The following is a 104,936-nucleotide window of genomic DNA, read 5'->3' as shown; positions in this document are numbered from 1 at the left end:
AAAAAAGTTTCCTGAATTGCTAAAAGATGCACGAATGCAGACATTTCACTGGTGTGAAAGATATTTTTTGCTACCAGTTTAAAGAATGACTGAGCATGTTTATAAGGTGTATCGGCTTCAATTTGATCACGGCCCGTCCAGATTGACTGAACTCCCAATGGGAGCAAATAAGTCACTGGATAGCTGCAGCCTTGCGAGGCAGGAATTGCAGGCAAGAAATATGGTTGGTTCTTGCTTGCAATTATTCGCGCAGCTTTGGGCATGGTAAACCAGGAAGTTTCTAATCAAATACATTAAACCTATTTAATTTTTGTAGAAGGTTCACGACTGGCTTTAACAGGGGATATTTCCCAGCATTTCAGGAAGGTTATTTGTATCGGAAAACGTTCCTGGTTTTTGTAAGAAATGTTACTGGTTGAAATTGGGCACATCAGCTGCCTATTATTTTCCAGGAACGTTTCTGAATCGTTTTTACAGTGATCTTGGAGACAGTTGTGTGTGCTAAACCTCATAAAAATTAGGTATCCCTAAAGGAATCCTTATACAAGGGATGGTATAAAATATCAGTAAGTGAGTTGTGGCCTATAACCGAAAATTTTGTGACACGTTTAAAGCTCTGCATTAAGGCTAAAGGTAACCACTTTGAAAATTTATAAATATAATAGACAAAACAATAATGTATTCATATTTATTATGAAGTTCGGTCGTAATATTTTCCTTTGCATTAAAATTACAATGTGTAATATGTGTCCAAGTTACTTCTTGTCATCCTGTATTTACGTTTAGTGCTTCATGGGTGGGTTATGAGCTAAGTTCACAGGTTCAAGTTTAAATGTTTCTTCTTTCTGGTTATCACCCTAATTTTTAATAGCCTATTATTAAACTGTACAGAATTTTCCCACCAAAATTAAAAACCGACAAGAGTTTCGTATTCTAATATTTAACAGCTACACTAAATGATAATTAAATGAGAAATGCACCAGACGCTTGTTAGTTTTAATTATTCCGACTTGGCTTTGCTTCAGCGCGCGCTATTTCAAAGCTTTTCACAAAGCTCAAAATTACGATAGAGGGAGTTTTTTCTATCTAAGCAGTAGCTCTAATTCATTTTATATTCAACTATCTCAGAAAAGCGGAATAAATTTTCTTGAAAATAGTTAACCATTAAGCGCATAAGTATTCTTGACACTTTCAATTATCTTCTTGGATGAAAGCCCGAATACGCGGGTTATTGCAAAACTAATGCATATGTTTTCGCTGTTTACAAACATGTTTATTTGGTTGAAAACATCTCTTTACAAGACTTCAATAAAGTCTCTTACATCACAATAACGGACTCCTAACAGCTGGGAAACGTTTCTCTTCCCTCTGACAAGTCATATTTTCTCTTATGTCGAATGACTCGGGTACCAGCAGCAGAAAGCAATGGTTTCCACAACTTCGATAATAAACCGAGATTAGTTCAGCAATCAAGAAACCAATCGTTCTCACTTTTTATCGTTTAAATGGTTTATAAACGTAAATTTTCATCTGACCCACTGAAGTGTTATGACATTTCACTGACGCACCCATACACTGTAAAAACGATTCAGAAACGTTCCTGGAAAATAATGGGCAGCTGATGTGCCCAATTTCTTCCAGTAACATATCTTACAAAAACCAGGAACATTTTCCGCTAAAATTCAGTTACCTTTCTGAACTATTCAGAAAGCTTCCCGTTTACAGCCAGTCAGTCCTGTCTCTGGAATCTTAGACTAAACTTAGGTGGGCATACTAAAATAGTTCGGCACCTCACTGCGTTCCGAGGAAAGCTCTAAAAGCAGTATTGCAAACAAGGCCAAAGCTAAGAAGGAATTGCAAGTATGTACCAAGAATTTTCCCCTGCAATTCTTGCTAAACTGCGTAGTCCATAGACTGATTTGCGCCTTGGACGCTTTATCAGTCTGGACGGGCAGCATTCGAGCTATACCGGATACACTTTATAAATACGCTCAGTTAATCTTTAAACTGGGAGCTAAACATATTTTTTGCAACAGTGAAAAGTTTGATTTCGTGCGACTTGTAGCAATTCAGGAAACTTTTTGACAAGGATACTTGATTTTTCCAGAAAGTGGGTAAAAACCATTGAAATCCCGAAATGTTACACGGAAATACTCAGTAACGTTTCGGAATTTTTTTACAGTGTATGGCGTATCAGATGTAACTGAGAAGTTAAAAATCCGTCGGGGCTCTGTCCTTCGGAAGAAGGGGCACAACACAACACTGAAAGCCTGTACAGAAATATTACAGGGAGGGAGGGGGGGGGTTAAATACATAATGCTGTACGATTCAAATGAACATAGCAGGTTATAAGTTATAACCCCTTCAATGCAGACGATTTTTGTTTCGTTTACATTAAAGAGGTTTCACTTTTAAATGTGACGTTGAGTTTGCTCAGGCATGCTTGCCCTCCTGTAGCAGCACATGTGTATGATCTTAATCATTTTTTTTAATACCATAAAGGAAAGAAACTGTTTTATAAAAAACAAAAAACCACAAAAATCGCCGAGAATTTTTTTTTATACATACCGACACTTTATATACTGTGAGAAATGAATGATTTTTTTTTTTAATAAAAAAAAATGCCCACGAGTACCTCCATCTTCCATATTGCTTTTATTCTTTAGATTTCAAAAAAACGAGGAAAAGTTCTAGTCATTTCTCACTATACAAAACTTATTGCAGAAATATTTTATAAAAAACTAGCTGACCCGGCAGACCTTGTTCTGTCCCATAAATCATTTCTAGGATTCAAAAACTCTGTTGGATAATTTACAGCTTCGTCAGAATCGCAAACTGTATAGATCGATTTATATGATACCAAGTCGCTAGGTCGTATCTCCAAGTTTATAAATCGTCAACCTTCACATTTTTTGCTGCCAAATATGGCTCTTTCTGCCAACCACGCATGATGCATGTATTGTGTGCGTACATCGCGGTGAGTGAGAACATTTTCTCGAATCAACGATGGTGCTGAAATTAGTGAGCAATTTTATGCATTCAAAATTTTCATAGACAGCAAATTGTCATTCGTCGATATCTGACAATGGGTCCGAGAATTCGTCAGTAAATGGATCTTGTAGCATTTAGACGTACATGTTTTAGCTGGACCTTTTCAACATTAGGATACAGTGGCGAGGATTTCAAGTAAACTTTAATCTCATCAGGGACTTTTGAATGTAGAATGACGGAAATGTTTGTCTGAAATCACTTGAAGAGAGTAAGAGTGCCTTGTTACCTTTTGATGTGCGTCTGGGTTATTTGGAATATTCAGTGGCAGCTTAAATGCTGAATGAGCTGTTCTGCATCCATCCAGTAAAGTTACTGCAATGTCAAATGATGCAACGGATAATGCGATGTCATCATTAGATCATATTTCGGCAAGAATTGGCAAAATGCACCTTGACCCACCGAAACTGCTAGAGGTATAATCGGAATTTCACTATCCAGAATTATTTTATCCTTTCCTTTCTTTTTTTCTTTTTCTTTCGACACTTTCTTTTTTCAAAATATTAATTAAAAAATACCTAAAACCCCAAAGTTTCACCCTTCTATTCTTTAATCGCGAATTTCCCAATTTTCAAAATACCCCTGCAAAAGAATCAAAGAGCAAAATTGAAAATCATTGCAAAGATGTTGCTTAAATTATTCAAACATTTTATTTGTTAATAAAAAGCAGATGGCTACAAATAAAAATTTTAAATCTTTGAGAGTTTTTCGATGTTTTGCCAAAGCGTCGAGTCTTTCTGACACTTGGTATCCAAAAAAAAAAAAATTAGATAGAGATACACTAGTTACCTATCTGTATGATATACACATTACGACCTATTCTCATACCTGCCAAATGCACATAAAAAATTTCATAAAAAACGGTCGAGCCGTTTCGAAGGGGCTCAAACACAAACACCGTGACATGACAGTTTTATGTATTAGATTTTTGACCTTTTTTTTTTTTTTTTGTATTTCTTTTATTTGGTGTTTGAAATACCTATATTCCCAAAATTTGCCCCTCTTACCCCCTCCCCTTTCCATTTTTTAATCGAAAATCTCCCAATTATCAAAGTACTTCCGCAAAAGAATTAAAGAGCGAAACTGAAAACCATTTCAAAAGCCTTGCTTAAATTAGTTTCAAACATTTTATTTGTTATAAATAGAAAATAGCAATAAATAAAATTTTTAATCATGGAGAGTTTCCGAAGCGCCATCTAGTGGGGTCATGTTCCGATATTTTGCCGGAGCGTCGCGAAACAAATTCTTAAAAGGGACTTCCTAATTACCAGCGGTATGAAATATACTTTATGTCCTATTCTCATACCTAACAAATATACACAAAAAAATTCATGAAAATCGGCCGAGCTGTTTGGAGGAGTTCAATAACTAACACCGTGACAGGAGATTTTTATATATTAGAGATTGTAATTGAGTCTGTTGGTGTAAATGAAAGCGTGAGGTAAAGGGAAACCAACTCTAGAAACCACACTTGTGGTGATTTCTGCGACTAAACTTTTGGTAGATGAAGACTAGGCAGCATAAAGAAGACATGCTGATAGTGTTTTTTTAATGTCAGTTATCTTACATTTTCCTCTCCAGTAGGTCTACAAGTACGAAGTAAGTTATCAGTAAGTAGTGATTCTCCCTAAGCCAGGGATAAGGCAGAACTACCTGCAATATACCAGACAGCCTGGTTATCATATCCAGAGACTGCAGTTTCATGCTTATAACTCATCAGTCTGGATTAGGGATTAACCGAGCTGGAGTCTGACGTCATCTCATTGAAGCTGAGAGTGCCCATGTGGGCAATATCCAAGCTTTGCCTTCAATTCACGAGTTAAAGTGCATCATGATGAGGACACTCGCTGGTGAGTCTCTGGATGTGATGACCGGATCGGTCGGTATATTGTACGAAGTAAATTACTTCAACTAAATGTATTTGTCATACAGAAGATAACTAAAAACATTCATTTATGAACTTCCTCTCCACTGAAATGTTTTATGTGTAATTTAGGTGTTTTCTTTTACTCCATGCATGCAGAGGAGTAAAAGAGAAAAACTAAATCTGTTATTCTTCCTATTTTTTGTAAGATTAAAATATTCAAGTAAAATACATTTTTGTGTGTATTTTACTCAAACTCAGCGCAAGAGTCAATTTTTAACGATTTTACTTTTTTAAATGATTTCAGAATACATTTGGAAGAATCTACAACAACCACTTTGGGTAATAAATCTTTGTTTCCATTTAACCCCTAGAATCTGGGATAAATGGAAACACGCTGGGGTTAATGGAAACACCATGTCATTCGGTAACAAATGTTCATAAAAGTTTTTCATTCGAGATACTCTTAGGGAGTGTGTACACTTGGACACAATGCACAAAATTTTATCTCTCATTTGAATACAGTAGAATACTAAAGCTTGGCCTAAGGTGGACCAAAAAGTGACTGAGTTTGCAAAAATGCCGGGTTATTAGGAATGCGCACCTTAAATGTTTCACGTTTTTCTTCTTTTTTTTTCTTTTTTCGTTCTGTAAGAACGTCGATTCGATTTCTTTATTAGCCCGGGTAATTGAGGGCCGAATTCTCAAGACTCTACTGTACCTCAATGATATTGCACCTTTTAATAAAACTGTCGTAATTTTCTCAACGATTACTAACTTTACATTGATCTTATTCGATATTTGAAAATCAATAGTTTACAATAATTTGTTATTCACAATACAATACAATAGTGTTTACATTTTCTGACATGATTATTTTCCTTAAAGTAGCCAAAAGTAAAAATTTGGCAAAGCAATATTCAAAGAAGGGTTTTTCTTTTTAAATGAATGCAGATTAGAACAAATTGTGTTTCGATTTTGAGAAAATAACTGGACATTTATACTCAATTGACTCATTTATACTCAACTGAAATTCATTATAAAATTAAAAGTTCTTCCTTGTCGTTAAAAAGAAAAAAAACTTGGTATTATTTATTAATTTATTTACTTATTTAGTTTTTGACTGCATATGTAGTTTATGATTGATTTCACCTAGGTTTTTGAAAGTAAGTGAACAGTATTTTATTAAAACATTTATTTACATTACGTGCAGTAGCAAAACTTTCTGATTTCTGCATCGGATATGCAAATAGATTGTTTCCCATATTCATTTATCCTACTGATATCATCAATAACTGAACAAAAAGATGAACTTTCGTTACACCGAACAGTAGCTTCAAATATGGCATTACTTGGGGATGAAGACAAAACAATAAGGTAATCATTGAAAACCTTATCATTATTCAGTTTATGCATAACAGAATTATTGAGCAATAACTTCTCTTTTTCAGCAATCCTGGCATCAAGTACTTGAATCAAGGTTAGAACCGCGCAATCAGTTCTATACACATCAGTTCGATTGTTGATTGTATCTATCACAGTTTGAGCTGCTACTTGAACTATTTTATCGTCTTTAGGAACGGCTTTATGTATTTGGCACGGACACCAATGAGGCGTAATTCTTGCCTGTGAACAAGTTCTGTTGGCTGGTATTTCTCGAAAGAGGCTAATACCAGGTTTTAATTTGCTTTCAAAACCAGAATCTCCGCTTATTATGCTAGCTAAATGTAGCATAGTAGCGTGGATATCAAAAGGAGTAGACAATCGTTCGCTATTGATGATTAAGTTTTTTCGAAGCTCTTTATTCTTCTCGAGGAACCATTTTGGCAAGCAAATGTGCATGAAAGGCATACGTTCCTCGAATTGGCCTATATATGTTTTTCGTATAGGTCCATATCGAATGCCGTGATCACTAAAAAATACAAGCATTGTATTTTCTAAAACACCTGTTTCGTGTAAATTCTTAATGAGTTGATAGGTTGGCTCATCAGCATAGCCAGCAAAATTAAAAACATCATGAGTAAGTCTAGCTAAAAATACATAAGCAAAAAACGGACGATATTTTCCCATTGTATCCACAAAGCTTTTGAGGTAATCATAAATAACTTCCATTTCCATTTTACTACCAAAACACTGCCCTTTGCTCTTTGCTTTCAATTCTGATTGCTCCACAGCTAGAGCAAACGGCCTGTAATAATAATCCGCAGGAGAATTTTTGAACCCATTTCTGTAGTAGTTAAAGGTAGCAATTTCGGGAGCATCTTCAGCAAACAAAGTTCTGTAGCCCAATTTTGCGAAATATTTCCAAAAAAAGTCAACATCATCAAAGAACATAGTTTTATTATGCACTTCATCATAGTAATGCTGATAAAAATGACCTGTTAAAAGAGGCATAATATTAGGAAATGTATTGTCACCCACTTTAGTATACCCTTTCATACTGATTGGGGATAGGAAGTCAGACAAATATTTTTTAGTTTTAGGAAAATGTCGCAAAAAGTTCAAACTAGATATTGAATCCAACCCTAAAAATATCACATTTAATGGTTTCGCTTTATGAGTATCAGCATGTTGAACACATCGCTTTTCCACATCAGTTTTAAGCGGAGTCAAAGGTAAAAACTCTTCAAATGTTTTCTGTTCCTTTTCTGAATCGGAAAAAAATTTACACGTAGTCTTAATAAAATCAACACTTAATGGCTGATTAAAAATCAGTTTTTTGGATTTTCCTAGAATGACTAAATTGTCAATTTTTTCTGAACCTGATATATTTCTAGTTATTTCTTGAAACACACACGAAATATTCTCAGACGATGCTTCGTAATAATATTGTAGCACAGCATCTTCCAGTCTAACTTCAGCATTAGATATAATTCTCAGGACTGAAGGCTGACCCGAACATTTGTAAGAGCCTACTTGTTTGAAAAGATCTTTAACGGATGCATCCCAAGGACTCCAAGCTGGTATTTGGCATCCAGGTGTATTTATCAAGAAATCTCTTATTGTATCATCGGCAAGCACTCGAAACGGTATTTCTTCGGTAACCCAGAAGTAACGAGAATAGAAGACTACCGATATAAAGCAGAAGATGAGAACAAAAAATAAAAACTTTGGTCTTTGAAAAAGTCGACGTTTCTTGGATCTCATTCTGCAGCCTGAAAAATAAAAACAATATTTTAAGAAAGCGCTCGAGCATTCTGAAAAGACAAGAAAGACAGAAATTTAATTTTACTTCTAAAGGTCAGTTCACACACGATATAGTGCGTGAGGGGGATCAGTACGAAGAAAATTATGGGTATGTTTCCGTGACTGAGCAAACGGAACGTGACAAGACTCAAAAGACACTAAAATAAATTGCTAGAGATATTAACTGAGTACCAACTTCTATTATAGCCGTTTCCTTTCTTAGAATAGTTAAAACGCTTTTTCAAGTCTGCGAGTACCGACAATTGTGATGCAGATAACTTTTCAGTAAACACTAAAGTTATGTTTTCTTACTTAAAACATTGAACCAAACAGTGACATCTAGAATCATTATATCTCATTATGATCACATATTTGTTGTAACAATTTTTCAACTGCTTATATTTGAAATCAAGATTTACCGTTATAAGCCCGGCATATTAGCCTCCCGTACTTGGAGAAGGTATTGTGTGGGATGTGGTGGGGATACGACGGTGGAAGTGGAATCGGCATGTAGAAGTATATGTGCCAATTGCAGTAGTTGTAATGGAATGGCACGGTCATGTGTTGCGATGGATCATATTCGAAATGGTGGATTTTTTTATTAGTACTTATCAAGATTTTCGCATTTGGTTCCAACTTGGCCAAAATGATCCTATTCGGGTAGAAAAGCTGTTCACGTAGCGAAAATAAGTGTCCAGGATTTTTCTTACATTCCTATCAGAACATTGTTGGACAGCTGCATGTTTTAGTGCTAAACACTTCGGAGATTTTTTGCTCGCTCTCACTATTGCCACATTTTTCAGTGTTGTAACGATCTGATGTCTGCTAGGTGGAGGGTTTTTTTTTTTTTTTTTTTTTTTTCAGTGCAGTACCTATAGCTCTAAAGTTTGATACCCAAAAATCATTTTTTTCTATCTGGATCAGGATCATGTCGACCAGATTGAAACCGAAAACAATACTCTTGCGGAGTAGTAGCTAAAAAAATACCATATTGAATATGTTCCTCCACAACACATGACAATGCTTACCGCGATATGCCATTGCTACTACTGCAAATGACACATGTACTGTTTGTTATCTGTCGATACCACTTCTACTACCATATCCCGACCACAATTGACACAGCGCCCACTCCAAACACGGGAGGTAAATATACCGGTGTCTGTATATGTAGTAGTGGCTAAAACTGAACTTTTGGACATTGTTGTTTTTCTAACTTTCAATGATTAAGAAAATGTTACGTTTCTCAATAGTCAAGCTAGTATTTTTCATTTCTAATGGGAATTAATACTGAGCTCAATGCATAAAATAAAATAAAGTTTAAATACTTACAATACGACTAAAGTTATACTTACTTTAATCCAAAAAACAAACACGGTCGTGAAGTGATTTGTGATGTCAAACTTTTCTGGCCAGCTAATGTTCTTGTTCTGGGAAGATTAATTGCTGCCAGCTGACATCACGTTTACAGTTAAAACAATTCATAATTGTGAATTGTTTTCAGGGTCCGACTAAGACTTTATAAGGATACCGGGCACGAATATTTTGTGCCCCCTCCCATAATTTATATAGTGAAGCTCCGATAAGTTGAGCTATGACCTTGACAATGTTTACCTCTTTTTGCAGAGCTCAATGTAAAGAGAATATGGCGCGAATTTCAGTTGGAATACTTTTGCAAAACTACTATGAAAGTAACTTAACTCAACTCGACACTAATTAATCTTCCCTATACCTCGAAAGATTTGAGGTCACAGCTTTTCCATTTTCAAGGTCACAGTTCAACTATACCATACATTAATAAAATATCCTGATACTTAAGTATTTAATGCAACCATAATAATATGAGATGTTGCCAAACTTTTTCTTGTTAGATATAGGACATAAATATTAAAGTTATCTATTATATAGCATATAAAATACAGTAAAATATAATATTAAGCATGGAGTGACTTTGGGATTTGGGGAAAAAGTTATAATTATAAGTCGAAATTGTATTCCTAGACTAAAAAATTGCTTTTTCTATGGTGCGATTAGAAGTTGCTCCAATAAAAAATATATATCTACAAATGTTGGTGCCCTGGACCTGTGCCCCATGTGCCCATGCCTTAATCTGGCCCTGTTCGTTTTGTAGAAAGAAGACAATCTTATACTATGAAATCACAATTGTTGCTGTTTTTTTTCCCTCCAATGTAAATATTTAAATTTTGGGTTTTGTACTGAATTCAATGTTCAATTCTATTTGAAATGATGGACGGGCAATTCCAGGGGTAACTAACTGATATTCACAGAGTATAACAATAAGTATTTTCAAACATAGAACAGAAAATATATTTTTTTAAAAATATTTTTTCTCATGGCTTACTGTACTTTTTAAACTGAACTTTATGGTCAAATTGAATTTCCAAACTACATTTTGGGTCATTTTAGAAAAATTGTTAAAAGCATGGTAACTAACTGACGTGAATGCAACCTGTGTGAAAAGTAACACTGATTCAATATGAGATTTTTCTTAAAGTACAAGGAATTTTCATTAAACTTAAATCAGGATCAGATAACAATGAATAACCTTTCGACCTATGGCATTTGAGTTCGAAAGTACTGCTACAACGAAGAATTACAGTAATTGGAACAGCTTGGTAACTGACTGACACTTCTGTAACTTTCTAAATATACTAATGCGAATGTTCAAAATTAAGGAGCAACCCTTGGAATAATTTTACACAAAAGATAAGCATTGAAAATACAATTGTTAAATTTGATATTATTAATATGAAAATTTGCAATATTTACAACATTTGGTAACTGATTGAGATGTCGGCAATTGATTGACTTTGCAAACATATAACACAAAATATCCATTAAAAAAGATTCTCCTATTTTATTGATTTTTTCAATCTGAATTTTTAATGGTATGATAAATTGAATTTCTAAAATGAAGTTTAGATTATTTTCTAAAAAATGTTAAAACATGAGAACTGACTGACATGAGCGCAACTTGAGGGAAAAGTTACAGATTGAATGAGAGATTCTTCCGAAAGTAAAAAGAATGTTTGATTATTTTAAATTGGGATCAAGGAACAGTGAATTATGTTTCAGTATATGGCATTTGATTTCAAAAATATTACTACAATAAAAAAAATTACAGTTAGAATAGCTTGGTAATTGACTGACAGTCCAGTAACGAACTGAAATTTCCAAATTCTCTATATACAGGGTGCGATTGAAAAGTAACCGAACTTTCGCTGGAACAACAATTTTATTGAACTTTTTGACAAATGCACTTCCTATTCTTCGAAACACATCCCTTGGGCTTCGATACACGCATTGTAAAAATGGATAAAATCATGGATTCCAAACGATATCACACGATCCTAGGGCGACATTCTATTCCCTCTGGCATTTGCCTTATTGGTCGTGGATCCTTTACAGAATATGATGAAAAATTAAAAAAATATTTTACACTTCAATTTTTGATTAAAGGAAAATATTTTGTCCATCTTTTTTCTTGTGAAGACTATATAACACTAAATTTTGCCCAACTAATTAGTAACAAAAGAATTAAAAATTAAAAAATAATAAAATTGATGAATAAACAAATTAATAATAATGTATAACAATAATTAGCAATGAATTTACCAACTGATTGTAGCAAAATAATAAGTATAAATCGTCGCACCATTTTTAAGACTTATAATAACCGTACACTATTATTAATATTACGGAGGTAATATGGAAACTGTTCACAAGTGCTCTTACATGTTGTATTCACAAGTGCCCCGTCATCTACCTTAGAATTAACTGTCAAAAATAAATAATTCTTAACTTAGTTAAAAAACTTAAAACATCATACATTTACTTGAATGTTCATATAATAGATCTCAATAATTAAGTTAAGCTTATCAATTAGTTTAAAATATATTTTCAAGTGAAGAAGACAGCGATAAAACTACATACAACATCTTCTAAAACAAAGAAGTTGTCACCACAGAAACATAAACTGACTCATTGCTCTAAAAGTTTGGCCACGAAGTAGGATTGGTATTGCCATTACGTGAGAATTTTTCAACATTTTTTTCATGAAGTTATCCTAGTAAAACAACCCATGTTCAGATGTGCCCCATGGTCACAAGTGCTCCCTTTCCCCTATATACAAGAGCAAAAACAAAAACAAAACAAAAAAAAAATCAAAGACAGTGACATACATTTAAACTCTCGAATGACGACGCTAGAGACTAACGATTAAACTAGTAAGACAAAAAACGAGAACTGTATACTATGTAGAAAATGTACATCAATGCAAAAAAAAAAAAAAAAAAGAATTTCTCATTACTGCAAACGGACATAGCGATTCATGCAAACAGATCAAATAAGTCAAATCATGTTATGTTAAACTACAAACGTCTAAAAAAGGGGCCATTTTTTCGAAAAAAAAACTGGTCCATTCACTCGTTTACAGGCGTAAGGAGTGTAGATGTAAATATCGGGTTTCAACGTGACCTAGAAAAATTTGATGTCATTGGGAAGGAGAGGGAAGAAAAAAATAGATTTTGCACTTGTTAAGTTAAAATGAGTATTTACTACATTTAGTTTATCTTCAACACACACAAAAAAAATAAATAAATAAATAATAATTAATAAATAGTAAGCAACTCCGCAATAACAATATCCACCCGTGGATAATCGAGAGTTTATTGTAACCATTTACACTTACTTCTCTTATGGATCGTCTGAGAAGTATTGAGTCATTTACAGTCAAAGATGGTTTTTTCTTATGATTGAAGATTGAACAAGTTATCATAGCTTATTAGCTATACTACACTGTAAAAAAATTCCGAAACGTTACTGGTTATTTCAGTGGAACGTCTCGGGATTTCACACGTTTTCAACTATTTCCCCGTAAAAACAAGTATCTTCACAAAAAACTTTCCTGAATCGCTACAAGTTGCACGCGAGCAGACTTTTCACTTTTGTAGAAAATATTTTTAACAACCAGTTTAAAGATTGAATGAGCGTGTTTATTAAGTGTATCGGCTTATGGTTGCTTAAGGCTTGTCCAGGTTGACTTAGCTCTTGATGATGAGCGAAAAAGTCAATTGATGGCTACAGTTTTGCGAGATAGGAACTGCAGGCAAGAGATATGGCTGGTTCCTTCTTGCATAGCTTTGGCCGCGGTCGCTCTGATTTTTATGGAGCCTTCTTGGTAAATGTGGAAGGTTCTAATCACTTACACTAAACCTACTTAATTTTACGAGAAGGTTCAAGAGATATGACTGGCTTTAACAGGGGAGATTTCGCATTTATTCAGAAAGTTTCAAGGTTAATTTCAGAAAGGTTACTGACTTTTAGCGGAAAACGATCCTGATTTTTCCAAGATATGTTACTGGAAGAATTTGGGCACATCAGCTGCCTATTATTTTCCAGGAACGTTTCTGAATCGTTTTCACAGTGTAAAGCTGTTACTATATTTTTCATGTATTTCATATGTTACAATACTTATTAAACGTGCCTTATTATAGGTATTTGTACTCAAACGGTAATATTTGTATCTTTAAACACAACTTATCAATGTTAAAAAGTAAAATAAGCTCAGTTTGTTGTAAGTTTAAGAACAACAATTGATTATTTAACGATATTGTTTATTATTCTTTAAATAAACACTTCCTTATATCAATTACTGCTTTTTTTTAAATCACAAATTATAGGGGAAGGTTGTCGTCAATGAACCGGTTCCATGACTAGACCGCGAAGATACTTCCCGTACCACAGTTTGTGCAGACGCGTAATCAGTTTTAGTACATTCCTTTGTCTGAAAACAGTCTACTGCAGAGTCGTTAAGTAGCTAAAATTATTTAATCATATTGTTAATCGGTCAGAAAGGATTTCTACCATTATCTTACTAATTAGTAAGATTTTCATTTAGTTATAACATGCTTTGAATATCACTGATCATCTAAACGTGAATATTGACTTAAAAGGGTGCTTTTCAAGTACAATTCCCCATACTTCATGTTTCATCATGATTCGTCTCAGAAGTAACATCTATAAGAATATTCAAAATGACGCAGTTGCTATCATTGGACCACTAGGTGTTTCCAGGAATGGACCACCTGACAAAGTGTTTCATTCATGGAAAATCTCAAATATTGCTGTAACTACTTAACTTACTCTTCTACTTAATTACCTTTGAAAGTTGCTCCATTGTTTTGAAATAAATAAGACAATGAAAAAACTTATCTCAGTAATTCATGAAAACTCTTTATATAATTTCAAGAATATAATTTCATATTTTGAAACTAGAGAAGAAGTTTTTGGAATTACAACCAAAAAAATTGGGGGAATTGGCCTTTCAAGAGGCTGAGAAAAATAACATGTCCCACTGATTTAATTAAGACAAAAAGTCTCTTAGTACTATAATCTCTGGTAGTTTGAGACTTAAGCTTCTGGTTTCAGTAATAAAATGGTCAAAAATGTTCTCTGACATTTTAGAGAGCAAGTATAATCTTGCGTTAAACGAAAATTTTCAAAATTGATTTAACAAAGTACTCAACAGTTCAAAAGGGGTTGAAAGATATTAGCTAAAAACAGTGTTGCACAGGCTGGGAATATATCAAGTGGTGAATGAGGTGTAATGATAACAGCTGTGTGTTGTGTGAGTGCTGGTTTTTTTATTTATTTATTTTTTTTTTATTTTTTTTATGTTCCTCTTATCCGAAAATTAAATTTTAGAAAATAAATCTATTTTTCCGCAACTTATTTTTATTTAAAGTGTTTATTGATCACCTATTACAAATATCTGTAAGTTACGCATTGATTTTTTTAATTTGAGAATGTGGTCCATCGATGGAAACTCAATGGTCTATCCATAGCAATCGGTAGCCATGAATGGACCACATGCTAAAATATTTATTTTTAATTTTCATTCTTTATTGTGTATATTTATCATGAAAGTGAATATTATTATTAAAAGAGAAATACACTGAGAAATTGTTTCTATAATTAACGTGAAACTTGAGTTGGATTTCCTTTCTAAAAAATCGAAAACTGTTATGTGGTTCATTGATTGCAACTCGAAATTATCATCGTAAGTTATCGTCGTGTTAATATCGGAGCAACTTGCTGCATCCGCGGAATAACTTTCCCTAAGGTGGGGCAAGTTGTTCCTTTCTGTCTTTAGGTTCTTTAAGTTAATTATAAAAAAAAAATTACGAAATACAACTCAAAAAGCAGTTTCAACATCAAAGGAGCATATCATTACTCGGTATTAATCTCAAAATAATAATTCTAGAACTAAGTATTAGCCCCGATCTCCCTTTATTCTACGTTATGAAAGTTTATTTTGCCAAAAAATAACTTTATTATTGTTGCTTTTGCATATTTCTTTATTTATTTACTTTAATACATAGCAGAGATTTATACCATTAAAATTAGGAAAAATACACTGAATAGAGATATTTCTTGAGAATACAATCAAAAACTTGTAAATAAATTTCAAAAAACGAAAATAATTATGAAAATCATATATCTAATGATGTGACTTCATTTTTCGAATTTCATGTATAAGGCAAACAACTCAAAAACTTTCTTTACTCATAGTGCATGAAACTAACCCGTGGTTTTCAAGCTAAAGAGTGGGAACAAACCACAGAAGCAGATCATTTTCTCAAATGAAACGATTTGAAAAAATTGTTTAGGAAAAGATCAATAAACAGCATTTACAAGAATATTAATTGTCAGTACTGCCATTAACTTCGTCTTTGAGAGCACTTAGTTGCGGAAGAGCATTAAAAATTCACGCAAACATGTAAATACGTGTTTATATTTATTCATTTATTTGTTTTTGATTTTATTACTATACTAATAAAATCATAATAAGGTACATTATAGGAAAAAAAAAACATTGCTTAACTAACAAATAGAAACTATGTTTTCTGATCGACGAAGATCGGTTCCATGGTTACGGTAATAGCATAAGCAATAATATACTAAGGGCCTCTCTAGAAGCAGTCTAGAAATTGGTTTTAGATTTTGCATTGACAGCTTTTTTCAATATTTTAGAAATTAGGAATCATTTAACTCTTCAATATTCACACGCAACGTTTCAGACATCTCAAATACATTGTACTCTGCAAACAATTTGTGTTTATTGTAGCCATTGTTAAATCCAACGTTGTGATGGGGTGCAAATTTAGAACGAAAATTTATGCATGAGCAATCAATAAATTGGATCAAGATAACTTGCAGATTTAAGGGGGGGGGGGACAGTAGTTGAAGAAATCAATTATTGCTGGAGTTTAAACCATTTTTAGTTTTAATGCAGGTAAAATTATTTAGTACAGCTCACCTCTTCTGAAGCTTGATCTTTGAAAAGTTGTTCACATTTTAATAGATTTGTCCAACTTCCTTGAATCAGCTTCAATAATTTTTTTCTCCAATGTTTGAAATTCGTTTTAAAGGATGTACCTATTGTATATTATTATCCTTATATATTATTTCTGTAGCCTGTTTTTGGTTTCTACGCGAGGTTTTCCTCAATTCTTGATCGATTTCTTTGATTTACACCTTATTTTAAAGCTTATAGTGCAGGCTACTGACGAAAAATAGACCCACGGTCTAAAAATTGTTTTTTCGGGCAAAAAAACGTGTTTTAAAGAACCAGAATGAGGTTTTCGGTTAAATTTATAACTTTAACTTGCACTGTTACCGACAGAGCTGGATAGCTTGATCGGCAGAGCGTTCGACTGGTAACCAGGAGAATGCGCGTTCGGGCCCACGCCCGGACAATCTGCATCAAAAAATTAGAAAAATATCGCGCATTGCATGAGCAATGAATAACAAATATGAGGGAATACATGAGATAGAAACGCTCCAAGTTGGTATGAAAACTTGATGCAACACGGAGCTAAATTGATACTCAATTGTAAGGTTTCTTTTTTTTTAAGCTTTGGCTCCGGGAAGAAAATTAAAGCATAATGTAAGCGAAAATATAAGTATCAGGTTTAAGATTTCAGACTACATTGGAATTGTTTTTTGTTCAGTAAAATATAATAAATCGTATGTTGAAATATAGATTCTTCTAATGAGTTTTTGACTCTTTGTACAAATAAAAAAATACTACCTCAATTTAAAGGGTAATATATATATTTTTCTTCTTTTTGCAAAAAAACAAATAGCGTATCACATTTTTACTACATTTGAAAAGCTACGCTTAAAAAAGAACTTAGTTCAAATTATTTTGTATTTTAACCGTGCTGTTAAATGATGAACACGTGCTGCCATCTAAGCCATAACAGTTCAAACAGCCTGCGATAACAAATTGTAAAAAAAATTTAGAAATAAAAACACTTCTCGGCAAGAAAAAAAAATTTAAAATTACCTGTGGGGTTTTTTTTTTTTTTTTTTCGGTAGAGCGTTCGGCTATAAACTGTCTGAACTTCGGGCCAGTTCGGGCTGTCCGACATAATGGCAAATTTACAGTAATATTAAGCATTACATGTACTCATAACATACAACAGATAACACACGTAATAAAATAAATGCAGTTTGAATGCTATTTGGTGTTTCGACTCCTTTATGCAGGCTGCAGTTATTATTCAGATAAGTTGACTGCTAATCGAAGGGTGTTCTTCGCTTTTTTTTTAAACTTTGACTCCGTCCAGACCACTGAGCATAATGTAAGCATTAAAAAATGTATTAGATGTACCTCAAGGGAATCCTTTTTGTGCAGAAAAACATTTTCATTGTATGCTGAAATGTAGATTTTTCTAATAGCAGTGTTAGAACTTTTATACAAATGAAAAAATACTACGCCAAATTAAAACTACGAGTTTCAACCAGTAAATATTTAATTATTTATTCGAATACGATATAAAACATTAAAATTATTATCAACTTCATTAGTAAGAAATCATTTTCTGCTCCTCTGCTTTCGGCTGCAAAAAAAAAAAAAAAAAAAAAAACATTTTGTCTACGTTCGAAAAATTACACTTAAAAAACGGACTCAGTTCAACTGGTTTTGGTTTTGAATCTTAAGTGTTTGATTAAAAGAAAAACAAGTGCGGGCTTTTAAGCCGTACAGGTTAAAGAAGCCTGCTATGGGAAATTGTTGAATATTCAAAAATAAAAACACTTACTTTTTCAACCGAATTTATTACTTCTCTAGAATGTTTGTTTCAATCGCTACGTGAGACGCTACTACTCGCTCTTCCTCATTCTTTAATCAAATTCCATGTTTTACGAATAATTTTAAATCGTATCATGCCGGCTAATGACAAAACTTAGACGCATGATCTTATTATATTTTTTTGGAGAAAAACTTTTTTTACTGTGAGGGAAGGCACAGTTGCTAGGTTTGTTGGAGTACTGTTAATCAGAATGGCGCCAGTTCGAATCCGTGCCACTAAATATCTCTTTAATGTTTCTTTTTTTTTCCGTCAGATGCTCACATGGGCAGGACTGTATTTGCCACAACCTGTTTTTTCACATGCAAAATTACTGATTTTTCACGTGTCACTCAGCCACATTTTTAATGATATTTATATTTGCATTGAAAATACGTACAACCAAAAGGGGAGCGATGATCAAATTATCACAACGTTGTATTTAACGAGGTTTTGTTACTAATGTCTTCAAATTACATGCCTTCTCTTGTGCGCTTACTTTTTTCGGTTTTTCTTCATAGTATTCTTTCTTTGAAATTTTTAAAGAGCGAAATGCCTTATGAAACGATTCGAAGTACAGTGCGGAGTTCCGCACGGGTCGACTAGTTATTATTATTATTAATTTGGATTCCGTATGGTTTTTTAAAAGTCTGTTTCAAAGAGGTTTTTTTTTTTTTTTCAATTATAATCCTACATTTGAAGGGCTTTGATTTTCAACGGTATCCACATATTTTGTAATGCCTGATATCTAAATCTTGTGGTGCGTGACTTTGGAAATGACACAGTTCATGAATTGGTGAAAACTCCAGTGTGAAATTTTCTGGAAATTCCAGTGTGTTGTTTAAAACAACAATTCATGTTCCCAAAAAACTAATATCTATCTCTCTCCCAATCAAATTTTACAGATAATTTGTATGTATCTGAAAAAATTTCTGATTCTCCTTTACATAGCTATATTTCATTGAAATGGCGAAAGTAGCAGTGCAACCGAAATTTTCTAATTGTGAGCGGGCAGGAGTAGTTGGTTCATATTAAATTTATCAAACATACTTTTTTCTGAAAACTTTTAACTTGAAACCGTGGGATTATCAAAGAGCGCGGGAGAGTTCTGGAGAGAGAGAGCGGGGAGAGAGGCGGGAGTGTTTAGGTTCTTCCTATGCTGTGACGGGACATGGACGGTCACTGGAACAAGGTTCTTCGCTGGGTTGATCCGAAATCCCCTTAGCATACTTTCGTAATAGGATTTCAGCATTTTTATCTGTCTTTAGGAATCGGCACAGAACATTTTTAAATGTCATGTGAAAGTCAAATTTTTCAATATAATGGTTGCAAAGATATCTTTTTCTTTTCTGTTAGACAAATAAATTGAAATTCTGTAAATTATAAGAAGTGACTTTCTTAACTTTTAACTGAAAAAACAAACAAACAAAGAAACAAAATTTCGATCCTCTTATTAATAAATAAGTTGACTCCGATATCAGGATGCCCCCCCCCCCCCTTTCCCGTAAAGTTATGGTGCACTCCCTCAATTTCTACGCAGCACTCTCAAGAATAATAGCCCCTAAAATGACATCAAAAACCCACTCACTCCCCCCCCCCCCCCCCTCCTCTAAAAATTTAAATGGCGCAGTCTCCGACATGGTCACCCCTGCCGGTATCAATAGGGATCATTACTTGCTTTCTGTATTTTTAATTCATTATACTAGCATTTACTATTATTTTTTTCAAGATAATGGGATAAAATTTGAAATGCATCAAAAATTGAAAACACAAGTGTCAGATTTTTTTTTTTTTTTTTTTTTAAATCCTCACACAACATTTAACGTTCATGATGCTCGATACGAAACTGACTTCGCTTTAATGTATCGTTTAAGACTACAATCACTCTCATCATTATGAAGTTCTCGAATAAGGAAAGTAATAAGAATACGTTTTTGGCTCTGAGAATGAAAACTTTTTACTACGACTACATTTATGGTACCTAGTAAGTCGTTTCTCCCCTTTATAGTTTGCGTGTTTGAACCTTGTTTTATCGACGATTTACGAGCATTTTACCAGATGATTGCCATCTAGTCTGTATATTGCACTTTTGCCTTTATGACAAATCATAAAAAATGACAACAAGGATAAAAATATTTAGATGTCGTGCCTAAGATCACGTTTTATCTCATAGTTCATTTACTTTATGAAACAAAATATGAAAAAAGGGCAATGACACTATCTTTAGTATAACATTCCCATTAATAATGTCATGAAAAATTTTATGTGTGTGAGATAAGAATCCATCTCATCAAAAACAACCCTGTTGTAAAAATTTCCCCGCCAAGAAAACCTTTAACTTTTCCGCACAAAAAAGAAAACCTGCATCCTAAACCCAAAAACCCTCAGCCATAAAAAGTTATGATATCTAGTTTGCCCGCCAAGTATCTGCCAAACTATCATCCTCCCTCTTCTCCTCTTTCATCACAGCTTCTTCCATTAGAACCTCCTCCCACCTTCAACTCCTCAGAAATATGGATAGATCTTTTAAATTGTTTATATTGTTTGGCGGAAAGCTTTTTGCTCACCAAGCAACCACTTCACTTTGAAAAGCTTCCCGCCAAATAAGATAAACAATTTAAAAGATCGATCCATATTTCTGAGGAGTTGAAGGTGGGAGGAGGTTCTAATGGAAGAAACTGCGATGAAAGAGGAGAAGAGGGAGGATGATAGTTTGGCAGATACTTGGCGGGCAAACTAGATATCATAACTTTTTATGGCTGAGGGTTTTTGGGTTTAGGATGCAGGTTTTCTTTTTTGTGCGGAAAAGTTAAAGGTTTTCTTGGCGGGGAAATTTTTACAACAGGGTTGTTTTTGATGAGATATCACATCTTTTTGCATTGATATTATTACTTTGTCTGTATTTTTAGAATTGAGAACTTCAAGTCAGAAAATTTTCAGTTGAAACAACGCTGTTTTGAGTTTTTAAGGAACAATAATGGCTAGCCTAATTTTACGTCAAGTTATTTTCTGACTATTAGTATTCTATGTTCATTTTGCGAGAATTGGACGGTTTAAATTTTATTGCAATCCTTGTATCCTCTCTGTTGCAAAGAAAACTTCTTGGATAATAAAATACTATATTTTAAATTATATTGTTTTCAAGTATTTTACAACTTCGCAATAAATTCTACTGCAGTTTCTTAATTTGACAGATTATTCAACAATTTCATGAAGGTTTCTTTAAATGTGTTAGAGCTTGAGGGTTATTTTAATCTAGCTTTTCACTTTCTTGTTTAATTACATTTTTTCTTAAATCGTGGATTATTTTACGTTTTATGGGATAATTTTAATTGTTTGGCGATTTATCTTTTTCTTGATAGAAATCTTTGCCTTGTTTAATACCTAGTTTTGTTTAAAAGTTCATTTAAAAAACGAAATAACGCATGTTATCACCAAGCAAAAAAAAAAAAAAAAACTAAACCATTAAATATTTTAAATTTGAATTTGTCAGAAGATCTATACAACTTTACTCGATGTCAAATGGCGGATATCCCAAATTTGCCATAGCGAAAGCGCATGTTGCGCGCGGACTAAGCTCATTGAAAGTCTTACTTAAATTAATTGCAAAAATTTTTTCAGCTAACAAATTACTGCAAAGCACGGATATCCACACACGTATTTCATATATTTTCAATTCATTATGTGTTGTTTGTGAAAAATCCATTAATTTAGAAAATAAGCAAACCAATAAAAAAGTGCTATTTTTCGCTTTCAATTAAAAAGTTATATGTGCCGTATTCATATGCGTACAGTTTCATATAATTTGTCACGTAAAATATTGTAATGGTTTAACCCCAGTTTCGCGCCGACATTTAAAATTTCTTCCCTCCATAAATATATAAAAACTGAAAAACAGGGGGAAGGAAATTTCGCATCGGCAAAACTTTGGGGGAGGGGGACAGCATTCTAATCTCATTCATTAATTTGTTTCTCTGCTTAAGTATAAACAAACAACATAGAATCTGAAAACAGAAAGCTCATTGAGCTAAGTCTGCGCGCATGCGCAGTCGCTGTGGCAAATTTGTGATATCCGCGATTTAACGTCTAGTTGCAACTGTTGGATATGTTTTAGTCTTGATTGAATTTCATTTCCTAAGACAACTTTGGAATAACTGTTAGATCTGTTCTAACCTTGCAATTGCAGTCCGAGATAAACAAACCATATGAGCTGAGAGTACATGATAATTTAGGGAAAATTAGTGATTTTCAAACTTCAGTTACTTCGGCCCATGATGACCCTGGGGGTTGAATTTTTGTATATGTACTCAATGGCCCCCCAAGAATATGTATACAAAAAATCATTACCGTAGCCCCCCGGGGGGCTGTGATAGAACCCCGGGAAGGTACAATTTGGGGGGTAAAAACGAGGGGGAAGGGGAGGGGGGTCAAATGGCAAAAAAGGCACATCAGTAGGGCACAAGGAATGTGTGTGCGAAATTTCAGCTTGATTCCTTTTTTCGTCTGGGCTGTAGCCCTGTCAAAGAAAGCGAAAACTTTTTTGAACAGCGATTTTATAACTTTAATACCTCCTCCTCCTGATGGTCCAGGGGATTGTATTTTGGTTTACGGCGTCAGGGGCCACTAGAGATTGAGTGTACCAAAAATAAACTTCGGGGGTCTTCATGGGGCTGAGATACAGAGGGCTGAAAAACCCAAAAAACCCGAACTTGTTCTGTCGTGTAATCTTGGTCTTGGTCGCTTTTATTTCCTTTCGTCTTTGGCGGTGGATTTGCTTCTGTTGGCTGCTGACGTTTGATTTCCTTGGCGGGGCGGGGCGCTCCCGCGCCCCGTAATATTACAGAATTGATATGTTAAACAGAAAAAATATAATTCATTCATGTAATTTCATCATAACATGTAGATTTTTGTTTGTATCTTATTTGATTGAAGTTAATAAATAAATATTATTTATGAAGAAATGAATTATTACTAATTAGTTATATCTCTTTTTTATTTCAAAACTATGCATTGTAAGACAAAAAATTAAAAATACTCATAACTTTCTCATCAAGTGCTATGCAATCACTTAATGATGACACAATACAGATAAATGCAGAGTTGAATTTCTTCATTGGTTTTAGATATTGAATTTTTAGAAATCCAATTAGTAAATACAAGCGGACCTTCCCCACTTCGATTTCCTCATTCAATTTTTAAAAATAACAACTGATGTCCAAAAATGACAGAGATATGACAGAGATTAATAAAGACGTTATTAATAATATATCTAGTTATGTATGAATAAATATCGGTTTTTAATTTCTCCCAGTTGTGCAAAGTGTTCTGAATGAGTTGAATTAAAATTAGTCGAAATCTGAGCAATTTTAACAGACTGAAATACTTCCTGCATGAAATTGTTTTGCATTTTATTACTGTGAAAGAAAAAAAAATTAACAACCAAGTATTGGATTGTGAAATGTTTGGTCTATTGAAAAGAATTTATTGACTGATTTGTTCACTTTTCTTTTATTTTATGCAATTCTCCTACTTATCTGAGAGTGTAAAAGTATCTGTAAAACAGCTCAACTTGTCAAGCATCCTTTCTTTACCTGAGTTATGCTCGGTATTATGCATGTCTCCAAAGCTTGCACTCTCAAAACTCGGAGGTTCAAAAAAAAAAAAAAAAAGACTTTGTTAGTAGTTTCCCCGTATTTAGTTTGTCCTACCTTCAACGACTTTTCGTAAAATTATGATCATCTCTTCCGTCTTCCGAGTAAAATAAAATTACCCCTAAGAAATATGATGATGAAAGAATGGGGCAATTGTTAAGTCTGGTATTGCTAAGTATCCAGGGTAAAGTAATATTTCTTGTGAGGAGGAGGTTTTTTAGATGCTTTTCTCACTGCATACAGAACAAATTCCCATATTGAGGCAGTAAAAAAGTACATCGAGTAATTTTCACTTTCAATGCATTACTTTTATATTTTTTCAGTTGTATTGCATTTTAATATCAAATGTCACAAACAGAATATTTTCTGCAAATTTTTTTCCATTTTTTACAAATTGTTGAATCATTCATGTATTAAAAGGTTTTATTCAGGGAAAAAAATCGATAAAATAAATCAACATTTCATCACCAAACCGAAATAAATCATTTTTCACGCTCATTCACAAGTTTTTCATAACTATGTGACCAAGAATTTTTTTCCCTCCCTTTTTAACAACTACGGAAATGATCTGTGAATAATTGCTAATTATTTATTAGTCTCAATGCATTCTTTGTTTAATATTTACCATTGACATTAAACATACTTTACTCTTTACAAGAGCCTATATAGCCTATATACAAGAGCCTATATACAAGAGCCTATTACAAGAGCTTATCTATGAATTTTTTTGAAGTCAAAGAACAAGGATTACTTCATTTCACGTGTCTTGCTTATCCCAAAGCCCTAAACCGTAGTAAGTAGCGACACGTCCGCCATCTTGGAGCTAAATGCCACTTTCTTCCTATGTCTACCATAATGAAGTAGCGTGTTTTGCTTCTTGATTGTGGTGTTTTTTGATTGTGGATTAACATGGTGTTAATAAGAAACCACAATCTAGAAGCAAAACACGCTACTTCATCATAGTAGACACAGGAAGAAAGCATCACTCAGTCCCAAGATAGCGGACGCGTCGCTACTTATTCTACAATTCAGGACTTTAACTCTAACCGGATCTTCGTTGAAAACTCACCGCTCCCTTCATCCACAATAATAGTGGCTTACGCCTTGGCGCTCGTACGGAATGGTTCTTTTTTGTGAAGTAACACTGAGGTTTGATGCTTTGAAAGGATAAAAGATCGTCCCCTCAGTTCAACTCTCAGTTCAAATGTATATACAAAGTAACCTGCAAAGTCGCATAGTATCCCTTTTTTTTTCGTTGGGGTTAACCGAAGAATGGATAGCATCTGTTCGTTACTACAATGAAAGAGGCTAAAAAAATTAGCCAGTGGTTCAGAAGATGAAATCTGGAACTCTGAATTATGCTGATAAAATTATTTATATTGCAGTGAAACATAGTTATTAGATCTTTCTCATAGGGTAAACCAGATATCCGCAGTACTGCTCTTTTTACAAATTGCATAAAATTGAATTTTAAAATAATGAGAAAAAATTGTATAAACCATCTTATTTTATTTTTAAAACCCGTAATGTGTAACAGGTATATATATATATATATATATATATATATAGGGTGGTCCAAAAACAAAAAAATAGAACATTGAATTAATTCTCCCCAAGTCTGCCCTTGTTTCATATGGCATGATAGAATTAAGGGGGAAAAACAGGTGAATTGGTCAATATTTAGAAGTCGCGATATACCACATAAAGATGCTAATTTATCAGGGAGAAAGTGAATGTTTTCTAAAACACCGATATTTGGTGAACTATGGAGAAGGTATTTTTGTATTTACAATACTCATAATATAAGTTTTTGAGATACTATTGTTACATACATTTTCTTCTCGCATACTAAGATTAATATCATTGGTCATCAACATGAGATGGTGCTCAACGAATCTCTGAATAATTTTCGTAAACTGTAATAGTCAATTTTGTTTGTTTCAAAGTGGCGTGTAAAATATAAACATTTACAAAGGAGCAAGCAAAGTTTGAAACTTTCAATTTGTAGTGACCCCAAAATATACTCCAAGTGATCCAAGCTGTGACATATGTAATTTACTTTTAATGGTGGAACAGTGGCAACATTAGGATTAATATTTTTAATTTGTATTTTTTTTAACATTTCATGATATTTCTTATCTTACATTCATTTCAGATTGTAAAACATGATAATATTTGCTTTTTTTTTCTCTCCCTAAGTCTATACTCCGCTTATGGCATGATTCCGCTCACATCGCTTTTTTCGTCAGCTCTGGAGGAGTAACGTTATATAGGGTGTTCCGTTTAAACCTGCAAGACCATTATTTTCGCAACCGTTAGTCCTGGATGTATACTTCCAATTGCAAAAATGTTCAAAATCAGATGCAGGGTTAAGATATTGAAAGTTTGAAGCAAAAATAAAAATGAGTCAGAAAATACAAAATTTAACTTTTTATACGGGTCCCAGGTACAAAAACTTATATTCAGGGAAATAATCTCGATTGAAAAAGAATTCCAACACAAAAAGTTTGAAATTAGTACGACCAATATTCACCAAGATATAAAACGCAGCGTTTTGTGACTTCTATCACTTTTCTTTCGTCGTCAATAACACCTTTTGGGGGGAAATATTGTGGTTAACAAGGGTTTGAAATTATATGTGTGCATAGAGTGAATTTTCAAATTATTCGAGGCTTTGTAGTGTGTTTTTGAGTATCACGGCATAAGATTTGCACTCATTTTTGAATTGCAATGAAAAAAAATATAAATACCTTGCTTTTCTTACTTTGACGACCTGTCATTATTCTGAAAGAGCGATAAGATCCAATCTCATCTTCTGTATGGTCCCTTAAAATTTTAAACTGGAATATCTCTTTGAGTTTTGGGGTCGCACAAATGTCAAGTTTTTCGTGTTTGTAATAGTTTTCAATACGGATTATTTCTCTAAATATTACTTAGGAAACCTGGGACCCGTATAAAAAGTTAGATTTTGTATATTTTGACTCATTTTTATTTTTGCTTGAAACTTTCAATACCTTAACTCTGCATCTGATTTTGAACATTTTTGCAATTGGAAGTATACATCCAGGACTAACGGTTGCGAAAATAAAGGTCTTGCAGGTTTAAACGGAACACCCTGTATAACGAACATGTATAAGATATAACATACACAAATATAACGTAATTTCAGTAAATTTTTATGGAAGCACATGGCTTAGATAAACATGAAAAATGGAAATAAGATTAGAGAGTGACGCCTTAATTTTCTCAGTCATAGTGTCACTAGTCACTATTAAGTAACCTTACCTAAGTGTCACTCACCGATTGGCTTAAACTTTCGCATATTGATTGAAAACTAAAAAATGCTGTTATTATTATTATTATTATTATTATTATTATTATTATCTGAACTATACGCTTAGTGGAGTGAAATTCACTCCTAAATATTGGATTAGTGGGGTAATAGAAGGTGCAATATATTCTTTCATTTTAAATTTTAATATCGAAAATTCAAGGAATGATTGAAAATTTGAAAATGTTTTATCTTACAATGAAAAGCAAACTGAAGTTGACGCCAGGATTGTTCGGAAAATACTACTTATATTTGTAGACCAGTACTGGCAATAAACCACTTCGGGTGAATGGAAAGAATTTGTCAGAAAAATTCCAAAACACGTCAACTTTTGTTTGATTTCTTATTCTAAATATTTTCCCGCATTTTTACTCATTACTTTAATTTTTGTAATTAAAATTTGCAAAATAAGAATATATTGCACCCTCTTATGTCCCAATAACCCAATATTTAGGGATAAATTTCACCCTATTAAAAGTATTATTGCCGATAAAAAAAAATAAAAAAAACATGGGTTAATATTTGTAAGTGCTCTATCAATGTGCTAAGTGTTATTGAAATCAGTGAGTGACATTTCGATAGAGTCACTCGCGAATTGTAACAATAACTGAAATGGCTTTAATGAACTCAGCTTAACGAATACACAGCTTAATCTAATCGTCAAAGCGACACAAAACATTGCAAAATGTCCTTAAGTGAACTTTTCAAAGTTTTTAAGATGACGTTTCTCAACATTGTCTATATCTATCAAACTTTTGTATAGAATGATAACTTCTTTAATTAATTCTTTTGATTTCTCAGAAAAATAATTTCCTTTAGCAGCACCAATTATGAGTCTAGAGTAGGCAACAGCAACAAATTTCGCTGAGATTTCAATACTGTTCCACTAGAATTTCTTCAGAAATATAAATAAAATCATAAATATTTTTTTGGTAACAATACGGGAACATTCTAAGCCAATTACATCAGCAAGTTGTTAAACGAAAAAAAATTGATAATTTACAGTACAGTATCATTGTTCTTGGGGAACTCTACGATCAAATATCCTAATGTTTTTTATAATAAGAAAACGATCGAAAATGAGAAATTTATGTAAAACCCAACGGATTTTTAGAAGTAGCATTGGAAACCCATTATATTGCATTATGCCACAGATAGTGTCCAAAACAAACAATAATAAACTAAAACTGATGAACAGCTTATCGGAAAATCATTTGCCGACTTAAATTTACGTCTCATATTAACACTTCATGTTTTTACCTTAGTTTGAGTCTCAGTAGCTTAGGAGATGTAGATAACAATTAATAGTTATACACTACCATGATTCATTTGCTTTCGTTTTCACTGTCGTATTATTTGCTTTTGAAACGAATGAACCCTTCATCTTGGCAGTTATTTTTTTCCCCCTTTAGTTCTTCCTTTTAGTGCAACTTTTGAAAAACATTCCCTCGTGTTATATGAACAGCTTTAAGAAACATATTTTAATCATCTCAAAATTGACGAATCTATATATTGCATTCGTCACAGATAATGCTCAAAATCCTCTTATACACCGAATATATTTATTTAATATGCAATGTAACTGCATCTTTCACCAATTAAACTTGTATGCACTGAAATGAGCTGTTTTTATCAGGTATTCAATTTTACAGAAAGAAATACTTGCAAGTTTTCTGAAAACTTTATTTTTTTAATTCTCTGCTTTGCAAATAGAAAGGTGTAACTCAATGCTTTGATACATATATACTCATACACTTACAAGGCTGATAATTTATAAAATATATTATTTTTTTGATATGCTTATTAAGTTACTATTTTATTTCTAGTTACGTGCTAGTTAAGTTAAACTTTTATTTCTTGTATATTAATATATATGGTAATTGGCACAGGAGTTAAGCTCATTCATTATTGTTAAATCACAACAGTTAAATAAAAGCAAACCGGTACTGAAAAAATTCAGGACGTTTGGTTTGATTTGAATAGAAGCGCAAGTGTGTCCAAGCTTTGCTCAACTCATAAATAGAGATTTAAAAAAAAAATTGGAAATGCTCAGAATTTTCAATTATATTTGTTATTTTGACTACTTACAATATATAGATTTTAGAAGTAAATATTGGAGGATAAATAGTTTCACCTGAATTTATACGTAGATTTTTTTTTTCCAAACTGAGAAACATTCCTCTAAATGAGTGTATAGGCATTTACTGGTCATTGAAATTGTATTTAAAATGTAACATTAAAATGATTGCGAATAACAAAAATAAAACAGAGGGTCTGAAGAAATGCCTATTTTTGTTGTTGTTGTTGTTGTTAGTGACTGATATACTAATTTGGCTGGCATTACTTATTTACAAGCCTTCAGTCAACAATGACGTTTGAAAGGCTAGGATGCTTTTCTACTCAATTATGTCATCGTTGTTCAGCCGCAGAATGAATTGGGACCCGGTGGTCAGAAAGGAAACTCGATGTCCTTTCATAGGTTCTTTCGACTTTTGTAGTAAAAGGTCAACACACCAGTAGTGGCCAGTGCTTCAATTTGCTTCAGTAATGGCCACTTCAAGGTTTATATTTGAAAAAAAATATATTCCAGTCTTCCCAATAGGTTCGCATGGTAGATGCACTTTTGAATCCATTGGGAAACCTGGAATCCTATTTTTTCAAATATAAACTTTGAAGTGGCTACTACTGAATCAATGGTCACTACTGGTGTGTTTACCTTAAGTCTGTTCAGCAGTCAAGCATTTAGGGACTCTATATATGTCTTAAACTTGCACGTATATATTTCTTTAAATAATTTATCAAAGCTGAACTGCAACAGCTCTAGATTACGAAGAGTCATAAAGAAAGTTTCTTTCTTTCAAAGAGGTGATGTTTATCGCCAAAAGATCGCAGAACGTTCAAAATGCAACTAAAGCTCGGAAAATCATCTGTTTAGCTTATTTCAAGATAGAAACAAGGAGACCTATGTATACAAGTCGGGATAATTAAAATTTATATCTACGTTAAACAGACAAATACCGATTTGAGCACATTTTAAGCTTTATTTAACCCACAAAATTATGTTTACTGCGAAAAAAAAAGAAAAAACATGACAAAACCTAGAATTTTTGCATTTTAAGAAAATAATTAATTAATGCCGAAAATACACAAACAAAGTAGTAATGACTGCAGTGACAAGATAAAAATATGAGCTTTGTTTGCTAATTTAAACTTATAACAATGATAACGCATAGCATGCTCTCTGCCCTTCCTTTATTCTCTTCCTTCCTGTTTGATGACTTCCTGAAAGGAATTTTGCTTTTGAAACTCAAAACGTGTTATTTTGCGAAATTAACCATCTAAAGATATTAATAGATATTACTACTAATGCAGAAACTTCCTCATAAAACATAAATGTACCATCGTATTATTTTAACCAAAAAAAATCCCTCTTTAATCGTCTTTCTAATATGAAAAATATATCTTTCTAAAACAGCGTCATTCCATATAAAACCCCCAACTTTTCAGAACTGTTCACGTCGTAAGGTTCTTGATTTTTATGAAACTTGGTAAATAATATATACCAATACTCTACTCTTAAAGTGTTTTATTTTTTATTGAAAACATTTTATTCCTGAGATACAGATGTTTTTGGTATGCAGATGAGTAAAATTTGTCATATTTTATATTTCCTCTAACAGCTCTAGTAAATTTGTTTAAATTAGTATTTATATTAAGGATGGCTTTTTGTAAAGCTGACAAAATGAATTTTTATTTGTGCATAAAAAGAAACGATTTAAGTTTAGCCTAAGTGACAGCTTTCCAGGATCAAATAGTGGCTCAAAAAATACCGTTTTCGTCAATTTGGACAAAAAGAAAAAAAAAAAAAGAAAAAAAAACCTGTAACTTTGGTTTCAGGGCAGTAACGTACTGCTTAATGCCTAAGCTCTGTCTTCAATTGACAAGTTCACACCCCCCCCCCCTCCTCCCTCCGCCACTATTGCTGCGAGCTCTCGCTAGTGTGCTTACAAAATTACTAAGAATTGCTTTCTTTAAACATAATCAAAATAAACCAAGTGATAATCATTTTGCCAAATCGTCAGGCAAAATTTCCGGCTTAAGGAAATTTTTGGGGTTTTACAGAGATCTCCTATTGGGGTGTCCTTGTCGTCACTTATAGATACTACCTCGCACTCGTTTCACAAATAATTTTGTCAACTGAGTCCCAATCTGATTGAAATTTTCATGCCACAAAGAAAAAAAAAATGACAAAAAAAGAAAAAAAAAATCGACAAAAAAAAGAAAAAAAAATCGCACAAAAAAAAAAAAAAAAAAAAGGACCGCACAAACAAAGGTTTGAGTGAATATTAAATGCGGAGTCCAAAAAAGAAAGTTGAAAATTTGTGCACGTTTCTTCTTACTCTTGTACACCACACTTCTTAAACTTAAGAAAACATTCATCATCAAAGCGGAAATCATTTGATTGAATCGGCGAAAAGAATTGAACAATAGATATCAGTAGTAGGAGAAGCTCTGCGAAGTACACTCTCTGCTTCTAGATTAAAGTCTAAATTGATGTTTCTTTAAATTGCACGTTGTGAGAGCTAAACTATTGAAAATGAAGTACAAATCATACTACAGTAAGTTCCAAAAATTTCATTTTTGATTAACCTCAGTTTAAAAATTGAGTACAACATTTTTGCAAAAAGCAAAGGAGTGATCAGGCCTTTTTTTCCCACGAAATATTTGTTTTCCAGAAACATTGAAGAACTTCAAATGTTATTCGATTTTTTTTTTCTGATTGAACTCAAAATAAAAAATTTCAAAATTTTAAGACTTAACAAAACAACGCGGCAAATAATACCTTTTCCCCTCCTTTATTCAAAAGTGAAAAATAACTTATTCGCCGTAAATTGCAGTAGAAAGTGGAGAATAACAGCACAAATTCACGAAAACATTTATACATGTAGGGGACAGGAGGGTACATCTGAACAATTTTTCACATTTCTTAATTTTTTAAAAAGTACTATTAAATTCTTATAGCAAAAATGTCCCAATGATTGAACAGTGTTTTCTTTGTATCATGGAACATTTTGAGATTTTCAAAAAATCATTTCTTTACTTTATGATATTCTTAGAAAATGTCTTCAATTCACATGTGCTCCTATGGGGGGGGGGGGCAGCAAAAGGCCGAAACTCGAAACGTATGCCTCCCCCTACCGGTCGTATAAATACAAAATCACCTGAAACATATATATATATGTATATGTATATATATATATATATATATATATATATATATATATATATATATATATATTGAAGTCATTTAAATTCCCTCAACCATTTCTAGTTTATTTTTCCGCAAAAGTACAAAATAAAAACAAGAAATACACAAAAGAAAGCTTAATTTATTGTATAAATATTGCTGCAAAACTCAAAAATAAATCAAAAATTTAAATAAATATCGAAAAATATTTAAAATATTGAAAGTAAGTTAATGAGATGAGGAAATACGCGTCTGTCAACCCCCTCCTCCCATTCTTTAAATTTCTGAGGGAAAAGTAGGATTTGGACTTTTTTTTCCAGAAATGGAAAAAAATATGAATAAAACCGAAAAATGGTTTCTTGTACACTTTACGTTGAAGAAAGTTGGCGATTGATGAACTAAATCAAAATTAAATGAATTACCACAGTGAGAACGTTTTCATTTTGGATACAAATGATTATATATTCGTGTCTTTATTTCTATAATATAAGCTGCAACTCAGTTTTGTTTTTTCGGTGCTTGAAAAGTATGAGCGAAAATTAATTTTGTATGAAATTTAAAGTTGTAATGTGTTTTTCTTTTTCAATCAACGATGGTTAAATATGTCTTCTGAAAAGAAAATTTCTTAGTATTATCTTTATACAGCATAGGGATCAAGGCTCTTACATTATATTTTTTATTTTATTTTACTTATTTATTTATTTATTTTTATTATTTATTTATATATTTTAATAGGACATTTTATTTTGGAGGGATTTTTTTTGTTGTAACTGATTATTATAGTTTGTATTTTCGTCCACTTACGGAATGAAAAAAAATTGCTTGAATTCAAACTATATTCTTGTTTAAAACATAATAATAATATTGGAATCTACTGATGACCTATTACATGGTGACCAACAGCTTGAAAAAATGAGTTTGGGGATCGTTTTTATACCAACTTATTTTTTTTCTTTTTATTTTCTTTTAAGCCATGTTTTTTTTTTTTTAATTAACTCTCTTAAAACGGTACATGTGAATTAATTTGGCAATCGAGAGAGAGACAGAAAGGTGCGTGTGGCGTGTGTGGCTACTCTTGATGCTGACGTCAGAGAATATAAGCTTATTTAGTTCTGAACGAACGACTTGTTTACTGAAAGATAGGTTTTTCAAGATCGTGAAAATATCTACATTGTTTTAGGAATTCACTATTTCACGTTTGACATTCAATAAATAAACATTAATTTTCGATAAATAAAATGATATTAATTTTTTCTCATATGTTGCATACTCATAAAATTTTAAAAGACATTAAAATCTCATTTAGTTGACTTTAGCTCTCATTCATAAAAACCTAAGCATATGAAAAAAGGCATTCACTTATAAATTATGTTTTTAAAAAATTCGTGGACAAAAATTAATGTTTATAAAAATGTGATTATTATCCATGCAATCTAAACTTATTACTTTTACAGCTTACGGAAGATATTTAAGTTTATTTTACTTAGGGATTGTTATATTCATTTCGCGGCAATTACTATCAGAATTTTTAGTTCATGATATAAAAAGTTTGGAAAAGATCTTTTAAATGAGAAAGAATCAGGAAAAGATGAAAGCGAAAAGCTATTACATTAAATTATTTCCTTTTTTAACGTGAAACAACTCTTAAATGTTGCTAGATTTCGTGTTTACGAATAAGCATAAGAAATTAAAACTAGAACGAAATTTTCTACTTAATGCATAATGACTGATTTTAGGTTATAAAATAATTCAAATTACCTCATAAGGTATACAAGATGCTCAATTGAAATACCCTCACTAAAACTAAAACAAAAAGTAAATATTTTCTTAACGCGATTTGAAATTGCTCCTTTGCATTTTTTGGCAAGCAAATCTGTGAGTAACTGTTTCGTCGTTATTTTTAAGTAACAATAATCGGATATTTTTATTAAGTAACAGTAATCGGATATTTTTAAACTGTTAATCCCCGATTTTAATACTAATTTTAAATATTTAATAATACTAGCTACGTTCAAAACCAGAATAAACATTTTAGTTTAAGTTTGCTCAGAATCATCGAAAAGTTTTCAAAATATTTTTTACCCATAAAGTTAGACCTACTTTTTAAAATATAATTTTTTATATCGTCTTAAATATCACGTATCTGACAACTTTCAAGAAATGTCTGCAAATTATTTAATAACACAGGCACAAATTTTATGCAATTTATAAAAATTTTTGTCTTTACAATAACGAATAGCAATAACAATTATTATTATTATTGTTATTATAACAATAATTTTAATAGAGAAAAAAAGAGATAGACATCGCAAATAACAACGCATTTAGAACATAAAATTAAAAATAAATTTTACTATTTCATATTTATAACATTCACACCAATGCTTTCTTCTTTGGAACTGACAAAATATTGCGACTAAAATATTTTCAACTTCAACAAAAAATATAATGTTAGGATACACGAATCTTTAAACGGAAACTAAATAGAAAATAAACTAAATATATAACATTCATACCAATGATTTTTTCTTTGGGACTGAAAAAATATATCTGCTAAAATATTTTCAACTGCAACAAAAATATAATATTAAGATACAGGAATCTTTAAACGAAGACTAAATAGAAAATAAACTAATTATATAACATTCATACCAATACTTTTTTCTTTGGGACTGACAAAATATTGCTGCAAAAATATTTTCAACTTCAACAAAAATATAATACATATTAGGGTACACGAACCTTTAAACGGAGACTAAATAGAAAATAAACTAATTATGTAACACTCATACCAATGCTTTTTTCTTTGGGACTGACAAAATATTGCTGCTAAAATATTTTCAACTTCAACAAAAATATAATATTAGGGTATACGAATCTTTAAACGAAGACTAAATAGAAAATAAACTAATTATATAACATTCATACCAATGATTTTTTCTTTGGGACTGACAAAATATTTCTGCTAAAATATTTTCAACTTCAACAAAAATATAATATTAAGATACACGAATCTTTAAACGGAGACTAAATAGAAATTAAACTAATTATGTAACACTCATACCAATGCTTTTTTCTTTGGGACTGACAAAATATTGCTGCTAAAATATTTTCAACTTCAACAAAAATATAATATTAGGGTATACGAATCTTTAAACGGAGACTAAATAGAAAATAAACTAATTATATAACATTCATACCAATGATTTTTTCTTTGGGACTGACAAAATATTTCTGCTAAAATATTTTCAACTTCAACAAAAATATAATATTAAGATACACGAATCTTTAAACGGAGACTAAATAGAAAATAAACTAATTATGTAACACTCATACCAATGCTTTTTTCTTTGGGACTGACAAAATATTGCTGCTAAAATATTTTCAACTTTAACAAAAATATAATATTAAGATACACGAATCTTTAAACAGAGACTAAATAGAAACTAAACTAATTATATAACATTCATACCAATGCTTTTTTCTTTGGGACTGACAAAATATTGCTGCTAAAATATTTTCAACTTCAACAAGAATATAATATTAGGATACACGTATCATTAAACGGAGACTAAATAGAAAATTAACTTACGAGTGAAAATAAGAGAAATCCTCAACGAAGAACTCTACATTTGAAATGAAAATCAAAAACTTCCTAGCTCACGTTACCTCAATACTTCTCAGTCATTGTTTTGATATTTACCACTTTAACCGCATGCTCGATTTGTGACTTAGGATAGGTAATCAATCTTCCGGTTGAGATCCTACACATTCCATCTGCTACTGTCGAGTCGAAAACCCTTGCACCCGTTTTTACTACACTCCTCTTTCTGTCGCTTCCCGTGGTTGCTGGAAAGTAGTGAGAGCTATGATTGGGCCAGACATTTGAAAGATCGCCAGATGTCGCCAAACATTTTTGCTTGGGCTTGGGAAGCATAATGGAGGGTAGAGTACCAGTTAAAATGAGCGAGCTTTGACCTTTCAATTACAGTCGAACTCACTTATAACGAGCGCAAAGGGACCGCGATATTTGTTCGTTATAAGCGAGTGCTCGTATAAAACGAGTTCGTGAAAACAATTATAAAAATTCATCATAAGGTGCTTTTTTTCTTCTTTTTAATCACTGTACAGCACCAAAGAAGTTGGATACTTTGCTTTGAACTGTCTGAATGTCTGTAGGAGGAGTACACACATACACACTTTAATAATCTTTAAAAGTTTCTTTATTCCACAAATTAAAAAAGTGCCGTCATCTCTTGTTCTCGAAATTTATGATTTGTCATTAACTTGGCTTGACTTTGGAATGCTCAAGAAAATTACCAAAAAAGGGTAAGCTGAGCTGGAAGTCAATAGAAATTTCATAAATCACAAAAATATTGCTCGCTTTAAACGGGGGTTGCTCGTTCAAAGCGAGTTATGCTCCCATGGACTTAACATTGTACCAACCAAGTATTTCTGACTTTCTCGCTAAATCCGGGTTCTCGTTAAATCGGAGCTCGTTATAAGAGAGTTCGACTGTACTTCATTTTAAACAAAAAATACAATTGAATACTCAATACTGTGAAGAATAAATATTGTGAAGTAAAATAATTTAGACACAGATAATCTATTTAATCTATTTTACACTTATTATTATTGTTATTTAATGCTATTTTTCTTCTTTTTTTTCTGGCCATTTTTATAATCTGGAATACTAAAACGAGGAATTTAAAGACGTTTTGGCAATTGGTGTACAGCTTTTTTTTTTTTTTTTTTTTTGAATTCCACAGTATCGTAAAATTCAAATACGACGTAGTAAAACTTTGTCAATTGTACAAAAGGTTAAATAAGTGATGCATATCTCCAGAGCCGTCAAAGTTTTCCCGTCGGATAGGTATGTAATCAATGCATATTATTCAAAACGAAAAAAACAGAAAAAATAAATAAAAATAATTTGAATTTTGACATCTGGAATTCAAATCATGTTTTCGCAATCACGAGTGTGTGTGTGTGTGTATGTAGATGTGTGTGTTTGTGTATGTGTGCAGACATGAGTGTGTGGGTAAGTGTGTATGTGTGATGTGTGTATATGTGTGCATGTGTGTGTATGTAGGCATGCGTGTGCGTATGTATGCGCGTGTGTGTAGGATATGGACGCAACCTGACGACGGTTTTCGGTAGAGGAGCAGCATCGGGAGGAGCCGGTCGACGCTGGTGCTGCAGAGGGAGGCGGCGGGAAAATAAATCATAGGAATTCAAAACAGTCAAATGAGAACAATAAGCAATGTGATTGCTCAACAAAAAAAATACAGACACACGTGTATACGAACAGTGTGTTTCTAAAAGTAATCAGGAAAAAACCCTCCCCTGTGAATGAACCGAATTGTACAAAACTTAAAATATCTAGTATACGTAATTTTAATACTAAAGGGTCTAGTAATTAGCACAGTATACTTTACAGGACTTAATGGGAAACAAGTGAGGACTTGGTCCTGGTACATTTTTGCATTTTTTGAACTTTTGTTTCAGATCTTTCGTCCAGGAGCCCTACGCATGATAATAGCACAAAATTACATGCAAGAGTTTTATAATAAATGGGGGAGGGGCAAACGAAAAAAACATACATAAAAACTTGCTGAGTTGACCCTTTATGTTGTAAGTACAGAATTAGTTTTAGAATTGTATAATGGAAATCGTTTTAACCTTGTCACTAATATTTTCCAGCTTCGGCGGGGAATATTGTAAAAAAACAGTGCAAGTAGACCACATAATTTCATTAATTTGTATTGGTTTATTTAGTATTTGCTTATTTTAGAAAATGGCATGTATAAGGAAAAAAACGATACGGTTGTTTTTTATGCTATGATGTTAGACCAATATCCCACTGAATGGATGAAACAGCAATATAAAGCTGACCTGAAACTCTATGGGAGTTAACCATATACGGGAAAACTACAAAAGACTATTTCTGCTCTAAAATTTGTTTCTTCTTCTGTTGATGTAAGATACGTAGTTCAATGACTAAAGAATAAATATAATACATTTTTCTTAACTGTTTCTAAATTTGATTGAGTATGAGAAATATGAATAGAACAGTTGAATTTGATATTTGAGGGATGATATCCTGATTTTGCCAATAAAGAGCTGGTTGAGGAACGAGGAAGTCGATTGACAATGACATAATTGTGCAGGAAGATGAAGAAAGTAGTGAAGATGTACCTACAGATGTCATCAAGAAGCTGAAACAAACACAAAGCAGGAAAGATCAAAAGGATAGTGAAGCGGAATCAAATGAAAAAAAATTTAAAGTACTGTTTTAACATTTGCTGAAGTTTTAGATTGTGCTAAAACTTTAACTAGCTATTCATGTAGTAAGCAGTCAGATATTTTCGCAACAGAAAGCAACATATACGTATCTATATTTCAATTGGAAAACGTGGATCTGTTGATAAGTTGTAGAAAAGATACCAATCGACAAGAAGAAACTATTTTGTTGATAGATAGGATTTCAGGGTAACTAATTATGTATGACAAAAATAACACAAACACTTAAATTATTTTTGAATTTTTTTACACTTGTAAGAAATATTTAAAGCAATTAATTTCTTATAACTAGTCAGACATGCATATTAACTGTGGCTTATTTACCTTGATTTTAAATCTGTATGATACTTAATATATATCTCTCATTAATAACCTCCTGAGATCTTTTAGATAAATGTTGAACAAACTACTTTAATTTGTTCTATTTTAAAGCAATGTTTAAACATAAAGATAGTTATAAAAGTGTTTTATCGAGTTAAAAGTCAGAAAATAAATGTATGGTGCGAGAAATGACTCATAATCACCCTATAAGTTGACCACTAAAGAACTGAGCCGCAAGTGGTCAACTTGCGAAACAGGTAAGAGGAGATAAAGAAAGATGTTTTTTTTCCTCTTTTTTTTTCTTTTGCAAATGAACTCTATTCTTCAGTAGCAAAAATCTTCCACACTGAGATGCTTTCATAAATTATGTACGATTGTACGTGACAAACATTGCAGCGTCAATGACGAATCAGGATTCGTGAAACGCTTTTCCACAAGAGCAAGAACTGAATTTCAGGGTTTTAAAAACGGAGAGAAGATTCAATATGCATGCGATTTTAAACAAAGATGATTTTACCACGTAATCAACAGCATTGCGATGTGTTTTCCGGAAAATTTCGTCTCGAAGTTAAAAAAGTAAAAGTTCATTAAAATTAATTTCTTGAGTAAGAGAGTTGTAGATGCAACATTTTATTCAGCTATTTATGAACTGTTTTCGTGAGTTTTATCCTTTTTACGAAATATGTGCGAAAAAGTAATTGAATAATGAAAAAAACATAGAAATTATTGCTTGTAAATTTGCATCAAACAAAAATTAGAATGTATTTGTGAGTAAATATTATGCCTTTATAACTTTGCATATATATATTTTTTAAAAAACCATATTGGATCCAATATGATTGAAAATAATTGCATTTTTCAATGCTAAAAAAAAGAAAGGGGCTAAAATATGCTGCTACACTTCATAGGTGGCTCGTAGGGGAGGCAAGGGAGCCAACTTCCTGACTGCGGAAGTAAAGGGGTCTTGTCCCCTAAAAAGAGTTAAAAAATAATGAACGATTGAAAAGTGATTTTTGACCAGGTGAATTGATGAAGAACCCGAAAATTTTCTATAATAAATTTAATTAGACCTACAAAATTGTATATAGATTAATTTTCACTAGCTGTTCGCGAATCACTAGTGGTCCGCGGCAAAGAGGTTGAGCATGACTACACTAGAGGATCAAGCAATAGGGAGAGAGCTCAGCGCCCAGTATACACTTCTCTTCCAACGCTTGATTATACACTAAAGCTCCTTATCCTGCGGTTGATCAATGAACTGCAGTCCACAGCAAACAACGTCTTCTTATCATATATCAATTCGACATCATTTGCCCCTTTCTCCTGATCGATTAGTATCAACGCATGCCAGATGACTTTTGCCCTCTCTGGCTCAGGTCTTCACCAATTCATACGCATCACCTTAACCTAAACATAGTATTGTCTGAATAAGTGCAGATCTTCAAAAAGAGTGACAGTTCCCAATTTTCGAAAAATTGGGTCTTGAACCACGAATCCCGTTTTTTCTCTAAGTTTTGATGATTATAACTGGTATTTGTGGAGGCAGAAGGATTAACATCTGCTGGAGCGTACAGCATTTGCTAATGAACTACTTCAACACTATAGTGTGACACTCCAGAGAGAGCGATCTGCTGAGGCAGCCGATAACTCTTAGGCCCGGATAACTTTTATTTGTCTTGCAAGATATTATCAATGAAACGACTCGCAGGTACATTACTAATGTTTCGCAGTTGAAAGTACTGCCCATGCTACAGAGTCATTAAACAGTGGAGTGGTGTACTTAGGATGTCTGGTACCCCTTGTTAACTTAAGAGATTGCCCTTATCACCACTATTCTACATAACATAAATAAAACCATTAGCATTAGCAATATTCTTCGAAACTAAGCAATGTACGCTCTTAAACAAAAGATAGAAAGCATTTTCCAGTAAAAAACATTGAAACAAAATGTAAAATAAAAATATATTAAAATATTACAAAAGATAACTTAATAATGGGAAAAGCAGAAGATGTAGAATATTTATTCAACAGATATTTAAAAAAATTAAGTTTTATTTAATCATCAATAAACCATTTAGATATGGATAAGAAATTAGTTTGTATTCGCTCTTTAAGCTCTTTAAACTAAAACTGATGTCGAATCATTTGATTGAATCTGAAATAAATTTTCTAAGTATGACGTAAAGAAAAATTTGCTTTTGTTTACATTTTAAAAAAGCCCAATAGCATTTTCATTGAAAGCTCGCATCAGCAACTGTTGAGAATCCTAAACTGATTTGTGTCGATGCTATATAGCAGTCTCATGAGAGAACATATTATATTTCAAGAGAAAAGAGAGTATACTCTAACCACCAAGAAGGTAGTGCAATTCAATTACCAATAGATGATCACGCTAATAACTAAAGCACGCAACTCAAATGAGTTCGTCCTCTTGCCTTCCTGACATAAAATCGAACAAATTGATGTATCTTAGAAAACATAATTCGGTTTATTTTTTTTTTTTTTTCACTAAATAGTTTAGTTAAGAAAGCAAGAACATTACTCGGAGGAAAACCGCAGCAAGTTGCGGTTTTCTCACACCAATAGACAATTCTTCGGCGAGTTATAGTCAGATACCAAAAACAAAAAATAGATTTATTTCGAACAGTATTCATTCTTTATACCACGCGATTTTCTCATTTTCTATTTTACTAAATGATTTATAGCGAAAATAACTCCTTAGTTCTTGTCGCTATATAGGAAAAAAGAGTGTGCAGGGGTGCACTGGTGTTGGAATCGTCGAAACGAACCAGTCTAGTACCGCGGTGTAGGTTTCCTTTCTCATATATATATATATATATATATATATATATATATATATATATATATATATATATATATATATATATATATTAGGGTGGTCCTTATTTATATGGGAAAAAAAATTTCGGAATTCAATAAGTGACGCCCCCTAGTTTTGTGCAAAATTTGAACTCGATCGGTCAATAATAACACGTGCCCCTACGACGTTGAATTTTAACACTTTTGATAATTTTCCCACAAATCTTCGAGTTTTTACTTCAGATCCCATACATCGTTTCTCCTATGTTTGCAAAATGATTTTACAGCGATTACTAAAATTAATCTTTTTAATTACTTTATATCGTTTAAAGATTTTTACATTGAATAAGAATGAAATATTTGCTTTAGAAACTTTACCTTAATCGTACGCTTTTCTCAATGTATCTCAATCGTGTGCATTTTTTTTCTGATAGTCTTGGAGTGTTTGTAAAATACTAAATTGCTTTTGTGACTCATATTTGGTAAATTGATTGTGAAATTCTTCGATTAATTGTGCTCCTCTTTCAGTTGTATCATTCACAACCTTCAGCATTTTAAAGATATCTCTTCCCTTTAAATAGCTTCCTTCATTTTGCCATGAATCAGGATCAAATAGGAAACATCTTTTGGTGTTTGTAACTTATCAAAGTTTTATTGACTTGTAATTGATTCTATAAAGAAGAAGATCTTTACTAAGAAAGTATTCCAAATCATCTACTGTTATTTGAAATTTTTTATACAGTCATCAGACGCGTCTTCCTATTCAGCAAGCATTTTTTTGAAGTAGTCTTTTCCTATCTTCAAAGTTAATTCCTTCATTCAATACGGACAAAGCTACTAGTTCATCAACTAAGTACCATAAGTAATTTACGAATTTTTCAATCACTGCTTCTGCTGCACGTTTGTCATCATTTTGTACGCTGCAGGTTTTTTAGACACTAGACTTTATATTAATTTAAAAGGCCTAGAAAGGGTTGCTGCGAAAAACTATATCTTCATACAACATTTAACTGTAAAACAGCATTTACGGGCAATCTCTTCATGTAAGGTCAATTTAAACTGTTTCCTAAATATATAAATATTCAAACAATAAAATTTTTTTGCCACCCATCTGGCTCACAGATAAGCTCCAGGTTGCCGAACACATATCCTTGTAGGAGAGAGGATTTCACCAAGAAATATTATTACACGTTATGAGAATTCTCTGTAATATTTCTTAATTCCGCTTTCTCTGAACAATAATATGTCATCAAATTCTTCTTTTAGAATTTAAGTGGTATGTGTAATTTTTGAATTTTGAAGCGCTTAAATAATGGAATATCGAGTCTAGAACTAAGAAAGGCAAGAACTTCATTAACTCTGCAGTACGATTTCAAGTGCATGATGATAGCAATACAAATGCGATATATCACCGTTCAGCTTTTGCTCTAAAAAATTACATGTACAATTTATACGGCCGGTATTGTAAGCCGCTGTATAAAACACTACAGCTTGAACAGTTAGCAATAAAGAGCAATCATCTAAGATATCACACATATACAACTGAAGAAATATCTCAGAAATTCTGAGTAGCTGTTCAACATTGGAACCTGAAGCTATCATGGTAAGCCTATCGGGCGTTTTTTTTCCAGTTACATCTGGATGTAGCTTTGTAACCCAGGGAATAAATAAAAAAACCTAAATTTAAATTAATGAAATCTGATTTTACCTCTCGAAGATTTTCTCTTGCTCTCATAAGGATGTACGATTGATCATAAGGTTATTTGGATTTAAATTTACTGCATCTACATAGGCTGTTAATAAATGAGCAGCATCTTTGTCCCTAATATGGCGTTTGTCTAACATTGATGAAATGCGAGCAGATCTCAATAGTTGTCAAGCTTTTTTGCGTTGTGGTAGACCAGATATAGAAAAAATGGTTCAACATGTTAGGATAGATACCCATTTCGGTTTCTAGATCTTGTGAAATGCAAGAGGAATTTGATGATAATAAAGGATTGTGTACTGAAATAGAAGACAGTTTAAAGTATAGATTTTTACATTATTCCGATCTGGAATGTTTTTAAATTTATATTTTAGATATGGAAAATAGAGTTTATTTTTATGGTAGGGTAATCGAGGATTTTTCAAAGTTTAAATTATAAGAATGTATAAACATTTAAGTATATAACTAAAAAACAGCGAATTAAAATATAATTGTCATTACTTATATTTATAGCATGGAAACCTACTGACCCTATTTGCCACACCTATTACATACACAGAAAACTTTCTAAATCAACACACCCAAAGCCTGGAGGAGGCAATTTGTGGTTGTTAAAAATCATTCATAAATGGCCTAGGCCATTCATTAATGGCCTTTAGAATCCCTTGTGTCCATCTTGGTGGAAAGAAATGTTCCCCTGCCTCTTGGTTTGAAACGAGCGCGAATAGCGGTATGCCTGTCCCAAGGCCATTGGTGTACTTGTACCCTATGTAATATGTAAAATTTTACAGAATGAAAGTGAGAGAATGGTTGGTCTGGAAGTAGCAACATCTATTGATGTTCAAAATTACTTTAAATATGAAACCTAGGAATATTTTTACATAAAAATGAGAAAATCCGCAATTTTTTCTTCAAAACTCAAAAAAGGGGGCCCTAGGGGCACGTGTTAATATTCATGGATTGACTTAAAACTTTGCATGAATCATTTATTTGTATAATGGAACAAATTGAGGGGGCGTCGTACAAAATATCTACAACTTCAAAAATAAGGACCACCCTAATATATATATATATATATGTATGTATAGGGTCATTCCACGAAAATGTCAACTTGCAGGCCAAAATTTCAAACTCAATCAATATTAATGTGTTATACATAATTTTAGAGATAACATTCTTAATTTTCGAATCTCGTAAAAGGTTTTTCAAGATGGATGCCATGCGTAGAATAATTACTGCTTGAATATCTTCAACAACAGCATGCAAATTTTAACTATAAAGCATTCAAGAAACGCAACCTGTAATTTTTTATGCATACATTCGATGTAAATATTTTTTTAGTTATTGCTTACATTTTGAGATTTCAGTTACTTTAATTTTTTTAATTTCTTTTTCGTTGAGCCGAATTTGAATTCTGTGTTAAACGGCCTGTTACGTTCGTCACAAAACGTCGTATTTTCCCTTCCACACTTTTTATAGGACTATAAAAAGAAAAATTTTGCTTTATTCTCTTCCCAAGAGCTTCCTAGAATGCATTTAAAATGTTGAATTTTTATTAAATTATTTACACAATTAGCTATCAGCGTGACGAACGTAACACATTGATTGTGACAAACACTGCATCTTTTGAACTTTTAGTTAAATAAAAAATGAATGAAATGTATATTTTGAAATAGTTGTTTTTTCAATGTTACCGTATAATATTTTGTAACTTTTGCAAAAATTAACTTGATTTTCAACACATATTTGGAATTTTCTTGGGTTGCATTTTATGGAAAAATCGGCAGCTCAAAAAAAAAAAAAAAAAAGAAAGAAAGGAAAAGAAAAGAAAAGAAAAGAGAGAGAGAGTTAAAGTAGAGCACAAGAATGTCAGGTAAACAAAAAGAAAATGAAAATGACAAGAAAAAAAAGCAGCAAAACGTATGCGAATATTACGGCAAAACACACACACACACACAACGATTTTTAAAAAAGTCAAGAAGACTGAGGAATCAAAAATGAGAAGTCAGGAGATGAGAATCAATTGCAGAGAAGCTAGTAAGCTTACTTTGTATAGAGTTGTAAACCAATGCAACTTCGCCTTTCTCAACATGCTAATTTACGGAAAGATTCAAAAATCACGCTCTTCCCTGTAGTGTAGTCCCAGGAAAAAAGGCTTTTATATGTTATCTAGCTAAATAATTACAATAACATTGCAATTACTGTGGCAGAAATGAAAGTCAAAAAGTTCCTGGAAGAAGCTTTCTTGAAAAAACAATCTTTACAATGGATAGTGTTTTCGTAAAAAAGATTACATTTCTTGATAGCTTTCTGGAAAAAAAAAGTTCCGCTTGTGTGTGATAAAAACAAAAGTGTGTTGTAAAGACCCAAGACAGAAGAAAAAATTTTATATTTTCTTCTTTATTACATTCTAAACTGCCCTTTCATCCGTACGTTTTCTCTCACGCCAAACTCTTCTTCTTCCCGCGTCTGACTTAGGCATATTCACAACATGATTGTATATTTTAATGAAGAAAATACATTATTAACAACTCAAAATTACTCGAAATCCGTCTTTTAACTGTTGCCAAAAACAATAAAAAATAACAGTAATAATATAGTTAATTTTGATAATAAAAGTTAACAAACTAAATTCAAGGCTAAAACTTAGCAATGTGGATTACTCTCTTGAGCCTGAATCAAAGAATATCCTCGAAAGCCTGCATTATATTTGAAACGTTTAAAGTGACTAAAATCCACAAATATATGCTTACTTAAGCCTTGAACTTAAATTGTTTATTTTACTAGCAAAATTAAAGTTAAACGCTATCATTTTTCATTTTTTCTGGAAACAATTAAAAAACAACTACGTCACTTCCGTCATATAAAAATGTTGGGGATCAGAAAAGCAAAACTTTCGCATAAAAAGTTTCACTTCAAAACAGAGGAGAAAAAATAAATTTTGCACAAAGCAAATAAAAAAGGATTTATTTAATCTATGGTGAAAATTTGTTGATAGAAGTGTTACTTTTAAGACAAAGTATCAGTACTTACTTATTAATTAATATTTAGGAACGTAACGGTTTAAAAATCTACGAGTCATCACTGTAACGAACGTAACTTCAGAATTATACTCTTCAATGTTCCGTTCGTAACACGTCTTATTTTGAAGAAATATTCATTTCTGCTACATTATAAGAAAAATGATTATTATTCCGCATGAAAATTAAAGTTAAGGAATAAAAATAACGCATTGCACTGTTTTTACAATGATATCCACCCAAACTTTAGAGAAATTGAGTGCTGAATTTCATGTTGCAAATTCAAGGTTGCAAACGTCACACTACAGTAATTTAGTTTCAAAAACCAATTTATATGATTTATACTGTGTTTTCTTGCATGAATACTACACATAAGTTTTATTCTTTCACAAAATTCCACAAAACCGCAAGTAAATGATTATTAGACGTTTTAATGCAACTCATGAAATGAAACAAAACGGAGTCTCTGAATGTTACGTTCGTCACTATGGTTGGTTGGTTGGTTTGATTTTTATGGCGCAAGAGCCCTTGAGGATTATACTGCGCCAAAAAATTGCGTCACTATCACACATATATATGATCACTCCATATATATATAATATATATTAGAATTCAATTTTACTAAGCATTCACTGTGATTCATTTCTTTATGTACTCTTGTCGGTAAACACTAAGTAAGCGCTGAGCGAGATAAACACATTTGTTTATACATCAAAGTAAATGTGAATTATTCATATCATACTCTCATTTTGTCGTCCTGAAACTATCCTTTCAGTTTGCTATGATTCAAAGCCAAACGTTCAGCTGCTAAAACATTTGTTAATGCTTCCCTAAGTCTTTTCTATCATGTAAGATTTTATAAATTTTCTATTACTTTAAGATTTATTATTTTTATTTTTCCTTATGTGTTTATTTGTGTTACATATGATTTAAAAACATTTTGTCTTCGAGCGAGACGGCGAATTAAGCATCAAAACACTACTGGAGTTGGTGTCCCTAATTAAACAATAGACCTGTTTCCCCTTAAGTGTAGTACATAGTTCCAGATTTTTTTTCCTTTTATAAATTTTACCTGCAGAAATACAGGAACGACATTTTATAACTAATTTAATTTACTGCATTTTTTCTCTTGTGAATAACACTTTAAGAAAATTATCTTTTTTTAAATTTGATATTTTGTAATTCTTATACTAGTAATACACGAGCGTAAATCCTCGTCGCTTTCTTTTTCTTTTTTTTTAGTGTGTAATTTTAAAAGCGTTCAAGGTATCATACCTTAATACTAAGTCAAGTGCAAAAAAATAAATAAATAAATATCTTGCTATCATGTTCTGAATATTTTAAGAGCCTCCACGATTTGCAAATCATTAACGATTCTGCCAAATATACAATGGATATATACAAATATACAAAACTGCCAACAAATACTGCCAAATATACAAAAATATACAAGGAAATGAAATGCCGCTTAAAACACTAAATGAGAAAAACGATTTTATACCCAATGCATTTGTTTGTTTTGCTATGCTTGCTTTGTTTTAGCGCAAATCAATTTATTCGGTCGTAAAAGCAATAACTTTAAAATTCAGTAAAATAAACAGGCAGAAAGGAATAGAATAAATACTGCAACACGCATCCTACTAGAAAAAGTTATTGGGTCATTTCACAAAAGTGTCAACCTATAGGCAAAAATTTCAAACTGAATCAATATTAAAGTGTTATACATCATTTTGAAGATAACATTTGGAATTTTTGAATCCGGTAACTTTCTTTTCAAAATGGATGATTTGCGTAGAATAGTTACTGCTTAAAGATCTTCAAAAACAAATGAGGCAGTAAGAAGCAAAGGGATGTAAGTGGCAAAATTAAAAATTTGGAGATAACCAGTACAAACGATAGGTGAACCTCTCCTCTGTTTTGGGGTAGGAGATGGTACTAGTAGCCCTGGCAGTTGCTGCTATGTAGCAGTTTTAGAAAAAAATTTCAATGAAAGCCTACCTTTAAACGCGTTTAACTCAAAACTTGAAAATGTCCACTTAATCCCTTTGCTTCTCACTGCCTCAACTTGTAAATTTTGCTTATACATCATTCAAGAAACGCGTCCAGCATTTTTTCAAGCATACATTTAAAGTATTTTTTCTTCAAATACTGCTTACATTTTGAACTTTCAGTTTCTTTAATTTGTTTCATTGAATTTTTAATTTTTCTCTTTGAGTCTAGTTTAAATTATGTGTTAAACGGCATGTTACGTTCGTCACAAAACGTTATAGTTTCTCTTCCACACATTTTATAGCACTATAAAAAAAAATGCTTTATTCTCTTCCCAAGAGCTACCTAGAATGTATTCAAAATGTTGAATTTTTGATAAATTATTTAAATAGTTAGTTATCAGCGTGACGAACGTAACAAATTGTTTGTGACGAACGTAATCGTTTGAAACAAACACTGCTTCTTTCGAACGTTAAGCTCAATAAGAAATACATAAAATGTATATTTTGAAATAATATAAATTTTTTATACACCGGTTTTTTTAATGTCACCGGTAAATATTTTGTAATTTTTACGAGAATTTCCTCAATTTTCGACACTTATTTGTGGAATTTTCTTCTCATGTATGTTATGGAAAAAGCAGCACTTTAAAATAAGAGTTAAAGCAGAGCAAGAGTGACAGGTAAACAGAGAAAATGACAGGAAAAAAGCAGCAGAACGTACATTGTAAAAAAATTCCGAAACGTTATTGAGTATTTCCATGTAACGTTTCGGGATTTCAAAGGTTTTTATCCACATCCTGAAACAATTAAGTATCATTGTCAAAAAGTTTCCTGAATTGCTACAAGTTATACGAATGCAGACTTTTCACTACTGTGAAGAATATTTTTAGCTCCCAGTTTAAAGATTGGCTGAGCGTTATTTATAAAGTCTATCGACTTCAGTTCGGTTGCGGTCCGTCCTGACTGATTAAGCTACCAAAGGGAGCGAATAAGTCCTTGGGCTACGTAGGCTTGCAAGAATTGCAGGAGATCAAAAGCTCTTGATACTTGCTAGCAATTCTGGATAGAGCTTTGGAACTTCCGTGATAAATCAGGAAGATGGCAAGCGATTATATTATAACTACAAAAGTTTGATCTACAGTTCCAGGAACACGACTGACTTTAAACGGTAAGATTTCTGAATTTTTCGGGAGGCTTCCATCAGGATCACATTTCAGAAAGTTTACTGAATTTTAACGGAAAACGATCCTGGCTTTTTCATGATATGTTACAGGCAGAAATTGGACACATCAGCTGCCCATTATTTTCCAGGAACATTTCTGAACCTTTTTACAGTGTATGCGAATATTACGGCAAAGTAAAAACAACGGTAAGAAAATCAAGAATAAAGAGACTGAGGGACCAAAAATGAGAATGCAGGAGATGAGAATCAATCTCATTAAAGCCAGTAAGTTAACTTTGCGTAGAGTCGTAAACGTAGTCGAAGGAAAAATAGGCCCTTATATTTTGTCTTGCTAAATAATAATAATAATAATAATAATAATAATAATAATAATAATAATAATAATAATAATAATAATAATAATAATAATAATAATAATAATAATAATAATAATAATAATAATAATGACATAACTGTGGCAGAAATGAAAGAGACAAAAGTTTCTGGAAGAATCCTTCTTGTTGAAAAAATCCTTAGAACTGAATTTTTTGTAAAGAAGATTTACATTTCTTGGTAGTTATCTGGAAAAAGATGTTCTGCTTATGCGTCATGCAAAAATGTATGAGGTGAAGATCCACGATAGAAGTGAAATCCTTTTCTTTTCCTTTTGTTTTACATTCTGAACTGTACCTCACTCCCACGTTTCCTATCACACCAAGCTCTTGTTCTTTCTGCACCTGACTTAGGCATATTCAGAACAGAATTGTATATTTCAATGAAGAAAATAGATTGTAAACAACGAGAAAAAGTAAACATTAATCTAAATAGACTTTTTAATTGTTGCCAAAAGCAATGACAAATAATAGTAATCATAAGTCAGTTTTGGTAATAAAAATTAACTTACTAAATTCAAGGCTAAACCTTAGCAATGGATTACGCATTTAAACTGATGACTTGACTGTATTAAAAAAATTTTTTAAAACCTCTTTATTTGTAACGTTTAAAATTAGAAATTTTCATAGAAATTTTATTATAATTAATGAAATAATTCTTCAATAGTAAACGTAGAATTCCCACTTTATATCACTCAAGACTGGCATTCCTTTTATCTTCCTCTTTTGTTATATTTTATAAGCTTATTTATTTATTTATTTATTTATTTTCATTTGTACTTAGTTTCATAAACCTGAATGTGTTAAACTCTCGTTTCATGCTTTTCTTTCATCTTTTGCGTTCTCTTTTAATCCACCTTTTTTTTTAAACGATAAATGTAAGTGTTCTGAGAATATAGCTTTCGTACATGTTTTCCCTATTTTTGTCATAAAGCTCTACTTTCAACTGCAGTAGAAAAAGTTCTTTGTAAAACTGAAACACGTGTAGGAAGTTTTTATTACAAATTCTAACCATATTATGTCAGTTTTTACCAACCTATACTCAGGCCATAATGAAGCATGTGCTATTCATGAGTTCGCAGTCGAAATGGAGGAAATGAGGGTGAATAGTTTTTGCTTTTTACTTTACAAGTTTACAGTGAAAAGTTTTAACACACAATAAAATAATTTGTGACCGAGTCCTTGTTAATGCTTCCCATTTTGATATTAAAAGACTTTCTCCGACAAAATGCACCCGAAATTACTCATAATTATTTACTCCAAACCCACTTTGCCCACACTCCCTAATAACTGTTACGTGAAATACATAGACGCAACTTAATCAGCAACTGGTGCACCTTACGCAGGCTCAAAAAGATGCCACTTCCAAATTGCTTTCTAGTGTGCCTTTAATAATATAGACTGATTTGATACTCTGAACATGAGCTTTAAGCTAAAAAATGACTGACGATAGAGACATTATCGTTAACTATGCGAAACTAGCTTTGAAAACAGATTTAAAATAAAGATTGAATCTAGATTGATATATTTAACGTTTCGCGGTTCAGAAAAGCAAGTTAAGAAGAAAGTTCAATGAAAATCGTATCAGAGAATATCTGTGATATGTTCGATTAAAAAATCTGCCAGTCAAAAAATTTTGCGTTATGTTCTCTGAAACGAAGTTTATCGTAATCGCATAGATGATTAAAAATTCTCGTTGAAAAATCAAAAAAAAAAAAAAAAAAGAAAGAAAGAAAGAAAGAAAGAAAAAAAAAAGAAAAATCTCCGAGAATAATATGAAATATAACCAAGTTAAATTCTATCCGAATTGGATAGATGCTATAAGCGTTATTAAGGGAACAGACAGATCAAGAACTGATCTATGCATATTTTCTCCATATCAAATAGTCTACTTGAACTTTCTTTCTTTAAATAACAACAAATAATTTATTTTGTATTTTTTTTTTGAGATATTTTTACAGAAAATGGAGTTTCATATTTTATAGGGTAAATGACTAGCTATGGGCAGCCAATCAGGGGGGGGGGGGTGCAGGTTAATCGTGTAATATTAATATCAAGATCGCAATCAATATTCTAGGAACAAAATCAATGAATTCTAAAAATAAATTATTTTATGAATCTTTCAAGAATAGCATCCACCACATTTTTTCAAGTATAAGTTTCTATTTACAGTGCGATTTATGATGTTAACGCTTCTCAGTCACCACAAAGAAATTTTCTTTGCATTTCAGTTTTTGAAGTAAAAAAATGACATAGCTGTTTTTTTTTTAAATCAAATTACAGTTTTTTTTTATACATACCTGCCGTGTGCAGGTAAAATGCAGTAACTGCAAATTTTTCTTTTTCTTTTTCTTTTTTCTTTTTTGCATTTTTATCATCGATTGTACGTTATCTTTATTGTAGAAACTCGCTTTTCGGTTTCCGCTGAAAAAAAGGCGCGAAAAAACGTCTAATTCCAACATTCTCCTATATATTGTAAGTATTGAATCCTCCAAACATTTCTTCAAATGTCTCGAAAACTCATATCTGCAGATACTGCCGTTTACCTGCAACGGCAGATACGTATTCCTTAGCTTCATTTCTATCATACAGGTATATTTTTGCCATTAGTTAAATTATTTACGATCCATTTAAGCTAATGCGCCTATCTAGTCAGATAAAAGTAAGTACTATTTTAGGTGTGGGTACAGATGACCATATTTTTCCCCCTCCAAGATGTCTACCTAAAAAGTTCGAAAAGCATCTGTCAGACACTGATGATGGAAAACAGTGGTCACCAACCTACGGCCCATGCGCCACATCTGGCTCAAGGAATCTGATCCATGTGGCCAGTTGAATTGTTCCATGTTACAAATTAAAAAGCACGATTAGTGACAATGACACAAATTTGGATCCAAATACTCATAAATTGGTTTCTGAAAAACATGCACTTAATAAAATAAAGTAATTGATAACAACAATTATTGGTTTGTAGTTTTCTTTCTATTTCCGTATTTTCTAATGTTATTTAGAGAAATTTTGAATATTTTAAAATTTTATGTGTGTTCTGACCCGCGAGAATGATTTTAATATTTGGCGCGACCCACGGAAAGGAAAAGGTTGGGCACCACTGATGTAAAAGGTTCCTTTCTATTTTTATGTCCCTCATGTTCTCAGTATGCTCAGCTCATACTGATGATGGTGAAGACGGTAATGATTACGACAGTAAGTTTAATTAACTATACCCATTAATAATGAAAATGTATACTTAAAGGGTTACTTTGAAAGAAAAAATAATATTTTTATTGTTCTGGTGTTTTTTGTTTTTTTCTTTTAATGAATTCCCTGAAAATAATTGAACTCATTTAGCATGACTGTTCCTAGTTTCTACTACGACCAAAACTTAAAACTACTGCATCTCAATTTATTAAAATATGTATACATTTTACATCAATCATATTTGAAAATTAATGAATATCACATCTATAAAAGAGCAATTTTTAAGTTCAAAAATGTTCAGAATTTGTTTTTTTCATGAACTATAGCTGTAAAATTTGTGCGCAATTAAAAAAAAAAAACTTAATGATGCCCATAGCTAGTCATTTAACCTGTATTTTAACTTTTAAAGAATATTTTGCCTCTTGTTTCTACGTTATTAATTTCTGTTTTGGGAACGAGTGAGAGAGTCTAAAAGAGCTTTGCTTAAGGTATGGGTTTTCCAGCAATAAAGATCATGTGCATAGAAAATTCAATATTTACTCAGGTGGTTAACGAGAAAGTGATTGACTATGTTCAGACATGTCATTGCTAGTCGCAAGTAGAAAAAAAATATTGATTTACGCTTCATGACATGTCAGTGGAATCAATCCATCATTCTATGCCATCCCGTGCGAAGCATTTAAAATAAAATGTGCACAAATAGTTTTATCTCTGAAATAAAACAAACAAAAAATACAAGTCTAACTTTACCATTTTAGGACATGTAAAACAAACATGTAAACATCTGAGTAAAAATATAACAACGTGCATCAATCTACAAATAAAAGCAATTAAAGAAAGAGTTTAATTTATTTTTCAATTGCTTTTATTTTTTATATGTATACACGTTGTCATATTTTTACTCATTTCAGTGTACAAAGTTTTCGACTGCTTCTTTTACATGTGTACACATCTATCGTTTTAATAGGTTTATTATTAAATACTTTTCATTCGCATATATATTATATAAAAATTTAAAAACTACATTTAGGGATCTTTCTGTTTGACCCAAGGTGTACTAACTGGTGGAGCACCTTGGTACAGTTAGTAGAAGACAGATGTTAAAAATTCGATGATTAAATTGCAATATACAGAGAGCTGTTTGTTCAGGAAAAGGTGTATGTTTTGAAATGATTCACAAAGTAAAAATTAAGTATAAATATTTACTGTAGAAGTAACCAACCACTTGAATTTTCAACAAAAATAAAGTATTTATAAACACAAGTTAAGTAGATGAAATTAAAAAAAAACTTTAAACCCAGTATAATTCTGTTAAAATATTGTAAGTAAAAGTTTTCTCTCCCCCCCCCCCCACCCCCCCAGCCTATTCCAAGTTGCACCTAAGGTCTATCAGACGGAATGTCATATAGTTAGATTTAGCGCTAAAAATGCTATTGTACACCAGTTTTATACAAAAAGATTTAAATTTCACTACAATTCTTCTTATTTGAAACTATTTTCATTAAAATTTCTCAAGACAAACTTAAAAAATTCTATAGGAAAGTTGCTAGACATGCTTACAAAATCAAGGTCATAATAAGTTCGTATCTGGTTCATCAATGGAATCAAAACATATCTGTAAGTTAGATCGTGCTTCTTTTATGTCTGCAAGAGCTAAGAGTTAATTTAAAATCTAGGGTCAAAATAAAGCTGTACGATGAGTACCGTGGCACAAGATAAGAAACTTTCTTCAACTAATGTAATGTGCGAGAGTACGAGCATATGCGTACAGAAATGATGCATTTCATTTGAATCAAGTTCAAATTTTGAACGCTGATAGTAGTTTGTATCACATTGTGACACATTCAGGGCCTGATCAAGTCATTGCAGGACCCTGTGCCTTCTCTCTCATGCTGACACTTCTCTCCATTCTCTTCTTATGAAACTATCATTCCTATGAGTATTATACATCATCATAATATTTTAAGTCGTTCTTCTGTTTTATTATACATTATATAAACCTATAAATACACATTTACATATATACTCATCTGTGTTTCTTCAATACGTACTTTATCTGCATTCTTAAATCTAACTTCAAACGAAAATCGTTACTGTTGATGTCTCTTCAAATGTTAAATTAGAAAGCTGTAGTATTAGTGGTATAAATAGAACTTAAAGTGCCTCAAACAGATTTTTTTCATTTTTAGTTGTATTATTCACTTTATTTTTACAAGCTGCAATATAATTTTAGTGTAATACATAAGATAATTTGTTATAAAAATAAACTGAATGTTTAATTAAACTACAAATATTGAAGGAATTTAAAAAAAGGGAACTTAAAACATTTCAGCAACTATTTTGTTTTTAGTAATTTTATAGTTAAAGCTTAATAAATACAAATTCTATTACATAAATTTGAAAAGAACAGTTGGCCCATGCGTTAATCACGATCTGAACAAATTGCCAAGTAAGTGTGGCTTTATTTATTTATTGATTTTTTGTTTAATAAAGTGGGCACAAAACTAAACATAAAGTATAGAGCGCATTTAAAGTAGTTGCTCCTTCTGTTTTACAAAATTTCTACACTGTAAAAAAAAATCCATAAAATTTACGGTTTTTTACCGGCAGCTGGGTTGGTTGTGCAAAACCGTAAAAGTTGCGGAGAATACCCGTCAACATAACGGTCTTTTACCATACAAGGACAAATTTACGGTTTTGAACCGTTCATAACTGAAGCGTAGAACAGGAAAAAACCGTTTTTCAACGAAACGGGTTTAAACCGTCAAATCTACGGGAAAAATCAGTTGAAATTACGGGTATTTTTTACAGTGTAATAATAATTGAAATGAATAATACTATTAGGCTGTCCTTAGTAAAAAGTTAAGAGAATGAAACATTTTTAAAAGAGTAGCGAAGAGGGGGGGGGGGGGCTAGAAGTTCCGTTTTTCAAACAAGCTGAAAAATTTTTTGCGGAAACTTAGTTCTAGAATTATTATTCTGAGATTAAAATAGAGTAATATATACCCCTATGATGTAACGACTGTTTTTTGAGTAGTTCTTAAGATTCTTTTACAATTAATTTTTTAGTACCGAAATTCCAAAAGGAACAACTTGCCTCTTCTTGGGGCTAGTTGTTCCGCGGGTGGGGCAAGTTGTTCCGATATTCCCCCGACGATGTTTAACGATGATGATTTCGAGATGAACATTGTTTCGAGACGAGTGATTTGTTGAAGGTATAATTTGTAATATAAAATAATTGTTGATTAAAAACAAGTGTTTACTTAAAGACTAATAAGCAATTTCGTCCGAATAATCATATATTTTTTTAAAAACAAACTTAACTTATTTTACACTTTAGCATTGATAATTTGTATTTAAAGGTTCAATTATTAGCCTGTGGATTCGTTACTTAAAAGTTTGAATATACGTATGTCAGTTTGTCAGTGTTCTTGATTTTCTTTTGCTCTTCTATATACTAGTATTGTTTTTTTACTTATTGTGCAACATCAACAAATATCCACGAAATTCGCTCACCCACGGTTACCGTGGCACACCCTGTTCCGCGGGTAACCACATGCATGATATTCTAATTACCATTTTCAGCGACTGTTGCAACTACCTTTCTCTGAATTACGAAAAGGAAGGTAACTTGAGTTTTAAATTTATACCTTCGATAATGAAAGTCCTACACAGCTTTGACCAGGATAAACTCACAAAGAAGAAGCTGCAGACTCTGGTTAATGACGGATTAAACAGATAATGCCTAGACAGATCCACTTGCGTAGGATATGATCTGTCCAATGAGAGATCTGCCATGTCTAAGCAAAATTGAACTGTTTAAACTCTTTGGCTACTTTCTCAAATCACCGCAAGGTGGCGTAATCCAGCTCTAGAACAACAAATTTCACTAATTTCATATTTTAAAATCAAAGTATGAAAGATATTTTGATTCTTATACTGATCTTCAAAAATTTTATATTTTTATATCTGTCTACAGGAAAATGACCAAATATTTTCGGTGAATCATCGGTGACGTCGCGTCAGTGAGAATCGACATTTTCCAATTTCGGTATTTCACGGTAACGAATATATACATATAATATTAATTTATATGCGTTTTTTTTTTTTTTTACTGCATTGCTGATATAGGTAAATAGGGGCAAGAAGTTTCTTGTGGCTTAGTTGTTCTGAGGAACAACTTGCCCCACAACGAAGGAACAACTAGCCTCACTAGCACATGTCCTTGAAAAATTAAATTATAGGTAAGATAACGAAACGTAAATCGTTTCGGCGTAGTATTTCAGGATTCACAATATATATTCACATAAAAATACCAAAGAACTAAACGCTATCATTTACAGTTTGTGAAAACGACAAAATGTTCAAAAACGAAAATATTTACAAAAAGTTCAGTGATACACATGCTCAGTTTTTAATATACCGGACGCCATTGGCTAGGCTTTTTGGCCGCCATCGGTGCGCTGCAATATTCCATTTTACCAAGTATTTACAATATACATTTATCTTTTTTCTTCATTGAGTGATTTCAAATTGAACAACTTACCCGCGGAATTTTTAGCCCCGCTATCCCCTACACCTCTCTAAAAGTGTTGGTACATATAGCCAATCACTTTTTAAAACTTTTTTTTTTTTTGCTTGACTTGATTTTAGTATTGTATTAGTAAAAAGCATAACGGGCATCCAGTTTCTTTTAGGGATAAACACTTTAAATTTATAAATTTGAATAAAAATTTTGGTGTTTTTTGTTTTTTGAAACTCGATGCATTAAGCAGATTTTCAGGAAAATCTCATCATTTACAGACAGATAGTTTGCTAGCGGGGTAGTAATGAGACAAGCGGCAAAAGAAAGGTATAACGCTATGTTGTGACTTTCAGCGGCTGGATTGATGACGTCAAAAACTAATTTTACGCCTCTACAAGTTTTTATTGATAGAAAAACTGTTGAAAATAGTTTTATATATATATATATATATATATATATATATATAAATGCAACGATGAAGTAATTAATAGAAGGGGTGAAAACACTACTTGAAAAAATAAATTGCAAAACTATTGGCGTGGGGATTATTCAATAAAAAGTGCAGGGAGCACCGAAAGGAAAACAGGATGCATCGAAAGGGTAACAAGCTGCAACAAATGTGCAACAACTGGGGAGAACTGTATCCTGCCAAAGAACCCTTGACTCAGCTCGATTAATACTCACTCTTTTGACTCTTTTTGCTGAATTCAAGTTTCACTTGCATAACAAGTATGAAACGATGTGTCAAAACAAAAAGCTAGTCTGCAAAAACGTTTCCAAGTAAAGATAAAACTGGGAACATCCTTTTTTTACGACAATAGTGTTTTAAACTTCAGAATAAAAAGGACGTTGACGAAAAATGTAATGATAATCCTCAATAATGAATTCTAAAGGAAATTTGAGTTCATTTTTTCTTTAAAAAAAAAAACTAAGATTAAAATTAACATGAAACATAAAAAATAGAGACAAAACAAAAAGGAAACAAGTTGAAAGAACAGTACAAACCTTTTCAAACCTATTAAAAAAGAAAAAAAGAATATCGAGGTGAGATAAAGGGTTTTACATGATTAGGTGACAGCATATGTAAGTGCTTTCTTTTTTTTCTACCTCACTTAACATAAATAGGTGGGTTAACGTAACTTAACATTAATCCACTAATTATAACATAGAAAAGCGAGAAAAGCAAATGGCAATAGCCAAAAGAAACCCAAATAAAAATGCAACCGTAAGAATTCTAGAAGTGTTCGAGGCTGCATTTTCTTTTCTTTTCTTTTTTTTTTTTCAATTTTACGTGAACCATAGGTATTTTTTAACATACATTTCAGTCTTATTATTTTGAACATATTTCATGATTTTTAAATTAAATTTATTTGTTTATCCATTTTAAAAGAGAAAGATACAAGTCGAGTTGTATGCCTGATCGACACTTCTGTGGATGATAACATTTTTGTCATTAAAAGCGATAATTCAAAAAAAGAGGGGGAGAAAAATACACTAGATCTTTTTGCACGAACTTTCTGCTGATGCTTAGGGCATAGCTATTTTTATTGTATTTTATTTTGCGTTTTGTTGTTGTTTCTATTTGTTATAAAAATAAATTGTATCATTTTTGATATTGTTATTTTACTCAATTTGAATTCATTCTTTTTCATTGTTCTTCTTCAAAAATGATTGTTTAACTGAGTGTTAGAAATGTGGTTAGACGGGGGGGGGGGGAGGGGGGGAGTGGGTCCTCCCCTCCACTTCTATTGCCATTAATCCCCCCCCTTTTTTTTTAACATTGACGTTCGTCCCACCGTTTTTACTGAGCACCATAATACGCATGACTAGTAGCAATGGAATCAAAACGTATTAATTATATACTATTGTCAAGCAGTAGGGGAATGTGGGCCAATAGAAATGGCGAAATATTTGCTCTGTATTTTGCGCCACCTATCTGGTAATATTTTAACTATGTAGTAACACATGTAGCCTATTGCAGTCAGGACAAAATTGCCTCTGAAAATCAAAGAATATGATAATACAAGTAATTTTCAAAAATTTATAGGTATACTGTAATATTTTGTTGTAAACTAAAAATTATTTTTCTTATTATTAAATGATAAAGTTCTTGTTGTCAAAATTTTAATTATTAATTCAGGTCTACTAATATTCGGTGCAGTATTTATTTTTTTACTATTAAACCTGTTTGTATTTTAAATATTTTTTGTAATTTGTCAAGTGCATGCGGGGTAAAGTAGATGGGGCAAAGTGAAGTAATTCATTTCGTTTACTCATTCAACCAGTTACTACATTACTTACGTTCCTTCATTTAATAATTCACTTATTTATTCAGTCATTCACTTACTTTCTTATTCATTCCCTATTTTAATCACTCGTTTATTTTTCCTCACATATTTATAAATTTATTTATTTATTGCTTAGTTTATTGTTTCATTATCTCTTTTCATTTATTCATTCATTCCTCCATATGCTCATTTATTTGGTCAAAAATATTTTTCGGAATCGAATAGAAAAGATTTCATAAGAAAAATTTCATTTTTCACTTTAACCCATTAAGAAAGAGTGCAATGTTTCCTTTTTTTTTTTTTTTTTTTTTTGAAAGCACAAATTTACTGTCAAAAATTAAAAATAATGTTCAATGCAAAATTTATTATAAAATAGATTGTTCATTCTTTATGTACTGTAATTTTCAAAACAAAATTCCAGTTTGTTCATTTTGAAAAAGTTAAGCCGTCTTAACTATTTCACTTTGCCCTATATTTCTCTACTATACAAATCTAATGTTTGCAATGTTTTTTTATTTTTTTTCACAGCTACTTTTGCATTTAGAGCACTTTAATCTTTGAAGGTACTTTAAATATAAATTACAATTATTGCTTTATATTGATACATACTTCAATATATACTTTTTAAAAATATTTTATTTTTCTTTATTTTTTAAAAATCAAAATATGCAACTATGAAGGTACCTTTTATCTATCGATTTATTTTATTTTATTTATTTATGGAGGGTTAGAATTTTCTTAAAATTACTTGTCAAAATTTAACTAACAAGCACGATGTAATGTTAACAACACTTTATTTCATCTATTGTTTCCTTGCTTCCAAATGAAAAACAGATGTATATTATTCACTGAAACAATAACAAATGCATGACATTTGTGCAATATTTAGCATTAAGAAATAAGAACAATAAATTACCTTTGTGTTGTCAAATAATTATTTTTTTATTTTTTATTTTGAGGGAGGGGGGGGCGCTCAACCGACTTCAAGGGCTTGTAAATCACCCTGAAAATAAACCAACTTAATAACTCTTCATTTTATTTAACTTAGTGCAATGCCAAACTTTTGCTGTAACGCCAAATATAGCACTTCGGGACCCCCTTTTTTTTTTCAAGGCCGCGTCTTCTGACAGAATGGGTGAGGAACGACGAATTCCATTCATTGCCTCGCTTTCAACAATACTTCCCCCTCCGATCATATATTATACGTCACACATGAATCCCCCAAGGGTCATTATTTTTTGTATCGAGGTTCCTTATTCCTTGTGAATTTTACAAAAAATGTTCCTCAACCCTTCTTCCAATTTGTGATATTTTGATACAAACGATACGTTTAGCCATAACTAATAAATCTGGTTAAATCTAAAAGTACTTTTAAACAGCATGAATTAAATTTAAAACAAATTTTGTCAAAATAATTTCCGCATAGCAAAACAATGCGACACACACCGCGGCGTATCATTTCTGCTGTGATTGGTGAAAGTAGGCGTGTGAGTGTGTGAAATCAGATCAGTGTTTAATATTTGATAAAAGCATCAGTACTCTGGATCCCTACTACCCTACTATTTTATTCAAAGTAAGGGTAAATCTGGGAGTTCGGCTGCACTTTTTTTGCAGATGTGAAAAAAATTCCGTGGCTCATATAAAACAAAATAAGTCGTGATATGCTATTTAATGATAAATATAAAACACGTATACTATGCGGCAAAAATATAAAAAGTATTTAATTGTTTTTAAAATAAATCTAAAAACTTACATTAGGGTAAGAGGCCGGACGTGTGTGAGAGCTATGGCATAACAGCAGAGTGAAACAAAAAATGCTTTTGTTTTCACTAAGTTAAATTATTTACTAAGTAAAAACAAAAATAGTATACTCAATGATTTTACTGTTGTGAACATCATACAGTTTGAGAAATAAATACCTTTGTGCGGAGAAGTGAATGGTACTCAACAACGTCAACGTTTTGAAGCAGCACAAAATTAGCAGATTATTGCATGCACGTGTTTCGAGGCGTCAGGGAACCTCTTTTTCAATGCAAAATAGCGAGCTTTTGGATGAAAAGACAAAGACATCCAGTAAAAGCAACGAGAATGAACAGTAGACTGTTTAAATAGCAAAATAACAATACAAAGAACACAAAATGGAACTCAGAGCGAAATTTATTACGCGATTCTCTTCGAGAAGAAACCGTTGAGCAATAAATTTATCCCAAATCCTATAATAATAAGTTTTGCTAACAAAATGAAACCACGGATGAACAAATTAGCAATAGATTGTCAAAAAAAATTAATTATAACATTTAGCGAAAGGCAGAACAAACATAATGCAGGAAAAACCTGAAAAATGCAGGGCTGTGGAGTCGGAGTCGAACTGATTTTGTGGTAAAGGAGTCGGAGTCGTTCGAAAACATACCAACTCCGGACTTCTTTTTTGTCTTTAATTTTGCTGACTCTCCTTGCATTTTTTAAAAAAAACTGACTACCAATTAAGTTGATTACATGTATAAAGGCCTACTAACAAGAAAATAACTCATTGTGGCAATTAGCTGGCTTGATTGTTTATCGAACTTTCTGTAACAGCTACCTAAGCCGTCCCCTAGTTTGCTTGTTTTTTAACTTTATTCAACTCATAGCAAATATCAGCAAGCAGTTTATTTGCCTAACATTTTCTAAGTAATCACTTTCAAATAAAAATAATATATTTTTTACCTCGGTCTCAGTTATGAAATAGTAAAAGGAATGTATGTGTTAAGTTTGATAGATTAACAGTGGTTGTAAAACCTTTTAAAATATAATTTCATTTAAAGATAAAAATATTGCAATGTAACTAGAGAACGCGCAGTTGATAAAAATGCGGATGAAAAACTTAACATTTGGCATTTTAAGAATTGTTCGAAGAAAAATAAAAGTGAAGAGTTTTTTTTGATTTTGTAGGTAAGCGTCATGGATTTTATTTAAACATCTTTTCTGTTGAACCTGGGGCTCAGAATTGTATATGTACGCTTAAAAAAGCTCTTTAATTCTCACAACGTTCGACGAAAATTATATTTTAAAACTAGCAGAGATTTCGGTGAAATTTTCGGTTGCTCTAACAGTATGTATCGCTTGAGAAAGTCTGGAAAATTTTGAGGGTGATTGATAACTTCAAATAAGTGTTGGCACGAAAGTGCGAATACAAAAGATTCAATAAAATAGGAGAAGGTTGCCGTCAATGAACCGGTTCATATGATTGGACTTATATTTTCCCCAATCAGAGTTTTCTCAAGCACGAAATCAGTTTTACTGTCTTCTTTTGTTTCAAAACTGTTCAATGCAGAATCTTCAAAGGAGCTTGAATCAATACATCATATTGTTACACGTCCAAATAAGATTTCTACTTTTCACTTACTAATGATTGACATTTACATTTTGTTTTTACATGCTTTGAATATTACTGAACAACTAAATGGAAACATCAACTTGAAAGAGTGCATTTTCAAGTATAATTGCCCATATTTAAAGTTTCATTATGAATCGTCACAGCAGTGACAACTATGAAAACATTCAAAATGACGCGGTTGCTATCATTGAATTGCTAGGTGTTTCTATGAATGAACCAGCTAACAAAGGGGAATTCAAAGAATCTTACAAGTATTTTTAAAGTTCAGCTTAATTATGTTTAATTATTGATCAATCTCTCTTTTTAAATAAGTGTGATAATGATGAAAAAATATTTTAAAATAAGTTTTGGAAACTTCCTCAATTACTATATTTTCAACTTAAAAACTTGTGTAGTCGATTCAGTATTTGTTAAAGTAAATTTTAATACAGTTTTAAGTACGTTTGTTGTTCGAGAAAAATGCCAAAATAAGTAAGATAAAGCCAGTGGATAACTGAGGGCATGCAACGTACTATAGCGTAATCCTTGTCGTCAAGTAAAATTTGTGTGGATCAAAATTTTTGAGTTTGGATGAAACAGGACTCCCATTTGATCAAAAGAGGGCCCTTGAAATTTTTGCTAAGAAGAGTAAGTCACGTGTTAGAAAATATCAAGTTGTGAGCGAGGTGTTGTGAAAACAGCTGTGTTGTGTGAGTCCTGAGGGGATTTTATGTTTTTCCTGGGACAAAAAATAATTTTAAAAACCAATTTTCCCTTTTTGAATAACTTACTATTATTTGTGTTTGTTTATCTCCTGTAATAACTAGGGGAGACTGGGGACACTTGATCCCCACTTTAGTTTTCTTTTTTTTTTCTCTCTGCTGCTAACTATCAGTTTAAAAAAAAAAAAACAAATACGTGAACAAAGGTAATTTTTTCCTTTATCTGACAGTATTTTTTTTAGTTGAAATTAAACAGATAGTTTTGGTAAAATAATTTTTTTCAATAATTTCATAGAGGGATCATGTATCTTCATATCAAGGGATACATGATCCCTTCATGGGTGGTACTTGATCCCACTGAGAAAATACATAAACTTTTCACTAGATCAAGAATTTAGTTACGGATTTTCGTTTTCAACATAATGTTTGTAAAAAAATATTATTTATAATTTTCTTTATTAAATTATAATAATGTGAACACAAAATATCATTGTTTTAAATTCCATTAGAATATTTAAAAAATGTACACAACTTTAATAAACTTATGATGCTTTTGATCATTTACTAACTCTCCAATACAGTTATGAACAATATATTTTGTAAATAAAACTAACATTTTTTTAAGTAGCGCAATGAAGCTAAAATTACAAGAAATTTAAAAAAAATGGATGACAAGCACAAAAATCAACTTATTTGCTTCTTGTCTTACAATAATAAAAAAACAAAGAGTTTTATCAATTGAATTATTTTTTAAAAAGAGGGGGGGAAATGTAAGTATCAGTGTACTTATAAAAAAGAAAAGAAAGCCTAGCATATGTTTTCAAAACCTGATAAGTCAAATGCAAACAGTTCGTTTGTTGTAGTTCTGCTCAACCCAACTGGATGCGCGCAGCTGAACACATTTAGTCAATTTTTCAGGAAAAATAGATTGATTAAGCATATTGCCTTTTCATTTTAGAAAACTTATTTCAAACTCTAGAAATCCAACTTTGCATTCTATCCGCTACTGGGTCTGCATAATGGGCAACTCACTGTTTTGTTGTAAATCTAACTATAGCAAAATCATTTTTTTCCCCTTCAAACAAAGATTGAACATCTATTTCAATTTGTTCCACTTCATTTAGCTGATCAGAACATAATTCACCAGTAGAATTAATGTTTAGATATTTGAATTGTTATGTGGGTTACAATTGCGAACCTATTTTATTTGTTTAGCATATTTACTGCAGTGATTGTTTAAATCTATCACTCACACTATGATAAATGTTATTATGTTAGCATGGTTTTGAATGTTTAAAGTTAATGTCAACTAAGTAAACAACAGTTATATTGTTTTCATTGTGTTTATATTGTCATATGGATACTTGATCCCTGGGATCATATATCCCTCTAAACGAAGGGATCAAGTATCCCTAACATGCGATTTTTACAAACATACTTGTTCTATTATTATCAATCAGTGGCAATTTACTAAAAATATGTCTCAATTATTAAAGACTGTCTATACTTTAACATTACACTTCGGTATTTTTTAAAAGTTGTATATAACAGATAATGTAAACTTCAGGATGCTTTTCTAAAAAAAAGTTGACCTTGACACATTCAGACAATCATTTCTTGAGCTAATACAAATTGGCTGAAACAAAAAAAAAAATTTTTGAATTTGGACATCTTGAATTCAAATTATGTTTTTCGCAATCAATCACGAGTGTGTGTATGTAGGCGTGTGTATTTGTGTGGGGGTATGTGTTTGTGTGTAGGTGTTATGTGTATGTATGTGTAGGCATATGTGTTTGTGTCTGTGTGCTGGCATGAATGTGTGGGTAGTTGTGTGTATGAATGCGTGTGTGTATGTGTGAGTGTCTATATGTATGCGTATGTGTGTAGGTGTATGTGTGTGTAGGTGTATGTTAGGGTGTCCCAAGATATAATGGCGAAAAAAAAATTTGTGAAATCGAATACGCATACCCTCCAAATTTTTTCCATTTCACCTCAGAAACGTGAGAAAAAAGTTTTATTGCGATAAAGTAACGGGAACCCGTGCCGACTTGAGGTCAAAGTTGGACCTGAAATCCTGTACAGCGACTACAGTGGAAAGATTGCTAACTGTATATTTCCTTACTACACGCGACATCGATTTATTTAATGCAGATATTTGCAACAATATTAGACTACAAGAAACATTACTGTACATATTTTTATTTCAATGTTTGCTTTTTGCAGTCAGGATAGAACTTCTGGTGCTCTTGAACGCAAGGTAACACAATTAGTTTTTGTTCCTCATCAGCTGTTAGCAAACCATGAAAGTCCTGCATCATTTTTACCGCTCTTTCAGCTACATCGTTTACTGCTCTAAGCATTGAGACCGTCTTTGTCCCCATCAAGGAATGAAATATTATTGACCATACCGTAAAAGCTGGATCAAGTTTTATAGAGCAGCTTTTGAGATAATTGGGTCCACATTATCTTACACTTTTTTCAAGAAGCACAAATCTTTGTTGGGTGCTTTGACTGCCAAAATGCATTGAAGCCATGTTTTCACGTATATTGTCACTACAAACAAGCAAACATCAAACAATGCTTCAATTTCCTTCGTATCTAATTTTAGTTGTGAACTAAATAGTAATAGTTTTAGGGAGTAAATCGCTCGAGCCATCCCTCGAGCTTGGTGCATGGCTCCCGGTGATCTTATTTTAAATTCATTTCCTGTATCTCCACCTAAAAATATGATAGGCAGTTCTATCAACTCTCGATAGTCATCCCTGACCGTAATATTAGTTAGTTCAGCACAGTAAAAGTCAAGCAAATTTTCCAAGTTAGGGTACAAGTTCGGAACAACTCCGCAGCTCCTCCATAGCAGTGTATTTTAGTGGAATAGATCAGTTCATATGTTTGACGGCGGCAAGCAAAGAAAAGCATTTCTCTATCAAATTTTTACTCAAGAATAGCGCAATAACCACTTAAAGGATCTGTTTTGGAAGCTGTGGTATCACAACAGAGAGTTTTGAACTTTGTCTTAGAGATTCCAATCTAAAACTCCCTTTCGAACAGCCTATGTTTGTTCTTTTCCTGTAGAGTTATCCAGTTTAGACTTAGCAATGAGTTGTTCGTCACATCCATATGAAATAACTATAGATAAGCGATCTTCTTTTGATTTTTGAGCACTCAAAGCAGACAACAGTTTCATATCCCGAGGTAAATTCACTACATACGGTATACCGTGTACTGAAAACCAATTTTTATTCTTTCCTCGTACTCCTTCCACTTTTCGGTTCGAATTCTTTGAATTGAAGATTTACCTATGGGAAATTCATCAATGTTACACCCAAGTGCATCAATAGTAGCTTCAAGAATAAACACATAATCTCGTATACTTGGACACCTGTCCAATGCAGCAACTGACTTTGAAGTAATAAAATCGCTCCTCATTACATATCTACTTGTTCCATAGGTTCTGGAATACTTGTTCCAGGTTCTGATATACTTGTTCTAGGTTCTAATAAACTTGTTCCAGGTTCTGATGAACTTGTTCCAGGTACTGATGTTTCAGGGAAATCTTCTGAATTAATATTTTCACTAGAGCTCGAAGAGGAATCTTCTTGTACAGGTTCATACAATTCCGAGGATGTTGAAGCGTAATCGTATTTCATGCGCCTGTTTTCTTCTTTGACAGCTCAAAGTCGAGCCCTTTCCTCTTTGACGGCCAGTTTTTTAAATAGAAGAAGCATGTGCAATATTGAATAAATTGTTTAAATTATTCTCAAATTCTTGTTGACTCTGCCTGAATACTCTTGCAGTTTCTTTGCATTTTTTTAAAAGTCTCTACAACTTTGATACAGGTTTTTAAGTATATTCACACAATTTAACAACGATTTGGGGGAAATGCGTGCCTTTTCCCAAAAGATGATGCATTCCCGAATAGCGAGATTTGCACTTTCACTGATAGTTAAATTTACTTCTCGAATGTTATAAAACAAAACAGACAGAATTTGTCCGTTAGAGGAAAGTTTCAAGTCCGTAATTTGGTGTTTTACGACTTCTATTAAAAATATCTCTTTTTTCGAACTAACACTTCGAACTAACATAACTTTGAAATTCCACTGCCATGTTTCGTTCTCTATGGAAGGACTAGACTGCGCTCGCTGACAGTAATGTATTCGTATCGACACGTTTGACGGTTTGCAAATTGCCACGGATAAGCCCCCCCCCCCCCCCTCCTCTCAACATATGTTTTTCTGTTTTCATTTGTTTTCTGTGCACTATTTACAGCTGTTTTGAGCTTCACAAAGTATCGCTTCGCCAGCGTTCGCTTGCTTATGAATACACGTGCTATATGCACGTTTAGGCCTTTAGGCGCAAGTCGGCACGGGTTACTTTGCTTCAAATTGCATGAAACTTTTTTTACAATGGTTGTGTTATAAACGGAAAAAAATAAGAGGGTATGCGTTTTAAAAAAAAGACTTTCATTTTTTTGGGACACCCTAGTGTATGTGTTTGTGTGTGTGTATGTATGCGCGCGTGTGTAGGACATGGATGCAACCTGGAGACGGCTTTCGCTATAGGAGCAGCATCGTGAGGAGCCCGTCGACGGTTATGGTGCGGAGGGTGGCGGTGGGAAAAATCAAAGGAACGTCAAAAACAGTCAAGTGAGAACAATAAGCAATCGTGATTGCTCAAAAAAAAAAATGTTGCCAGTTTTTATGTACAAGTATAACTTTAATATAATTATCTGGTTTCAAATCTCTAATGATTTTGGTACATTTTTGGCTGTGGGATCATGTATCCCTAGGGACAAAGTATCCCCAGCCTCACCTATTTATATTTTAAGGTTTGATTTTCTGATTTAGAATGTGGTCCATTGATGGAAACTCAATGGTCCATCCATAGCAACTGGCTCCCATGAATGGACCACATGCTAAAATATTTCTTTTTAATTTTTATTTTTTACTGAATACATTTAACATAAAAGCGAATATTTTTATTAAAGGAAAAATATACTGAGTAATTATTCATACAGTCAATATAAAGTTTGAGTCTGAACTACTTCCTAAAAAAGGTCAAAAGTGTTATGTGGTTCATTGACGGCAACCTTCCCCTATATATGTTTTTGTTTTTGAATAATAGCAATACTTAACAAATAAATACCTTTGTGCTGAAAATTAAAATAATCAATTAACCAACGTTTTGAAGCACAAAAAATGTGTCTGCAGTAATTTGCAATTTTTGCGCTTCAAAACGTTGGTTACTTGATTATTTTAATATCAATACTTGTTTATTTTTCGCTGAGGGAGGAGATAAAAAATATTTATAATAGTACTTTACTTTAGAAGTTTTTGATGAAGTATGGAAAAAATTATAGTGTCGCTCCCCCCCCCCCCCCCGCAGCCGAAAAAGCACCTTTAAGAAATAACAAATATAATTCTGTGATTTACCATGTTACAACAAACGACCCCCCCCTCCCCCCGATTTCAATTAAATACAACTTAGGTTAAGATTCCTGCCGAAAATGAGTTAAGATAATGCATTCACAGAAATTAAAATCATTTGTCAGCTGAATAGTCCAGTCATATGAGTCAAAAAAAAGGGGGGGAGTCAACCTCGGAATGCGATATAGGAAGCTGTTAACTCCCCCCCCCCCTCCGTATAGAACTTTATTTTGCCAATTTAAAAGTTGTCTAATAAAATCTCGTTTCCTCGTCTTACGATATTCAAGGTCAAAAGTCACAAAAATCTTTTTTTTTTTTTTGCAAATATGTATCTCGGTTCCTGTCAGTGGCGGATCCAGACATCCTGTTGGGAGGGGCGAATGAGTACTACAGTATGGGGGGGGGAGGGTTCGAGTACCAAGAATAAAAAATTTAAATAAAGGGAAGAATTTCTACTAATATTTCGGATTCATTATCCAAATTAAACTCTTCAACTTTTGATTCGTTTGAGGGCTCGTGCGAAGTATTAGTAGTCATTTAGGTTCTCAATTGTACTTTTTGCATTAGAAAAGAAAGGTTGCAGCATCAGGATGGCATCTCTTTTACCAGTTTTCGTACCGAACATAATGAAATACAAAAATTGTATTGTTAAATCAAATTTGAAGATACATGGATTTGTTTGTTGATTGAAGTGTTTAAAATTCACGCATAAGTAACAGGGTTTGCGAGTTCTCCCCTGAACATTTTTGTTCGGAACGCATTTTTAGACTCTTTAAGGGTAAAGTTTAGAAATTTAAGGGTATATTTTCGAAAACACAGTTGTTTGCTATCTTTGGTGGCTTGAACGGAGAGGATAAGATTTAGGAATTCTCCCCAGGTCGTTTTTTTTCTTATATTAGATCTTCAAAATCGCAATTCGAGATATCGTTAGTAATTTTAAAAACCAGGGGGGTCGGGGGTTTTCCCTCCGAAAAAAAATTTCGAACTGAAGTCCTAAAAACGCCACCATGATAACGTAGCAAAAGACATGGGGTACAGGATTTTTTCCCCGGAAATATTTCAATGTTAGAAGTTTCAAAAACGCAGTTTTAGATTATCTTTGAATGGTGTTGAAAGATGAGAAAAAAAGGGACATGGGGGGGCTGAAATTTTTCGAAATTGGAGTCCTGAAAACGCAGTTAAAAGATCTTTTATGACGTAGGGGGAAGGAACAGAGATCAGAACTTTCTATATCGGAAATTGTTCGAAATTGGAGATTTGAAAAGCGATGCTTGGCCATGTTTTAGCTGGTCCCTTGGGACTTCGAATTAACGAGAGTCGACAGTATTAAAATTTTGTGTTTAACACTTAGTTGCTGATTGTCAAAATCTAAAATCAAAGTTTTGCACCCATTTCTTTCTTCAAATATACATCATTTTATTTGATATATGATCAATTTACCCCACCTGACCCAAATTATTATTTAAGTTATTTTTAAAATCAAAAAATAAAATACACAATTAAATAACAGCATTATTCATAAAACAATAACGGTAAACGTTATATTAGGTATTGTTAAATTTGCATTGCATTTTTAACTTGACATTACCTTTATTGAAAGTACTTTTTGCGTATAAAAAAAGCAATATAATGTAAAACATCCTATTTAGCAGTTATTCCAAGAATAGGTACATGTACTGTTTAAGCAGTCTGCTGAAAGTATACTCTTTCATCCTGAATTTTCAACTTACTGAAGGAAGTCTGGTCCCGATCACTTTGACTAATGGAGGTTCTACAGTATAATGCAGGTAAAAGTAACGTTCTAGTCAGAGCTCAGCTCTTTAATCCAAAAACTAAACTTTATGTCATTCAATCTTCCATCAAAGGGAAAAAAAGTTTTAAAGGGCTTTGCGAACTAATTTTGATAAATATCAATTTCAAATATGTCTTATACAATCTTTCAACATGTATACACATCTTCTTAAATAATATGTTTTTCACCATCAGGTCTTGAAACATGTTTTCTCCAACCGTATAAAATATAATCAGTTCTTCCGTCTACTTAAGAATAATGTGCATGTTATCCTTAACCCTTCGTGGCAGGCATATATAAATTATTTCCAAATCTAAAAAAAAGTGTCTTTGAATAAGTAAAACTTAATGTAATTGCATTTAAGGCCTGAAAATTTTTTTACAATTTTATTTTTTACGAGGCGAGGTGGGACACCTTATGTCCCACCATGCAACTAGCATGTCTTATAGCATATTTGTATGAAACAGAAACAAGTTCCAGATGTGGAAAAACAAATAAAATCTTCATTCTTAAACAATATTGATAATTAAATTCAAAATGTATTTTGGGAACAAATCAAATATTTTCTCATTTGAAAAGATGTATTTCAATGAGTTAATAAGAAATTACTTAAAAGTATTTGTCTTAGATTCATTTTAAAATTGAAATTCTGCAAATTTATGCATAATACTACACACAACATTAAAATTGGCACTTAATTATAAAACAATATAATTGGTGAATTCCAGCAGTAACCGAAAGACGGTTTTTACAAAAAAATCCATGGATATCTGTCTGTGAGCATATCAAAATACATATTTTTTCAAAAACTGATGCATAGACTTTTATACACATCATAGTAAGTTGCTAAAAAAGCCAAAGCTAAGAATTTTTCGTTAGTATTTTTTTTTTAATTAAATTTAAAAAACGGTAAAGGAAGGACATTTTTGCGACATGATTTTCACGCTATCATGTTCTCCCCAAAAGTTCGGCTAAACTATAAAAGAGAAAACTGTATAAAAATTAGATAACATACGGAAGCGTTCAATAATTACAATTTCGCCTCTAGTTTTAAAAATAATTATTTTAAGCATATGTTATGTATTTGTTAAGGGTAACAGATGGACAACAAGCAATTAAACTTGGCAAAGCAATTAAACTTGGTAAATTTCAACTAAAAAACATTTATTCAGCTAATACAGCAGTCTGAAACAATAATATCTAATGAATGACCCATCTGTTACAATTCTTTAAATACTCAATAATTTTATCAGAATCCATGCAATATTTATCTTCTTGCTCAGGAATTTCAAAGATCATTTCCACATAATTATGCATTCTCAAACAAGCTATTTCTATTCCTTTATCTTCTATATGAAATACCTGTCCAATATTGCTCTTTGTTAGTTTCTTTACCTTCCATTCAATTAACAAAACTTGTCCAAACGTTAATGAATTATTTTGCATAGTCTTTATGATTTGGTGTTTTTGATTCAGCTGTATCTTCATTTTTAACATTATTTATAACTGTCTTCAGTATGTTGACTTTGGAGTGAAATTGATTTGTTGAAGTAGATTTGTTGAAGTACTTACTATATTCAACAACATAACTTGTTACAGGGTTGAAATAGAGCATATCTGTGTGTCAGAAGGAGAATGGATATTACTCCATCTTTGTGAAATTTTATCTCTGAATTTACTGATCTCTTTTTAGAACGTTTAACAGTTAAACCAGTGCTCTCAACAGTGCTTTCCTGTGACTTGTGGCAACAAATCTGAAAGCAGTTTCAATATTGTATTGTTCCAATATAAATTTTAAATTTGTAAGCAATTGTTTCTGCTTGAATTGGCTTGTCATATCACAAAACTGTCATACCAAAGTGATTTTCACATACTAAGAAATTTTTATGTGTAGTTTTCATAATTTTCATCTCATACAATAGAAGAAATAAAATCACAAAACATTTTTTAAAAAATTTATGTAAAAGTTTATTTTTTAAATAAAAGCACTTATAAATTTTGTTCAAATATTACTTATATATGTTTTAAATGTGACTACTAACTTTAAACAATAGTTTGTTTTCTACTAGCATTATTAAATATTACCCTGTATCTGTTTATAGATAAATGTCCTTCCGTTACCGTATTTTTTTGTCCTTCCGTTACCATTAAAAACTATATAAATTAAATATCTATTAAAATTTTAATTATGCCTCCTTGACAAGGGGCAAAATTTTGCTTTGCATAAAAAACATTAATTTCTATACCCCATAGGTTCTTGGTAAACTAATTGAGATATAGTATTTTGGTAACAGAAGGACACCAAATTGTCACCTCAGTAATGAACCTATTTCATGGTTGAAATAAAAGAAATTTGAAACTACTTATCAAAAAAAGTTTAACTAGACATTCAAAAGATAAAAGTTAACCTAAATATTATTTGCTGATAGTAAGTTTATTCAAATTACAGTATGTAAAAAAAAAAAAAAAAAAAAACAGATTTTTTGCTCTGTAAAAATACAAAGAGGAAACTTGATTTTGCACTTGAGTTTCTGAAAGTCATCAAACTATTTGGGAAAAAACAGGATAAGATTCAAGAAATTCATTTATTTCTGAAGAGAATGGTATTTGGCAAGTGGCAGAATATTAATTTTTCAAATTCAAGTGTCATGTCTCCTTTTTCCTCGAATTCACCAATTATAAAACATGCTCTTTATACTTGACTATTTATTCTCTCTGAGGATTCAAGTAGATTCATCATCTGCATCAGAAGTGGTACCTAAATTAGCACCAGATTGTAACTCAGAAATGAGAGCTAGAGCGTCCAGAAATGTTACATTTTTTCCTTGACATTACAGTAAATTACAACAGCTTCAATAAAGCATGCCAACTAAGAAAAAATTAAATATAAAACAGAAAAAAAAATCCCTAGTGCTGCCATCTATTGAGCAGATTCTCAAGCGTGTGGTGGATCAGCTTCTGACCTGGCTGTTTTAAATGTAAAATAATTACTACAAAATACTTAATCTGTAAAATGTTTTTAGAAGTTAAAACCTTTGAACGTTAAAATATAACGTACTTACCAAAAATTTTCAAACAAAAGCGTTAAAATGTTTAAAAAATGTTCAATACATATACATCACCTTAGGGTTGCTTTTAAAAAAGATTTTCCAAACAAACTTAATCATTGGAAAAACTATTTTGAAAGCGTAACTTACACAAAAAAAATTACTTTAGATTATTCTTCTGTAGATAACAATACCTTTGGTGGCTCAAATTACTTAAAAATATTCTTCTGTGGATAACAATACCTTCGGGCACCACATTCACCATTATTTTTAATGTACTACATAATTGAGGCAAAGCTAACTTAACAGCATTGTGAATGCAACGCCGAATCTAATCATAATATTTTGACACTGCCAGGTTAGTTTGCCCCAACTATAATTTTCAGATTTATCATATTTTCTAAATTAGACTGATTGAAGAAGTATACTTGGCTATAATGTTTGGTTCACATGCATTTGTAAAACTTTTGAAGAGCAAATATTGCTCAAAATGTACTGCACCCACCTTTAACACTTTGCATAAACAAACTGCTCCTTGCATGAACTTCACTTGTAAAATCTCAAGACCATTAATGCAATTTATCCTGTTGTTTTTCGAATACAAACATGCCTATCAATAGCATTTAAGATAAATTAGGGAGTGAAAATTAAAATTAAAAAAATGTTAGGAATATAATTTTATTTTACTGGATTTCAGTGAAATTTTTTCAAAAGTATCCAGACTCCACTTAAAATTACTTGCCACCCAACGACATAAATGAATCAACTCTTTATTTACATATTTATTTATTCTTTTTAAATTTCATTTGAAAGAATGAATTTCAGGAATAGTAGGGTACTAAGATAGAAAATCTTTAAAAACATACATAGGTAAGTGACAATCTGACTCAATTAGTGATTAGTTTTAGAGCTGATTGTAAAACTACCAATCTGAAGTATCCTGCTTAATAGAATAGAGGTTAAAAGAATATCTCACTTAATGTAATACATTTTCAATGTACCAATTCGTTGAAATTTGTTATTTCGATCCCAGATAATGGAATATCCTACATATAAGAACAATATTTTGTGAAAAGTTGGCTATACCATTAAGCTCGCTTGACTATATTTTAATTTGCTACTACTAGTACAAATGCCTCATACCTTTAAAAACTGATAGGGATTGAACAGGATATGTCTGTTACTTTGTGTGATATATCAGTTACTAATGGAGAAATGCTCCATCTGGTTTACTACACACACACACACAAAAAAAAAAAAAAAGAAAGAAAAACCTTTAATGAAAGTTTTTTTTTTTTTTCTGATAGATTACTATGAAAATCTGTTGTTAATGACGTTATAAAATATGAGCAGATGAATTAGATTCAATAAAGAATGATTACAGGAAGTGAAAATTAGCACATTTTAGTTATTGATGTACAATAATTATTAGCATTCTCAAAAAATGTACTTAATTAATGAAAAATGAATGAAGATATTTCAGTCTCATTTTTAATTAACTTTAAGCATTGTACCAGTGTTAAAACTAGATATTATTGCTCATACCTGATTTGCTTTTTATACATCAAATTTGGGAATAAGGTCAAATTACTGCATTCATACATTTGTGTTATGTTTCTTACATATCAAGCATTTTTTTCTTCACAAAATGCCACCATTAAAAATACATTATTTTATTTGTTAAGCCTATTGGTTATAAGGCATTATAAAATTAGCATATTTATAAATCCATACAATTTACAATCGTATTTAGTCTCGATAGTTTTAAAATGGATTAGCCGATATCTTTCCCAAAAACCAAAAAGACTTTAGTTTGATATATTATTTATTTTTACCAATATTTTTAAATTCACAACTAGTAATGAAAACACAATCACAAAATAAAACCATATCATGCAAATATGTCACCCATTGAAAAATTAAAAAAAAAAAAAAAGACAGAAAATTTGAGTTTGGAAACGTGCAAAAAAACATTTTGAAACCAGGGAATGTTCTTCATCACACTACAAACTACATAAAATAGTTCTTCTAAGGATTAAATCTACAGAAAAATAGGATATACATAAAATATTTTATCATCATCTAAACTACATGTGAATTCAGGTATAATAAAATCTTTCTCAAGCCAAAATATATAAACAAAAGAAAAAGGCTTCTAGTTTCAGGCAGAAAATTTTTATTTTGCAACAATAAAATACCTTACAAATCTTGAAATTTCATAAACTGAATAGATTAGATATTTTCCATCCTAATCAACCTTTAAAAAAGAAGAAAACACACATAAAATTATTTTATTATACAAATTAGTGGAATTCCTAGCATGAACAGTTAACATATGCCATGAACATCATTTATTTATTACACAATGATATATTACAATGGTATTCAATGAAAAGAGGCTTTTTCATTTAGTGAAAAAAAAACAAAACAAAATAGTAATATTAATAATAATAATAGTAATAGCTTAAAGACCATTATGAAGGAAAAAAAAATGTAGTAAGTATTGAATTTGAACATCAACACAACAAATAAGCAATAACAACATCAAAACCAAAATAAGGCCAACTGGATAATTTCTTCAGATGTAACACAAGATTATTTTTTAAATAAAGCAAAAAGTATCGGTAAACAAGAATTTAAGGACAATTTAAACACCCTTCTGGTTTCCAGAGAATGGAGACACATTTTCTGTTCCAGTCGTGCTGATCTGACCAGGCTCAAAGGGACCACTTAACAGATAATTCTGACTTGAATGAAAGTAATGCCATATAAAACTGACGTGGCATTTAACATGCTACTTATCAAAGCATTTTTTTTAAGTAATTTTTTAAGGCAGATGTGAACAGAACTCAACTAAAACTTTAGAGGATACTGGACCCAAGCTTCATTTAGTGCCCCCTCCCTTAACTGATATGGTGTTGTCAAACTTTTGCTCAGTAAATATAGGACATAAATATCAAAGATATCTATTATATAGCATTTAAAATACAGTAAAATATAATATTATACATGGAGTGTCTTTGGGATTTGTGAACAAAGTTATAATTATAAGTTGAAATTGTTTTTCTAGACTTAATATTTGCTTTTTCTATGGTGCAATTTGAAATTGCCCCATTTAAAAAAATAGCTACAGATTTGTTGCCCCCCCCCCCCAAATCATGGTGTCATCAGCCAGTGTCTTAATCTGGCTCTGGTTGTGAAGTACAGAGTACCTGCTACATTTGGAGATTTGACTTTCCATAACTTCTCTTAACTTTCCATGACTCGCGAAATGCTTTTCTTTCAGAAAAAAAAAAAACATACCGTTTTCTTAATGACATCTAAATTAGTGTGCAAAAAGAAAATTGCAACCATCTGATCAATACTTTGCCCATATGTTTCTAAAAATTCAAATTAAAGCAAAATGTAATGAGCTACTATTATTACTACTACAACTGAAAAGTAATTCATGCAACAATGACTAGTGATACACATGAAGTAATTACAGAGTTTTAAATTTAATACTTTGCTAGCAAGGACATATATTCATAAATCTAAAATTTTCGAAAATATTTTTGGTTTTGGAAAAATAATCACAAAAACTTTAAATAGGAAAGAAGTAACAAGTAATCAAATTTATTATATCTTCTCTGAAACACCTAATGTGATAACCTAACCTAATATGCAATAATCTTCCAATCACAGAAAATAGTTTTAAACAAAAGTTCCAATTGTCAGATGATTTTCAAAAATAAGAGGATCTTCAAATTTGCCGCAATAATGATGTAAAACCATTGGTGAATAGCAAACCCTAAAGCTAGTTTAATTTATATATTCATTTCTTTAAAATTTTGAACTTTTCCTTAAATAATATTTTATTTCAAAAACAAATAAAGAATCTATATTTGTAACTTTAAAGAACCAGCAGTTAAGTTGTGACTAGCAGTAATTTATTACTTATTAAAATAAAGTTCACAGTAAATAAATAAACAATCAGAATTCAAAAAAACTGAATACAGTCAACTGGCGATAACTCGAAATTTTCAATAACTGAAAAAAGAAAGCATTTTCCTAAGCCTTTAATGCTTTTTTAATGAAATTTTATCTCTTTAACTCTAAGTATTTTTTCCTTCTTCTGGATAACTCGAATTTTTTCCCATTCACTCAAAAAAAAAATTTAATTCCGTTTTTCTAACTCCTATGCCTTTTACTTTGTTATCTCCCCCATTTAAGCGCTCTTGAGAAGAAAAACGTGCCCTTGGGCTCTTTCTTTTGTTTGAGATTTTCAGAGTTGTGTTCAACACAGGTATGTGGGAGGGGAGACATGTTTCAGCTGCTGTTTTCTGTCAGCAGTGGACAAGTTTCTGGAATAAACATTCTCTCAACCTGAGTGACTAGTTCTCAGAACACAACTCTTTCTCATTCTAGTCTTTGTCTTCCTACCTTGCTTATTAGTGCTGCGCAGAAGCTAATGTTTATTTTTCATCGAATTATGGCTACAAAACGAAAATGCTCTACACTTTCTATTGCAGAGAAGAAAAAGGTGATTGATGCGGTTGAAAAAGGGGGAAAGAAAAAGATTGATATTGCGAAGGAGTTTGGTATTCCAAACAACACACTGTCAATCATTCTGAAAAACAAAGACACTATTCTTGAAAACTTTGATGATAATCAAGGGGATGGGAAAAGAATGAAAATTGCGGAATATCCAGAAGTCGAAAAATGCTTGATAAAATGGATAACGCAGTGTCGGACCCGGAACATTCCACTTGGTGGAAACATATTGAGAGAACAGAAGAGGAAGATGAGGTCATTAAAGAACTTATCAATTCAAAACAGATCACCTTAAAGAAGCAGAAAGTGCCATGCATGTCATGCAGGCATTCATTGAATCAAGACCTGATACAGACACAAAGACATTCAATGCTATTTCCCATCTGGAAAATGTAATTGACATGGAAAGAAAAGAGAATACCGGTCAAACTCTTCTTGACAGTTATTCTTATTTTATAATTGATATTTTTAAATGAGGTACATAGTACTTATATTAAATAGAATGATTTTTTGTAAGACTTTCAATAACTCAAATTTTTGATAACTGGAATTTTTTTATCTCTTCCCTCCATTTTCGAGTTAGCAAGAGTTGACTGTATTAAACTTACTTACTTAGCAATTAATTACCAGATTTGATTGCCAACATTTTAGAATAGAAAACAAATATAGAAAAAAATAATATCCAGAATTCGTAACTTGCAACATTTTAAAATTAATAAAAAACAATGAAAATTCCCCCAAATTTCCACATTTTATCGCCATTCTAGACATCCTTAAATAATTAATTAGAGCAATTTCATTTTCCAAAATCTTTATTAATTTAAGACACTAGTAAAATTAATGATACAATTTTTATGGGTTCCTTGAATTAACTCAGATGTAAATGTATTAAAATTTTTGAATGTGCAAGGAAAAATTAGAAGAGTATAAGTTCTTAGCTACACAATAAGATTTATAATGGTTAAAATAAAGCTTAGCACAAAATTATTAATATTCAAGCAGTAGAATAAAAAAATAATGAAAAATGAACAAGATGCATAAATTTTACCTTGAACTTGTAAAATTTGAGAAGTAAACATGTTCTAGAGCTCAAAATCCCTTACCAAGTGACTGTTTTAGCACTTTTAATAGGAAATCATGAATTTTCATAACCATTTTCGATCATGGTCAAAATACATGACTTTCCCTGACTTTCCAGGTGCACCCTGGAACTAATAGAAAATTGTAACAGAAATAATGAAAATGACATAGCAGGCAGAATACAAATGTGCCTAGAGCTTGAAATAAACAGCGATCTGCTGATCCAGGACCACAAAAATATCCATAGGAGCAGAAGAATATAAATTTTAGCTGTCCATGAGACCAATGAAATTTTACTTATGCTCTTCTTTATAAAATTTTAGCACCATTTTTGAAACTGTTCCCAGATAGTTTTCACATTTATTTACAATGATTAGGTTTTTCTTTGTAAGAAAAGATAGGTTGAGAAATTTCTACAGCATTATAACATTATTTTGGCCAACTTATTACTTTCCTCCCAAAACAATTGCTTTTTGTAAGTTAATACAAACACAAATGGGATGCCCAGCAACGGTCTATGGACCCAACTAGGCTATTTTTTTTAAAACTATTTCTGAAACCATTAGTTAAAAATAGACATAAAAAAGGTGCTGATTTATTTTTCACGATAAAAGTAGTAATTACAAAAACATATCAAGTGAACCTCTTTGAAAGAAAAACTGTTAAAATTGTATCTTAAATAATTTATAGGGAGATATATAGGAAATGTAAAACAAATGCAGTCAGACCTTGATATAAGGTCACACTTCAATACTTCACAGAACTGACCGCATAAGCGGAATGATCTTATAACTGATTCATATGATAAGCATGGTATATTAATAATAATAGTTTTCTATTAAAAAAAATAATAATAAATTAAAAACTACCACTCTGTTATAACTTTTAATTCAGTTGATCTAATTAAAATGATTGGAATCAATAAATAAAATTATTTTTAACTTTAAATTGGGAATAAAGTTGTATGTAAGTATGCTGAAACAAAGCACTAACGTACAGCTTACCTTAGTCCGAATAACCCATGATACTGGACTGCCGTAATTGTTCTAATTTTTGCACTATGTTTTCTAAGTTTCATATTCTCTGAGAGAAAGAAAGTTAGCTTTATCATTTCAGTATAAAAAAATGTTATATGATGTTTATGCTCTCAGTGAGTGTTTGCTTTTGTCAACACTTCAGTATCTTTTGTTATATTCACCTTCTACTACATTCTTTACCTTTATGCTAGTAAAATAGCTTTTCAGCACTTGAAGATTGTGCTTCACAGGCAGGGCCGGATTTAGACTTAACAGGGCTTTAAGCTATTTCAGGTATGGAGCCCCTTTTGTAGTCCAAGCGTTTTCTCTGGGTGGTGTAAGAGGCAATTTTTATTTAAAATTTTTTTTCCTTTTACTATGTTTGTCTCTGTCCCCTGATCCATACCCAAACTTTTTTGTTTGTTTTGTAATGTGTTTTCCTGTTGTCCTTTTTTGGATTGACCTTAAAAAGGAGAACGGCATTAAGAAAGTGACGCAATACTCCCCTTTAAGTGGAGTATAGAATATCCCAATTGGAGGGGATCAGGAGGGTTCTCCCCTGGAGGAAATATTGAAAAATAGATATAAAATTTGGCATTTTGTAGCAGTATAAGGTGTAGTTGAAACTATAAAAATATCAAGACAGAAATAGGCAAACAAAACTTTTTTGAAGTTATATAATCTTTTGTAAATTAAGATAATACACAGTAAAAAATTTTTTGATTCAACAAATCAATGACAGCAGTAAGCAGGGAGAAAGAGCCGAGGATGAGAAAAGACAATGCATTGTTACTTGCTTACATCAGCTTTACAATTACTTTTTAATCACCCCAACAACCCACCGACAAATACAAAAATGAATGAAATAAAATGAACAATAATTAAAAAAAAGATTTAAAAGAAATGGTATATAGATTTAGGAAATAATTGGCAACATACTGCCCATTAGGACAATTCATCATTTATACACTTGATAAGAAATAAAATTGGAGCACACTTTGCGTAGGATTTTCAAAGGCTTATTAATTATTCTCAAGAACTCTAGAACAGTTAAAATCATTTAAGGCACTTCAATTGTACTTTCCAGTCTCTGATATTTTAGTACTTGATTGTAAATTTTTACAGTATTGTTTTAACTTTGTAAGAAACAGCTATTTTTAGTTTAAAAGAAAAAAATAAACTAGATTTCTCATGGCAACAACTTTTTTCAATTACAAGTGGGGCAAAAAATGAAAAGGGATGGAGGTAGTATAATTCTTTTGTACTAAAAAGATTGACAATATGCAGTAGAAGTAAGATAAAAGCAAGCAATAACAAAATAACTTTAAAAATACTGCATTTGGGATTAAATAAATAGCAAGTTATGAAACATGTGGGTCACAAAAATTTGTAATATATTTCAGAAATGTGAGAACCATGATTTATACATTTTTGATGTAGGATGTAGTAAAAAGCTGAATTTGACATATTTTCATTCTTTCCCCTAACCCATCCCTTTTGTGGTTTGCAGCAACAATTTTCCTAATTTTCAAAGTTTACAAGCAGTAGAAAATGAAATTTATTTTTTCAAGTACTATTTTCTTTTCTCTTTGGAACAAATCATGCAATTTTCCGGAAGTTGGGGGCCCCTAACGAAGCGGGAGCACTAAGCTATAGCTTGCTTAGAGTATACATAAATCCAGCCCTAATCATGAACAATTCTTTGAATTGAATCTGTATGACAATTGAAATCACCCAAAGAAAGTTGGGCATAAGTGACCTTATATGCAATTAAGGAATCCAATACGTCATCATATATCCAACAAGACATATGATAGAATTCCTTTTCAATGACCTGAGATAATAGAAAAGTAAACTTATATGTGGGGTACTCTTATATGAAGATCTGGCAGTACTTGAGTCCAAGTAACCATTCAGCATAAGAATTCTAAGAAATTATTAAAATCACTCTTAAAGACATGTGTCTTATTATGACAAAACTAAAAGAGTATATTGAAGCAATTGCAAAAAAAATTTAAAGTAGTATAGTAATTGCTGAAAGATTAATATGGTACAGAAAAAGTGTAGAAGTACTAACATAAATAACAGACAAATTTATGTAAAGCAAATTGAAACCTCAAGACATCCATCATAAAGAACTATTCCCTAATCAAGAACAAATTTTTAATGAATGAATACAGTCCTTTAACTTTTTTTTTTTTTTAAAGTATTTACATTATGTACACAAGGTAATTCAATTTCAAGTGATTTCACTATTTTTGAGGGAAAAAGTCCTAGAGTACATTCGAACAAATAGCTTTGAAATGCAAAAAAAGAAAAGAAAAAAAAGTAGTCAGTTAGTTTTTAAAAAAATAATAACTTGATATAAAAATAAAAGAATTTTTAAAGTCTGAAAAAAAAAAAAACTTATAAACAGCCCTAGAGGCAAAGAAATCGTTTTTCGGTCCGGTCAAAATTTTGAAACTTTTAGTTTTAAAAATGCAATTTTAGACTTTCTTTGCAGATACTTTGGGGCAAAAAGATAGAGGGTTCTTAGAGGAAATTTGTAGAAATTGAAGCCTTAAAAACCTGATTATAGGCAATGTTTATTGATGTTAGGGTAAGGGAGGGAGTTCAGAGATTGTTTCCGATCGGTTTTCTTTTAAATAGATTAAAATCAATTCCTTCTCCCTCCTGCAAGTTTTCAAAATTAAAGTTTCAAAAACACAACTTCAGACGAACTTTGAGGATTTTATGGAAAGGAAAATCTAGAGCATTTTTCTGATTTTTTTTCAAACTATGATCCAAAAAAGTGAAGCCATGTTTAATATTCAGGGGCTATTCTACTTATTTTTTTTCTAAGTGTCATTTAAAAAACCCATTGCTTGTGATATTAAAGAAAGGCGGCATAAAGACCCTTGCACGCAAAGTTTCTTAAACTAAATTCTTAAAATGCAGTTGTTTTACGGGCATATTTTGTTATTCTAGGACCAGTAATTTTTCAAAATTAAAGCTCCAAAAACACAATTCTGAGCGATTTTTAATGTTGTTGAGTATGGGCTTTCCCCTAAAATTTAGATATTTCATGCAAGAGAATGATATATTTGTTTTTAACATACATGAAAGCTAGTATTTAGTTGGTACAAGTAAAACCAAAAAAAAAAAAAAAAACCACTTGAAAAGAATCTTTGGATGATGAGTAAAGACTGAAATTTAATTTTGATGTGATTTCCTTTGATAAATACATTTTCTATTTATAATCTGCAAATTATTTTTTTGTGTTCTTAGTTTGATTAATGTGAGTAACTAATTCAGTTTCAATTGTTTGTTTTTTATCTTGTGGAATAATATTTCACTAGATAAATATTTCCATTTTTAACATTTCCATTTTTCAAAATTTTTTTGGGGTATTAATATTTCACAAATATTAGAAACAGGTTATCTGTAGCCATTTGATTTTTCTGTTCATTATTTCTTAAAAACTGCAAGTATGGCGCGTTAATGCGCATGATACACTGATTTTATAACAAACTTGATTTTTCTGTGTGTTTAGGGAAGGTGGGATTTCTGAGAGATTTATTTATTTTTCTTCACTTTCTTAATTTTCTTCAAAGAATTTTAAAATTTCATCCAATTTCTTCAAGCCTATTTTCATATTATTGTTTTAAAAAAATTGCATCATGTTTACTAGGCATGAAAAATATTAGGAGGTAACTTGTGGTCAACAAGCTAATTTAGGAGCACTTTTAATTTAAATTTATTTTTTAATTATTAGTAGCCATTCAATCCAGACTTTTTTTAAATTAAAACATTATATAAAAGCACTTTATGCCAAAAGAAAAAATTAATGACATCTTTAAAATGTTGCAACGCTGTAGTTTTATATTTATTCAAAATAGAAAAAATTAATTTGGAAAATGATCTTACTTCAACCATCAGTTTGTAAAGAAGAATAATTATAAAGTATGGACATTAATTTAAATATATATATATATATATATATATATATATATATATATATATGTTTCATTGAATCATCAACTAATTAAAGAGCAAGTTGTAAAATGAATGATGTAATCATATGTATAGTTACAAAGAACTAAATGACTCAAAAAAAAAAAAAAGGGTCATCAAAAGCTGGGGTAAGGGTATCATAATATATAAACTTAGGAAATGATCCTTTAATATTTCATTCAGTTTTACACACTTTCTAAACTATTTATTTTGCTTTTACTCAGCACACTTTCATACTACATGTTATAGTGCAAAGTTCAGAGAAAATTGTTGTATATATTGTTAACAAATGTATTCATTGGCAAAATTTGGCCAGTTACAAATAATCTGCAAAGTCTGCGATTAATTGGCACATCTCTAGTAAGAACCTCATTAATTGCCTTAAACGGCCAATGAATAATGCATTAGTATTTTTTTTTTTCAATCTCAATTTTGAAATATGTAGAATTCTGTAAGAAAAAGATGTATTATATTATGATGAAAAAAATATTTTTTTTATACCTTTAAATGTGTTTTGTTTCATATTTCCAAAGAAATACAGCATCCAAAGTTTTTCTAACCACCGATAGCAATGAATCAGCAAGCAGTAAGAAGAGTTTGGCGAGACTTCTGGAGAGACCTTGCTGTTATAGCTGAAAAAATTAACGTAAGATTCAAAATGCAGTATTATATGTGTCATACTTAATAGTAACATAACAAAAGGTTTAGCGCAAGTAAATTTTTAGCAGAATTAAAATCATGTAATTTCTCAATGCGCATGAATTGGAATCTTGCTGCACATTTATATTACATGATAAGATTAATTATTCAATCATAATATTTGCTTTATATATGAAACATTTTGTACAATAAACAATTTTAAATAAAATGCAATGAAAATCAGTAATACTTTCATTACAGTCTAAAATTGGGGGGAGGGGTTACCATGAAATGAAATTTTTATGTTCAAGTAATAAGAATGCATTAAAAGGCATTCTAATTGCATTATTTATTTTGTTGCATGGATTACTTTTTCCAGAAGCAAAATTCCCATTAAGTTTTGGGAGTATAATTTATCAGTTATCAAATGCAGAGCAACAATCATAATAGTAAATGTAACTTTCAATACACTTAGTTCGCAAACAATAGCTTTGTCTAGATTGTAACTTTTGGACATACATCAAACTTCCAACTTACTTTTTTCCTAAAATCATTCAGAAAATAAATAATATGTCTTTACTTTTGTAATCTGTGGAAAATATTATTAAAAAATTATTCAGATTGAGATTCATACCCTTAATTTTTTAAAAAACAGATGGAGATAATTTAATAAAAAAAAATTTTTTTTTGATGGTACATTTGCTCAGTTAACGTTTTGAATGTCCAAATGTGTGCCTTTTAGCAAAGAAAACCATTTTTAAGGGCTTTTGAAGAGCATTTTTTCCTTAATTTATGTCAATTCTTGTCTCTATACAGTATTATAATTTTACTCAAAAATGTTTGAGTGAATTAAAATAAAAGTTATTTAGTGGTAAAGCTTCAAAGTTCAGGTCTGTGTTTGCTCCCACCTTTTGAGAACTGCCCATACACCACTGTGTACAGTGAGCATTGGGTAATTGAATCAGCGGCATTATTAAATCAAATCCTCAAATACAGAACAAAATTCAGCTTTAATATTAAAAATTGCTGGATATTTGAATACTATTTCCTACAAACATGTGGTGCGTCAGAGCAGTCTTTTTTTTTAAATTCTTTTCGTAAAATGAGTTGTTTTTTTTTGGTCCGGAAATAGTGAAAAGGAAGAGAAGCAGGGTGCTGATAGAAAGTTTTGGGATAAAAGTCGAACAAAACTGAGACAGAGAAAAACATAGTTCCAAAAAGACTTCTTCACTATAGGGCTGGGCGGTGCATCAATGCATTGCAGAAAATTAGTGTATAGCCCACGCAATGAAACAGTTTAAAAAATAAATTTCTAAACCAAAGCATCGGTATTGCACCAAGTACAAATCTAAGCACCAAAGTACAGACACTGGTCCACAATCGTTGCCGTTTTAATTAAATTTGTTCACACCAATGTCAAAACAGCTAAGAGTCAAGTCAATCTGGCTTAACAATGATGGTTTGAAGAGTTAGTTACACAAAACTTTTTAAACAAACGCTGGTGGAAGTATCATAAGCGAGCAAATTTCTTCACTTCTCCCAAAACATGCAACACTCTTGCTTTTAGCTCTAAATGGAAAATATGATGATGAACAAAGTTTATCATATAATGACTCATCAAAGGTGGAAAAGTTTAAAGCACAAAGAAAAATAAACTAACATTGTAGACATGTAATTAAGATGTTACAAGGAGCCCCTTTTTAAGTGCAAGGAGATGTGATCTTGTGAATGGAACACACATAACCTTGCTTCTATATTCTCACATCTTTTTGCATTGAAAAAATAGGCAGTCTATAATCCCAAAACACATGTCTGTAAATGTTTATTGTTATCTTGCACTTTTAACACTTTTTGTGCCTATAATTTCTTTCTGGTGCTAGAATTTGTTAGCAAGTTTCTGGCGTAATATGTATTTTTACATCTTGTATATATTTTGTAACATTTTAAGCAAGTTTAAATCAAGCTTTAAAAAAAAAAAATTCTCACATCGCGATGTAAGGCTGGCAATGCATCACGATGCAGAAATTCCTTCGTTATTCAGCTCTATTATGCTCTTGATTATGTCACTGGTTGCGCATTGGTCAGAGCAACAAGGTATGAATTCTGAGGGATACGTATAAGTAGTTTTATGCCACCAAAAAAAGATAATGTTTAAATTAATTAACACCTATTTTTAGCAGTCAACAGCAGCTAGTTTTCGAAGCACATAAGTTAAAATTTTAATTTTGTAATTGCTTTTTCATACTGTTTTATGATTAAATTCATTAAATGATCATAGATTGAATATTTTGAATCAATGGCATACTTCTTGTGGCAAGAAAGAGCATTAAATTCAGATTGGTACCAGAAGTTATTGCATTTTTTCACATTTTGAGATCTAAAACTTTTGTCATTGATGGATAAAATTTGAAAATATCTTGAACAGATTTCTAAGAAATGTAACCCAAAAATTTCTTAGCAAAGCAGTTAGGCTTCAAAATGTGACTAGTCAATAGAGTTTTCTTGAATGTATTTTATTTAACACTTTGTAGGTTTTGCTGCTGTGTACAAACTGCTATAACTGTAAAAGTGTTGTTTTTGAATAGCTGCATAAATTCATAGTGAAACTAGTTTAGAGTAGAACTGTAGGTCAAATTAAATAAATTAACACACAAAAAAGAGCTGGAATTGGTGGGTTTCATTCCTTTAAAAATTCAATACATTTTTAATTTTGCACTAAGAAATATTAAAATTTTTTTTAAAAACTTGAAAAGTCACAATAAAAAAAGCATGTCATATTTACAATGTTTATGCAAATACAAAAAAAAAAAAAAAAACATAAATGAAAAAGGATTTGCTTAAAACATCAATAAAATTGGAAAAACACTGGCATCTTTCAGCTGATGCGTGCTCTTTTTGCATTGTTAAAGAGCCTCCGTCACTGCCTTGCAATAACTATCTGCAACTTTTGCGTAAAAATTTTCGCCTGATATATTCAAGCTGTTTTTACTTCTTACTAATAAACATAAGTGTTTCAACACAAAAACATTCCACTGAAGCTTAGATTTTTATCTCTTACACTAGATTCAAAAGGAAAATAAAATAATATTGTAAAACGAACACAAAACATCTATTTTACCGCAAATCAGCAAATAGCAGAAAAGACCTTCGTCATAAATCTTTTTTTTTTTCCAAAGCAATAATTAAGTAAGTAAATAAAATGTAACTACCGCTTTTTCAAAACGTTGGGAGCAGGGGCGTAGCTAAGGGGGGGGTTTTGGGGACAAAACCCCCCCCGAAAAGTTAGTCTCAAAAAAAAAAAAAAAGAGAAAAAGAAGAGAGAAGAGAAAGAAAAAAAAGAAGAAAAGGAAAAAAATCCAAGCGATTATACATATATATACATATATATATATATATATATATATATATATATATATATTATGTATATATATATATATATATATATATATATATATTATGTATATATATATATATATATATATATATATATATATATATATATATATATATATATATATATATATATATATATATATATATATATATATATATATAAAAGAAGTAACCCCCCCCGAAAGTCGGATCTAGCTACGCCACTGGTTGGGAGAGAAGAGCTGAAACGAAATTTACCTAACGAACTCTGTCAAATTAACTTTCGCATTCCTCAGATCTTCTTTCGAAACATGAAATGCGTATATTTTTATTAATTTTGTTTTATATTTAAAACTTAAAGAGAAAAAGAAACGATTTTGATTTCGAAGTCCCAGTCGCAGAGCATTATGGGAGGTCTTGTTCGAGTAAGCTCACCGGTTAACTTGACTGGTAGATCACATGACAGTCGACGACACTTGCGAGAGCAGGTTAACCGGTAGGTTTGTTCGTATGCGCCCCTTGTAATTCGCAACTCCAACGAACTATAGGGGGCACTGCAGTCACTGTCTAATGGCGGAATTGAAAACTAAAACAAACGCATGTGGTAACGAAGAAAATGCTAAAAGTGTTGTGATTTTTGTTGTTATGTATGATTTTTTCGCTTTATTCATTTGAAAAGATTTTTCAAAGTCTTTTGGTTATTCTGACCCATATAGAAAGAGATTAGAAAACAAAAAGTATTACGAAAGTAAACAATTAATGCAGAACACACAGTAAGTTGTTCTGAAGCAGCCATTTTTACGATGTTGAATTCGGAATTCATAAATTTTTGGTTCGCTTCGAACGGCATTTTCATTTTGTACCGTTTTTTTCTATACATTAGTACATATTAAGTTCAGTTTCGTGACATTTTCGGCATTTGTTGACATTTTTGTCACATAGTGCACATACATGGCAGACTGTCAAGAGTAACGTTTAACACTAGATAATTTATTTCTATGACTATATGATTGGATATCTAAAGAAATCATGCATTTAATTCATTCGTCATGGAAATGATTTACCTGATATGCGAAATCTTGTCAAGATACATTATTCTTTCACACAATTTTAAAACCATAACCTTATAAACAGATTTTTGGCGAACTTTTATTTTTTATTGTTCAAATTCTTAACGTTCTTTCTGGATTTTTCAATCTGTTCTGCGATAAATATTTTCAAGAAAATTTATTTGCATACTTTCTATTTCAGTAGGATACTGTAGTAACAAAGGTTATTTAAATCATTTATGTGGAATTAGGTTAAGGAAAAGTGTCCAGTCAATGTTGTTAAGTTCGTTTTTTTTTCTTCATCGAATTGAAAACTGATATTTATTCAAATTCACTCAGAACAAAATAAATAAAATGTCTACTCACAGTTTATATATGGTGGTAGTTTTCTTTTCAGTTGATTGACCATTATTTCTTTTTACTTATCGAATTCTGTAATCTTACTATCATTTTATTCCACTCATGATAAAAATTAAAAATGGTTTAACTAAAAACGCGAAATCTCGCCAAGGCTACTTTGCTCGCACAATTCCAAAACTATAACCCTAAACAAATTTGGCGAAACCTTTCAGCTGAGAATAAAAGGAATAAAGTAAATTCTTTCTCGGTTAAACATTTTTTATTTTGTTCTACGATAATAAATTCAAGAAAATATTTTGCATACTGTCCATTCCAACTAAATGCTGCTGTAAAATATGATTAGTTAAATTAATTTAAGATTAAAAAAAACTCATATTCTTACAAATTCATACAAAACAATAAAAAAATTTACCTGGTATAACGTTATCCAATTTTGTTAATCCAGAGTTTTCTTGTTTACGCTTCCACCATTTAATACTTTTTTGAAAGAAATAAGGAAAACTAACATTATTTTGAGAAGCTCGAGAATACTACTAAGGGACGAATTAATTTCTGTTGTTGAAGGCGTTCTTATTAGACATGTTGAATGCGTTACTCAGAACAAACTGACCGCGTTTACGTCAACAGATACACGTGGAGCGCAACGTGGCAATGTTTTAGTTGCATTCGCAGTTTTATAAATCACCGCAAGGTAGCGTATTCGAGCGCTGGAGTTCCGAATAAACTGGCAACGTTTTCAGTGCTTGCAAACACTGATCAAACCACGCGACGCATGGAGGCCGTAGCAGCAATGCAATGCTTTCTAAATTAAGGGGACCAAGATGAAAAAAATCATCAAAAAATCGAATTTTCATTTTTTGTCTTAAAAAATAAAATAGATTTACCCCTTTCCAAAAATATATAATTTATAACTTTTAGATCAACAGAAACTCGCGAAATTGGGAACGGAAAGTAACTATAGGTGCGAAATGGGAAGATTGGGCGCCGAAGATTGGGCGCCGAGCGTTTTGAGCGCCGGGAACTTTGGGCGCCGAGCACTTTGGGCGCCAGTAACTTTGGGCGCCGTGAACTTTGGGCGCCGGCAAGCGAATTTTGAAACCCTCTCAATTACAGTGCATTGGCGAAATTCGGAAGCTGCCAAAATGGTTGGCGAGAATTTCGCAGTGCTGCTCTTTGCGGAGCGCAATGCTGCTTATGCTCTGCTCAAGCGCCTCTGCTTGCAACCTGTGTTTGAAAACAAAGTTCATTGTAATAGTCGCGATTGTCATAAAGTTCTGTATTTTTAAAACTCTGAACGATATTGTTGGTCTAATTAAACAATTATTTGAACACAATATGTATCAAGTTTTTAAATGTTGCAAGTCGTGTATGGATATTACGCTAGTTAAATTTTGTATTGAGACTTATAAATTTTGTTTACAAATGCTACTTGTGCAGTCGTGAAAGCTTGGCTTCATCTTCATCCGTTATGGCTTTCATATTTTCACTCGTATTATATTTAAAATCCTTGAAACTTATGTTTTGTCACATACAATCTTATTTTGTGAAACAACCACGAATTTCGTTAGCGTTACTAAAAAGTTGTTATATTGTTGACTAATATAATGTAAAAAATATATGAATTTTTTAGGATATATTTGACATTTCTTTTAATTCAGTATTGATTCAATGTATTTTAATTCGTAAATATACTTCAGTTTGATTCTTCTGTGTGTTGAAGTTACGCATAATTTAAATTGCAGACGATATTCCTTTTATATTTTCCGAAAAATATTAAAATGCATTTTACTTATGAGTTAAAAACTAGTTGGGTTGTGGAACAGTCAAAAAATATTAAGAATTTTTCCTACCTTTCCTGCAATCCTACTGGTGATTAAAAAGTTAAAGTTGAAAATAAAGAATGATAACGGAATATCATATCAATTTATTTTAAATACTAATAAAATCTCGGTTGTGCTTCTTTAAAAAAAAAACCTATATTGTACCCTCAAAGCAACAGTAAGATATCTTAGTGTTATATCTGTGATAAGGTATGTTACTGTTGTTCTGAAGCTATGATGGGGGGGGGGGGGGGGGGTATTTTGGTTTTGCATTAAAAAAATCCGAGTTTAGACCAAAATATCTAGGACAGCATCAAGACAAGTAAAAAAAAAAAAATTCTAAAGATGGAATGGCAGATCTACCATGTTGCAATTGTAAGGGGCTCCCAGGACCATAAGGCTATAAAGATGATTCAAAATTGCAGCCTTTTTTTAAATTTTTTTTACTTAGTTCTATGATAGACAAAGACTTAATAAACTTTTTAGAAATATCAATATTTTGAAATTTACCAAACTAAACAATGAGATGGGCTGGTCATTTCTCAAGAATGGAAAATGACAGAGCTGCGTTGACGGTCTTTAGTGCGGTCCCATTTGGACAGCGACCAATGGGTAGACCAAAAACAAGATTAGGTCGACTGTGTGGGCTCTGATTTTGATTTCATTAAAATCAAAAACTGGAGGTCAACGACAAAGAGGAGGACAGCCTAGCAGGATCTCCTGAAAAAGGCCAAGGCTCGCAATGGGCTATGCAGCCAATTATGATGATAATTACAGACAAAGGGGTCCCCAAAAATATATTTCAATGGGCCTCTTAAACCCATAAATCAGCCACTGAAAACTAATCTTCTGGTAACTCTGAAGTAATTTGAAGTGAATATTTACCAAATACTTGAACTACCTATAATCTGTGAAAAGGTAATTGTTTCTTATTCACAGTAATTATTACAATTGGCTAAAATCACATTGAAATGTCAGTAATCCAACGCTATTGAGCACAAAACTTGCAAATGATTGCAGACACGTGTTTCGGTGTTACAAGGAACACCTTTTTCAATGCAAAGAAGTGTGAGCTTTTGGATGAAAAGTCATCCGAGCTTTTCTCGGATGACTTTTCATCCAAAAGCTCACACTTCTTTGCATTGAAAAAGGTGTTCCTTGTAACACCGAAACACGTGTCTGCAATCATTTGCAAGTTTTGTGCTTAATAGCGTTGGATTACTGACATTTTAATTTTTCAGCACAAAGGTATTTATTCTTTATAAAATCACATTGGTTTGCTCAAGACATGAATAAGTACAGAAATTCTTACTTTCTTAGTATTCCTGAACTGCTAATACTTCGTATAAGCAGGCTTGTCATTTCGAATTTTTCCAGGGTTTGAGGGGTGGGAGAGGGTGTTTACTCAATGCAAATTTTATTGCAGGAACTACAACCCCTTATATGTAACATTAATTTCTCAAAGCTAGGGGTGAGGCAATTGACCCTCCTAAATGACAGGCCTGCTTATAGGAAGTTTAAATTTCGACGGGGTCAACAAGAGGCCATGTCTGCCTGGTGTAAACCTAACCGGCAGTTCTGTAATGCTGTGATTAGGATTTGCGTAGCCTTCACAATATTCCCAGGTTAGGTTTGCCCCAACTATAGTGGGCCTAGCTTGGAATCCAAGTGATATATTTATGGAGGGCTGGCAAGCCCTAAGCTGACAAGGGGTCTACAGTGACTCCCAAAAGTCCCAGAATTTAAATAGTAAAAATTCATGCCATTTAAATTGATATCTGTTTCTAATTTCAAAATTTTATATCCTTGGCAAATTAATTATAATTGAATCAAATTTATTAATTTTGAAAAAGGGCATAATGAGTTGTCAAAATTTTCAACTTAAAATGTACAATTTTTTTATAAGACATAGAAAAATAAGAATATTTTTGTACAAAAAAGATTCTTGGGCTCACAAAGGTCTGTTGAGTCAATGAAGTTTCAATGCCATCAGAATATAAATATGCAAGACCTATATAAATTTAATAAATAAAATTGGATTGTGGTTTTCTACAAACTAAAGCTTTTGTAATCAAGGATTGTAGTGAGGTGATAGTCTTTCTAATGTTATCCTTATACATAAAATTTAGGCCTCTTTTCAGAATTTTGCTACATAATACTAAATATCGTGCATAAAGACTTGGACACATCCAAATGGTATCGAGAATATAAGATGTGTCCCCTTTAAAAAATAAACATAAAAAAAACAAGGTATTTCTAAAAATTAATCGATTGATGGTTGTTTCAATTTCAAGTTTTTACTGATGAGTTTAGCACTAGTAAAATTCAGTGCACCTTCAAACATTTATACTGCAGTGGGCAGGTAATTGGCAGTATCTGCACAAAGTAGTTTTCGAGATATTTGAAGCAACTTGTTTTGTATTCAATACTAACAATAGGGAAATGTTGGAATAAGACGTTTTTTTGCACTTTTTCTCAGCATGAAACAAATAAGCAAGCTTGTAAATTAAAGCTAACCTACAATAGGTGACAAAAATACAAAAGCATTAAAAATCTTCAGATGCTACCCATAACTTGCCCACGGCAGTATACTTCTCCTTTGGGAGTTCATTGAAAAGGGAAAGTTAATGGTCTTTTGTTAAGTTGAAACTGCCATGGAAGTAACACAGGGTAATACAGCATCAAGAACACTTCCCTTTTGCAAACTCTCCATAAAAAAGTCATTTCTTTTGCAAAAGTGTGTTGTAACGAGACTTTTGTTTTGGGAAAAGTTTTTAATGCACAGATATGTATTCAAAAAGTACTTTATTTCAGCGACTTTAATTACAGCACAACTTTTAAAGAAAATTACATTGTTGTAGAAAAACATGTATGGAACAATTCAGCAGTAAGTTATCCAGGGCTAAGGTAGATATGCAATATACCGACAGCCTGGTTATGACATCCAGAGACTACAGTTTCGTCATTGTTATGGACTCATCAGTCTGGAACAGTCAATAACTAAGCTGGAGGCAGATGTCATCTCATTGATGCTTAGAGTGCCAACAGACTGGTAGCTAAATTAAAATTAACACACCAGCGAGAGTCCCCAGCAATGGCGCAGTTCAACTCGTCAATTGAAAGCAAAGCATGGGTATAAAGCAGTTTACCACCTTTTAGCCAGGGCTAAGGTAGAACTACAGGCAACATACGGAAATCATCTCATTCAAGCTGAATGAGTCTCGTATCTGCCTCTCAAGCTCGGTTCTTGAATATTTCAGACTGATGAGCCCATAACAAGGATGAAACTGCAGTCTCTGGATATCATGACTGGGATGTCAGTATATTGCATGTAGTTCTGCCCTAGCCCAGTCTTAAGGACGGTAACTTTCTGCTTTATACCCATGCATTGCCTTCGATTGTTTAGTTGAAGCACACCACTGCTGTGAACTCTTGTGATTTGCTCAATTAAATTTAGTTACCGGTTTGTTGGCACTCTTAGCTTCAATGAGATGACATCTGCCTTCAGCTTGGTGATTGACCATTCCAGACTGATGAGTCCATAACAAGGATGAAATTGCAGTCTCTGGATGTCATGCATGCATAATTGACAAATGTGTAAAAAAAATGTTTTTCTTCAAATCTTGCTCATAATCATCATTAACTTTCAAATTGGAAGCAGCAATCAAACAAAATGTTAAGTTCCTGTCTTGAATCTTGAAAGATATGCGGGCCTTTCTTGTAGTTTTCTCAATTTTTTTTGATGCCATATCACTTTGATCTGTTTGATTCTTATTTCACTGTTAATTAGCAATTGCAAAAAGTTTTTATTTCGAAGCAACTATCATTAAATGAAATACATTTACTAGCAGCAAGTTTACCAATAAGACAGGTAATTTAATTGATTTAATCTGCCATTACTAATAAGCCAGCTAGTGTCAAGAAAGCAGGTGGTAACCAAGGCTGAGGAATTGGAGGAAAAATGACTCCGACTCTTTGACTTTGAAAAGAATAACGTTTTGTCAAAATGTCTTCTGTTGAAAGGTTCTTCATTCATAAGGGCGTAAGGATTGGTAGGGGCACCATGGGCTCTCACAACCCTTTGCACTGAATGTTATTCAGCTCCCTATTCTGCACAAAGTATGAAGTTGAGAAGATGATTAAATGTCATGGAGAAGCGTGCCATATCTTGCGCTCACTTAGGCTTCAGATCTGGCCCTTCCCCCAATTTTCCTTCTACTTCCGCAGTGCCATGAATTCAAAATTAATTATAATGCAAGAATAATTAACTGCAAGCTCCTTATATGGATTGCTTTGAACCTAAAAAAGAAAAACATGGGTGGCTCACAAGTTGTAGGGTACTTACTTTGGCTCAAGAGCCTCCCCCCCCCCTTTCCCCCGACTACCAATCACTTCTGAAGTGCTCCAAATTCAGAGTTAATTACAATACAATATGAATAGCAACCCCTTCTGCAAGTTTTCCGGATTGCCTCACATGCCATGAATGTAAGGGAAAAAAACGGAAACGAACAAGTTCAAAGGGTGCAAGAATGCACTAGCCAAGGGCACTCACTTTGGTTCCCCTCTCCCCTCTAACTTAACTATCACAGGTGCTATGAATTCAAAGTCAATTATACAATATTTGCTGTAAACTCCTTTGATAGGGAACATTTTAATATAATTAAGATTTTGGTGCAATCTGCAAATTGTTATCAATTATCAGTTCATTCAGGCAAAATTAACAAGGCCAAAAAAATTTTTTTTTTTAGAGCTCTGAATATATTATTATCATTAGCATACAAATGAACTCACACCTATTAGACTATAATGATTTAGTACAGTTAAGGAGTGACACAAGCTCCTTATGTTGTTGTATCGGAGCATAAAACAATCGAAATGGAACAGCTTACAGTTCCTGGGGCCAATGACTACTGATTGCGAGTAGTTGGTGGTAGCCAAACGTGTCATTTCAATTTTTTCTAGGAAATGGGAGGGGGGGGGGAGAGTGTGCAAAAGCTGACACTGGTCGCTCAAATTCTCACGAGCCCCACAGAGCATAGGAGCAGTGACTCAACATCTTCCCACCCATCCTTTCCCCTTTTTATTTTTTTTTTATAACACTAAAAACTGAGACAGATGAAGGTGAAATTACAAATTAAATGAAAAGGATTATATTCTTTCCTGAGATAAAATGTATTTCTTAGATCATTAAATGGTAGTATTTTTTACAGATTTTCTCACGACATTTTAATTGTTAAAAAACTTTATGCACTAACCAAAATCTTCAACATATTGTTCAGAGAAAACCAATAAATTAAAACATCAACAACATAAGAGAAGCACACTCAGATCGTATTTCAGTTACTATTCTCAAGAATATAAAAAAAATCAACAGTCAAAGAAACTCATTTTGAAACAGCATGTATTATCTACCATGTTAAAATCTGTTCTGCGTCTCTTTCAATGTGAGTTTATTGCGAATGTTTACAGCAAGTAGAATTGTCCAAACATAACAACAATACAGACGTAAATTAAGATTCAGAAGAAACCCTACGAAAACGGAAATATTTGACAACACAAAGAACAGTAAATCGTGAAATTAAAACGAACTAAAACTTTAAACAGCAATATTTCGCATTGCAATTTCTACCTCACAATTTAAAGGGGCGGCTCTGTTTACATTTTACTCGGGGTTGCTTTATTGTATCCAGGTTACCATGCTGTTTAATAGAACGCGCTCGTTTTTATTTCTCATTTCGCCAATGTACTGTAATTGGTTTTGTTCGGCGATCCTCACCGGTCGACCACTAAGTACCGGTTGCTAACCGCTGCGTTCTAACATCAACCGGTTACCGTATTAATATGTTGATTAGTTGATTGAAGCACGTGATCATTAGATCGAATCACTGGTAGCTACCAGTTGAGCTCGTCGAACGCAAGCATTCCTTGCGTTCGACGAACCTCACCGGTCGACCGGTTACTAACCGCAGCGTTCTATGATCAATCGGTTACCATTCTAAGCAGTTGATTGGAGCTCGTGATCATTAGCTGTCACGTGATTAACTAACCGGTAGCTACCATAACGTAAGCATTGAGAGCGTTTCAAAATTCGCCGCCGGGAACGATGAGCGCCGAGCATTTTGGACGCCGGAAACATTGGGCGCCGAGCATTTTAGGCCCCGGGAATACTGGGCACAATATGCTCGGCGCCCAAAGTTCCCGGCGCCCAAAGTGCTCGGCGCCCAAAGTTCCCGGCGTCCAAAGTGCTCGGCGCCCAAAGTGCTCGGCGCCCAAAGTTCCCGGCTTGGCACCCAAAGTTCCCGGCGCCCAAAATGCTCGGCGCCCAAAGTTCCCGGCGCCCAAAATGCTCGGCGCCCAAAGTTCCCGGCGCCCAAAATACTCGGCGCCCAAAGTTCCCGGCGCCCAATCTGCGGCGACCAATCTTCCTAGACCGCTATAGGTGACGCTATAAATTGGATCAAAACGAAACTAGCTTATCTGCTACAATGTTCTGATACGGTATGAAGCTAGCAACGAATCATTACATTTCTAATTGTTTTTAGTGATATTCTTGCCTTGTTTTCATATTTTGTACTTGGTTTGTGAAGATGTGGTTATTCTTAATATATTAATTATTCACAAACTGTAGTACTTTACTAATAAACTGTAGTACTGTGTACTTTATTGTTTTTTTTTTCATATTTTGATTTCTAGTATTGGTATTTGTTGTACGTCTATTCTACGACTCTTTACAGTATATAATAAGTTCATACTTTTTTCTATATCTAATTTTAACTTTTATCTATTGTCTATACTACCTTCCCTTTGTCACTGTTGGTGTTTATTTCTACACAAGAAGATTGCATATAATTATTTCACAAATTTATTCAAATTTATCAGAAAGATTAACGGTTAAACAAGAGTTTCTACAAATACAACAGCTTGAGAGCTTTTCATTTTCGTTCAGTAAGTTAAAATACACGAATGACATTTTTTTCCCCTTTTGCTTAAAAGTTTAGCACACTAAACTACACGACCCTCGTATTGACGGGGGGAGGGGGCATGAACTCCAGTCAGTGTTCAAAAGGGGGGGGGGAGCGGCACAGAACCTAAGGTGCGTGATTCCGTGCGTGATAGCCAAAGTTTGGTTATCACGTACGGAAGTATGGCAGTGGGTCCCAGGGGCGGACACAGAAATAACTTTTGGAGGGGGCCCGGAAATTGAATAGCGCATCTCCCCCCCCCCGCGTACAATATGTACCACAGTTTTCATGACTTAATTTTAAATTTTTTTCAGTATCACTTAACGCATATTAATCAACTTTTCGGTACATAAATATTATGCATTAATATGCTTTGAGTGTGGACGTAAAGTAACATTTCAAGCAAATTAAATACTAAACCCAATATAATATAACCGAGATGCTATAAAATGAACGGCTTTATTTAGGATTATTGTCATAATGATTATAACATGATGGCAAGGTCACCCACACCTCATTTGAGTTTTTATAAATTAATTTATATTTTCATTACAAAACAGTATGTAATTTAAAAAATCACGAATTCATAACACACAAGTTTTATTGAAAAATTCAGATACTATTTCTTTGCGAATTTCAAAACAGTTACTGATTTGTTCGGCTCCCGATTTGTTCTTAAAGTCATAATACAATTGAGGAGACTTCTTTGATACTACATGCCCTCTTCCATTAATATCACGGTTTTGCAAAGAAACTACCATGTGATTTCTTTCATTTTGCATTTTTATAAGCTAAGAAAGAAATCTATTTTTTTGCAAAAAGTTTCCTGGATCGAAATGACTTTTTAAACCACTCCTATGCATTTCATAAAAATGTCAATTGTTGGTTCTATCAGAGAAGAATTAAGAAGGCCAAAAACAGCGATATTACGTTCCCTTGGATTCGAAACCAGTGAGTTAAATGTATTCTGTCAATCTGGCCTTTGACTCCAGAATTACATCTTTAGCAAACAAAAATGTTTTCATTCAAAATATGTTGTGTGTTTTGTGTTTTTTTAATTAACTATAAAAAATGCTATAGAGAAGTCAAGTAAAAAACAATAAATAAAATAGTTAAACTAATTGATCTTTTTAAGGAGGTCCGCCCCCCTGGGCCCCCCATAAAATCCGCTACTGGTGCCCCCTCTTCTATCTTCACTCAGGGCCTGTTTACTGAATAGGAAAATTAGACCGCGGCCTCTGTTATTTGAGGCCCCCAAATGGCTAAAACTGTTTTAGCAAATGGAAAAAATCTAATGTTTGGCTACAAGGTGGCCCCGAAAAATGTTAGGCTTTGGTCCCCGATATCTTAATTGAGGGCCCTTGGTCAAGGTTCTGGGGATCTAGGGAGCCCTAAAATCAATATAAGCATTTGAAACTAAGTTAGATTTGTGGAAAAATTTAATAAAATTGAAAACAAAGCTCAAAAATATTTGGTGCCCGTTCCAACTCCGCCCTTCCCTCTTCCCAATCTAGACCCCCCCCCCCCAAAACTTCACTTGGCTGCCTTTTTCCGGGCTCCGGTATGACCAGGACCTTTTCCTTTTCTTTCAGGGATTTTCACTTCTCTCCATGATAGGTGGCCTAGGGAAGGCAATATCGCCGAGCCAAGGTTTGGTTTTCGCGCATGGAAGTTGGACCTTGGGCCCTCTTCTCTCTACTTAGGATCTGTTTACTAAATAGGCCTACTAGGCCGTAGGAAATGGAGTAGCGAGCCCCTGCGTAGTAGGAGCCCCTGCTTTTTGGTGGCCCCAATTGGTTACAACTATTCTAGCAAATGGAAAAAATTGTAAAATGTTTGATTATAAGAGGGCCCCTAAAAGCGTTTGACCTAGGGCCACAATATCGTAATCAGGGCCTTTGGTCAATAGGTTTTGGGGCTCTAGAGGCTCCAGAAAAAAAATAGCATTTAAAACTAAGTTTGATTTTTCGAACATTTTTTCCAAAATTGAACAAAAACAAAGATCAGCAATTTTCGGTCCCCTTCTGGCTCCGCCCCCCCCCCCGTGGTGCGGGGTCTGACGAAGTTACGTCACTAAGTTATGTAGTTTATCGTTAGCGAACATTTAATGATCTGGAATCCGTCGGGCCACAATGACGGATCTACTCATTTTTTTGGCCCAACTTTTCTAACGTAAATATTTTTTTCATGTTCAATTTTAAATCCCTCTTGGGGCCCTTATGTTCTGGGGACCTACCATTTGAGACATTTGAGATTTGGTAAATCTGCCACTGTCAGCCCTTTAGCAGCTAAAACAAAAGACCATGGTCTCCATGACCTTTGAAAAATGAATAAGAAAACATTTTGGTAGGGGTCCCATAGCTGTTGTGTATGCCCCGGATCGTACAAGTATAAAAAAGTTCCTGTTAGACAGCAGTAAAAGATAAGATAGAGGCGAAAAAAAGGAAGGGAACCCCCTTTTTCTTTACTTTTTCTTTTCTTTCTTTCTTTCTTTTTTTTTTGTCGAAAAAGGAACTTTTTTCTTACATATTTTCAACTTTAAGATTTCTCCGGGGTCCCCCAGAACCTCGGGGCTCGTAGGCAACTGCCTACTTTGCCTATTTAGTAATCCGGCCCTGTAGAATAAAGCCTCCATGTTTTCAGAAAACATGAGATTAAAACGTAAACTTCGGAAGCAAATCAACGTTTCTGTCACCGAAAAGCTGAAAAAGGATAGAAGTACAGAAATCGCGATTTAACAGAAGCCCATTTTTCTCTGTCTGAGCGGTAAAATTCAACCGTTTATATTTTGTTTCAATTGGAAAATGCCACGACACCGTACTTTACCGGATTCCATGGCTTGACGCTTGACATTTATAGGGGGACTGGAATCCGGGCAGACACAAAGAACTGTAGCAGACGATGTTGGAGAGGCATCATTTCATGTTCGTTTCACTGTTCTAGAGGAGTAAAGTTCCCAGTCAAATGTTTTCTGTTTCTTTTTTGCTGTATTGCATCTTAATACACATTTATATTTCATTTTATGCCTTTAAAAGGCTACCTCACAACGGTTTCTTCACTTTTGTATGACTGCTCCCCGAACTGTTTTGAGCAGTGTACTTTGCTATTTGATATTAATCCAAAAATTTTGCTAAGTTTGGGCCCCTATCACTCGTTAACCGGGCCCTATATAAGCCTTGTCACATTTCCGTGAGCATAACTGCTAGTTGTAAGACTTTTCTTAATAACATGTGATATGCAGGAGAATGGGACATAGCCCTGACATCTGGGTTCCCCAATCCAGATCCTCCCGAAAAACCTCTGTTGACTGTTCTTACGGGCTCCCGCGTGCGATCAATTCAAAATTTTCTTTTTCTCCGTGGCAGCTGACCTTGTAGGGAGGGGGGGGGGGCGGTGGAGGGTATTATGATACTTTTTGCACCAAGGCAAGGTTTGGTTGGCACGGTGGTTGGGCCCCCTTCTCTCTACTCAGGGCGAGATTGCTGAATAGTCCAACTAGGCCGTACCTTGGGGATCTACTATTTGGAGGGCCCCAAATGGCTGAAACTGTTTTTACAAATGGCAAAAAGTGTAATGTTTGGCTACAAGGGGACCCCGGATATCTTAATCGGGCCATGTCTCTACTTACATTGGAAAGAAGTGCAAACTTCTTGTACTTCAGGAAAAAAAAAGCAAAAGTATAAGCATTTTCAAACTTCGTTTAATTTAAGGAAAAATCAATAAAATGAAATGAATATAAAGCTCAAAAATTTTCGCCCCCCTCATAAGCGTTGCGGGGTGATGCGGTGCGTAGTTACGCCACTGTGTGGGGGGCATCTGCAGCGTCTAAATTTTTCACACACAAACGCGCACACGCATATACTTTTATTGTATACGAACAGAGAAGGGAAGCCCCTCTTTTGAGGAAAATGTAACTTTTTTCAACTAAAATATTTCTCCGGGGCCCCTAGGCTTCTGCCTACTTTGCCTATTTAGTAATCTGGCCTTGCCCACAGGTTGAGAATCACTGCGGTACGCCTTCAATTTTTTACGCCTTCGAACATGTTCACTTTCGTTTCGCCCGCTTTTTTTTTTTTTTTTGCTCCACGGAACCTGTGCTCCTATGGTTTTTTTGCACTGTTAAACTTGAGCGACTTAGGTTTTTCTTTGCGCCCTTCGAATTGGGCGCCTTCGATTTCTTTCTTTCTTTTTTCGCTATCGGAGCTATGCGACTCATGTCTCAAAGGTACCTTAGAGTTTCGAGAAGATTGATTTCTGAAAAATAAATAATAAGTAAACTCTCGATAATTCGAAGTCCCACGGGATCGGCCAAACCCTTCGAGTTATCGGTAGTTTGAGTTATTGGAAGTTTTTTTCCTAGTCTTCTCAAGAAAAATTTTCATTTTCTTCTTCAGGAACAGTGCATAGTGGAAAGACTCTAACATTTATAGTTTAGATGAAATTAATTTCCGTAAAAATATCTTAACAAAGAATACATTTTATTAAGATACTTCAAAAGAGGAAGGTATTTTTGACAGCTAACGTTTTTTGTTACATCTTAAAACGGCATTAAGTTTGTATATCGTAGGGCTAATTTCCTTTCCCTTGATTTAAGTTCGTACTGATTTTAAATTTCTTTATGTCCCAAAAATAGAATATTTGAGCCCTCCAGAAAATAAGAGGTTCTAATTCCCATTTTTACTAAACTTTTAAGTTTCTCTAAGATTAGCCAGCAATAAAGTTTCAGGTCGTCGGCTACAGCTAAAAGTACCCTAATCAGCTACTTCTCACGTAAAATTGCACTTAAGGAGCACTATTGTAAATAAGTTATCCCCCTCACAGAAGCTGATAAGCAATGTGTTAAGGGGGAAAAATATTTTTTTCTTATTTGAGCTGCATTTTTACGGCAATTATCACCCCCTTCGAACTCTACGAGTTATCGGCTTCGAAACGCGGGCCAGACTTTCCAGCGTTTTATTGACGAGGCCCTCCAGGGACTGGATTTTAGCTTCCCATACATAGACGACATTTTAGTCTTTTCATGCTCAACAGCGGAGCACCGACAGCATCTCCGTGCCTTGTTTCGTCGCCTCTCCGATCACGGACTCCTTGTCAACGCCTCAAAAACCGTTCTTGGAGAAACTACTGTGATCTTCTTAGGCCATGAAATATCAGCTGATATCTTCCAGACCGCATAACCGCTCTACAGAATTTTCCCCAACCGGAATCTGCTCGTGATCTCCGACGGTTCCTCGGGATGATCAACTTCTGCAGACGGTTCCTGCCATCCGCCGCATTCTACCAGGTACCTCTTCACGATTCTCTCTCGAGCCTGCGAAGTTCTCAGCCAATCCCTTGCACCCTTCAGCTTGAGAAAGCATTTTCTGAGTGCAAAACAGCTCTGTGCAAGGCAACGCTTCTGTCACATCCTGCTCCTGAAGCCCCCCCCCCTCGGGTTCTTCACAGATGTATCCACTCTCTCCGTCAGGGCTGCATTGAATCAGTGCATCGATTATACCTGGACGCCGATTGTATTCTTCCCTAACAAGCAGACAACCAAGCAATCTGAATAGCCGACGCA

The 104,936-nt window shown here is 32.5% G+C and overlaps 1 protein-coding gene across 5 annotated transcripts; it reads right to left on the bottom strand.

Annotated features, from left to right (window-relative positions):
• Window positions 1-6,093: 6,093 nt before the first annotated feature.
• Window positions 6,094-89,573, bottom strand: LOC129231560 (uncharacterized). Of its 5 annotated transcripts, none has more exons than XM_054865912.1 (4): window positions 89,444-89,573; window positions 85,676-85,806; window positions 76,751-76,809; window positions 6,094-8,067 (listed from the first exon to the last, which is right to left on the bottom strand). In XM_054865912.1, exon 4 carries the CDS (start codon window positions 8,057-8,059, stop codon window positions 6,116-6,118), a length of 1,944 nt encoding a protein of 647 aa, XP_054721887.1. In that variant the 5' UTR covers window positions 8,060-8,067; window positions 76,751-76,809; window positions 85,676-85,806; window positions 89,444-89,573; the 3' UTR covers window positions 6,094-6,115. The 5 variants fall into 5 exon arrangements, 4 of the variants coding, with proteins under 4 accessions (XP_054721887.1, XP_054721890.1, XP_054721888.1 ...); XM_054865915.1 differs by lacking the exon at window positions 89,444-89,573 and adding an exon at window positions 89,023-89,044; XM_054865913.1 differs by lacking the exon at window positions 89,444-89,573 and adding an exon at window positions 88,932-89,033.
• Between the last annotated feature and the right edge of the window lie 15,363 nt (window positions 89,574-104,936).

This window comes from Uloborus diversus, chromosome 10 (genome assembly GCF_026930045.1).
Source record: "Uloborus diversus isolate 005 chromosome 10, Udiv.v.3.1, whole genome shotgun sequence".
In the NCBI taxonomy this organism is placed as follows: Eukaryota; Metazoa; Arthropoda; class Arachnida; order Araneae; family Uloboridae; genus Uloborus; species Uloborus diversus.
The sequence above is the reverse complement of the archived record's forward strand: the minus strand, read 5'-3'. Positions and strand labels throughout refer to the sequence as shown.

Bases quoted from the DNA above. Each gene is read 5' to 3' on its own strand.
- LOC129231560 (XM_054865912.1), bottom strand. From the start codon at position 8,059: ATGAGATCCAAGAAACGTCGACTTTTTCAAAGACCAAAGTTTTTATTT.